General features: G+C 42.8%; 1 protein-coding gene across 2 annotated transcripts; it reads left to right on the forward strand.

Moving 5' to 3' along the window:
• The first annotated feature begins 17,085 nt into the window (after positions 1 to 17,085).
• Positions 17,086 to 74,469, forward strand: CCDC85A (coiled-coil domain containing 85A). Of its 2 annotated transcripts, XM_065739417.1 has the most exons (4): positions 17,086 to 17,304; positions 19,360 to 20,275; positions 63,809 to 63,885; positions 73,573 to 74,469. In XM_065739417.1, the coding sequence occupies exons 1-4, from the start codon at positions 17,086 to 17,088 to the stop codon at positions 73,660 to 73,662; spliced, it is 1,302 nt and encodes a 433-aa protein (XP_065595489.1). In that variant the 3' UTR covers positions 73,663 to 74,469. The 2 variants fall into 2 exon arrangements, with proteins under 2 accessions (XP_065595489.1, XP_065595490.1); XM_065739418.1 differs by lacking the exon at positions 63,809 to 63,885.
• Positions 74,470 to 144,179: the final 69,710 nt, after the last annotated feature.

The following is a 144,179-nucleotide window of genomic DNA, read 5'->3' on the forward strand; positions in this document are numbered from 1 at the left end:
AAAATACAACTTTCTAGCATGGTACCAAAACCTGATGATATATTTAACGTGCTGGGAGGCAGAGGTTTGGGTCAGAAGAAAGATGACTTAGAACTAAGTAAAACTAAATGCTGAAGGGAACTTGGCATAGTTAAACTTTCATAGGCAGGGGGAAATTATGACCTTACTGAAGAAATGAAAAAAAGTTTTACTACTGGCTTCTGACCTTATTGGCTTCTCAAATGTATACAGGGAATGGAGAATAATTACCAAATAATTTGTAGTGAGAATTGGCTGCTCCTTGTCATGCTAAGATGCACGTGCTGCCTTCACTTCAGCATCCTCCGCCAGTGCTTCCCTCCCTATGTGCTGCTGCTCACGATGCAGAGCCCCAGCTGGCAGCTACTAGCAGCTCTGGAAACATGGGATCTTGGGCTGCAGGCTGGAAAATCTCATTTCCAGGAGCAGCTTAAGGCCTGTGGAAAACTCCTACTGACTTTGCTGGGATTATCCATCTGCGGAAAGTTATTTGGAGGGAAGTACATTCCTTTGTAGAACGGCTGGCAACTGGTCTAGGCAGCGCTCCGGTCTCAGTTCTGGAGTATTGTTTTTGTTGGGCCATGTTCACCCTGTGCCTTGCACAATGGGGCTGTGCTCCATGACTAGAGCTTGCGATGTCCATTTTAGTCTAATAAAAGTAGGATTAAAAAAAAAAAGAAAGCCTAACTTGAATGCACAATTGTTTTCATATACCGGACTCCTCGGGCTCAGTCATGTTTGCATCTTTGAGCACTCTCCATAGAGCTGAGAGTGCAGCTTTGCCTAAGGAGTGTAGACCCAGCGTGACCCATCTGTAGTCAGGGCTTTTGGGTCCCAGGTGAGGAAAATTGCATTGTAAATGGAAAATGAAATCAGGGACCGTGTTCTTCCTTTGTTTTCTGAGCATTGCTGTTATTCATACTCTTTTCATAATCTTATGCCTTACATTTCTATTTATAGTTGATTTGTGATCTCATTCATCTATGTAATTTCAAAAATACCCCAATATTTAATTGGAAGGTTGAGGAGAAGAGTTCCCAATTCTAGCTTGTTTAGGGAGCATGTTATCTGCTCTCTGCTCAGCTTATGCTGTGTGGAACTCCAAGACAAAGAATCCCATGCTGCATTTAAACTTAAGAGTTTGCTTGTAAAAATACCCTCTTCCTGAGGTTATTTAAAATGAGAGCCTATGTTTCTCACATCCTACTGTTGTCTGAAATACAAAATTCCATCCTGTGTTGCTATGCCAGAAAATGTTAGTGGATAAAGTGCCGAGCAGGTCACAGTATTTCTAATTCAGATTAATGACCCCATTCAGCTTGTCTCCTTAGCAGGAAATTAGAAAATGCTGGGAAGGAGAAAATAGTGATTCATAATGTGTGACTCTTTGTATTGGCAGTTGCACTCATTAAACACTAAGATACTGTTTTGATATAAAATAATTGAGTCTGACTTATTTATGGGATATGGCTATCTCAGCTTGCAGAGATTCCTTGGAAAGACTGCTGGCTCCGTGCCCCAGTGGAGGACAAGGAGGTGACTGAAGCCCTTTGACAACCACTGTCCAGGTGAAGCATGACAGAAATTCACAGCAAAGGACCACTTCTGCTCTTCTTAGAGAGCCTCAGTGGAAAACACCTTCTTCAGGAAGGTTTTGAGCCCTCAGGGACAAAGTGATGGTAAACCACTTGGGAAAGCAGCTTACACTGAAGGCATAATTTGATAAGTGCAGTCACAAGAGGATGACTCCTAATGTCAGCATGGCTCCTGGCCTCTCTGGACTAGATGTGGGTACAAAAGCAGTCAGTCATGTGTTCTGGGTGCATTCTTCAGGCAGAGCCCAGAATACAGCTCTGCAACCCTCTCCACACCCCAGGCACAGCTTCCCCTTGGATGCCAGCCTTCCTCTAGCCCGCTGCTCCTGCACCATGATGTGGTATGACAAAGAAAGTCACCATTTTGGCTGGAGAAAGTGTCCTGGTTCCAGAGCGCTTACACTGAAGTTTGTATAGAAATGTGGGAGAGTTCTCTCCTTTTCAGAGTTTTTGACAAATAAACTTCCTTCAGTGCTCACTCTTAGTTCTCTTTTATTTGTTTCAGGCAGAAACTAAGTGATCAAAAAAGTAAGATTTAATTCTTTATTCAAATGGACAACCTACCCACGCAGAAAAGGGGAGAAAAGGGTTGTCAGTACTGTTATTTTGTGAGCAGCTCAGGTTGGTTTGCCCCTGTTCATTTGGAAATAAATACACAGTGGGCTGAGCTCAAAGGGGCAGAAAAAGGACTGTGGGTCAAAAAGGGATCGGGGGTGTGAAATGTCAGCATATGGGAGGCAAGGTGTGTCAAAGGCTAGGGTGCAAATGACCTCAGATTTTCAGATTTGTATGAGTATTGTCCCAGACTTTCAGCATTTATATCAGTCACCTACACTGCTGAAACGCTGTATGTGGTGCCTTTAAAAAATAGATTTATTTACTCTGGATTTGGCTGGTGATCTTTAAGAGCTGTAGTTACTGAATGCTAGGAGGTGTCCCTGTTCACAGCCTCATGCTGCCTTGGTTTAAACGCTGAGGTCAAAGGTCAGCAGGAGCCAAAGATTTCTCTGCAAGCTAACCATATGCACAAGCTTGCCAAGCTCTTCTTCCCCTATGTCATGAAGACAAATGGCATTCTTAAAAATTCTCCCAATGAACTAGCATTCATTTTCTGGTGTCTCTTCCTTTTTTATTGCTTCCTAATGAGCTTCGTTCCCATCACCTCTAGCCTCCAGCTTTTGGGTCTGCATTTACACCAGTGCACAGAAGAGCAGCAAACTGAACAAAGTAATTAATTAAGTTTGCCAGTCTAATGAAAGAAGGCTCTGATGACTCCTGGGTATCATAGAATCACAGAATCATAGGGGTTGGAAGGGACCTCAAGAGATCATCGAGTCCAACCCCCTGCCAAAGCAGTTCCCTACACCAGGTCACACAGGTAGGCGTACAGGCGGGTCTTGAATATCTCCAGAGAAGGAGACCCCACAACCCCCCTGTGCAGCCTGTGCCAGTGCTCCTCACCCTCACCATAAAGAAGTTCTTGTGCACATTCGTGCAGAACCTCCTGTGCTGCAGTTTCTGTCCATTCCCCTTGTCCTGTCTCCACACACTGCTGAAAAGAGTCTGGCCTCACCACTTTGTCCCCCACACCTCAGATATTTATAAACCTGGATCAGGTCCCCTCTCAGTCTTCTTTTCTCAAGGCTGAACAGACCCAGTTCACTTCGCCTTTCTCCAGAGATCCCTGTCTTTTTATACTGGGGAGCCCAGAACTGGACACAGTACTCCAGATGAGGCCTCACCAGGGCAGAGTAGAGGGGAAGGATCACCTCCCTTGACCTGCTGGCCACGCTCTTTTTAATGCATCCCAGAATGCCATTGCTGGCTCATGGTCAACCTGTCATCCACCAGGACACCCAGCTCCCTCTCTACAGAGCTCCTCTCCAGCAGCTCATCCCCCAGCCTGTACTGGTGCATGCAATTATTCCTCCCTAGGTGCAAGACTGTACACTTGCTTTTGTTAAATTTCATCTGGTTTCTGACTGCCCAGCTCTCCATCCTGTCCAGGTCTTGCTGGATGGCAGCACAGCCTTCAGGAATGTCAGCCAATCCTCCCAAAGCTGTTCTTTTGTGTGACACCAGGTGTTACTATCAGGCTAACCAAGTTTACCCTTGGAGAAGAATTAAGACAGCCATTCTTCTGTTTTGTATCACTAGTGCTTTCCTTTCCTCCTAACATATGCCATCTACTGCATATCACTGCTTTCTCAGGAGGGTTTTAAGGTTGGTTACAGGTGAATGGGACTAATGGCCTCCACCTGATTTTTACAAGATAGCTCTTTAATCCAACATTTCTAAGTGCTGTTTCCTAACACAGTGCTACCGTTACCAGATGAAAGTGCTATGGACTCTTTCCAAGGAATATGTGAATAATTTTAAATGACTCTGCTCTAAGTGCTTTTACTGAGCGTTTTCCCCTTCCTGTCTGCGCTGAATATTCACTTTGAAGTAATAAATACATACAGTCTCTTGGTGTCTAGGTAGTTACCCTGCCCATTTTCTTCCTTTTTTTTATTCCACAGCTCATCACTTCGTTATTCCTGAAAAACAGTGATGCTCCTGTGAAGCGAAGGCTATATGAAACACAGAGATATAACTCTGTACTGGTAAGAGGTAATATTTGGTACTTCAGTAATGGTTAATAGAAGATCTGAAATGCTGTATACTGAATTGCTTCTGGGAATCTAAACCTGATCCAGCTTTCAGCATTGGTACTCTGTTAACTTGATTAGAATTATTACACAATGAGAAATATCACCCTTCTGTACCTCCTTAATTCAGTGCACATTGGTCTCCAAAAGGAACAGTACAAAATGTTGTTTCTCCTTCTTTCATCATGCAGTTTATCCTGCGGTGTGTTACCATTCTGCAACTAGAAAGTCTGCACATGGATGACAAATACACAACTATGAATTCGTGATGTGCTTGATACTGTATAGTCTGGATGATGGATTTATTTCAATCCCTGGATGCAAATTTATTAGTAGAAACTCCAAAAAAGTAAAGGAGATCCAGAATAAAGCAAAAGCCACCAACAGGGAGTGCATGTTCCTTCTACCCCAGTGACAGAAAGGACATAAATGGCTCTCTGTGGGAATTAGAGTGCAAGAAAGTGCTGCTGAAGAAATGGGCTGGATCCATGTTCCTAACAATGCCAGCCTTTGGAAGTAAGACTTGCCACTTGAAAAGCTGTCTATCAGCATTGTTGTTTTTCCTTTTAATTAGATATATCAGAAATATGTTATCTATACTGAGAAGAGCAGCAAGGGTGATGTAACCTATAGGTGAAGGTTTGGACGGTTTCACAAGTCCTTCTGTGGTCAGATCCACTGGATTCAGGCTCCAGCTTTCATAGTTTCAGGACCTTTTTTCCTGCTGGAATTTCCTGTAGTTGAGGCAGGAAAAAATGAGTTTATTTTAGAGGGCCAAAGTGCTTTTTGTGAGCAGTGAGAATCTGCACACCTCATATTATTGTCTCTGCAGAGGTGAAGAGATAAATTGGACTGGTAGAGCTGTACAGTTTACTCAGAGAACCACACCATAAAATATATATTTAAATGGACTTCTTTTTTTTCTCCCTCTCCCTCTCCCTCTCCCTCTCCCTCTCCCTCTCCCTCTCCCTCTCCCTCTCCCTCTCCCTCTCCCTCTCCCTCTCCCTCTCCCTCTCCCTCTCCCTCTCCCTCTCCCTTTCCCTCTCCCTTTCCCTCTCCCTTTCCCTCTCCCTTTCCCTCTCCCTCTCCCTTTCCCTTTCCCTTTCCCTTTCCATTCTTTCCCTTTCCATTTCTTTTTCATTTTTTTCCTTCTGTAATATCCCTGAACAATTTATTGTGAGCTAGAATCCCTGCAAATATTTCCCTGCTTCAAAGTGTTCTGGAAGTATCTTTAAGACTTTGACAGAGCTGTTGCCTCTTATGCTTAATGGCTTGAAATTTTGTGAGATAAAGGAAGAGCACAGGGGTACCAGTGCAAGCCTGCTTGTACTGCCCACCATCATGCCTCAGCTCTGCTGTCTGGGCAGTGTCACTGACAATTCTACAGACAAATTTCACATAACTTAAAAAAATGGCACTAGGATTTGTTATAAGAAGCACCAGAGCATCTTCTGAAACCAAGGCTACCTCCTGAAAGGAATGGAGGTGCAATAATTTGTTTAAAGCCATACAGCAGAAATAATGGGTCTGGGAATTACTCTAGGCCAGCTTCCTAATTTCTGTCTCATTCAGCCTCTTTGTGATGTGATTTCTTCACAGCACCTCCTGGTTTGGCAACAAGGGTAGTAGACCAAGAGGCATAAGTGTAACAAAACCTACTAAATTTGGTTTCTACATACCTGCCACACTCACAGGAGAAGCAGTTCCCTTGCTTATGCCTTGAATGTTTAGCAAAAGGGTTCTGTGGGTAACATTACAGCTTTGTAGACAGTAACCAATTATTTTAGTCTGACCCATCTCTTCATATATTTAGGAAGAAGCCAAATAAGGGGGAAGACAAGATGTCCAAAGGAACATGAAATGTATATTTGCTCTGTCAGTTTTCTTCAAGAAAAGAAGCTATAAGAACTATACGCTTTACATGTTTGACATTAGTTCACTTTATGGGAGTTGGCACTGCAGAGAGTATATATTTATAGGGGTATATTCACACAAAATCTGTTTCACACAGACTAATTTAGGAGCACAGGCCCTCTCTGTAGTCACTGGAGCCTAAATTAGCATCTTGGAACTACCCCTGGGAGGACACACCTTTCTGTGTTGAGTACAGAGCAACCTGAGGCTCCTAATTCAGGCAGACAGGTCCTGTGTTAGGACTGGGACAGCTTCGGGGCCACGCTCCATCACTAATCTCAGGTCTCAGCCCCTGCTGCTGGTTCAGTTCTGCACGTGGCTGTTGCAGGCTCATCTTCCTTCTGATAAAGGCTTTCAGTAAGCAGATGCTGTTTACTATTGGTTCAGCAGATAAGAATTTGCTTCCTGGCTTTGCCAGTCTCCGTGCTCTTTGTGATGCCTTGTATCTTGCCTCCGTTTTGGGAACACAGAAATTACTGTACTGAATCATACTCACAGTTCAGCACTGCAGAAGCAGTGGTTGGCATAGTTGACCTAAAATCTCACGAGGGACAGCTGAGCGTCAAAATATTTCCACCTCATTAGTAGCGTTTTAAAATATGATGGCAAAGCCTGTTATAAATACCTGATTGAAGCACGTCCTCCATAAAATGGGCGTAACAACACACTCACTTCCTGGGAGTGCTGCTAAATCCAGATCATCTGCAGATGACTTTCAAGCTCTGTACTAAAATTAGCAAAGTTCCACTACTGTTCACTGCCAAAGTCATGCTACTTATGGGGAGAAGTCTGTGTGCATTGGCTTCACATTTTTCACCTGATGTTGAGAGGGGCTCGAACATGGCTGTCAGCCTCTTGTGTTTGGTGGGTTTGTCAACGTGAAGTGCCCTTATAAGTGGGCTATTTACTGCTTTCTCGCTTTCAGTGAGCGCAGTGTTTTCTAGATAAGCCATCCTGTTTGGATTTTCCTGTTCTGTGCTGAGGTATGTCCTCAAATCCTATTTTTTGTTTTCTTAATACTTTTGAAGTTACTCGGTCCTAAAATATGACTCTCAGTAAACATTTCAGCACTTTAATTTGGCTTATATTTCACTCTTTAATATTCAAGTTCCAAAATAGTTTTATGAGCAAATAAAAAAGATGATGGCTCTGGAAGCATTTCTTTTCAGTAACTTACTTCTGCAAAGCTATATACACAAAAAGCTGCCTTATAAACAGCTTCATATTGCACTCTATTGCCAATCACTGGAAAAACATGCCAAAATGGGTTGCAAATGGCAGAATGTTATGTGCCACAGTTTATGCAGCCAGAATGAACAAGATCACTGAAAAGGCATCATACTGATAAAACCAGGCATTGAGAAAATAGATTTAAAGTGTCTATATCACAAGTAATAGAACATAGGGAAAATTACAGGTACTTTTTCTACTCAGAAACAATGTGAGCCAGCAGCAAGCACTTTGCTTGCTGAATTTCTTTCTCTCACAAATTCCTAGCAAAATTTGTATTTCCTTTAAAGCCGTGTTTGCTGCTGTTTCTTTGCATAAATCATTTTTCTCACCTTTAGAAAGCAGATCCAAGTATCCATTAATTAGCTGTCAGAGGGAAGTAAAGATCATACATTCACAAACACTGAGTGGACAGAGCCATCCTGAAACACCCACAGCAAACGTTTATTACTTGGAGTCTGGCATCATGAAAAATGCAGCACAGGACTGATAGATTTTTTTTCCCCCTTTTTGGAGAAAAAACTATGCAATCAGTCAGATGCTTCTGTTTTGCTGTGAAGTGTAAAAGTAACGTAGCAATTTAAAATCGTGCCATGGAAGCCCCATGCGCAGCAAACGCTGGACTAGCTTTTCAGTGTGGCTGCCTGGTATGTGACACTGAGCGCAGAGTGCCTGTCCCAGAAGGCTGATCTTGCAGGCCGCCTGTACCCTGAGCTTCCTTGCTTCAGTGCAAGACCCACTGGAGTGCACTTTGCAGGAGAAAGCTTTCTCAGAGTCCTGTGAGGAGGCCTTTAGAGAAGGGCTGTTAGATGAGGGGGGCAGTGGCTGCAGTCTTGCTGGAGTGGATCCACTGCATTATGCCTTTGCTCTTCTGTCTCTGTTGTGTTGATATACATCTGTGTATGAATATTTATCCTCTCAAACACATACCACTGTGCCTTGGCTTTATGGCCACCATTCAAAACTGACTGGAGCCCTATGTGTCTCCAGACAGGCTGGAGAAGGGGGTAGGGAGCTTGCTGCCAGCAGTAGCTACAGCCACTGGCAGACAGCAGGGCACTCTGGTGCTGAGGACTATTTAGGACACTCCTGCCTGTCCTGTAAGTGTGTGGTTTTATTTCAGCTTGTTCTTCCTTGCAAACCTAATGGACTTAACTCAGCCCCACAAGCCTGTCGTGTTTCTGCCAGCAGTCATGGGCAGATATCCCTGCGAGGGGATGTGTAGAACGAACTGTCTGGTCCTACAGAAATCTAGCTAGTAATGAAACAATACTTAGAGGGGCTTTCTGTTGTTACTGCCTTCCTTTGAAAAAGGTGATGACTGAGACAGAAGCAGCTCATTTTTGTGCACCATGGAGAGGACACCATGGCTGTAACATACAATTCTGTCTTTCTTGGTGCTTATTTTATCCCTCTGGGACTCAGTTTGATTTTATTTCTTATTTCAATTTGCTTGTACTTGAACACACTTATGTGCTATGAGTTAGTGAGTGGAAGAGAGAGGAAAGGCTGGCAAGTTCTCTCATGAATGGCACTGACAGAGAAGCCATTGTGAGATGGGTGATGTCTGTCCTTTCCCGCCTCTGCCCTGACTCCCTGCAGGAATTCGCAGGGACTCCCATCTGAAAGATGCCCGCTAGCTGGCTCACAGCGATACTGGGAGGGAATGATGAGGAGACAGGGCTTCTGTCCTCTTCGTGTCCGCCGTTTGCCCTTGGAAGATCCAAAGTGGGGGGAGGGGGCAAAAAAGCAGTGGCTGAGCTGAGGCCCCTTTGTTCTGCGGAGATCAAAGAGGAGGAGGAGGAAGGCTGCGGGCAGGCGGTGCGTGCGCGCGTGTCACGGCCTGGCTCCGCCGGCGCGGCCTACCCTCACCCGGGCGCTCCACCGGGTCCGCTCCAGCCGCGCTCCGCCTGTGCGCGGGCGCCACCTGCCGGTCAAGCCGAGCAAACGCCGCCTCTCCCTGCTCCCCCGCCCGTCCCCCGCGTGGGTTTTCGGTTACTTTAAGTCTCGTTCTGAAAATGCCAAGAAATGACTGACGGCTTTTTTTTTTTTTTAACGTATTTATTTATTTATTTATTTTTGACACTAGCTCTCTAAAGCTGGGCTTCTCGAAATTCACTGAGCTGACTGAGGTCACTCCACTCCTCCGCGCTTCTCATGCAGTACCTCTCACGGGCAGGCGAGGCTGCTGTGCAATTGCTTCTCTCGTTTCTGAGAAGTGATGGGAAAAAGACTGCATCGTCACTGCTAAGGATCTCCTGTGCTCTCCCGCTCTGCTATCTCAGAGCATCGTTATGCTACCTTCCTCCTCAGCGGGGTTTGGGGCAGAACAGCTCCGTATCTATGCAGCATGCAAACTGAAGTTCCCTCGCTTCCTTCTGCTTGCAGAGGCTTACTGAGGGAGGGCATCACTAGGGAAGTATACAATAGGGAATCATGTCTACTCCTGTTTAGTAGTTGAATTGCTCTAGCATCTTGCTTTGTTGTATCACCAGCCCTAAATTCCTCTCTCTGGTGACCAGCAATAGAACTCAAGGGAATGGCATGAAACTGCCACCCAGGAAGGGTCAGCTGAGCATCAGGAGGAGGCTCTTCACCAGAGGGTGAGCAGCCACTGCAACAGCCTCTCCACGGCAGTGGCCATGGCACCAAGCTTGCTGGAGTTCAAGGAGCACATGTACAGTGCTCTCAGACACACGGTCTGGCCTTCGGGAGCTGTACGGAGCCTGGAGTTGGGCTCGATGACTCTCAGTGTAGGCTCTTCCAGCCTTTGGGGCAGGGTTTTGCTCGCTTTTATTTCCGTTGCAGTCCTTGCTGTAGGTCCCCCTGCTTCGCTACTTCTAGACTGGTTTGCTACAAAGTGGATCTACATGGAGCTTTGCCTCTAACCACCCTTCTGCAGAAACATTTTTTCCCTGCTGGAGGTTGCTCTTGCTGTTTTATTGTAACATTAAACTTGTAGCATTTAGGGCACAGCACTGCCAGCTGAAATCCTTCACTCCACAGCTGACTTGCAAGTGTGTAGTCTGGCCTTCATCTTAGCATAATCAGATGCTTATTTATGTTGTTTTACAAGTACACAATTCATTGCCACCATCAAATTTCTAGACAATACATTATTTCCCAGAAGCAAACAATCAATGGTAACAAAACATATCCTTGAAGAAGTTTTGAGTACAAAAACCTGAGCCTGCCTTTGTTGAGTATCAAGATGAAAAGAACACAATCAGCTTTTAAGATCAAAGATGCGTTTCCTTGCTCTACACACACATACCCTGTGGTATGGGATGATGATATGTGATGTCATGGAGAGCAGCACACCAGGCACCACAAGGAAAATCACTGTCTCCACACAGAACTGTTGTGTACCTTTATAAATCCAAAAGAAAACTTAGTAGTTCATTGCAGTGTATTGTCCTGGGAAAGTGCATCTACTTACATCAGAACAAAATGTTTATTTATTTATTTTTTCTCCAAGGGAATGTATTGAATGAACTACATTACACTCCAGATAATGGAGAAGATGTTCTTCATTATGAAAACATTATGCTCTTTCATAAGCATTAATAATTCCAGGGGTATGTGGGTGTGAGAGCAGGAAGGTAGAAATGATAAATGGAAAAGCAAAATGGGAGGGGTGTGAAACTGTAATTTTATATGAAATATTTTTCCATATGATACCCCTTTCCTTTAAAATTGTTTGATAAAAAGAAACCCTTTGCATTTCCTGTGGCCCTCAGGTTTTTACTGCTTTTGAAGAGCAGCACTACTGAAAGGCAGTGAGAAGATGACAGTTTACAGGAGCCTTTATTTATCCAGATGGACAGTATGAGCAACAGTGAAAATTTCCTCATCTTCTGGGCCAGTGCTTGAATTATGTCTAAAAAATGATCCTGTGGGCTGAGAACACTGCTCCTCTCCAGTGCTCATTTATTCTCCACCATCTCTCCCAGACTTAACAAGACTGGACAAATTTCTGTGCTCTTTAGGTTTATTTTCCTATTTATTCACCTGTGTGACTGGAAGGGGTGGAGTCTGGCTCCACCTCTCCCAGACCACATTTAAGGGCAGACCACCACTGGGGAAGGTTTTCTTTTTGGAGATTGCTCCTTTGGATTTTCCTATTGTGAGCCTAGGACACAGGTGATCATTTTTTTCCTTTATTTCAGTTGTCTTCTATTGCAGTAATCTGTCTCACTCTACCATCTATGAAATATCTTGGCTATAATACCATTTGGTATTATTCATTGTGTTATTGCAACTTACATCCTTCTGTTATGAATTATAACTTATTTGCCTCACTGCTGCTAGTGTAAACTATTTCTTATGGGTACTAGTAAGAATTTAAAGCTGTCCTACTAGTGTGACTAATCAATAAGAACTTCTGTTCAGGGCCCAGAAACCTTTATTAACTCTGAATAAACACAGTTCTTCTTTCCTTAGTATGCACAGAAATGCTTTTTGATTGAAACTTGTATTCAACATCATGCAGATTTAATTTGTGTCTGAAAATAAAAGGTAACGAGCTTGAAACTTTGCTATGTGGGTCTCACAATCTAACATTTCTCTACACTGAAGAAACAAGTCATTTTGAAGAATTACGATAAAAGAATAATTAACACATGAAGGAATATTTGCAGCCCTATTAGTCAGAAGTAAACGGTATAATAAGCAAAACTAAAATCCATAGTGGCCTTTCCAGTTAGGAACTTGTGAGCGCTGAGTAATTTAATTGGAAATAAGCTGCTAATGGAATTCTTAGTGAGAGCTTAGTTGAGCGGGGCTTGGGGCTTAAACTCTGTGTGTTTATGTACAAAGGAATACATTGGAAGTGTGCTATTGATTTTGTTGATTGGAAATGTGTAACTAGTACACACAAGACAAGAATAATTAGAGTAGATGCCAGTTGCTCCCGAGCTTTTACAGCAAGATAGAAGCTAAGACGCGAGAAGGCATTTCAAAGAAGTAATTGCATCACGCTGGATAAATGCTTTTGTCCCTCTATGCTTACAAGTTCAAGGGCAATTCTTACCAATTGCCTGGGCAATTACCTGAAAGAGATTCTTAGAGGAGTCTGCAGCTGGGTGATTTGCATTGATCCAGAAAGAAAGACAGAAAACCGCAGTATAGGGAGTCCTGGCCGCACGTCCATGCTGCAACCGGAATAAATTGTCCTTTAAAAAGGTGTGCAAATCAGCAGGACAAACTGCAGCTCTCTGCTGAAGGAGAAGGCAGTGCTGGGGAAGCATCAGCGGGGCAAACTTATGCTGCAAGTATTCTTTGTGAAGAAGATGCGAATGCATTTAGCTGTCAGCAGAGGGAGTTTTCACCTACTGTAGGCTGCGCACGGCAGCTAGTGCACAAGGGTACTCATAGCATTGGAGGCTACTTTGTTTTGGTTTTCATACCTGAAAGCCTCTGGTAACTCCAGGAAAATCCAACCAAAAAGAAACAAACCGAGCAACCAGAATGGACTTTTCCCTTCTCAAAAAGGTCAATCCATTAGCCACAGAAACAACAGCTATAGAATGGACGTAATTTCAACTGCGAGAATGAAATTGGCAGCAGAGGAGAATGAGTTGCCAAAAATGCATCTTCTGTTTTGCTGTTCCTGAAAGCCTCAGTTCCTGCTCATGGAAGACTCCTGAGTTTGGCCCATGTGTGGGACGTCATTTTTGGCTGAGTGGATGGGGAAGATTAGAACTTTACTGCTTTGTAATGAGTTGTATGGGATCTGTTGTTACATCAGTACAAACAAGGAAGTGTTTTGTAAATGTAGTGGCCGGAGGGGAGTAGTTGAAATGTTAATTCTAAACATACGCTATTCTCATGTATTTTTTTTTTTTTAGATTCATGTTATCCACTAATTAGCTAATATCTATAAAGTGCATTGAAGATTGAAAATGCTTTAAATGCTACATGCCATTGTTACAATCATTATCTACTGGATTTAATTTTTTGTTGTACATTTCAATTGGATTATTGAGATGTAAAATAGATCCGGACCGAAATAGCGTCCTCAGAATCCTGGTGAAATGAACAGCTGCAGTACCCCTATACACAGGTGAGAAGATGCACTTGTTTACCTCAAAGGGCTGCTAAGTGTTCACATCAGCCCTGCCTGAAGGGGAACAGCTGATGGCTTGCTTCCCTCTGTCTTCATCTTCTCCTTGTCTAAGACGGAGACAGGCTGTGTTCAGCCTGGCCGAGCTGTGGCATTTGTACAGAAGGCTGTGTTACAGTGCTAGAGAGTGATTTATAGCCTTGGAGAGCTAGAAACAAGGAGGCTGTAGCACAGAGATGAGGGGAGTCTCAATTTCCCTGTGCGGTCAGCACATTTGTCACCCTTTGAAGAAGAGGAGCTGGCTTTAAACCAGTAGGAATTTTTGGCAATGTCTGCTTTGCAGTTTTTTTTTAATTTCCATGCTGAAATGACAAAACCTGCTGACCTTGTCTTTCATCATTGCCCATGCATTCAGAAAGGTATATGGTAAATAACTTTCCATTCAGACATATTTATTTAGTTAAAGTATCTACTTTGGAGGGAAACATCAAGATCCTGTTGGTAGAAAACCTCTAGGAGTTTTCCCTTTCCATTTGGTCCAAACCACTGCTCTGCTGCCCTACCAACATCAGGGGCTTTCTCAGTCTGTGTAAATTTTTACATGGTAAACCTAAAAGTTAAAAGGTAAAACTAAAGTTTTAGAATTTGTTTCATTTCCAAATGCAATGGGCAGCTGGAAAACCTCCCTCTGCTTGATTGCTGATACTCCCTGTTCTGCCTTTTTCAGAATGTTTTGGTTTTAGTGCCTGTAAGACACTACCCACCATAAAAAAGCATTGCAGTTTAAAAAAGGAGGAAGTTTGCTCTTATTATAAAACACATTTATCAGAGGTACAGGAGTACTGTGATGTACAGCTAGCTGGCAAAGCTCTCTAACTTCATTACATTTTTGGCACTAGAAGGAAGTTCCTACTAGTCATATTACTGGAAGGGGATTCCACTTGAAAGTAGGTAGTTTATTTTTTTCTTCATTATTTTGTATTGACTATTCCCCTCTTCTACTTGTATGCCTTTATTTTTTTTTTTCTGTACACATGGCAGCCTGCTTTGAGTAAGAGATCAGAAATAAAGCTGATACTTAAGGACTTGAGTGGGGTGACAATGATGGAACGTCACCTACTGCAGACAGTGAGGCCTGGCACAAGTTGGGGAATCTAACATCTGCCTGTTTCTGTAACACTGAATTAAAAATAGAAACAACACCCCAATACCACATACAAATAATAAAAAAAAAAGAGCAAAAAAAAAAAAAAAAACCCCAAACCTGAGATGTGTTCATTTTAATCATAGCTTTCCATGATCCGTTCTGAAGACCAGTGACAACTTATCCTCAGCTCTTCAAACTTCACAGGTTTGAAACCATTTGTCCCTACCTTCAGATGCGAGAAGGTTAAAGGCCTCTGTTTAAATGCTGGATCTGTTTAAACCCTGGATGAATGCTTGATATGTCATCCTAGGAAATCAAGACACTGGATTAGATCATTTTTTCTTTCACATGGTGCTGCACTTGCATGAATTCCCCATGCGCAGTCATCTTGCTTTGTGTGCATTATTTATTTAATGCTATAAACAGAAAACACTCATCCCCTGAAGAACTTGTTTTTCTTTGCCCTCAAATATTTCCTTGTTGGAACAGTGGTTTATCCTGCAGCCTAGCAGTTTATCTTCAGAAGCCTTGCCCTTAGCAATGGCCATACATCAGTTGTGACAAAATGTATAGCAGTTTGTTTCTCTTTCCTTTCTGCTCCCTTTGTATTCCATCTATTGCAATGTACGTCATTCCTAATTGCTGGCAATTGGCTGAGGTTGGCAATACTTTGCTGGCAGTTGTGAAGTGATGGTTTGTGCTATAATTAAGCTAAATGGTTTTTTTCTCTTCTCAGAATCTTTTCCAAGTTGTCCACCTCTTTCTTACCTCCGTTTTATTCAAAGTTTTTACCTAGGCTGTCATGCCTGTGGCTATACAAACCATACACTGTGATTGTCTCTACCAATGAGTTTCTGCTCTGCTAAGTATAAAACAAAAAAGCCCTGCAAAACCAACCAATCAACCAACATCACTCCAGTGCCCTCCAGTTAGCCTGCAGCGCCTTCTGGAATTCCTGCCTCTCTGAAATTGATTGAATAATAGCTACAGGTAGATTAGAAATCCTGATTTGGGAGTTTACTTTTTGCTTTGCCTGTTAACAAGCTAATAGGAAAAAAGCCTCCAATGACATGGACATAATGGAAACACTGTGCTGTGTAGTGCTGTGATAGGGCACATAATGGTAAGCTAGGTAGAATAGTTCTCTTAATATTATACTGAGCACAGCATAATTAAATACATAATAGATTTGTCTCTCTGAGAAGAATCAGCAGAACAACTGAAGAGTTTGCCTTCCTCTGCAGTTTCCATCTCCATGCACAATCTGTGGGGATCACCACTCATTCAATAACCTCGTGAGTGTCGTGCCCAATTCTTCCTTCCCCGTGTGGTAGTGTGTGCATCGATGCATACATGTGCATTTCAGCATCCCCATTCCAGTAAAGAATTTCAAAGTCTTACTGTATGATGTGGTGGTGAAGTTGACGGCTGCCGAATTGACCGTGCTGTTAAGGTAACGTTTTCAGCAATCAGAGGCCTGAATTGCTGGATTACATGCAGGCAGCGGCGAAACCACACTGCTGGCCCGTGGGGAACTGCCTGCAAGATTTTGCCAGTGCTCACAGCTGTGTCCAGGGCTGAGCAGGGGGCAGCAGAAGAAATGTCTGTGGGCTGGCAAGCCATGGATCTGAGAGCAGGGGGCAAGTCCCTCTGCTGCTAGCGTATGGCACACATGGGAAGAACTAGAGGGAAGGGGGACTGTGCTCCCAGCACGGCAGCCCCTGTGCCCAATTGCTCTGTCTTTGCTTCAGCTCGGGGGTGCGAATGATTCGGGGGAGTGAGACAATATTGCAAAATCCACACACTCGTTCCAAGCCACGCACTCTTCCCTCCACTCAGGGTTGCCATCATGCAGCCCAACTTGAACTTGCTCGAGTGCCCTTGATTCTCAGCCTTCCTGTCTCACGCAGTTTATCTTACTCCAACGCTTCTGCTCCGGTCACACCCGTGCTCCCGCAGCCCCGCTCACACCGAAGCGTTCCGCACGCGTGCCGTTCCACGCGCCCTGGGTCCGCCTGCAGAGCCACGCTTGTTGCAGCGGCGCCCGGCAGGTGGCGCTGCGGAGCCGCGCGGCACGCCCCAAACCCGCCGCGCCCCTCCCTTCCCGCCCCGCCCCGCACGCGGCGCGGCCGCTAAAAGCCGGCAGCGGCCCCGCGCTCGTTAAAAGCCCGCAGCTCCCCCCACACTCGCTCCCGCTGCTGGCGCCGGCAGCGCCCGCCCCGCGCCCGGGAGGCGGCGGCGGGCCGGGGCATGGGGCGTGCGGCGGCGGCCGCCGCGACTTGTTGCGGGAGCTGAGCGCTCGGGCTTCGCCTTTGTCTTTTTTTTCTTTTTTTTTTTTTCCTGTCTCTTTCGGTTTTTTTCCTCCCCTTTCTCTTCTTTCTCCCGGGGAAGTTTGCTCCTCGGACCGCGGTCTGCTTTCCTCCACGCCCTTTCCTCGTCCCCCCCCTTTTTGCCCCGGCCCGCAGCATGGCTAAAGTGTCGGCGGAAAGCTGCGGGACGGCGGCGGCCGAGGACTTGTCCAAGGTGTCGGACGAGGAGCTGCTCCAGTGGAGCAAAGAGGAGCTGATCCGCAGCCTCCGCCGCGCCGAGGCCGAGAAGATGAGCGCGATGCTGGACCACAGCAACCTGATCCGCGAGGTGAACCGCCGCCTCCAGCTGCACCTCGGCGAGATCCGCGGCCTCAAGGTAACGCTGGGCGCGGGCGGAGTCCCGCGTGGCGCCGCGCTCCCGTGGGACGGGCGCGTGGCGGAGCGCGAGCTGCTCGCTGCCACGACGCGGGCTCGGCCGTGGGCTGCGGGAAGCGTCCCGTGGCTCGCGGCCGGTGTCGCGGCTCCGCTCCGACCGCAGGCCGTGCCCCAACGGTGCGCTGTCGCTCGTTTAACTCTCGGTCGGGTGTGAGCCGTAGTCCTCAGCGCCTCCTTCTCCGCTTCTGAGGGCTGGGCAGGCGGTGTGGTTGTCTGTGGGCAGACGTCCCCGATGACCGCGCCGTGCTGCTGTTATAGTCCCGGAGTGTTATCTTGAAGCAGTTTCTGTCTTCGTGCTTGGAGACATGAAACTATCCTAAGCAATTCCTTTAAAGTTCAAGGGAAGGAGACGCCCAAATGCAGCTTGGGCTTTGCGTTATTACACGAGAGGAAATGAGAAGGGGGTTCCTGACTGGCAGAATAGCTCTAGTCAGGTGAGCTGCTGAAAAAGCGGTGGTCGTGGACACAAGCTAAGGTGTGTGTGAGGAATGCTGGTCCTGCCCCTCTGCCCTCCTGTTCTGCAAAGTGTGAGTGTGTCCCAACCTTTTTAGGATGGGCAGTGTCCGGGGCTGCATGCCCCTCGGTCACAGTGCATCGATGCGAGCAGGTGGTACCTTTGTGATGCAGGTTACCTTACAATGCTGCCTTCCTCTTAGCTATGTTAGAGGTGTTGTTCCATCACGTGAGTTTATCTGCCAGACCAACATGTGCAGGAAGGAGTGACAAGTTCCCCTCCCAGTGCCGAGCTCCCTGAGTGACGTTTAACTTCCACCATTTGTTCAGATATCTTAGCTGGAATTTCTACAGGGTGTTTGGGAGAACGAGGTCTAATGCCCTACCTCTCCTCTGTCCCATGAGAAGGAGTAGGGCCCTGAGGAGCAATGATGCCTGCACTTGGTGTGTGAGTGCCTCCTGCTTCTGTCTGAGCACCTGGGGGCTGTCGTACCATGGGCTCACTGAAAATATTTCTCTCCAGCACAGGTTTTTTTGAGGCTACCTCAAAGCCTCACAGAGATTTTGCCCCCACTGAATTTAAATGAGTGAAGCAAACCTTATTTTGAGAGGGAGATTAGACAAATGCACGTGTGCACGTGCCCACATCCACTGGGGCTGAAAAAGCTTAATTCTCTTCAGAAACTGTGCTAAAATGGCCTTTCTGTAAGGCTTACTTCCTAATGGTTGTGGTTAATTTCTACTTCTAACGTCCTACAGAAGAAGGAATGAATATTGAGTTCAGAGAAAGATGAAATACGGCCACAAGACAGTTTAGTAACACTAGGAGGGTGAACCAGTGAAAATATTTTCTTTGGCACCTTATTCTGCTACAGTAGCAGCTTGAACACTTCTGCTTTGGAGCATTTGCTTCAGGTGCTCCCTCACTCAAGGAAGGATGTGGAATCACGTTCTTTGGTTAGGAATGGCAAATCTGCGAAGGCACATAGGTTCATCCCCGAGTGGCTGAGGTCGTGCTGGTAAGCTGATGACTGATAAGGTTCTCTTACACAAAACTCAAATATCTTTAATCTCTAACATGCTCACTTTCAAATGTGAATGTGCTCTAAAGAACAGAGAGCGTAAGCATTGGTGATTAAGCAGGATTACAATCTCTGACATACTCCAGTTTTATTCAGCACTACCTTGGTGTGAGTACTTCTCAAGAGAGTGAGCTCACGGGAGAGCTTATGATCTTTGCTATGTTTGGGAACAAAGGTATTCTGATATTTAGGGTGAATATAAATTAAACACCAGGCACTTCTGTGCCTTATCAGAATAGAGCTTTTGAACCCTCGGAAGGTTGTATTCACTAATTTGCTGGGCAGCAGCTCCATTTATTTGGAGCATGATGCTGTTGTTGCATGCCAGATTCACACATGCAATTATTTCTGCCTGGCTTCAGTGCTTAGATGGTAAGTTTATGGCAGTGCTGTTTGCTGGCTTGTGTAGTGGTGATGGTGCTTTTAGGCACTTCTCAGTCATTGTTATCTTTCTTTTAAAGGATATCAATCAGAAGCTGCAAGAAGATAACCAGGAACTGAGAGACCTCTGCTGCTTTCTGGATGACGACAGGCAGAAAGGCAAGAGAGTGTCCCGTGAGTGGCAGAGACTGGGCAGGTACAGCGCTAGTGTTATGCACAAAGAGGTTGCCTTGTACTTACAGAAGCTAAAAGAACTAGAAGTAAGACAAGAAGAAGTGGTTAAAGAAAACCTGGAGCTGAAGGAATTGTGTGTGTTGTTGGATGAGGAGAAGGGTGGTGGAGCAGGAAGCCGGAGCTCTATTGACAGCCAAATCAGCCTGTGCCAATTAGCTGCGACGAGCACTTACATGAGAGATGTCGGTGATGGGAGCAGTACTTCTAGCACGGGAAGTACAGACAGTCCAGATCATCATAAGCATCACCCAAGTACGAGCCCAGAGCACCTTCAAAAAGCACGGGCTGAAGGAAGCCCTGAGCATCAGAAGCACAGGAGTATCAGCCCTGAGCATCTCCAGAAGCCCAGGAGTTTGGGCAGTCCTGATCATCACCTGAGAGGACCGAGTCCAGAACATCAGAAAACCATTGTCAAAGCACCTGAACAACAAAAGCACAGCAGTAGCAGTCCAGAAACTCTCCCAAAGCATGTTTTGAGTAGTAGCCCTGAACACTTTCAAAAGCAGAGGCCTAGCAGTAGCCCTGAGCATCAAAAGCACAGCAGCAGCAGCCCAGATCATCTTCAAAAGCACACGCTGAGTGGAAGTACAGAACATCTCCACAAAGTGAGGGGCACGAGCCCTGAGCACCTCAAAAAACACTATGGAGGGAGCCCAGAGCATCTCAAGCATCTCAGTGGAGGCAGTAGAGAAGGTACCCTTAGGAGACAAGTGACAGATGACCTGAACCCTCACCTCAGAAGTATATACAATGGAATGAATGGTGGGTCAATAAACTTAGTGAATGCTCGTTTTGACAATTACTAAGGTAGTTGCAGTTCTATTTTGTCTGGTTATGGAAAAGGAATATTATTCTTATGTGAAATGGAAGATGAGAGGTCTGTCAGAATTATTTCTGTAGCAAGCAAATTAATTGGAGTGTATACCTCTGTCTGTCCAGTAGATGTTGGATGGATTAGAACAGCAGATAAAGAAATTTTGAGTGCTTGTCTATCAAGTACAAAGAAATAGCTCTTGCTTTTAATTCTGCTCTGTGGAGGGAACTATCCCTAGTTAGATTTGTTTATATCCATTAGCGATCAGTTGTGTATGTTTTCTGTCCTGTCTATATTTGAGTCATTGCAGTGGAGGTGGATGTCTCCAGTTTCTCTTCCACCTTCCCAACCTAGCCTGGCTGGAGCTTTAAGGATTATAAAGTCTTCTGTTTACTAATGGAAACTGATGGAAGGCTTCTTATCTTTTCTTACAAACCTTAGAAAAGAGCCCAAGTGAAGAGTGAGGCTCAAAATAAACGGATCAGTGGCTTCTAAAACTTTTCAAAGCCTTGACTTCACATGTGTTTAATCATAACAAGTTAAAAAATTAAGGATGATATCAGTTTTTTTTTTTTTTTTTGTGGGTGTTGTTGCTGTACTCAAAGATAGCTGACAAACAGGACAGCTTCTAAGAGCTGTGTGTTCCCCCTGATTGTGATCAGCTACTTAAGATAGTCACAACATCAGCATTTTGAAAGATGAACAGCTATGTCGCTATTGAAATGAATGAAATATGGCAAATGAAATGATTGAAACAAAGTTCAAATATCCTACTGTGTGCTGCTGGAGTAACTTTGTATAGACTTGATGGAATTTCTGTGGTCTGTATTTTATTTGTTCTTCAAGATATTTTCATAAAGGAAATAGGTGTCTTACACATGAAAGCCCACTTATCGGACCTTTCCACTTTGATCTGAAGTCAAGTTCTGAAGTGAGAATTTTGCCTTAATAAATTGTCTTGGATGGAGTTCACACATTTCCATCTTATATGGAAATGGAAGAAGCTGTGTTGATGGCGGTGGAAGTGAATGCTTGTTGGATCTGCTGGAGAGATGAGTGAGCACTGCTGGGTGCTGTCCTCACTGCTTATCGCGTTTCTCTCTCGCATCTGTCCATCTGTCTGTGATGATTATTTTTACTGAAGGTAAAAATCTGGGCCACATCTGGGCCGAGTTGTGGAGTTCTGGGTTTTGGCTCTTTCAGATGCTATACATGTGGGGAAGTAATCTGAAAGTGGTAAAAGCACTGGCTGTTATCACTTGTTGTCATTGCAGAAGTAGTGGGTGAATCAATTTGGACATTTTTGTGCGTATGCATATATTTTGCATCTGCTGTAAGGAGTGGTGGGAAAACTTGAGTTGGAAACTGACAAGCAGTACCAAACGATGCTACTTTGGGTCCTTACCTCCAAATCATGCAGTACATATACTATATGATTTTGGTTAAACTTCAGTGATTAAAACTGGGAGTATAGCTAGCTAAGAGGGGTGTGATGGCACATCTGTTTTTTTGCGAGACACTTCTGATTTTATTGTGGTACTCATGTGCCACATTTGTTGCAATGGGAGTGAATGAAATGCTTGTGATCTTAAATGATCCTACATGATGAATGCTGATGTCTTCTGACTTACTGGTAAACATAGAACAGTGTAATCCAAATTTAGCAGTTCAGTAGAGGACTAGCTCATATCTGTTGGTCTTCTCTCAAACATGGCTGGGAGTTGAGAAAGTATTCCTGTGCATGTCAGAACTCATTATACAGGGTACTGTGTTGTCCACCTGACACTGCTGTTTCTAACTGGAAAGCATGCATGCAAAATGCCTGGCTATCTCTGTTCCATCAGGAGCTTCCATATGCTCCTGACAGCTCCTGCTCACTGTGAGCTGTGGTCTCGTGAGCACCTACTGTGTCCAAGAGGGAGCGATGTGTTCAGTCAGGTACAGGGAAAGTTCTGCTTTAAATAACTATATATAAACATGTAGGGAATGGAGTTAGTCTTGGCTGGTTTTATCAACCTCTTAAACTACAGTTAAATCAATTCCAGTATAATATTAGTGGTATCAGAAAATTGATATGTATCAGACTTGTAAATCAGTTTTTGTTGTTGCACAATGCTTTACAGGACATGGCACTTGCATTAACTGTTTTGGCTTCATGCATGTTTTAAGTGGTCCTGAGTCTCACAGGAAGGTGCTGCAGGTCAGAAGCACCTTTGGTCCTTAGGAATAGCTGAAGGAGCAGATAATGTGGTGAAAATGTTTTCTTTCATAATTCTGATTTTCTATTCTCAACAGTTTGATCTTAGTTTTTTCCTTGTGTGACATATCAACAAAAACTGAAGAGACTTAAAGCTTTTATATAAAAGGGTGTGTGTACGTATAACTAGCTCCAGTATTCTACATGTACTTCTGAAATGTGCATTCTTGTTTCTTGGAGTGACAAAATGGGGTCTGAAATCTGCTTTTTCAATGAACAAATGTCAAGCCAAACTTACATTTTTTGTTTTTCAAGGCTCCAACCAAAACTGACTCTCGAATGCTCTGGTTAATGAGCACAGGTATGTTTGGACTGACAGTGAGTTTGGAAGAGAAAATGCCAGTGGAACTGAATACATGAAATTAGATTGTACTTACACTTGTCCAATAGTACATAAGTCTTTAGCTGAGGTGAAAGTACCACTAGAAATTAATGTAACTTCAGCATTTGCGATCTGACTGGTGTTCTTTATTCTAAGCAATTTATTGTAAACTTTCTATTTTAAGGATTGCTTTGTTTTACCCTAGGCTCTGACTTCTGTGTGCAAAGAAAATATCAGAAGGTTTTCATATGTGCTTTTTGATTCCTGCTGAGGTTATTAATGAGGAGCAGTAAAACTGCTGACTAACACTGCATACTGCTGGAGGTGTGAGGGCACTCGTGGAGCAAATTCAGCAGTACCTCAGCTGAGCAGGAGTATTTGTAAGCTAAGCTCAGCTTTAATCTTGGCCAATTCCTGCTACAAATGTGCTTCTTAGGAGAACACAGTAAGAAAATATCTTTATTCTGCTTCTTTAAGCGAAAAGGGAAAAATACAGTATCTCTTCAGAGAAGAAACTTTGCAATAACATTACTGAAACAAATTATCCCTTTCCATGGACATAGCTCACACTGTGCTGGCCAAACAGTGAAATGATGTCATGTTTGCTCGCGTCCTTTTCTTGTGGTTGAAATGGAAGTGATTTGCCTGCCCAGAATGGCAGGGTACAGCACTGTGTGTGGAACTGGAGCTTTCCCAATGGCACCTGCTCTGGTACAGCTGCCATTTGAAGCCTGATACTGCATTGCAACTCATTTTTGTGGAGTTATTTGTCAGGTTGAAAATATGACTCATAATACCAACAATGGTAACTGACCAGACTAGGGCTGACTGTAGAGGTTCTTCTCTGTCCCTGTCTATTTCATGGTAGATGGGCACTTGTGAAGTCATCACGTTGGGGTTTTATATTCCTTCCTTCTTGGATGGCGTATCCTGCAAAACAAACATCTGTTTTGCAGTAGGGACTCGCTCCTAGTTCACTGGAGGCAGTAATCTTATTGCTGCGAATCCCAGGATATTTTCCTCTACATCAGCAGCAGGAGAATCATCAGGAGCTTGAGAAGCAGCTAGTGCTGCCTGTCTGAAGTACATGGGCAGACTTCATTCTGTTTGTGTCAGAATGAAGAATTCTCACATTGAAGCCCTGTCTTTAAGTCCTTGCTTGGGGAGAGTGCCTTTTGCCTGGGGATGGAAACTTATCTAACACAGGCCCATGCACAGCTTTCTGAGATACTGTGCTCTGGTTTGTTAATAGTAAAATATGCTTTTAAAAATATTCCACTGATTACACGGTGAAACCTTCAATCTCTGGCAGTCAGAGTATTATAATAATTCTTAGTAAGCGCTGTTTGTTCAGGTACTTCAGCCTCATAAAATACAGTGTGTGTGCAATCAAAGCAGTCCTGTTTTGTTTCTTTGTTTCCTGTGCTATTCTATCTATAAATTGAGTGTACTTTTGAGATATATTAAATTTCCTTAGAGTGCTAGTGATGGAGAGTTGATGCAGGTTGTATAGATACTGGGGCTGGCTGGGCTCATAATTAGAGAGAGCATGGTGTCCAGTGTAGCACAGGGTTTGGCTTTGTGCTGCCAGTGACACACTGTGTGGGCAGTTATGGTACAGTACATTCATGCTTAGGATGTATTTACTTACTGAGATATGATACAGGTTTTCATATATAAGGAAACGTTGTTAGTGATGGAACGTTGTTGGTTTCTGAGCTATTATGTCCTGTTTTAATTAGCAATCTTAAGCACAGCTTGTCTTAGGACTTAATGTCATATACATATTCACTGGGGGACCACTGTGATTATCTTCAAGTAGTGATCTTGATATAAATCTTGCTGGTATGTGCTTCTTGAATAGCTTGCAAGTGGGCCCCACTCAGAGTCAGGTAGGGCTGCAACACTCAGTTTTGAATTCTGTTCCTCAGTGCAGAAGGAAGTTCCAGTGGTGCCGATGGCAGCCATACTGGTCAAGGGCTTCCACCTGAATTACACAGTGGCTGTGGGAGGATAGGTGCTACAACCACCTCCCTCTTGAAGCTGTAGAAGAGTCCACTGTGTAACGCTCGGTGATTTTGTTTATCTGAAGACAGCTGTGATATTAAGACTTATTAAGATTAATAAAAAGGGATAGAGTATTGTGCTGAGAAATTTGCAGGTGTTTTAATAGGATGCTCAATCATAACTAAACTCTTCAGCTACAGCGGCAGATCTAGCCAGGCTCCTGGTGCTGGGAAATGCTGTGGAGCCCAGCAGCAGGCAAGGCCCTGAGAAGCATCACACGTTCCTCTGCATGACACAAAACAAAAGATAACATGTGAAGATATAATTAATGTTTGTGAGAAGAGTTGGATTTGTCTGGTTTAAGACAGACATTGGCTTCTAAGTAGCAGGGGCTGAGAATGGACTTCACTCAGGTGTTTTGTTCTGTTGCTGTTAATGGCAAGAGTTTTTCTTTGTCTTCGTCTAAAATCTTCATCTAAAACAGCCAGCCCTTCTTCCTGCTGGGGGAAAACTGGAAAAATTGAAAAATTGAAAGGAGTGTTTAAATACAGAAGGAGGAAAAAAAATCCATCCTTCTCTCTTTTCCCTCTTTGTTTTGTTTCAAGTTCTTCTGAAATCAGTTCTCTTGTTATGGGGCCTGAAGTGTCTGAACAGAAAAATACCAAAGAAAATAAGAATAGGGAAAGATTAAGCAGAGGGGGTGTTGGGCGGTAGGACTGAAGGACAGTGAGATCCATTGGTAATAACAGTTGGGTCTGAGGAAATTAGGTAAGTGTAGCACGGGGGGGAAGGATATATACTGAAATATTCTTAAAACACGTGAGCAAATAAAATCCCATACCAGTCTGTGCACATTTAGCATTTTTGTGACTCCTTAAGTGCTTTTAATTCTGCAAGATACACAGAAGTGTTGGGATGATGATCTGAGGTCTGCGTATGAGCATTTGGGCATGAAGATGTTTGCCGATCTATTAACTGTGAATGGAAAAGCCTACCTTAGGATAACAGATACCCTAAAAGCTGAACAGTTAGGTGAAGCCTGTGAATAACAAGTAGTCTTAGTTCAGCTTGTTGGTTCTGCTGCAAAACTTGTGACTTATCCGTATATTCTTAGTGAGAGGAGGGAGCCAGCAGTTATGTTCTTGGATGAATTTTTCTTTAACCCTTTGCTTTTCCTTTGCATAATTTGAGTGTTTGTTGCATCGTTTTTTCCCCCTCCATAGCCTGAGGAGATTTGTAACACTGTTTTGAAAAAGTTCCCATCATTCTTTTTAATGGGGTTATTTGAACTAACCCAATACAGTAGCGTTGAAGCCCTGTCACAACAGCCAGAGGATCACAGTGAGCCAGGTGGTAAGCAATAATAATGAAAGCTCTTTTTATGATACCTTCTCAAGGCTACCCAAGTTATCCCATCACTGCCTGTCATATTTATCTTCTCTCATCTGATCAGTAGTGGGACACCTTACAAATGTTTGGCCTCAAAGCTCACGCACTATGTTTATTTCACTGCATCTCTTTATCTTCATGTGAACAGTGAGAACCTGTGTTGATCAGTACTTCCTGTTGGATTCTGGAACAGGTAATTGTACCCTGGATTTGAAGGGGGTGGGGGGGAAGCTTTTCTGAAAGCTGCAGGCCTGATTCATCACTATGCAGCTCACATTTGTGAGACTCAGATAAGCCTGGAGAACACTATTGATTGGTGACCCACATCCCCTCTTGGTTTCTGAATTTATTTTGGTTTTGCAGGGGATGAATCCTTATAATGTTAGAAATCCATCTTAGGATTTTTGTGGTCAGAAAACATTACCGATAACATTTAGAGAAGGGGGGGTGGGGGGGGAAACCACTAGTGACAATCATGTGAAGCAGCAGAATATGTCAGTCAGGAGCATATGGATGCTGTGAAGTTGGACCTGAAAACTGGCTTATATCCTTCAAAGTGTTTGAGTGCTTCACTCCTTATTGGGTACATGACTTACACTGAGATTGGATGCCCAGAGAGAAGCAAGATGCCTCAATACCCATGCTCCTTCAGTGCTCTGAATGGAGTCAGTAGCCTCTAACTGTACCTTGCCTTGCTTCCTTGTGTCTTTAGATTTTTTTCTAACTTTAATTTTGAATTTTAGGTTTTTGCAATATCATTAAGTCCATAAACAAAACCTAAAGGCAAAGCATTCCAACAACGGTTTTTTTTCCCTAACCAGATTTCCAACCACCAAGATCAAAGGCTCTGCAGTCTTAACTAAACAGGAGAAGATACCAGAGTCAATGTCTCCTCCAGGTACAGGTGCTAAGAACTTTTTGATTTATTCCTTCTTATTGGAACTTGATATTTGTTGGTAATGCCTTCATGTTGACTGCTTGCTATCATAGCACAGGTGTAATACGAGAATTAGGAGGACAAGAAAGCATCGTAAGCATTATTAGTTTTAGCAACTGAGTATTTCTATTTGCCTATCTTAACATTGTAGAAGTAATAGGGCAGAAAGATTTCTTTATCTCTGTGCTGTAAGTTGAAGTCTGCTGATAAAATAGTTGGGTAGACTGCCTGACAGCGTGGAAGCAACTGGTCAGACTTTCAGAGTCATGGATCTCAGAGTTCTGTCCTCTCAAGCACTTCGTCATGGTGTTGTTCTGTTGCTCACAAGGCTGCAGTTGAATCTAGTGGTAGACAGAAGGAATACTGCAGTGGTACTTGGGGAAGTGTATAAGCAATGTAGCTCAATAGGACTTGTTTTATCCTCCTTCATTATTACTCTCCACTAACCTAAATTAAACAGGGCCTTGTACTTATGAGGCAAGTCAGTGCCACCTGGAAATGCATACTGTAAGCACTGAAGCTGGGAAGCAGTTACCTGGACAACATACCCTATTCCAGCACTGTTTCCTGGTGATGTTTTAGTTTTAATATTTTTGACTAAAAAAGTCGAGATTATTCTAATAGGAGCTTGAAAAATGGGTGTTTGAATGATATTAGTATAGATTATTTGAATGAGAAATAGGTTCTGTTTTGCTTTGAGTGCTAAGTAACTTTTGGATTTACCACTATAAAATCTGTACTTCTAATGTAGTGGACCATGGCTCTGTCTGTTCTGTCTGGAGATGCACTTAGCAGATGTATTTTTTTCAGTAAATTCATGTTAGGTGCCTATCTTGCATGTTAAGACCTAATGTGAGGTTCTGGATATTTGTTGTCTTAGCTACAAGAAAAGCAAGGGCTGACCAGATGCAGTCAGGCACCTTGTTCTCAGATTTAATGTTTTTGAGTGCTTAATTGTCCCTGAGTTTTGTTAAATATTAATTGATTTGTTCTTTCAGTGCTGCTCAGAATTCCATCATGATGCAATAGGCTCTTGAAACTCAGGGGAGAGGGTTTCCAATAGAAGATGAAAGTGATTATACTTTCACTGTCTGGAATGAGAAGTTTGGATAGCACTTGTTTCCTGATAGTTAAGAAATGTTGTTTCCCTGGAAACCAGAAGCATCTTAATTTTAACGACTCTGTTCTCAGAGTGCCTGTATTTTCACCCATTGTTGTAGTTGTATTATTGTGCCTCAATGTGAGTGCTTGTGCTTTTTTTGGGGGTCCAGCCTTGTTCAACATCTTCATCAATGACCTTGATGAGGGGATAGTGGCCGCCCTCAGCAAGTTTGTTGATGATACGAAGTTGGGAGGATTGGCTGACATTCCTGAAGGCTGTGCTGCCATTCAGCAAGACCTGGACAGGATCGAGAGCTGGGCAGTCAGAAACTGGATGAAATTTAACAAAAGCAAGTGTACAGTCTTGCACCTAGGGAGGAATAATTGCATGCACCGGTACAGGTTGAGGGATGAGCTGCTGGAGAGGAGCTCTGTAGAGAGGGAGCTGGGTGTCCTGGTGGATGACAGGTTGACCATGAGCCAGCAGTGTGCTCTCGTGGCCAAGAGGGCCAATGGCATCCTGGGATGCATTAAAAAGAGCATGGCCAGCAGGTCAAGGGAGGTGATCCTCCCCCTCTACTCTGCCCTGGTGAGGCCTCATCTGGAGTACTGTGACCAGTTCTGGGCTCCCCAGTATAAAAGACAGGGATCTCTTGGAAAGAGTCCAGCACAGGGACACAAAGATGGTGAAGGGCCTGGAGGATCTCCCCTGTGAAGTAGGGCGGAGTGAACTGGGTCTGTTCAGCCTTGAGAAAAGAAGACTGAGAGAGGACCTGATCCAGGTTTATAAATATCTGAGGTGTGGGGGACAAAGTGGCGAGGCCAGACTCTTTTCAGCAGTGTGTGGAGACAGGACAAGGGGAACGGACAGAAACTGCAGCACAGGAGGTTCTGCACGAATGTGCACAAGAACTTCTTTACGGTGAGGGTGAGGAGCACTGGCACAGGCTGCACAGGGGAGTTGTGGGGTCTCCTTCTCTGGAGATATTCAAGACCTGCCTGGACACCTACCTGTGTGACCTGGTGTAGGGAACTGCTTTGGCAGGGGGGTTGGACTCGATGATCTCTTGAGGTCCCTTCCAACCCCAGTGATTCTAATTAAAGAACAAACAAGGTAGCTGCCTTTGAGATCTAGCTAGCATGGTGTATGAGAACTGCTGAATCACGACCTGAACCACTGATTGGTCACCTGGGGTGAGCACCGAGTCAGCCATGGGGGCACAGGTGAAGGTGATATACCTGTGATTGGAAGGGGTGGAGCCTGGCTCCACCTCTCCCAAACCCCATTTAAGGGCTGACCACCACCAGGGAAGGATCTCTCCTCAGAAGAGATCCCTCCCACGTGGAGTCCCCTGTGAGCCTTGACATCCTGAAGGTGAGCCATCCTCTCTTTTGTATTATTTGTATCCTATCTATATAGAACTACTCAAAATATGCCATCATCTATACTATTTCTTTGCAAAGTACCATCCTTGGGAGTTATTTACCCCGCACATGGCTGCTGATGCAACCTGGTGGAAGAGCAATTGGATCTTATGAGCAAAACTCGGGCTTTTAGAACTTTGCTCTTTCTGGGTTTCCCATTTCTTCACTCCCTCCATTCTAAAGCTCTTTAGAGGCTGGGCATGATCAGAACTGTAAAAGCCAGTACCAAAAACCATTGATGGAGAATCATGGTGAATTAAACTCTTGCTTTGAATGAGGAAGGACTGTGTGGGTTTGGCTGCCTGGTGGGATCCCTGCCTCAGAGGCTCTGGTGGTCTTGAAGATGGTGCTTGCAGTGAGCTGGGGATGTGCTGTTAACCTGGAGTAAACTCTTACACCTGTTTGTAGTGCCTGGATTTTGTTCAGCACTTATCAGTAGATCTCCACACAATTTACCAAGGAAACAAATACTGTGATCTTCATCTTGTGCGTGGAAGAACAATTGGCTGAATAAATGACAAGATATCCCCTAGCTGTATCTACAGTCCAGATCTCCTCCATTTTAGCTACTGATTATTCCATTGCATCATATCACTCTTCTAGCAGCTTTTTTCTTAGCCTGTTTTGAACGTGAAGCAAGAACTGGGGCTGAGGTTACTCACGTACCTAGAAAACACCTTTGTGAACAATTATCTTGCTAAAAACACTTTCAATGTGTTTCCTTTCAAAATCAAGTTTTAAGGCAGTCTGTTTCTTTCCTTTCTGCATTTCATGACATAAGCTAACCAGGCAAGCGGGGTTCAAAGCTATTTTCTGTTCTTGTATCTGCAGCAGGCATACTGTATGATCTTAATGCACCTCTTGCATTTAAAGGTGCACCTGAAAACTCTTCCTAAACGTAGTTATTTACAATAAACCCAGTTTTTCTGTTGTGTTTCTAACACTGCAGAGTAGTTGCATAGTTGTAGTTGTCTTTGGGAAACTGAAGTTCCGATCCAAATCTGAGGTGTGGTCAGCTGGGATTGTTCTAAGCTGGTACCATCAAAGGGAATGGTCATCATGAAGTGTTGAAAAGAATACTTACACTTCAAAAATATATAGTATATAAGAAATCAGAATACAGTACTGTGGCAAGATAGTCATTGGACCCTTAGTGTCAATCCACAGCTTGGCACGTTGTGAATGTGTCAGGGAATGGGGGAAGTGCTGCTTAGATCTGAATATCTGTGGCAGGACTTGTAGTATAAGCACCTGTGTGACTTGGCACAAGTGGAGGGTGGGGTCCTGGTAACATGGAGCCTTCTGAGTGCCCTTTTCTTTCTGTCCACTCATTGCCAGCAGGTGGATGGTGTCTGCTGCTGGCTGCCGAATGCAGCAGGCTGAAATGCCTTCCCAAAGCAAAGTGCAGGAGCAGTGTGTTGGAAGGCAGGCTGAGTGAGGTGCCTGCTGAAAGGTGGAGGTTTCCTGTACGATGGCACTGCCACACAGTCATTTCTGCAAATTGTGAATGGCACCAACTGGAATCCAGTCCAGAATTGTAAAGCTCTGTAGTAATGTATGCTCACTGGGAAAGCAGGCTTTGACATTCAGAAGTGACAACATGGAGAGTTCCATTCTCTGATAAGTGATGACACTGCAAAGCCACGATTCTTGTTAGGAGAGTAGAAAACTACTTCAATTACAGCAGCTTCCTGCCATGCTAAGTATTGAGTTTTTAATGTGGCTGTGGTCTGAGTGCAATTTAATATTTGAAACTTGTCCAGGGATTAAAGTAACGTTGGTATTGTTACTATTTTAATCTTATAAACTGGAGCAAGCGTCGGGTTGTATGTCCAAAGTGTGATTTAACAACCTATTAGCCTTCTAATTATCCTCTTCTTAATTAGATTGGTCTGATTATTTGGTGCTTGATGCAAGTGCATATTCTTAAGTTCTCAGAGCAGTAGCTTTTGGGAAAAAAAACTTTATTGCTTTTCAATTAAGAGATGTCGTGACTCCCATGCTGAAGTATGGGAACATATGGTGCTGCTTCTGATGTAGCACTTGTCTGAATATCTTTGTTTGTAAGATGCCTTCTGCAGAGCTGGGTAGTTTTCTATTGTGTCTAGTTAATTATATAAAGTTAACATGGGACTGTCATTTTAAACTTTCTTGGATGCTGGTTAGGAAAGGAAACTCTGAACCCCTGAATAAGTAAAGTTATCAGTAAGTAGTTAAATGTCAAGACTAGAAAAAACATCTAATACGGTGGTAATTGTCACAAAAATAAAGTAGTTTCTCGAAACAACTCCCAAATATTTTTAAAGGGTCAAAATGTCAAGATATGATCCCAGTTGTTTTATTTCTAAGCGGAAACCCTGGGGTACCACGGGCAGTGAAAATAGTCCTCTAATGCACTGTCCAGAGCATTCATAGGACAAGTGGCTGCATTCAAATAGAAATGGTTTTAAACTGGAAGAGGGTAGATTTAGATGAGATGCTACGAAGGAATTCATTACTGTGAGGGCAGTGAGATGCTGGCACAGGTTGCCCAGTGAGGTTGTGGATGCCCCCTCCCTGGAAGCATTCAAGGCCAGGCTGGATGGGCTGTGAGCAGCCTGCTCTAGAGGGAGGTGTCCCTGCCTACAGCAGGGGGTTGGAACTAGGTATTTTAAAGGTCCCTTGAACCCAAGATTCTATGATCTTGTGGTTTGTGTTTAGTCAAGTGAATGTGCTTTCCAAGTGACTGCAAATCCTGTGCTTGAGCCGTGTGATGCTTGAGTTAAGAGAATACATTAAAATGCAAAATAGCAATACATTCATCTGCATAGCAAGAAGAAATGCTGAACAGGTTTCTGAGACTGAAAACTGTGGCATGGCTGGAGAAGTTATAGAGTGACAGAAGAACCAGAATACCCCTGTATGTGGCCAGGCTGTTTGGACCAACCCATGGCAAATGGTTGGGCTGTGTTTCCACCCCTTGGGCAAACGGTTCCAGGTGCACTGAACGCCCCTCCAGGTGAAAGCAAAATGTGGCCTGCATTCTGTGGCCAGAGGAATTGAAAAGAAGGCATTGGCAATGTCAGTGGTGGCATATCACTTGGCTGCTTTTGACTCCAGTTCATACTGGAGTTGTAGCATGTCTGACACAGCAGCACGCAGTGGGGGTGTAACTTTGGTAATCTACAGTCAGCCTCCACTCTCCACTGGCTTTACGCACCGGCCATATGGGGCTGTTAAACGGTGAGTGGGTTCTGCTGATCACTCCCTGGCTCTCTAGTTGATGGATCAAGTTATGAATGGGGAGCAAGGAATCCCTGTTGGTGCGGTACTGCTGTCTGTGCACCATTTCTGTAGCAATCGGTACCTGCTGCTCCTCCACTTGTAGCAACCCCACAACAGACGGATCTCCCGACAGGCCAGGCAAAGCAGACAGCTGCTTAATGTTATCTGTGTCCACAGCAGCTATTCCAAAAGCCCATTGATACTCTTTGGGATCTTTAAAATATCCCCTTTTGAGGTAATCAATACCAAGTATACATGGAGCCCCTGGGCCAGTCACAATAGGATGTTTTTGCCAGTCTTTACCAGTGAGGCTTATTTCAGCCTCCAGCATGGTCAACTCTGGGGAACCCCCAGTCACCCCAGAAATATAGATTAATTCTGTCCCTTGGTGACTCACAAACTGCCAGCAAATATCCTGGGATGCCTTCCAGGAAAAATGGACAGGCCAGTGGATGAGGTTCTGGCTGCTGCCTGGGATGAGCAGGTGCTTGCCTGCTTCATGTTCTTGTGTGCTGTGCTATAGCAGTTCACATGTGTGCAGATGTGGGGGCTGTCATCTTGCTATTTCTGAGAACAAAGTGACTTGCCATGCTTTCATGTTGGAGATAGTGATCTAGATAATGAAATCAGGGCTCAGTGCTGCTTTTGTTTATGCAGGTGACAGACTTTATACAATTGGACGTTCCCACTGAGTTCATAGGCTTGTAGAAGCTTTTTTTGTTTTAATCTTCGCATGGTGTAACGAAAACAGGAGCTGAGCCTTAGAAATCAATTCCAGGGGAAGCAGGCAGAAATTTCTTTTTGCCCATAATACAAAAGGAATCCTGTAAGTTTTCTTACAAGTCGTTCTCTTGTCTGCTACCAGTCTTGCTGAAAGCAGACACGGAGGTCTCTGTTCAGGATTGAAGGCAGTCAGATAACAGCCATGGCCTTTCTTTCTGCCCCCAGGGTGCTGAGTTGCACCCTGGTGAGCATCTGAAGTTGCTCAGAGGAGAGTGTGTAGTTTTTGGTTGTGTTGATTTCTCTGTGTGTGTTGAGGAAAAAAGAGCCTAGATGAGGTTAGATTGAGTACAGATGTTGCAAAGTGAGAGTCTGAAGAAAGGAAAATGTCATAATCAGGTTACTCAAAGTTGGCTGCAGCAGCTGTGCATTTTGATGAATTTGCACTGTTTTTTATCTGCTTCCAGAAAATGGAGATGGAGGAAAGCAGGGTTAGATTGTAAAGGGCAACCAAAGCTCCAGTGTTTCCCAGCTCAAGATGGTAGGAACCGATGTAGGTAATGGCCAATTGTATACCACTACTTCTGGGTGATAAACATAATTAACAAAGGGTTTTCTTATTGACTTTTTTGTCAGTTGTAGATACTGAATTGATATCCTACCCCCCCCCCCCCCCCCCCCCCCGGTTTGGTAATCCTAGCAGTTGGTACTGTAGAAATGTGTTTCTCATTACATATCCTCTATTTCTCTGCTGAAGCTTTCTATAAAGCAGGAGTCTTCTGCATATTGGACAGCAGGAGCCCTTCATTATTAATTTCTCAAACCACTGCTGTTGTGACATCTGTGAAAAGTTTGTGTTAGCTGAAATACTCTGAATCTGAGCTTTCCTATTTAAAAAGGAGAAAACAAAGTGTTTTCTATCCACTTTTAACTAATTAATCCCAACGATTTCTAAAAGCCATCCCTAGGATTCCTTTGATCATTACTGCTGCTAAAAATCAATTAACGTTAGAGCAACAAAAGTCTTAACTGTAGAGAAACTAGCACTGTCAAGTTTTATCACTTTTATGGGGCAGATTCTCTTGTTGCCTTTTATAAACACAGTGCACACTATCTACAGGCACAAATGGAGGTGATCCAATTATTTGGATTCTCAGTTTCACTACTGAACAGCAAAATAATTTGTTACTACAGCAATTTATATTCTTAAGAGTCTTTGTCAGCTGTCTTGTCTCTTTGAAGCGTAAAATTGTGTACATCTGCTTTAATCTGGTTGGGTTTGAGTGGTGGTTCAAACACAGAATGGACATATTCAGCAACATGGCATGGAGGTTTGGTCTAGCAGTAGGTAAGGATCTAAAAGATTTTCAGTGGAAGATCCAGGTGGCTTTCATTGTGTTGTTCCTTCACCGCTGAAGAGCTGCTGAAAAGCTTAGTCATGTGCATTGTAAGCATGATCCGAATAATCAATCAGGCAGGAGACAGTGCAGTAAGTCTGAAGTGTGGAAAAACAAATGAAAAAGGAGCTCAGTAGATCTGTTTGGTTGCAGTCTTTTTAATATATTGAGTGTGCTGCTTCCAAGTGTGTGGTCTTGGACTTTTTACCCTGAATCATGGTCATCAGTGAACTGCTCTGATCTGGTATGCCAAAGTAGTGCTGTTGACTTCTGTTCTGTGTCTTCCTCATATGTACAATGGCTGTATTTGCTGGTCTGAGGACTCTGCCTTTTAAAGGGCAAAGTATTCTTCATTAAACTTGGCACTGGAAGAAATCATGTGCTTCAGGGAGCTGGTGCACACCTCAAGTTCAGAGCATATTGGTAGGTAAATGTTAATTAAATCTTGGTTTGGAAACTGTGCTTTGGCACTTTAAAAAGAGAACTTAAGTAGATCAAGTTGCAGGTAACATTGACCAGCATCCTAAAAGAGGAAAGTTCAGGGATCATGGGTTCTCTTCCCACACCACCAAGCCAGCTGTGAGCTGCTGTGAGCCCTGCCTGCCCCATGTGTCCAAACCTGACGTGATTTTTGTAGTTTCAGCAGTTATGTGCCTGCTCCCATGAAGGCTGATTTTCACCTGTACCAGTACTGATGTGTGGTTAAAACTGGCTAAAAAGATGTCTGTCCTCAAATGCTTGCTTAGCCTTGCTTTATTTTTGGTAGTGATGAAGTGTTCAGAACAAGGTGGGACGGAGGTGTTCCTCTGTTTAGTACTTGTCTAGCAGTGACTCAAATCACATGGTGCAGTCTTCATTAAAGGCAGTGTGATGATCCTAGATGTGCCCGTGCCTTAGTGTTTGGAAACAAATGGAAAAAAACATATGAATGAGGGAAGAAACTGCTGATCCCTCAAGTGTATCCTTATATGGCAGTTTTTATTAATTTAGGGACCTCTTGTTTCATTCAACATCAAATTGAAAATATGATATTTATGCAGTTGAGTGAGTAACAGGTATACAGATGGATAGTTGTATAAGATTAATTACAATAAAAACAACATACTATTTTCATTGACAAAAGCTGTTTTGCCTTGCTTGATAATCATATAATTATCTATTGCATAGATGCAAGACCCACATTTAAATAGCATGTTAATCTGCTGTACACATACTGTTTAAAACTTCTGCTATCTTACAGCAGGATCCTGATGTGTTTGCTGCTAGTCATATATCCAAGTGCCATGTGGCCTGGCTTCTCAGGGAAATAAATAGATGTGTGCTGTATACATTCCCCCCTTTACATCTGTGTGGTGTGTAATGCTAATGTACTGAACTCCAGGTAGGATGTGAACCATGTTTCAGGGAATTCTAAATTTGTTTCGAAGGGTAGGTCAAGCACACAGAGGATATTAACAAATTACATGGAAGCTATTCAGTTATACAGGCCGAAATTCAATAGATTGAAGAGAGAGAATATAGAAATGTTGCTCAACTGTCAATATGTTAACTGCAGGAATTATGTGTGTTCGATGCAAAACATTACATGTTAAGGACTCTGTGATATGTTCTTGCTGTGTGCAGGGCAATATCTAATGCTTTAAGAGATTAATTGTACTTGACCTTGTTGCATCATGAACTTTGACATTTCTTGGATTTGGAATGATTTACTTATTTGCTGTTGATGTGGGCAACAGCAGAAGGCCAGTGGTGTTTGCTCAGGAGATGATGATGACTGAGTAAATGCAGATTGTACTCAACAGTATACTGAAAGTTACAGTTGAGGTGAATGTGGTTTGAAGCTTTTTCCTCTTAACTCAAGAGTCGTTGCACAGAGTATTTAACTGCTTTTCAGGAAAGCAGAACTTCATGGGGATCTGCAGTGGGAATTGCTGCAGCTGAAGTCATAGAAGAGGGATCTGCAGGACTGTGTGGCCTTTGCATGTGGTTCTCCTGTGTAGTTACTATTATTGCTTGTTTAGATGAGGTGTAGTGTAGTTTCCATGTGTAGTTTCCCGTTGGCTCCTGTTCCTTCCCAACTGACTGTGAGAAGATGTGTAGAAAGCCAAGTGATCTGGGCTTCTACAAGTCAACATGTGTAAAAAAAGAAAGGCAAACAGAAACCTGTGGTAGATAAAAAGTCTCCTAACTCCGTATAGACGTAAGTATTTCTAAATTTGTCAAAGGCTTTTCTTTGTGAAAATTTATTTTTCATAATATATCAGACAGAAAAAGCCAAGGGATTTGCTGTTTTCCACAGGAACGTGTGTTGTTGATTCAACTTTTCACTGAAAATTTTGCTTTTCATAGTATCGGAAGTATGAAAAATCAATATGCTTATAGTGAAGAAAACACATAGGGTTGGAATAAAAGGTTAGCACAATCAGACATGTGTAATATATCCTTTAGAACACAAGTGGGGATTCTACCAGGGAAAAAAAAGGCCATCAATCTGTGGGGAGGAGGGAGCAAGGATTTGAAAAAATGCTGAAATTGCTTTTATTTTCCTTTTGATGGGAAGGAGAAAGGAAATGGATTGTAAGCAGTTTGATCTTTTCTTGTAGAAATTGCCATTGATTTCCAGAGGAAGAGGATGTAGCTACATTGTAGGCCTGTCATTTAGTTCTTTTCCATTGCTAACAGACTAACTTGGATACTTCCTTTATCTTAGACAACCACCGAAACCAAACAGCCAGACAGTGCTCAGCAAACAAGCAAACAGAAGCTTGACTGTGTGGAGGCTAAACTAACTCTTCAGTCTTCAATGTGCTTTCTATGCCAGAGCCACGGAGGCTGGGGGGAGATTTTTCTCTGAGCTCCAGTCCTCAAACAAACCTCAGGTTCACTGAGGAGTTTGGTATCAGAAAAGGTGAAGTTGTTTTTCTAAAAATCCAGTAGACAGATGAAGCTGAGACTTTGTGATTTACTTTGGTCTCTGAGAAATATAATGTGAAAAACCAATTTGGGTTCTGCAAGCTGGCCAGAGACTGCAGTCAGTTCAATAAAGGCACTGCTAAATTTACCATGATAAAGTGCTGCTTCATGCATGAAATAGATGCTGTGGTCTTGTGCTGGTGATATGATTTATCACCTTTAAAAGTGTAGAAACAACGTGCAGAATATGTTTTCAGTGGATTGTTCATGTTATCACTTGTTCGTACCCCTTGGAATCTTATATATATTAGTAAGCAGTTAAAACATGCCAAAACACTTGAAAATAAATTTGGTGATTTTAAAATTGTGCTTTTCACAGCAAGAGGGCTTTGGCAGAGGGCTTAGGGGTGTGTCATGTTGCAGGCATGCTTGGGATTGATGGTGGCACTGAGGGGTTTTGGAAATAAATGTGCTGGTTCTTTAACCTCAGAGCTATGCAAATGTGTGCAGCTCAGCCACTCTGAATGTCTCATCTCAGTAGCCTTGACAATATAAAAGAAGCTCACAATGTACACTGGATCCTTCTATGGAGATGTTCAAGACCTGCCTGGATGCCTGCCTGTGCAACCTGCTCTAGGGAGCTGCTTTGGTGAGGGGTTTGGACTCAGTGATGTCTAGAGGTCCCTTCCGACCCCAACAACTCTGTGATTCTGTGCTATGGAGTCTTGGCAGAGGAAGGAGCAGCTCAGTCGCTGAGCAGCTCAGCAGCATCAGTAGTTGCATTTGATTGTGTGTACTGATAGAACTGTCACTGCCAATGGCACTTCAGAGGTTCATGGAGACTGTCAAAGCCTTTATCCTGTATTGCCTGTCTCACTAGCACCTGTGTAAGCTTTCAGGTGCAGAGTAACTTTGGTCCTTACCCTATATCCATCTGGTGAACCACTGGCTTAGCTTTTGTCAGAAGGTGTTGTGTAATGCTCCATTATACACAGGCTCTCATGCAGTTCCAGGATGACAGAGGTGCTCAACAGTGGCTTAGCTGACAAAAGTAAAGACTCAGTGTATTTCTCTATTTTTCTTTATTTTTTTAATTAAAAAGAAAGCTATAATTCTGCAAGCAAGGCTCTTCTCACTGTTCGAATGATGGGGGAAAAAACATCTTTTGAGTCAATCGTTAAGTACTGTTGAGTCAAGGCTAAAATATCAAGGTTAGTGTTTTTTAAGGTCCTGATGACCAAGAACATAGGTTTTTTTTCCAAGGTTCCCTACAAACATGGGTTATTGTATAGGTTATTATTCACTTCTCATTGGATGCTACAGCATGATTCTCTGATGCACTTCAAAGCCGATGTGGCTCTGTGTGCCAGTCTGCTTTGAGTCCTGAGGCACTTCTCTCATCGAAGGATCTGTTAGTTCTCTCTATCACAAACACCTCTGATTTCATGCTTTTGCCCCTTTTTGTTCATTCCTAATACCCTGCCACCCTTCTGTGCTACGTTTTTGGTGTAAGAAGTAGATGTAATTATAAGCAAAACCGACTGCTGAGGATGAAAGCCTTGAGGGGATCTTTCCAGAGTGGGAAATAACTCTTTTCCCTGACCTGTTTTCTCTTAAGAAAATGCAACATCTCTTCAGAAAATTCAATGCTAAGCAATTTCTAAATGGATAAGCCAGATCTGTGCTTCTTCTGGCAGGAAGAGGCACTAACTCTTAGGTACCTGTAATTCCCTGCTCGGATTACCTGAGAATGGCTGCAGTGCCCTCAGAGCTGCTAACCACTGATTGACATATGTTCTGAATAGTAAGCCCTTCAGAGCAGCAAACTGGCAAATGTTCTGCTTCATAAAAGTCCATCGTGGTTATTCTTTGTTCATCTCCCTGCGTTTATCTGTCACCTTGGATTTATCAGAACAATCAGTGTTTGGAATTTCATACTTAAATCACTCTGGAGCAGAAGCCATCAATTTTCTGTTAAATAAAAATCTTTCTAGAGAAATTTCAGGTCAAATATAGAGCTCTGGCTACTGAGAAACACAATGCTGTGTTCTCTTTCCTAGCTCACAGAAGTGATCCAGTGTTTGTACTAGAACTATCCAGTTCTGTATGGATCTGTTAGCTGTTTTCTCTGGTATAGACTTGCCATATTTGCTGTAGATATTTCATCTTGCAACTCAGGGTGCTCAAGGCATGAATTCTTTCAGTACCATGCATTGGCATTGTTTTGTCTGCTTTTGCAAGTATCACCTCAATGTCTCTTCTGTCTCCATGCTGTACTCCTAACTTTCCTTACAACATCAATATCAGAAAAAGGTTTTATTTTTTATTATGAATAGTAAGGGAAGTTTTGCATGATGCTGAATGTCATAGTAGGCTTAAAATGGAGATATTTCTAATACCTTAAGGGACAATAAGATTTGTTACTGTCATTTAGATTTAGATCCTATGATTACTCTAGGAAAGTCTGAATGGAGGACAACAAAACTAGATCTCTTGTGCAAGAAATGTTAGATGTGAGAGCTTGAGCTTAACTTTTATGTAGGACAGAGTGTGCACTTAGCAAAGCATATAGTGCTTGCTGTAGCTTTTCTCAGTTTAACAACAAAGGAGTGGCTGAAATATAGCAATAAAGGGATGAATGTTTTGCAGGTCCAAACCAAATTCAGTACAACTCTTGGTCTCGTGGCAGCTTTGGTTCTTAATCTGGAAGCCAAAAACTTCTGTGTGTGAAATACCCCAGAACATCTGACTCCTGAGAATTAAGTAGGCCGATGGATTGATTTGAGGCTTTTTTTTGTGTGTATATTCTTTTCATTTTGTTAGAGAAACCAAAGTGAAAACCTCTCCTAGGTCTGAGGTTTCTCAGGTAGGAAGTGTCAGCAGGAATTGTAAAGCCTGTGAAGGGCAGGAGGACAGTGAAGAAGTACAAGACATAGTTTATAGGCAGCATTTATTACACACAGTACAATGAGTAGTTAAAACAAGGAGCAGATGTGGTGTCAATGTTTGAAGATACTGTACTGAAGTGAAGAAAAAAGGGGAGAAACGCGGGAAGCCCTGGTGCATGCTGTTGGTGATTTTTTGCCTAGATGAGGCACAAGTATGAGAGCTGACATGAAAGTAATGCCTCCTATGTTATGATGTTGGCCCGTGATTTCAGAAGTGGATGCTGGTGGTATGGTAGTAGAGATTGAACCTTCCTGATGATGTCCCACTGTATTTTGTTGCCTTGAGACGGGTGGCAGCAGAGGGTCAGTCTGACAGAATGGCATCTGACATGGGAGTGCATATGGTCCAAAAGTGTGGAATTTAACTCCTCCGTGTAGGAGAAATAGCACCACTGACTTTCATCAGTACTTGCTGCATGTTTATGGAGAAAAAACAGTGGATGTGAGCACAGTGAGGTGATGGATGGTATGTTTCAGTAGTGGGGGGATAACAGTGTGAAAGAACAAGCCACGTTCTGGACAGCCATGTGCAGCTATCACAGTAAGACAGAGTGTGTCCATCAGCTCACCTATGCAAATTGGCAGATTATGACCAGGGAACTGTGTTCCCTGAATATTGGCTCCATCTGCTAGTGCAGATTTGAGGGTGGAATGCAGGTTCTTGGTTATTGCTGGTGAAAATGCATCGCTAGTAGTGGTGAGTACATTGAGAAAGTGTTTTGCAGCTGCAAATTTGCTCTGTCAAATAGAAGAATTATTGTGCTCTTTGTTGTCCTTTACATGGAAATAAATGGGAGGCATTACTTTCAGAGTAACCTATATAGTAGGTAATTTGAAGAGAGAGGTTAAAGAATGCTAGAACTTCAGTCTGCATGTGTCATTCATACTAGAGCCGCTTTATGCTGTGTCAGATGTGCAGGACCTGGATGCACATCCCATGTCAGTGTGCAGAAGATCAGTGCTCATGTCAGGAGTCGGGTTCTCATGTGAGTACCAGCACAGGGGGATTACTCAGGGAGAGGTGTTCAGTCACAGTAACTGGGTAATGGCTGCAAAGCCAGCTGAATGGCATTGTATGATACTAAGCTTTAGTGACGCCCTGGGTGTCATGTCAGAAGTAAAGATAGCTCTTAAGAAAGCTGCTGTGATACTTTCCCAGTGATGGATGCTTAAGTTTTTCTTCTACTTCCTTGCACACATTGTCTAATCAATTAAAATAAAGATGTCAGTTTAACTGGTAAGTACAATGAGTAGCCATGTAATTCATGGTACAGTCTTCATTAAAGCTTTGAATACAAAGTAAATCTGCTTGCAAAGGGTGCCATTATGTATCCAAGGCCACATAAAGCACTGCTGCTGCAGCCAGCAGTAACTGCCTTAACCTCCATCTGAGCACAGACTGGTGCTGTTTTTTGAGGAATCCCATGTGGGTGATGTGGATTTTGCTATATTTTCTTTTTTTCAAACCACAAACATTAGTATGGCACTTGTTATTCGTAGTTGGCCTGGGACTCATTTTTGTGTAACTCATCTATAGAAATCTATGTGAAAGCCATAGGCTGTTTTATTTGGGTGTCTCAGCAGTGTTGTAGCTTTGCTCCCTCCTTAATGAGCTAACAGCTTAAGTGGTGTATTCTATAATTCGATGCACAAGGAGAGCTTGGTAGTAAATCCAAAGGTAATGACTGTGACAGTGGAACTTCAAAAATGAAATGAATTAAACTGTGGATAGAGTTCCCTGGGTTTGAACATCATTCTTTGGGGTTTGAAGCTAAGGAAATCAGCCTTCATTCCCTTGTTCATGGGTATCTTGTAAGTGAGCAGCTGGGTTGAGGTCTTATTTGTGTGACTTGAGCTTGATGTGTTTTTGATAAATAGTCTGTCTCCTGGTCTTTTAGGAGGCTTTAGGGGAAAAAAATGCAAGCTGCTTGTACAGTTGTGAGAAGAATAAGTTGTATTTCACTTCAACATGGATTTTTAAACTTTAAAAGTTTAAAAGTAAAGCTTACTAATGAGTAGACTTCTCAGTATCTCTTTGGAATGATAAAGATCTGAGAGAAGCATCATCAGTATCTGGCTAAAATGGAATAGCCAGCTTTGTGCAGCTAGTGGTGTAGGTGGATTGCTTACATTGAACTGTCTCTAAACTGCTATTTGGACTTCGCAGGGGTTTGGATGAGAAGTTACCTGCTCACTTCAGGGCAGGTGTTACCAGAGGGGTTGAATAGCAGGACCCAGTTCTTATTTTCAACAGCAACTATATTATTCTGCTTTACAGCTGAAGTGTTGCCCTCTCTGGCTGATATTTCATCTTGCTTTGGAATGTGCTAGATTAAAGAAAAAAGAGGCAAGTACCTTTGTACCTACAAAACCTCAATCTCCTTTCCTAAGTGCCATGCTGTGCTTTGTTGCTCACAAATGTGGAGCTGGCCCATAAGCTGCAGAGCAGGTCTCGCAGCAGGCTTTGCACTGGGGCAGTGCCTCTCGCTGCACCAGTGCTGGAACAGCAAGCAAAGTAACCTCGAAGGACACCCTGAAAATGCTGTGCTATCAAAGTATTGACCTTGCAGGTGAATCTGAGCTGCTCAATAACTTGCTGGCACTTGCTGCTGATGATCAGTTGTCGACTGTGAAACCCCAAATAGCCCTGGGTCTCACCTGAGAGGTAAAAGTGCTCCTTGCCTGGACTCCAGTAGTCTGGCACTTGAAGATCAGGTAGCTCATTCACCTATGCAGAAAGTGCCAGTGTTCCATTGGAGACACTTCAGTAACTGTATTTAACACTGCTGCCTCTACAGAAAAATGGTAGCTTTTGTTTTGGTGTAGTTTTAACTTGTGCCATTAAATTCTGGGTAACTACTGCCCTACGTCTATAGTCCTGAACCAGAAGTGTACAGAGAAGGGACTTTCAGGCAAGCAGTGAGATTACAGTGGCACAGTATAGGACTGGAACCAGAATGTTAGGCTGCTGCAATTCCTTCAAATGCCCTTCTACCAAGTAAAACAAACTGCCTCTAAATACATGGAGCAAACATGAAAAGACAGTGGCATTTGAGAGAACTAAAGAAACACCCTCAGAATTCACAACCAAGGTGTGAGTGAGTACAGGAAGAAAACCCCAGCAGAGCAGCAACTGAATGAAGATTTTCCCCAGTGGAGATTTCAAATACATTTTCATGAAGAAAGTTTCAAATGTCTTTAGGAGTAAAACCACATTGTGGATGGCGTTTGCTTAATGTGCTTAAAAAGAATTCCGTAGAGAAGCAAATTTATTTAGGATCAACTTACTTTAACTGGTGAAAAAAATAATGCATTTAACTAGAATCTAATGTAAAGTCATCATATTTCAACTGTGATATTAAAAAGATACTGTCTTGCTAATGTTGGTAACCCTTTTCCATTTTTATATAAATTTCTTCTTTGACTGAGTGAATCCTTTGCTTTTTAGTTGGATTCATGAAGTGGAAGAGCACACAGGCTGCTCTTTATAGCCAAGTATGAATGCTGTACTGTTCAGCTGGGATGACTGTAAGAAGGATGTGAAATAACAAGGACACACTTCACAATGTGGAAATGATGGCATTATCAGTACTGGCATTGAGCCTGGGCGTTAAAGCTGGAAGCAGTCCTATGTGTGTACAGCCCTGCATAGAGAAAATAAAGATGCTGCTGTATTATGTGGAATTGTGAATGCTATGGAAAGCATGGTGATGAGAGTGCATGTTGTGATTATAAGTGGAATTCTGTCTGTCTCAGGAACAAAAAAAGCCAAACAGGTAAGTTGATGAAGAATGATTAAAAAGACATTTTTTCCCTCCCCTTCTCCTCAAAAAAGTAATTTATGAAGGGTGAATAATGGCAGTAAGGCAGACTGAAGCTTTATTTTACTTTTCTTCTAGAAGTCTTGGAGCTATTCTACAAGATTAAAAAAAAATAAGCAAAAATCCTTGGAATAAATTTACATGTTGTTGAAACATGTAAGTAACCTAGAGAGGTTATTGATACTTAAGTGATTACAATTACAAATATATATGCATCAAATCTGGTTGTTGGGAATATTCAGGGTTATTATAATCGACTAGAACAAGCTTTCTTCCTCAGTAAGTATATTTCGGGATTGTCTTTGCTCTTGTCTACTAAACCTGAAGGAGTGCTCTTACTGTGATGGACAGCTTAACCAGGGGGCTGCCCATCTCTCTGCAGCATCTTACACCAACCTGTGGCAGGTGTTAGTCTGACTTGAGTGCAAGAATTCCTGTGTTGCTCAAACAGCAACTTGAGTAGTTTTTTTTAAAGGCTGTGTTTGCCCTTTTATGCTGTGGATTCATTTAATACACCTGTCAAATGTTTGCATTACTTCTTTTGTTTAATAGGTCACTTTGGCTCACAGAGACTTGCCTGTTGAGTGGGGGACCTTGGGATGAGCCTGCCTGTGCTTGTAGTGGAGATGGCACTCAGCGTGAGCTCATTGTGAGGATGTAAGAGACTGTTATTTTATACCATTGGCTCAAAGTTTGCTGATGAACATGTCCGAACATGTCCAAGCTAGTCCTGGGCAAGGGTTGTGAAATCCTTTGTCTAAGGGACAAGCAGATGGGAATGTCCTGGGACAATGAAAGAGAGATAAGCTGCAGCTCAATGGCTGCTGAACACTTTTGTGTGGTACTCATCTCCATGGGGAGACATTTCAGGAGATGCTTGCCTGGCAAGCTAGCAAGGGATTTGTCACATAGGCAGGAGAAATGGAGGATAAAAGAGGGATCGACCACCATGAGATTTTTTTTGCCTTCCCTTCCCCTTAACAGTGTCTGCCTTCCCCATCTCCCTGGTCAGTATTGGTAATAAACTGGTCAGACCAACGTTTGAACCGTTGCTTCTTAATCTCACGCTGGGTATACACATCATCTAAGAACCTCATCCCTCCTTTATATTGGAGTGTGACAGAGGATGCTCTGATTTTTGGAGTCATTAAGTACTTGAGCTGATTTTTAGTGCGAGTGGATGGTTATAATTAAGGGAATTTGCAAGAAAAAATGTGTAGGCGATATGTATGGAGAGAACACTATATGGATTGAATCCTAAAGGTACACACATTTTGTATGAGGATATCTGAACAGTTAGGAAAGAGATTGAATAGATAGAAACATGAAACAATGATGAGGAAGAAACATTCCAGCAGTATCAGGAAATCAGAGAACAGGCAGAGCAGATCAAACAGGGTCTGAAGCTGCTAAACAGAAACCTAGACAAGCACAGAACCAGCGTGCTTCATTAGGTGCTCTGACCCCATCCCCAGGTCTGTGCAGCAGTGTAATGAGAGTGCTCTGTGTTGCTGTTTGTCTGGCATCTGCATGCTGTAGATCTCTACAAGCTTGTTTCATTTGTCATTTTGCTAGAAATGTAATAAACCACAGGTGAGGAACTAGGATATTGTTCTTGGGTTGATAAAGTCTATATGGAAAGTACTGTTCAATTATTTTAAATTACACAACTGCCAACTCATAAACAAACTCAATGGAAAACAAGAAGTTCTTAAGAATTTTCTTTCATTTTATGATGTGCAATATCCTGCTCTTTATTAAACCACCCGAGGGAGGGACAGTGAGATTCAAGGAGGAGCCTTTACTGTTCCCAGAGGCCTCTTCCATCTCTCACTTATTGGACTTCTTGTTTTCACTAAAACTAATGTCTCTTCTCTGACAGTGATGTCATGCTGCCAGCCATGCATGTGGGAAGCTCACGTGGAAGGGACTCTGCCAGGTCAGCAGCTTGTAGTTTGTCTGTCTGTAGGGTGGAGCCAGCCCTCCAATAATAATAAAATAATAAAATATTTCTTTTATTTCACAAGTTGTAAGTTTAGAAACTCACTGAAGTTTTGTCTTTATGGAGTTGATGTACTTGAAACAACTCCGAGGTATTCTCTGAAGGGTGCAATATAGCTGTGGTCAAGATTGAGGCTAGGCTGAGGGTGTCACCCATTGCCCATGGAGCTCAGCAGGAGCCTTTGCTGTCTGTTAGGGGCTTTGTATCTGACCTTCAAAATGACACGGGGGAAAAAAGAGCTTATTTTATCTCCTGGACGTGTAGTAATGCCTTAGCAGAAACCATGGGCAGTGGTTTCCCATAGATTTATATATGGTCATTTATATGACTGATTTTTATAAACGATTTTGGTTTGTAGATGTGAGCGTTCTCTGACTGCAGTACTGCTATCATTAAGCAAATGGTCGTTATTAGCAAGTATCATTTTTAAAACTTGATTTTCCTTCAGCATTCGTTTTTAAAATCAGAATATCTGTAAAACTGAAATGAAAGAAACCCACCTCCAAACGGAGGCTGAGAAATCCGAGAGCATTGGTTTCATGGGTATCTTGTGAAGATAGGCCCAACTCTATAGCTTTTACTGTTCATTTGAAGTATAATTCTGCGTCCTATTAATTCTAGAAATAGCTGCATGATGAGTAAGGGAAGATGAGGGAAAACTGTATGGAATAAGTAGGTCTCTGAATTACCTGTACATTCTTGCGTTTACCTTGCGTGCCCTGAAACATTATTTTTAATCTTACTCCAGGCAGCAGAGCTCTCTTTAGCACTTTCTTTTTAGAGTAACACCTTAGCTAAGGAAAAGTGGAAATGACACTCCTGAAGTCCTGTTTCTGGAGATTTATAACTCAGCCCCTCATTTGCCCAGTGCCTTTGTGAAGCCTCATGCAGGAAGTTACTTAACAGCTATTTATAAGATTCGTATAACTGATGGATTTGCTGCAAGGACAAAGGGTTTCCCTTAGTTCTGTGTGAGTGCAAGAGGCTCATTTTGGCTCTATTCCATCCAAGAGCTGAAGGGGTTTGGGGGCCTGGCAGAGGCCATGCTTCTGGAGATCTTGCATCTGTGGACCCAAACATTGTGAGAAGGGGTAGGCTCAGCACCCCTGTGCCCAAGTGTGGTGGTTTTTTTGTGCTTCTGGCCTGGGGACCTGCTTCCCTGCTGCTTCTGCGGAATTGTGCTGCTTGTCACAGGCAGGACCTGCTCACAGTGCCTGGAGGAGTTGCTGCCAGTGTGGGTATAGAGGAAAATGCAAAAGTGTTTGCGTTTGCTATGGAGTTTCACTGACTTGAAGTGAAAACCGAGTTGCTGTGCTGACTGCAGGATTTCTGATGGTGGAGAGAAGCCTGGAGAAATGCAGCATGTGCCATGCAGCAGGGCTGCACAGAACATACTGCAGGAGAGATCAGAACACGGAGTTTGCTTCTTTATTTGTAGGGAAAATAGTTTCATTTCACACTTGCTTATATTGAACGATTTGGGATCAGTTTGTACTGCTGCAAATTAATAAACTTTTCTATACAGGCTTCTCTTTGTAGATCTTTATAATGGGGAGATTCTTTATTTGAACCCTTTTACTGCAGAAAATACAGGTCATGAACAGATCATAGAGTCATAGAATAGTTTGGGTTGAAAAAGACCTTTAAGATCATCTAGTTGCAACTCCTTGCTATAGGCTGGGACATCTCCCTCTAGATCAGGATGCATCATGGCTATTATATTTTGGTCAAGAATTGGAATCATTTAAATCAAAATTCCATAAGTGCTCACTTCCCGAGTCAGAGAGTGAACCTTGGAAAAGAGCAGAGAGGTTGATGTTTTCTCTCTGGAGGTGGGAGGAAGCCTTGGGGCGGGGTGTAGGCTGCTTCATGCTTTAAGGGATGTGTGGAAGGAAGTTAGCTGTCCTCGGTACCACCTGCCTGATGCACATGGGATGCGGGGACAGGTGGTAGCTGGGCATCAGGTGCCACTTCCCTTAACTACAGAAGGGAGGCTTGTAGTGATATAATTCTCTTTTTGTTCCTTTTACACTTTGTGGGGCTGGGAAATGCAAGTTTCTCATGACTCCCATTTGGAAGGGTTACTGCTTGTTCCTATAGGAAAACTGGCTTGGTAGGAGCAGATATGAGCATTATCACTCAGCACATCCCTTCAGAGCTCACTGGAAGCTGTTGCTTGAACTGTTCATATATCCAATGTTCCGTGGTTCAATTTTCAAGCCGAAGCTTCCACATTGTGCAGAATTTTAGCCCTTGACAAATGGCTCTTGGGTCAGTGGTTGGCTGCAAGGCAGAATGCAGAGAAACAGTCAAAAAAGCAAAATAAATAAAAACAGCAAAAGCCAAAATGATAGGGTACAGATGAGAATGGACAAACCACGGTTGACCTTGTGCAGTCCCTTTTCACACATTAACCTGAAAAATAGTAGCAAAATGGGGTCTTCAGAATGAGAAGGTATTTTCAACTAGCTCTTAAAATGAATCTTGGCTTGGATTGAGTTAGTTTTTCTTAAGTCTCTGATCTACCCTTCAGTATCCTAAACTTGCAGATATGTGGCAGATATATGTGAGGGAAAACTGTTAGATGAAAATGAAAGCACTGTGGAGAGTTCTGGGACGGAAATAGTGGTGTGCAGAGAAAGCAGCACTTATGGATAAGTGCTCTTGTACTTACACAGCTCCTGCAGGTAAGTGGCATATCGTGAGATGGGCTGGTGGAACTGGGAGTACATCTTGTGCACATCTTCAGAATACTCTTACAAAAACTGTTTGCATTCCATGTCCAATATTTCATCCTCCAGCACGTCTGTGAAATGCTGAATTCGTGGGAATTGGCAGCAAAGCTGTTCTCACCACAAATATGAGGTCTGCAGAATACTAATAATTACATGGTACATTTTTATGATGTAAAATATAGCTATATGAGCATTCAAAAATTTGTATGTATTTGTTAGAGCTTTGAAAAGGGTGAGAAGTGGCACATTTGGAAATGGGATTTTCTTTACTCTTTAGAAACTGCTCCTCTGACGTTTCTTTGCTATGTGATCTAAATTGGTATGAATGTGATGTTTGTTATTATAACTATTTCAAGAAGTTAGTTTTGCTTTAATCTTAAGACCACCTCATCATTTGTGATTTCAGTCTTCCTGCCTGTTTTCAAAGCATATTTGTCTTCCCCAACTGCAAAAATACACAACGTGAATGTCTACTCTGGGGTCAAGGTGACACTTCTGAGTGTGAAATTTGACGATGTGCATGTTTATCCAGCTGATAAACATGTCAAACAAAAAAGAAATGTTTGACAAGAAGGTAGGAAGCAAAATTTTGAGGGCATGGAGGCAAATGTCCACTCACTGCTTTTCACAAGCTTTCAGCTACTTTTGTTGGCGTATCTCTGTGCTCAAGCACATGGTTGTGTGGTGAATGGTAGGAAGATGTAAGGATGGCACAGTGTAAGGAAAATATCTATTTATTAATCTCTGTCTCAGAAGCTCTCAGACAACTGCACTAGTGAAAATGGGGTAACATTAGAAGACTTCACTGTGATCCTTAGGGAATGTTCAAATAAACAGTAAAAACTGAGAATCAACTTAAGCAATTGTAGTTAGCAAATGCTATGGGAAGACAGAAATGTGTAGAATCTTTTTTTTGTATTATTTTTTAGTGTAATAAGCAGAAGATTATAAGAGACATGTCATGTGGCAGGGCACCATGCAGTGGAACCTAGGCAGACGCAAGAGAAGTGCCTTGCAAACCTCCTGAAGTTCAGCAAGGTCCCGTGCAAAGTCTTGCATTGGGGTGGGTCAATCCTAAGCGTGAATACAGGCTGTATGAAAATGGATGGAGAGCAGCTCTGAGGAGAAGGGCTTAGGGCTGTTGATTGATGAGAAGCTCATCGTGAGCTGGCAGTGTGTGCTTGCAGCTCAGGAGGCCCACTACATCTTGGGCTGCAGAAGTATCGTGGCCTAACCTGTTCAACTCTGGATCTCCAGCACACAAGACTTGGAGCTGTTGGAACAGGTCCAGAGGAGGCCACAAAGATGATCAGGAGGCTGGAGCACGTTTCCTATGGAGACAGGATTGAGCTGGGCTTCTTCAGTCTGGAGAAGAGAAGGCTCTGGGAAGACCTTATTGCAGCCTTCCAGTGCTTAAGGGGAGCTGCAAGTAAGCTGGAGTGACAGGACAAATAAGAATGGCTTTAAACTGAAAGAGTGTAGATTGAGATTAGATAAAAGGAAGAAAATTTTCACTCGGGGAATGGTGAGGCCCTGGCACTGCTGCCAAGAGAACTGTGGGTGCCCCATCCCTGGAGGTGCCCAAGGCCAGGTTGGATGGGGCCCTGGGCAGCCTGAGCTGGTGAGGGGCAGCCAGCCCGTGGCAGGGGTGAGGCTGGGGGTGCTTTGAGATCCATTCTGACCCAAACCTTTCTGTGATTCTGAGAGATTTGACTGGGGGGAAATAGCAATTAACCTATCCTGTTAGCATGAAGCAGATGTTTTTTATTAAGAGATTTTTCTGCTGAGGATAGCAATCTTACCTTTGATTATGTGTTGTTATGTTATGAAAACTGCAGTTCAGTCGAGCTTATTTCGTTGATTCAATTTAATGTTCTGGGAGATTATTGCACTTAAATTTGGTATGAAGATTGCTAAAGGTGACATTTCAAACATAATTTTTCTACAGTCTTTGCAGAGAAGCTAGAACAAATGAATGACAGATGTGAAATATTAATGTGGTTAAGAAATATGACTTGTAAAATTTGGCTATTTTGAGTAGCAACATCCCTGATTTCTTTTACGCTTGACTAAGTTTCATGTTGTGGCTCGCAGGACCAAGAGGAAGACTTGATGAGAGTATGAAATGTCTCACTGTGCTCTGATAGGCTATTCTCTTGGTAAAAAGTGTTTGAGTTTGTAAAAAAGTTTGTAGCATCAGAAGTAGCAGGTGAGAGCAATTACTGGTAAAAATGTAAACTTGCAATTAGCAAGCAAAAACTAGCATTTGGGAAATTACTCTCAGCATGATGACAACATATACAAATTCAATAATATAGATTGTTGCTTGCTGGCACAGGAAAGGAGATCATCCTGGAGCAACTGCCCCTGCAGCTCACAGCCTTTACAGCTGGCCTGGAGTTGACTGGAAATCCAAGTCATTTTGCTCTATGCATCATTCCTCACTTCAACTGTATAATTAGGTTAGTAGGTAAATTCTACAAGAGAAAAACTGTTGAAATGTAGATAGATGTGAGTGAACGTACTATCCATCCACATACCTCTGCCCACGAGTGCAGGGCCCAGTGCCTTGCATTAACTGTGAGTTGTTACCCAGCATTATTTAATGAAATACATGGTCTTTAATTGTCTGGGCGTGTGCATACTTAGCACATAGGACAAAACGAGTGGTGTATGTGATTGGATCAGTGTGAGCTCAGTGCCGTGTGTGGCACTGCTGTTTCAGTGGTCTTTATTTTATTTAGGAGCAAAGTGACTTTGACTTGATCCGTGTGCTATTCAGTGTGCTAAATGCTCTAGTGCATTATTTCAACAGGGAAAGGAATTTAGAGAAGAGTTACAATATGCAGTATGGGAAATTTTTTTGTGCGTGTGGAAAAGTTTTTCTATGAGGTGTGAAATATCTTTGTCCGTGATCACCTGCAGTTGGTAAGAAGTTGTAAAGACATTTGCCCAGTGCACCAGTAGTTTCTGCATCATTTGTGACACTGTGATTTCTTAATTATATCTCTCAAACCTGAATCAAAAGGACAGATATCCTTTTTCCTGCGAAGACATTGCTCTGAGCCAGCAGATTTAATCAAATGAGGCGTGAAGATAAATGCTATGTATACAGGTAATGGAAACAAAGAAATGTAAATGTGGCAGGAGCTGTATTTTAGTCTTTCCCTGGTGGGAAGCATGTCACATCCCTCCTTCAGTATTTTTGAAAGTGGAAGTCAGATTGCAACTGTCCTGCGTTAGTCATGTTGGTCTCTGTCAAACAGTGATGCGTCTCTGAGTGAAGGTTTCAGAAACCTGCTGTAGATGTTGGTGCTGTAGGTGGGTGTGGGGCTGGCTGCTTCCCATGACATGGTGTGCAGCTGTGGGCAGGGGCACTTTCACAGGGGGCACAGAAATGGGCATTTCCACAGATCCAGGTGCCGGGGATGCTCCTGTTAGGGTCACGTTTCCTGAAGGTGCAGATAGTACTTGTGGAGGCTGATGGCGGGGTGAAGTGCTTGCTCAGCACCAGGCACGGGCACAGGGGAGGCTCTGGCAGCTCGGCATGCAGTTGCCCTCTGGTGAGCTTGAGTACTTGCTGTGTGTGTCTCGGAGAGACAGAGTTGTCTGTGCTTACAGCAGGCAGTTCTGCTGGTTGTTGTGCTTACCTGTGCTTACCTTATCTGCTTGGAGGAGTATTTTTAAGAAAACTGAGTGAAACGTCACTTTCATCAGTTCTGCAACTATTTTCTCTGTATTATGGTACTTAATAAGTGTGAGGTCATAAGAGCTTTCGATGAAGGGCATTTTCAGATCATTGAAGTGTTTATTCTGCAGTGTGCCTACTTGCCAGCTGCAGAAAGGAGTGGGTTATGTAGCACCAGCAGTGAGAGTTATCTGGGCTTTGGCATGAGCTTGGAGAGAAGCTGGACTTGCTGTTGTGTGCTCAGCATTTCTGGGAGTTGGCTGTGATTAGGGGATTGTAGGCTTTCTTTGAAGGTAAGGGATGACTTGAAGAAAACTGTCTAGAAATTAGTTTGCTTCTCTTCACGTTATTGGGGAATTTACTGCAACGTAAGAAACATATTGTGTTCATGTTAAGAATAAAGATTAAAGGTAAGGTGATTTTCTGAATATAAGTTTACTGATTACTACTTATTTCCTCTGATTTTACTTTTTTTTCTAGCAGGTCTGCATTCTTCTGTGTTCTGCTGTAAGGGATTTGTCTGACGTGGTAGTTCAGACTGAGGTCGCGTTTCCTTGCCAGCTCTCTGCCCCCCTCCCTTTCTCTTTTCCCTTCTTAAAGCTTCAAAACCAAGTGTGAGCTTTTCCCTTAATCTTTTTCCGACCAAAAAAATCTAATCCCTTTGTGACCTGACCCTTTAATCTCATATTCTTCTAAGACAGAGCAATGACTTTCATGCTCATGCTGAACACAAGCATTTTCATCAAAATGTAAGATGTCTGTGGCAGTGATGGTAATAAAATCAACAAGCAAATCTGGGAGTTGAAAAGAGGCTCTCTTTGTTCCTGTCCTTGCCTGTAAAGAAGGCTGGTATCTGGTGAGTGCCTAGTCTGAAACAAAAAGGTGGTCCTGTTTGTTGTCCTGGAGCAGGACCTGCAGGGTGTCTGCTGTCCATACATGAAGCTTTGGAAGCTCGCGGCCACGTACAGTGTTGCTGAATGTTGTGCTGCTTCTCTGTTCAGCTGACAATAACGTGCCCATTTCCATACTGGGATGGCATTTAGACAGTGTGATGTTTAGGGGACATTACAGTGTTGCTTGGAAGCTCCAGTTCTTTTTACGTCTGGACTCCACCATGGCTGCACAAGCTTTACACCTGGCAAAGCCTGGGGCAGTACTGCTGTTGGAGCTTGGGCTTTTCATTTTCTACAGATTGCGGGAAGCTGTGGGATTAGTGAGAAATTCAGAGTTTGCTTCTGAAAGCAATTTGAATTTTCTTATAGAAAATGAAAATACAGCATTGCTACTGAGAGCTCTTTGCATGCTGTTAGAGCATGTTACGCTTCCATTTATGGGGAATACAGGAATTGAGTCCTGCCCACCTCCAATACTGACTGCCAGCATAGTTATCTCCATGTACAGCATTTCTAAAGGAAGTTCTTCGTTCACACCATAAGTGTGTGGCCTTTTAGTAACCTCCAATGGGTTGCTCCCCTGGTGTAGGGCAAATAGTTCTAAAGAAAGGAATTCAGATGGGTAGTATGGAGGATGGTATATTTCCATATGCAGGTTACTGGAAAAGAAAATGAAGGCTCACCTTTACGATGGTCAAGGTGTGCTGATGGCTCCACTAGGGAGGGATCTCCACCAAGAGATCCTTCCTCAGTGGTGGTCAGCCCTTAAATGGGGTCTGGGAGAGGTGGAGCCAGACTCCACCCCTTTCCATCACACAGGTACATAACCTTCACTGTGCTCCTGCAGCTGACTTGATGCTCGCCTCAGGTGATCCATCAGTGGTTCAGGCTGTGATTCAACAGTTCCCATACACCTGGGTTGTGTTAATAACCTCTCTGGTTCTGCCACCCTAGTGCTTTTTTTGCTGTCCTGTACAATGTAAATCCTGCCTGGAGCTGGGCTGCTGTTCACCACATAAGCAGTGCTCTAAAGAAAGCTCAGCCAGCCATTTCAGCAGTGCTGCGAGCATCTCTTGACAGGAGCAGGGGTGCAGCCTGGAAGGCTAAATGGGGTGGAAGGACTCTGTCTGCATAGAAGGGATGCTGTGGTAGGAAAAATGTTGATTTAGTACAGCTTTGCACACTGTGAAGTGGCTTAGTATGGGTCAAATACCCTACTACCTGTTAGTGACAGTGGGACTTGAAAAAAAACAACAAAAAAAGAACAAAAGCCCCTAGAAAACATAGTAAAAATAGCAGACATACTTCTCAGTACTGCCCTTCTTGCTCCAGTTGCTGCCCGAGTGCTGTAGGCCACCCAGCTGTGACTGATGGGCAGAGTTAGCTCCCAGCAGCTCTGGGTCCCAAGGGAAGGTGGTCCCAACTGCCTGCGAAGATGCATTGCGTTGTAGGGCAAGCTGTCCGGGCTCTGCAGGCAGGTGGAGCACACAACATCTGCTGTGCTTTGTAATTCTGCTGCTGTTACTGTGGAGCCGAACCGAAATGCATTTATGTACAGGCAAGTCAACTTGTAATTTTCCTGAGAACTCTGGCACATTTCCAGAAAGAAGTTGCTTTGTGTGTGTACTGCTTCTGGAGTCCTAAGTGCTGCTATTAGGATGATAGGGAAGGAGATTCCTTCTGCTCTCCTGTCCCGTCTGCTGAGATTTTTTCAGTCTTCGTTAAGTCTGGAAGTTTCTGTGGAGTTCTTGTGCATGACGTGATGTAAAATGAAGCAGCAGAGGTTGGGTGGAAGAGGTTTTCTTCTGCTGTTTCCGTAGGTAAACGTGACAGCGGGGCTGTCCTGATGAATGGCAGGAAGTGGCGCAGATGGATTGCAACTGCTTGTCATGCTTTGTAGTGCCACGGAGATGGAAAATACAAATCTTCAACAGTAATTTATTAACTTGGATCTTATATTTATATCCCAAGTCACATGAAGAATGTTGTACTGAATTTTGGCCAGATAGTTTTTCCATTTTGGTCAGAATTTTAGATAGGAGAAAAGGCTCATAGCCTTCTTTTGTCCGTATTCACATCCAGCCGGGAAAAGGAAACCGGACATTCCCGGGATTATGATCGAAATTCCTCTGTCTCTGCAAGTCAGGAAGCTGGACGGTATTGTTTCAGTGTCGTTTTCTATCCTTTGGTGGCCAAGCTTGTCTGTATTTCTTTGTTCTCTTCAGAAATTTCAGGATGCTGCCTGTGTTAGGTTACAACAGCCTCCTCAACAGCTCAGTTCTGGTCTTACTTTACCTCCCCTGCCCTTGGCACTGCAGTAGCAGAACTCATCCTGGGTAATATCGTAGTAGGTAGCCTGGTTTTGCTGTATTTTGAATATGGATTGCAGCACTTATAGGTGTGTGGCCACAGTGTCCATCGCCATGCATGGGGCAGAGGGCCTGGGGTGGGCTGCTCTGCCTGCATCCTGGCTTCCTTCTCACGTGGTGACTTCCAACAGCCTTTAGAAACAAAAGCCTTTCTCAGTTATTTATGTCCTGAGGAGAGGAAGCACGTAAACTTGCTTTCCCATTAGTGAAATAATTGGGAAATAAACAGAGGAGATCTTGTCTGGAATATTTGTGTTTTGTTCAGGTGGTGCAGATATGGAGCAGTGGGAGCTCTCCCACTTGGCTGTGCCATGCATTGTTGTGAGCACCTCCTGGGTGCCGGAGCCCTGTATGGCTGAACAAAGCCCTGTGTCCCCAGTTAAGGAGATGCAGACCTGCAAATTTCTGCTGCTGTTCATTCACCGCTTTCAGGTTCTATGGTACTTCCTACATTGATTGAATCCGTCCCCATTGACGTGCATGCTGCTTGAAGAATGACAGGCGAGGAGCCGCAGGGATGAAGGACTTGTCATGCTTTACACTGGGCTCATCCAAAGTTTGTTTGAGATGTTCCTGGTAAAACGGTGATGCTTGAGAGAAAGTGCAGTGCGGGCCAGAGTTTTGGCCTTACAGAGCTAGGGTTACTGAAGGAAAGTTACTACATTTGATAGCTTGTCCCACGTCTTTGTCCCTCTCAGTATAGAAAAATTAATCCTAAAACCTCTTCTGTCCTGTTGATTTTAAGCCTGTACTGCTTGCCCCTGTTAGCCTGCCTTCTTCCAGTGGGTCCTCAGTATCTGCTCTCACCTGGTAACAGCAGTGCTCCTCTTTACTCACCCAAGGAATTCATACGGTGCTTCTCTTCCCTTGGGAGCCCTGCTGTATTCAGTGTTCTCTCTCTGCCATGGGTCTGGCTGCTCCCTGGTATGCCCTGTGCCCAGGCAGAATGCTGGGGCTGTGGGAAGGCTGCTGCATGGCCCAGGCTCAGAAGTAGCTGCAGTGCTCATTAGAAAGTCTGATTCATTATTACAATATGAAGTTGTATGTTGGCAGAGCTTTTGACAGAGCTTCCTTCTTGGAAATGTTTATGACTCTGGCAGTGAACCCAAATGATATATTTTTTTTTTCTCTTCCATTCTACAGTTGAGAATTGAAGACTGAAGCATCACAAAGAAACATCTCTGCAGTTAATCACTGTTTGTCAAAAACATTTGTCTTGTATATGTGTTTGAACAGTGATGTTCCTTAACATTTACAATGATTGTGTCTGTCCCCATTCATAAAGTACCAGGATATATTTATTTCATAACCACAATATTTTGCAGAGACTCTGAAGTGTTCTGTTACAAAGAAAAGGAAAGTTATCTGTAAATGTGTTGAATTCCTTCTCTCCTGTCCTGCATACAGACCATGTACTGACTTGGTTTTCACAGTGAAGGGCCATAATGCTTGCTGTGTACCTGCAAGCTGTGTGTGAAACAGCTGCGTGCAGGAGAGTTTGTGTTCTGCTGCTTGAGCCTAGAACCATTTACATTTCCTATGTTTTTGCTTTGGCTTTTAGTTTGAAGACAATAGCAATAAATAACAGAAATATCAGGGATACTGATCCCTTAGGTTGTCTAGTTAATTTGTGCAGCTTGGTGTAATTTTGCTTTTGTGCATCTTTGCTGCTGTGGCTTGTGATTTGGGCCAGGTCCCTGAGCTCTGTACCTGAGGTTGGGTGAGCTGTGGTGATGGCCTGGGAGGCACTGGTTCTGTGTACTGGTGGAGCAGCAGCCAAGAGAAGATCTCAGTTTAGTGCTCAGCATTCTGCTTCCTACCTTTTTCTTCTCTGCACTGACACTGCCTGCAGTGATTTCTTCATTTGGTTGTGACAGTTACTATCCCTCCTGTGCTTGCTGACTATAAGTGTTGCTTTCCTTGTCCCACAGGATGAAAGGATGACTTTGTCTGAAAGCCTTTCTCCTGCCATCAGGTGTATGTGTCGGTGTTCGCTGACCTAAGGTGGAAGATTATGGTTTTGCTCTCTCAAGGATGTCATTTGAATTTGGTTTTTGAGTCAAATGCATAGTGACCCACGAAGACCCACGGACTTTACGGGTTGGATAACTGCCTCCTAACTAAAGTAGATGAGCAGAGAAATGATTAGTAGGTTTGTTCTAATTCAAGTCCACTGGCAGTTTTGCTTTCAGTTGCAGCCTACATTACAGAGCTCCCAGTGGAAGCCAGCATAATTTATTAACTAGGGCTTATTACAGAGCACTGTACCAGAGCTCACAGGGCTGGGGCTGTCCCTGAGGAGCAAAGGGACTGTGGTGACATGAGGACAAACCCAAGCAGCCCAGGAACCATTATGGGTTTTACCAGTCACAAACCACACAAAATTGAGAGAACATACCAATAGGCAGCGGGAAAGGTTTTTGCAGTAGTGTAATGGATTTGATTTTTCTCAGTTTTCATCAATAACATGGCAAATGCATTTTGCACAGGCTGAAGCGGAGCTGACAGGATAGCAAGCAGGCTGAGGAGAAAAAGCTTTGCTGTTGTCACCTTTGGTGTCCAAAAGTCCAGCCAAATGAATGCTGGTGTTACAGCAACCCATTAGAGCAATGGTGTTATCCAGCTGACAGCAAGAGCACTATGGATAGCTTCTGAGAACTGGGACACCGGGCCTTACCTCATCTAACATTTGATATCATTTTTAGGGATCCCTGTAGGCAAATCCTCCTTCTCTGTGAGAGTATGGCTAAGGCTTCCTCAAGGCAATATTTTCTTTGTACTAAACGGATAATTCATGATTAAAAGCCACTGCAACTGGGAAAATGCTATTTTCATCATAATCAGGGTAAAAATACCTGATTATGGAGGTATCATAATTGGCACATCAATGTCCCCTCTGTTATGGGAAACCCTGGCAGACACTGCCTGGGAAATAAAGCTAGGTGACAGGGCTAATATTGCAGTCTGGATGTTTGAAAGAACGTACGTGGATTTTTTTCTCCTTGTGAGGATCCAGTTTTGAAATACTGGGTGAATGAGCTGAGCTTAGTTAATGATAGTTTTAATTAAAGAAAGAAGTTGAGGAGGGCAGGATCCATGACGATGGGAAATCTCAGCTTGGGGTGGGGGAATTTTGGACAGCAGCTGTGCTGAGAGTCACCAGCTCTGACTTAGCCATCACTGAGCTGTGATGTTTGCTATCACCAAACTTTCACAGGGTATGCACCCCACCAGTAAGCAACACCTGAATGTTCTGGTGAGCTTCATCAAAGTTTGCCTCAGGTGAGCTCCTCCATGATGACACTAATCCTAATGTGGCTGGGCTGCAGAGGAATTCTGCTGTGCTGTAAGTTCTCTAGCATTTATTCAATAGGAGCATTATTTAAGATGTGCAACCATAACAAAATCATAGCAGACAGGGCTGCAGATGCCCTTCAGAGGTCACCGCGTGCCTGTGCTGGAGGCTGAGCACTGCTGGGCTGAGCAGCTTTGCAGCTTCATGCACGGAGGGGTGTAGGTGGTACAACATCTTCCTTGGTGTAAAGCCTGCAGTGGGGCTTTTCTCATATGGAAAGCATCTGAAAGAGGGTAGATTGCAGTAATAACGTGTTCTAGGCATGAATCTTCATATTGAAGAAATCAAATCAGATGACTAGGAATTATAGGACAGGGAGATGCTTTATGTGTCATCTACTCTGCTCCTCAGTTAGCATGGAGACCCTCTCATAGATGTATGGAGCTGTAAGTTAATTACAGGAGCATTTAACATAGCCCTTGCACAGCCTTGCTTTTCATCTTACATTTACTGAAAGGTGATTTTGTTTTCGTTGCGGGATACTGGGTGTGGATCAGAATGACCAAAATCTGTTTTGATATGCATCTGCCAGCACAATTGCAGGGAGAGCAACAACAAGTGACTTTCTCTGTTGAAGCTGTGTATACCTCATCTGAACCTTCACTGTTATACATGAAAGTAGCTCTCCGCATGACATTCAGAATTCTTAGCTGTGCTAAATTGTTGGCAATTTTACTCAGTTATACCATACATGTTTAAAGTACATGTACTGGGATGTGACAGCTCTTCCAGATTCTGGTGACCTCCTTTTCGGCACGTGAGCACCAAATGAGCTGAGGTGGTGGAAGCATGTTAACAGAAGCGAGGTGATTTTTGCGTTCCCATGAGATCACATTTTTCTTTTTCTGGCCACAAGGAGGTAAGGATGGCTTCAGAGCCTGTTCAGCCTCGTGTTTTCTCTCTTCTCTTAGCCATAAGTTAATGGCAAGGGGTCAGGGCAAACTGTAGTACTGTTCTCTCCTGATACCTCCAGCCTCCAAGTGCTTTCAGCTTGAAGGACTTTCTCTGCTTCCTGTGGGTTGAGTGCTTTGCTTATCCACCGTGCTACCAGTTTTCTCCAAAGTAAAAGGTTCTATACAAGTTCTTAATGTCCATCAACCAAGTAGCATGTTCTACACTGATGGCTTTATCCATTGGAGTTGGCCAAAAGGAGGTCTGCAGATAGCCTATGGTCACTTTCTGCAGATCTGGAAAAAGTCTGTCACATGGAAATGGATAAAGCCAAGGCTCAAATGCGGCCTTGGTGTCTGATAAAATTTAACATAAACCAAAAGTATCTACTAGCTTCAAGAGTGTGGATGTTAAAAGAAAAAGAGCTCAGCTGTGTAAATACTGATGTTCTCTAATAACGTGTTAGAATGATGGATATGGAAACAGGGCAGATTGTCACTGAATTTTCCCAAAGCAAGATGTTACCGTCTCCATAATAACTTGGAAAAGAGTTTTAGTTTCAGTCCTGTAGTGAAGCACCATACAGTGATCACATTTTCTGTCATGCTCAGAGCATAGGAAGCTGAAGTAGGGAAGCTGGCTTGGTGGAAGCCCATCTGTGAACATTGGAGTTGTTCAAAAATGCTGTTCTGGTAGAAGTGCCTAGCAAAGGGAGATGGGAAGGGACAGAAATGACATAACCAGGAGGCCTCCCCACCAGTGATAGTTTGACTGCTGCAGTGTCTGGTCTCATGTCTCTGTTGGCCTAAATGACTAAGTCTTTTACAGGGGATGTTCTCAGCGTAGTTAACAGCTGCTGTGCGTTGCTCAGAGCACAGCAGTAGGGCTTTGGTGTTGTTAACACACATGGCGTTCTTCGCTTTTGGGCTTTGGACAGGAGAAACTCAGTAGGTTTCTATGTGGAAGTGTATCTGTAAGATTTTGCATCTATGACCCTTCGGATGTGCAGATAAGACAGGGCTTTCTGGGTAACCAGAGCTGTTGGATAACTCCAATTTGGGAAGGGGTGGCTACAACCATTTCCTGAACAGCAGTGTTGCTTTATTTGTTACTCTTTACTGATCATCGGGCTGATTAAGAATAGATGGATCATATAATCATTCTTGTACTTTCCTTTCTTTTTCTTTTTTTGGAAGCTTGCTGTTGTTTCACTACGTATTTCCAATTCCTTCATCTCTTGTGTCCTTGGCTGCCTTTTCAGTTCAGTTTTTCCTCTAAGCTCATAGCATCAGAGCATAAATATATTGAGATACTGAAATAAATATGTATCTAGTCTGTGTCAAGAATACTTGCATAAATAAGGATTTGCTTGATCAAGTCTCTTGTAGCTGACCTAATTTTCTGTTTTGATCATATTACAAAAATATTTAAATAAATGTTTCACACTTTAGCGGGCTTAAGGACAGAGGAGGTTTTGGAGCACATCCTCAGCTGGCATGGTGCAGGAGGGCTGGGGCAGAGACCTCTGCACTGGGTGAAGAAACAGAAGCGAGGGGATGGCTTTGCCAAGGGCCGTACACTGTCTGAGGAGCTCACGCATGGTAATGCAGAAAAGGACAAAAAACCCAAAGGGAATGCAGATGGGAGTTTGTAAGAAGAGGGCTGCTGGACACAGCTGGGAAGCTGGCCTTGAGCACAAAGCCTGAGCCCATATGGCAGCTGGTCTGTAACCAGAGGGATCAAGGAAGGCTGTTGTCAAGGAGAGCACCTGGTCCCTCCAGTAGGGTGGCTACACAGGATCCATCTCCTGCTGAAGGCGACAGGGTGGAGGGCTGAGATGTGCTGGAGCTGGTGCCTCTGCCTCGGCCATGGTAGCGATGGGGCACCCATGGCTCCTCCCAGGAGTGCTGCTGCTTTGGAAGGATGTGGGTCTGGTGGGACACACCCTGTCGTACAGTATTAATGGCATGGAAGGGCTCATCCAAACCATGCTTACTTGACTCCCCAGAGACACACTCATCACCGGCTATGAAAGTCCTCATGCAGCAGAGCATGATGAGCCTCAGATTGCCTCTCTCCCTTTTATTGTACAGTGCTGTTTTTAATCCTAGCCGTGTATTAATCTTTTTTGACAAATTACAGTGGGTTATCTTCCAGTTGTGTAAATTGCCATGCGCTATCTGCACGTACATATTTTAGCTTGCTGCAGTCTTGTGAGAGCAGTAAGTGTCCCCTCATTTCCCGCTGCTTGTATTTTATGGGCAGGCTGGCATGATGACTGATAGAATCATAAAATCATTAACAAAGGGAGCTCTCAGATAACCTAGTCCAAACATTGACCCATCCCCATTTAGCTGTCAGAGGAAGCTGGTGCCCAAATTTGGCTGCGCTGTTGCCAGTGCAGCTTGGCAGGTCTGTGTCAGTAGGCAGTATTGCCCCAATAGCCATGGGCTCCATGCCATTAATCATCCAAGGTGCAATTTCTTTGTTGGCATGGCTGTGTGAGCACAAGTGTGGTTGTAGAATGGACATCTCAGGGAGTCGGGCAGCTTGTTGGATAAGGATCATGTGCTTGTTGAGCCTGTGGCTCTGTATGGGGTGGCATGAGTCTCACCACAGCCACTCTGGACTAAGAGGAGATCTTTTTTCTTGCTGGTGACAAGTGTTACTTGCTGTGGCATGTTTCTTTTAAGTACAGCATTTTAATAGCAGAAACACTGTGCAACCCAAGAAATGCACCATGAGAAAATGCTGAGATGCTTTTAGAGGCTGATCATGGACCTTTTCCTCCTTGGAACAGTCGAATAAGTGCAACTTGTTTTCAAGTGGGAAATAAGGCCACTGAAGGCAGCACAGAGATGCTCTTTTGGTACTCATGCCACGGGGAGTCATGTTCTCCATGACCAAGTACCTGCTCTGCCCTTGAGGGGAGCAGCATTTGACAGAGAGAGTGACTGCAGCCAGTGCTAGGAAGGGCCCGGCTGTGACACCAGTGTACGCAAGTAGAGCTGTGTGGATAATACGAGTTTTTTTCTTTTTGATTTTAGAATCAACCTTGTCCTATGTTAGGCAGCTGGAGGCAAGAGTAAGACAGCTGGAAGAGGAAAATCGCGTGCTGCCCCAGGTGGGTGACATCTGCCGTGGGAACAGCAGCTAGACTCAAGGCCTGGTGCTGCAGATCAGCTCAGTGTTACGCGTTGGTCAGCGCTGCTGCATTTGAACACTTGTGCTGATCACTTGGGGAATCGAAGGCACTTGCTTCTCTTGTTTATCTTGCCTGGGGCTGAGTGGGGTGTTTGCTGAAGGCCGTGACAATGCTTCATGCGTTTTTCTCCCTTGCAGGTGTTGATAACTCACTAAGAAAAATTCACTGGAGGCCTCTACTTATAGTTAAAAATTAATGTAAGGGATGAAAATTACAGTGAAATGAACGTTTACACTCTGGTATTATGCTGAGTTCTTCTTGTTATTGTTATCAAATATTTTTTTGAGGTTAACCAAAATACTTCGCTCTAGAAAGCAAATGTTTTAACGATAATAATTGGGTTATATTATTTGTATATACGTAATAACAAAACTAAAAAAAACCTGAATAAATAAGTAATTCTGAAGTTAAAGGTTCACCCACTTCCTTTTCAAGATTGAAAAATGTAGAATTACATTAAGAATGAATCAAAGGCACATGTCATTTTCTTATTATACCGGTGCATATTTCTGTTATGTTTCATTAAATAATCCTTATGGAAATCTGTAGAGTGTCAAATGAAGGTGCCCACTAGAAGATAATAGAAGTTGTGCTTAGTTTAAATGAAGACAGTAGTTTGAAGAATAAAAGTGCTTTTCATTAAACATGAAGTACTGCAATTTGAATGTAAAATTCAAGACAAAAATGAAACGTATTAAGAAGTAAAATCCAGTGAGTCATTGCAAATTCATTGGATAGATGATTTCAGCAGGCTGAGGATTTCTTTCCTTCTGGTTGATGTTAAGCCAAACTTTTTTCTCACCCATAATATGACAGTTGGAAAGGCCTCTGTAGCTCTTGTTTTGCTCTTGTTTTGCTATGCAACTGTGAACCATTTATGTTGATCTGGATGAGAAGGGCTGCAAGAATGCACACATCCTTCAGTAGGAAAGACAACAATCTTCGGTGATAAAGAATATTTTCCTGCCAAGAAAGGCACTCAAAGCAAACGTTAACAGAGCTGTGATTTGTTTCAGGACTGGGATGGCTTTGGGGGATAAACTGTGCAGAAGATTCTCTGGGCAAAATCTTTAGAAGTGACCACATGTTTTATCTGTGTAGGGCTGGGGGTGCTGAGGTGGAATCCCAGTGACACACATACCCTGAGCTCCTGGAGGAGCTGCACTGTGTGTTGAGTACACTGGTGATCTTAGTTGGGTGCCAAAGCCAGAGAGTGGTGCTTCTGAAAGTAAGGCCTGAGCACATAGGTGCCACTGAAACAGCATTGCTGCTGTGGGACTGTGGGTGCCCTGAGCTACAAACTGCTTTGTGTTTTAAGTACAAAGGTCTGAGATTGTCTCATGATGAGTTCTGTTGGCACCAGGATATACAGTAGATTTCTGAGGTTTCCTGACATCTCCGGGCACTTTGTTGTGAGGAGTAATGAGTGGCATAGGTTTACACTTCACAGCATATCTCTCTCACCCTTCCTCCTGAAGAGAGTCCTTGCTGTCAGGAAGGGAAGGGAATGCAGACAGCAGCCCACTCTGCCCTTGCTTTCAGCTCCATCGGTATTTCATTTCCCCAGGTTGATTCTGGTTTGTTGTTCCTGTGACTTAACACCATGACTGTGCTGTCACCCACACAGGCGAGGACACAGAATGGAAACCCCACAGCTCCCAGCACTGATACCCTTCCTCTGAAGGAGAGGAGTGGGAGTTTGTTGGGCTTTTACCCAGATCAAGTGCTTTTGACAAATCAGCTGAAAATACATGACGAGTGACACAACTGGTGAAGGTTTTTTGGCACAGCTCACGCTCAGTTCCAATGTTGTCTTAAAATTTCACCAGCGCTGCCACAAGAGCGTGCCTTTCACTTGTGCATCACCACTCTGATGGCATCCTGGTGCAGGGGCAGTCAAGTCCTTTTCTCTCCTCGTGCTATGCTTTTCTCCTTTCTCCTCTCTCCTTTCAGGGTCCTTTCTTTTCTTCCTTTTCTGCTTTTGTGTTGCTCACAAAAATGCACTGGCACATTTATTAATGCTCTCTTCAGACAAATTACTCCTTTCATCTGCACAGACATGGTTCTTTTCTATTTTATTTTGCTTCATTTCTCTCACCCCATGCATATGTGTTTTCTTCTCAAAATCTCAAAGGTTTTATTAACATATAGCAGCAAGAACAATTCCAAAGAAAATGTTTTTAAGTGCTGCCATCAGTGATCAAATGGAAAATGAGTTCTAGTTTGCTTGCTGTACTGAAGGAGTTCCTTGTCGGCAGAAATGCAGACCCACCACTGAGTCAATGCTTCAACTTGATCAGGTAATATGAAGGGTATAAAATGTACATATTCACTTAATGCCTCTTCCCATGTGGCAGGGCTGTTCTGATGATGACTTTCAGCACAGAAGTGAGCTTAAATGTCTTGGGGAGCTGTTAGGTGGTTGTTGGTTTGTTCTGTTGGGGAGGGCCATAATCCGAATCATAGAATCAAAGAAGTTGGAAAAGATCTCCAACATCATCTAGTCCAACTGTTGGGCTGCAAAACTTGCCTTGTATTTTAGGAAAAGCCCATGTCTCCTCTCAAGGACAGAGAAAGGAGGGAGAAGATTATCCAGAACTTTTTTTTTCCCTTCTCAGATAGCAAGTAACAGAAGTAATTCCAGGCTCTTGCAATTTCAGGCCGCAGTTTGGATTTTTGCACAGGAAAGGAGATACTTTCTGAGATTTATGGTGTTCAGCTGGGTCTCCTGATGATGATGCCAAGCTGTGCCCAGGATGAGGGTGTGCATCTTGCACTGGTGCTTCTCAAACACCGGTGTGGGCAAGGGCGTGTGATGGCAGTGTGTAGAGACAGAACAACTTAGGTGAGCATGTGTGCTTTGCCCATTGAACTCCAGGCCACGGTTGCCCCATGGCACCAGGGCAGGAGCATCTCCCTGCAGTTCTGCCTGTTCTGCTGCCTCCAAATGTCCACTAAGCTACAGCATGACTGGGGATCAAGTTCTGCTGCCAAAAAATGGTTGTGTGTATTTAGTGACTGTACTTCTGTTATCTTTGTGGTGAAATGCACAGAGGATGTGATGTGTTTTTTCTCAGCTTCTGACCATGCTTTCTACAGCCCTGCAATCTGCACTTTCGACTCTGAGAAATGAAATCACTCTGCAGCCTGGGCAGAAGGGCTGGGCAGCCAGGATGTAGGCTGCTGTAGGATGAGCCAGCACAGTCAGTTTTGATATTGACCTCGTGCTGTCTTATCAAAACAGCTCAAGATGTTTAAAGTCAATGCAGCCTTCACCACTGGAACCATGACTTCATCCCTTCTGTCAGATTTGGTCCTATTTCCACAGCTTAGCCTCCAGATAACAAATGAGAAGTTCTGTCCAAAACACATGGTCACCTGGGATGCCCACTCCTCTAAAGGACAGAGAGAGGAGGGAGAAAGTTACCCAGAGGGCAAGCACTAAGTTTCCATCTCCTACCAACACACGTTGAGATGGAGTTGTGCCACATACAGTGCTAAAGGGGCTGTGGAGGAGAGGTGCCTGGAGCAGTGCGATTCACGTCTGTGGGATTTTCTCATGGACAGGAGGCTTTAGATGTGCAATCAGTACTAATTTTTCTAGCCTTTTGATAGCATTTTACCACCGAAAAACAGACAAAAAGCTTGCTGGCCCCAGAGTTAGTAAAGAAACAGAATACTTTGACTCATAAAAAAACAAAACAAAAACAAAAAACAACCCAAAGCTGAGGGAATTTAATCCTAACCCTGAAGCGCTCCATTCTGCTTTATTACCCCTTTTCCCTCCTCCTTTCTTTCCCAAAGTACACCATTAAGACAACTCAGTCACTAGCAGACCTATAAATCCTTCCCAAAGATAAGTAAGTCCCAAATCTTTACAAGTCCCAATTACAGTCAGTGTGGAGTGTTGGAGGGTAAATATCCAGGCTGGTGTTGGAATGGGGTGCCTGTCATTCAGGTGTTTTAGGGAGACCAGTTCTGTGGAGTTGAGCCTTGTGCCACCTCTCCGTGTCCTTCTCCTCCCAGCCCCGCTTTCACCTTTCCTATATTTTACTTGCTGGGCATGATGCATTGCTTTGCAGGGCGAATCAGAGCCAGAGGGGCACTGAATCTGATCAGAGGCTTTTTCCACTGTCATTAGTTTTCTTTTGGATGTGTATTTCCCACGGGTTCCCACAGGAATTACTGCCACGTTATTTCTGAATGTTACAGTGCTTGTGATTCCTTGTGAGAAAGGAACCTTTCCTTCCTTGTCTCTCTTTGAAATGTTTTTCTCGTTCCTTACCTTCCTCCCTTACAAACAAAATTCAGCTTAACTAGTGGCAGTGGAGGACCCCCTGAAGGGCAGCTCAGGCTGGCAGCAGCTCAGAAGCAGCTCTGGCACTGCTGTCAGGGTGCAGTGGGGGTATTTGAGCTGGCAGCTCCATCACGTTCTCTTGGCACTGCTGCCAAGCTCCAGGTAGTACTGGATGTCCTGCGACGTTCAGCCTGCGTTTATTTGGTGGTGTCCTGCCCAACCCTTCCCAGTGGCCCTTGGGAAGAGAAAGCCCTCTGTTTTATCATTCTTTGGTGCAAATCTGGAGCAGCCAGAGCAGAAGTAGGAGTGCTGGCTGCTCCAGCCCCTTCCTCCTCAGCCGTGGCTGTGCTTGCGTTGCAGACTTTCCAGCATAGCTTAAAAATGTTCTGCGAGTCAAAGTAACAACCTCTAAAATGCCTGGGATGAAGTTAGACATTCTGAGATCCTCTCCCTGGAGTCAAAATTTGAACCCCATAGCACTTTTATGAGGAAGTGTATTGAAATTGTATTGGTCTCCTCTGATTTTCCAGGTAGATGCCCTTTGGGGACTGTGTGTGGGTGGTGCTCGGCAGTGGTGCTTAGGATACCCATGTGGGTGTTGATTACCATGGCACAAAGGAAGGGTGACTTTGGAGTAAAACATGCCTTCAGTGCTTCTCAGAATTAAAAAAGAAACTGACATCTGTTTTAATTAGTTACCAACCCTTTTCTTTATTAAATAGTCTTTAATTTTTTGCGAAGGAGCCCATTAGGATGCCAGGAGGGTCAGAGGGGAGTTACTGCTCAGCAAACGAGCCAGCTAGCATCAGTGGACATGGCTCAGCTTCTCAGCAGTCTGAATCAGTGGTAAATGCTCTGAAGGTAACGCTCCTCCAGTACAGTCCGTGCAAAACATCTTGTCTGTTCCTCAACATGTGTCATATTGTCCTGGCAACGTTCCCGTGGGCACCACTGGCATGCTGCTGTCGTTAGTGGGATTGTTTTTCTGTTTGTCACTCATTGCATCTGTGGGCTGTGCGTTCCCCGGGGCAGGGGCAGAACACTGCCATGGGGTGGTGCCAGCTGTAGGCTCTGTGTCATCTTCCTTTGAAGATGGAAGTGGTGGTTTTCTGAATAAGCAAGTCTTTCTGCTTCATCTAGGTTACACGTGGGGAAGTGTAGCAGAATATTGTAGCTTATAGAGAGAAAACCTGTAATGCGAAGGTGGAGCCAGCATGCATGGTGTATTCATAATAAAGTGAGCAGAATGTTGGGTAGAAGACCATGCACTGCTGCTGAAACTTAGGAGAGGAGCTGTGATCTGCTCTGATTTGCTGGATTACCAAGACCAATCACAGAATCATAGAATCACTAAGGTTGGAAAATTTATCTCAGATTATCTAGTCCAACCCACCCCCACCAGGCCCACTAACTCATGTCTGTCAGTGCCACATCTCCATGATTCTTGGACACCACCAGGGGTGGTAGCTCCACCGCTTCCCTGGGCAACCTTTTCCAGTGCCTCACTGCTATGTTGCCTTGCTAAGGGGCAGTTAAGGCAAGCACTCTGGCAAATCTGCTTTATGCTGCTGGGTGATGCTTGGAGTCCCGCTGCAGCTCCCCAGCACCTCACCTGCTGCTACATTAAGTGACTCTGCCAAGAGAGCACATGTATTTGTTGGAAAAAGCCTTCTTAAAACACCCATTGGCAAAGCCATTTTACTGAATGGAACTCTTAACAGCGTGCCCTTGACAACCTGTAATAGCTGGTTAGTGTAAGTGAAATATTTGAACAATGGCTGATACCTTGGTTGCTGAAATGGATTGATAAGAAGTACACAGAATTTAGTTTAATATGGTGTGAAATCTCAGCTTTTAGTTTGCTAGGAGGTATTGCAGCAGGCAGAAATAGATATAAATGATACTGTTATATTTGAAATGGAAAGTGAGCTGTCAGCCAAGCAGGCTTCCCATCTCCAGACAGAGAGGAGATCCTGCTGCTTCCTGGGGAAGCAACTCGGCTTGGTTTCTGCTTTCCTTGTAGACTAGAGTTTACAATTGTAGGATGACAACACCCAGCTGATTGCCTGAGTTAATGTTTTAATAGGAATGCAACGTTGGTTTGTATTGCTTAGAATTTTCTGTGTGTGACAATAAATGAGGGATATGGTGGGAGTCAGCTGGCCTCAGCTTATCCTTCAGAGCAGTAACATTTGCAAGTGAGATGAAGTCTGGCAGCTTCAGTTTTCCCAGCTGCGTAATGGCACATCTTTACTTTCCTGCCTAGGCCGTTGCTTTGCAATTATTGGATAAAAAGCACGTTCAGAAATACCTAATAGCAGTCCAGTTCTCAGGATACAAGTAATGCCACTTCAAACCTGCTACTATGCTATTGTTGACATTGTCAGTTCACTTCTGTAAATCCCAGATACGTACTTGTCTTCTGCCTTGCCTCTCCATTCCCCAGCCACTCAGGGCTGTGTCGCTGGCACTGAAGTGCTGCCTTTGCTTCCAGCTTTATGTCTGATTTGACTCTTGCTATAGTATTAGACTTTTAAAACAGTCAGCTGTTCCCTTCTTGCTTTTACCTTTTCTTACATTCATCTAGTCAGTCCACGTTAGAAGCGCAGTGGGTTTGTGTTAAACTAATAAACTATTTTGCCTTTTGCATTCTCATTATAGTCTCTTCCAGTTTGTAGCTCACAGTTTTGCTTCAGATCCCCATTCTGCACGTTTTTGTTTACGTGAGACACTCGCACAGCACTGTTCTGCCTGTGGACGCAGTGCTGTGGGGACTGGCTTGATGTTGGGCACCATAGTTTTGATGCCTAGTCTTGACTGGAGCCAAAATGCAATTTGGATGCAGAACTCATGTTGTCTGCTTCTTCACCAACGTTTTATCGAGATAATGGAGGTGAGAATACGGTATTTGTGCCTCCTCATCCAAAACATGCTCAAGAATGTTTGTGCTTTGTATTTATATGCTTGAATTGTCTTTAGGAGAATATAGCAATACATAAGAGCAGTTTTAGAGGCAGTTTATCACCTAATTTCAAAGCACCAGAATGTTTAAGTCTGTAGAGGGCAGGTGGCTTTCTCAGTGATTTTCTTGATGGTTTTTGTGATGAGTTTCCTTTCATCACTGTTAAGTTTTGCACACAGGGCTGCAACGTTCTCTCTGTGAGCCCCAGGGGAGGTGGGTATGCTGTATGGGGTCGATGGGGCAGCTGTGCAGGAGATCTCTGCCACTATTTCACGCCATGTGTGAAATGCTACCCGGAATTAGGGGGCAGGCTTCTGTCTGACTTCCTGGGAGAGGGCTTCTCCCTTCTTATTGCTTCTGTTTGTTGGAAGAAAGCTAGAAATGAATCACTATGATGTTACTGTGAGCTTCCTAGCTATCCTTCATTTGGTGAAGGGTTCTGCTGAAATGTTGAATGATGGTCTTTAGACTTTTTATTCTGCCATAAGTATTTAAATTGCACTAAAGAATGCTCAGATCTTACGTCGTCTCTTGAGGGCTTGCAAGGAAAGAACAATGCCATTAGTGCTGCATGACAAGTCAGTTTTGAACTTGTGAGCTGAGAAGAGGGCAAACATAGATGTAAATCCAAACAACTGTGTGTGCAGGAGGCAGCAGGATGTGCAGCTGCCATGGCTGTGCAAAGAGCTGTACGTTGCCAGCACCAAAGGAGAGTTTAATGATAAATCTTAAAACATAGATGGCCACGTTTTTCTGAAAAGGAGGGAAACAGAATGACTGTTATGCCTCTGAAACCCACATCTCTTGCACTATATGCATATGCTCAAGTGGTTTCTGATAACGATTTGTCTGTTTTCTACCCAGAAATATGGCATGAACATTTCCTTTGACCACACCTTGTACATTCTGCTTAGTATGTCAGCTTTACAGGGCTGTCTTGTATGCATGTGTTCCTTCCTAGCAATCAGGGGTCATTTGTTCAACTGGAAATGAAGGACTTTGAGAAGTTCACTTCTTATTGTGTCAGCAGGAGCTGCTCAGTAAATACTGTCTAATGTTTATTGACCAGAACAATTGTTGAAAGGCATATCTGTACAACGTTCCTTCTGACAAAAGGCACTTGAGCGGCCTTGCCTCTCGGTAAGAGCTTAGGAGCATCAGTGACCAAATGTCTGAAAGAATCACCTGTCTCATCACATCCAGCCATAAAAGGGTTATTTTGCCATCTCCCACACGGAGACCTTGGGGGCAGTTCTGTCCTTGCTGGTCACTGATAGGAGACAGGGCTTGTGTCTCTTCAGGATGATAATGTGCCAGGATCCAGCTTCTGTGCATTTAATCATTGACAGTTCACTCCTGGGGTGTAGGCACAAATAATAAATAAAGACAACAGAAAAGCCTTTCTCAAGACATGCCACTATTGCTCTGGAGATTAGTGAGCAGCTTAGTAGCAGCTATAGGTTACCTGATTGCTAGTTGATAATGATTACTAAACAGAAAGAATGTTAAATTGTACCACACAGTGTGGTAGTGATCACCACTCTTCTGGTGGCCCTTGGAGGTGCCTGGTGACAAGATGCTCACTGCAGATTCCCCTGCGTCTCACTGGTTTATCTCTTTATAACACATCATCGAGCACATTTCTGAATGAATACGTTTTGCTACGATTTCTCTGCATTTTTAGTTCCATAACTGTAAACGTGGATGTTATGCAATCATGAAAGGGAGTAGATGTGAGTAGGAGGAAGGAAATCTTTACAGCATCTAGTCCATGCTAAGAAGATAACTTTTGCTAATGAGTAGAATTTGTTCTGTTTCAACAAAACACAGTGACTGTGTATATGATTCCTCTGAGCTCAAGGAAGAGTGAATGAACGCAAACACTTACTGCCCTGCTTGATGTTAAGGGAACAAGTACATTCTTTCAAAAGGGAAATGAGAAGAATTTCTCTATGCGTCTTAAACTGCAGTTGTTCGGACTCTGTCGGAGTGAGTTCTGTGCTTCTGAATTGTGTTCTTCAAGTGACAGGGAAATGCCTGAATGAAATTTCACGTGAGGCCTGTAAATGCCCTCAGTCTTGTGTCTGAAGCATAGAAGAGCCCTGGTGATGCACGTGCCGGTCCATTTGTCTCCATTTTTCACCATTTTTAGAGGCATGTGCTTTCCGTGTTCCAGAGGAATGTTGTGTCTCCTGGGAAGCACTCTTTTCTGTGTCCCTCCTCTCTGTCCTTTCCCGAGCTGCATGGTCTGTGTCAGCAATGTGCTGCATGTCCAGATGTATGCCTACATGAACACTAGTCCATTCCAACTGGTACTAATGGTCTCTCTTTCCATCCCTCCCTCTAGGTTGTGTGGAGGAAACTTGGAGATGCTGCAGGGTCGTGCCCTGGAATTAGGCAACATTTGTCAGGAAACCAATACAAAGGACCTATGTAAAAGGCCTCAAGCACATCCTCAGTCTGAAGAGAAAGGACTGGAACTGCTGAGAGAGAATGGACTGGCAGTGTCCTCAGCACGATCCCGGCTGATGCTGGGTGCCTTTATGCACCACGTGAGCTGCACTGGAGGCTCCTCGAGGTTGTGCTGGGAGGTCTGTCTGGAGAGCTGGGTTTGCAGTATCCCTTCGGAGTGCTGTCTCTGTATACTGGCTAGTGAAACGCTGCCGCCACGTCGTCCCTTCAGCACTGCATTTAGAAGCACTGAGATATTTCCATTCCTAACTAGAAGATGATAGGGATTTTGCAGCAGTTACATGAAAGAAGTCATTACTTTGGTTCGTTACAGCAAGTCTCTAGTAAGTCTGAACAGATTCTGAACAAATTTTCTACTAGATTTACCAGTTTTTCACTAGACTGGAGAGACACTGATGAACTGTGCCTTTGGTCCCCACAGTTTTGACAAAGTCATTTCTTAGCAACTCATACTTCAGTCTATAAGGTATCAGCTAATGGTGCTTAAGCAATTTACAGCTGATTTTTTTTCTTTTTTTTGCTTTGGTAGAATACCTTTGGAGGTGCTATAAAAGACCACAAAGTCTCCTAACCAGCGGGTAGTGTAGCATAACTACAGTACTTGTAGTGAAAAATGCTTTCATTCTAAATGAAAGTGAAGGTAGCTTTCTGTTCGATTTAATTTGTTAATTAACGCCAATCTTCTGAAGATGTGTCTGATATTCACAGCCCTTTAACAGGCACAATATGGTGTTGCCATTACAGGTCTCCAATCTGAATTTCCATCAGAGTTTGTTTTTTTCCAGAAAGTATTTTCCAACTGCCAGGATGCTAATTTCTACTGTTTCATTTAGAAACACGCTGGTTAATTTAACAAGAGTCTTTAAGAATAGGAATTTCAAGGATTGTACTGCATCATAATAACACGTTTCTTGCTACTCTAGCATTCTTTGAAAGAAGAAGGTTTTATTATACTTGGAGCATGTCTTTCATTATTATGAGGCAGAAAACTCGTGTTCAGATCGCCCGAGGTTTGACCAGAAGATGACCTAGATGTGCTTAGTTTATTTTTTACCTCTGTGTATACTAGTTGTGTGTATCGAAATGCAACGATAGGTATTTTGTGTATATCTAAAAGCAACAATAGTTTCATGTATGAATGTCCAACGGGCTTGTGACTGCTGTTGCTTAACTTTTTACCGTAGCCAAGCATCTAAAAAAGTAAAATTATGAGAAAAAAACAAACAAAAAAAAACCAACAAAAAAAAAGCAACAACAAAAAACCCCACCACAATAGGAATGCAGCATTTCCTGGGTTTCTGGTTTCTTCTTGGTTCCAAAGGTTTGAGTCAGTCAGGATCTGTTTTCCCTGAGCTTGCAACGCGCCATGTTTGTGAGCTATTTGCGGTGGAATGTAGCTCCGTTGCTGTACAACCTTTTGTTGTGTAGGAGTATGATGTAAAAATCTGCTAACTGTCTTCAGAAAAAAAGCCTGTGTTAGTTTGCAGCAGCAATTAGACTGATTTCTGTTGTTATTTTTGCTTGGTGCCATTCAGCACAAGGCCTCCACCTCTCTCACCAAAACTCCTGTTTGCTCCATCTCCTTGAGTTGGACGTGCCATTGGCCTTGCATTTCAAAACGTTGCCCTCTTGCATAATTCCTCACAAATATAACCCAGGCCCAGCTGCCACCTGCTATCTTCCCATATTGTTTTCTCCCATATATATTGTTTGCATAGTAAAACTTAAATTGTTGTATTCCTATATATCTATATATATATATGTATGAAAAATGTAAACCATGTACTTGTGCCTGCAGGATGTACGTGCAGGGGCAGATCTGAGGAACACTGGTCTTTTGACACTCTACTTGTGTAAATTTTGATACTGTATTAAACTATTTTTTTACAGTTCCGCATACAACTGGGTATCAAGTATCTGTGTTCATCTTAGCAATGGTAATAAATTATAGAACCTCACCACTGTTTGCTCTCCTTTAATGACCAAATCCTGGAGGCACTTAGCTCCTGGAGTGCTTTGAAGGAGCTTTCTGAAGTGTTACCTCTTGATGGAGAAATTAGCTGCACGTGGTTGGTGTTTGTTCACCTTCCCTCTAGCTGTCTCCAGTAATCCCTGCTCCATGTGCTTGCTTGTGCCTTATGAAGTAAATGCTGTAGCTACACTGCCAGCCCCTTCGAGTCCAAGTGGTGCTATAAGGGCGGCCCTGGAGCATCTGCTTGTGGTTGTACTAGCCCCATTCCTGTGCAGGGCTGCTTCAGAGCAAGGATGGACATTGTGCTTGGGCTCCAGAAACCCTTTTCCTAGGCAAGAGCTGAGCATGACTGAGCTGTAATATTCCTTATGCATGTGGATTTTAAGTAGCACTTGCATAGCAGATGCAGCAAGTTGATTTCACTTTCTGCGGTAGAGAAAGGTTGTTTTGCATGACAGTCATAAGGAACAGCAGTTTGTTTTTCAGCAAGTGAATGGTTTCAGTAGAGCCTGTTCCCCAAAGGTTGCAGCTGATGGAGGTGTTTGTGAATATGCTGCCAAGCCAACGTGCCATTTTTAATATTTCAAGTGTAGGCTGGGACCCAGCCCAAGCAGTGTCTGCACGCTGGGGATGGCACCCAGCTCTGTGCTGCCCCAATCTCCCAAGAGCCCCATGGACATTCCGTGTATCCTGTAATTAATTTCACCATTCTGACATAGAATAAAGTGGCTCAACCAGAGATAATGAGGGGAAAAAATAGCTAGACTGTCCTTTAGTTTTAAATCTTGCAGAACAGAGTAGTGATGGCAGCTGCCAGGTATATAATGCCAAGATGTCTTTGTATCTCCAGATTTCTTTCTTGAGTGAACCGTGTGCCTGGGGACCCTAGCAGTGGTTGTTCCCAGAAACCTGAAGGTGAGAACAGCTGACTTGACAACAGCCCTGCTTGGATTAAATATGTAGAGACACTGCTTGGTTTAATGAGCTGGCCAAGAGGTGCTTGCTGGCCTGCATCACAGTTACAGCATTTTCTTGTACCTAGAGTGTGGCCCAGAAGTGAATTGCGAGATATGAATTGCTAGCTCTGGCTAGCAAGTAAAAGAAGGAAAGAGCAAATAATATTTTCCTTCGATTGTTTTTCTTATTTTAATTCCTTGGTGGTTCTAGGCTCATGGTGACTTTTTTTTTAATCCCAGAAATGGCATGGTGTGCTGAGAAGTTCAGTGAGAGTCGTCGGTTGTTTCGAAAAGCCAAATGGAGGAGGCTGCTTCACTAAAAAATCACAGAGGAGGGAAGGTTTGCTAACTGCTGGAGAAGTATGACGCTCCATTGGAAGCTCCTGGGCACTCCTGTTAGCTTTGGTGTGAAGTCATACGAAACAAAAACGGCAATGTGAGGGAAATTCAAGTTTTAAGTATTCATACAGAAATACAAATGTTTTCGTCATGCTCTAAAAATCAGAGATGAGACAGACCAGGCACCTGCGCCTTACTTGAATCTTTTAGTTGAGAAAGCTCAAACACTTCTTGGGACTCATTAGGAAACTAAGAAACATTCATGGGGGATGATGAAAATTAAATAAATAAACCCCTCAGATATTTAATTAGTTCCTGTGGCTGCCTCCTCTGAAATCAAGACTGGATGGTCTGTTGCTCTGTTCGTATTCCCAGAAGGTGATGGGAGCCTTGTACTTTCAGCTGTTTCATGATCATATTCACAGCATCACTTTGGATGTTTTTTCCCCAGGCACGGGTTAGCTAGGGTTGCATTTCCCACTTCCCACTTCTAATATAAACGTGTTGACCAAAGAATTATAAGCCCTATTTAACATGACTCTTGCTGTTCCCTTCCTCACTGTGCACACTTACCACAGGACTTCTACATATTTTTTCTCTGGCTGTTGTTTTTTTTTTTTTTTCTTTCTTTCTTTCTTTTTGTTTTGAAGAAAAGGAGGTGATGAGGTGAGGGTCTGAACATACACGGGTGTTCAGTAGGGTCTCCTTGGGCTCTGAATGGCTCCAGCCTTGTCCACATGTTGGTGACTCCTGTAGTACCAGCCAATGGGAATGGCCCCAGGGCCTTCATTGCTTGCTTCCATCTGAACTCCTTGCTTTCTTCCTCACGAAGAAGTGCCCAAATAATAATCATGAATCATTTAATATGTCAGAACATGGTTATTACTCTCCACTTGAATAAAAATTTGTAAAAACATTGTTTTTGTACACTTCCTTTTGAGGCAGTGTCCTTGGCTCTGAGGTCTGGATGCTGAAGTTTGCGTGGTGTGCTATTACTTCTTTTTCCTCACTACTATGAATAGGTGGAAGTAAGTTATTTTTAAAATTTACTTAAAAGCTTTCTTAGGATAAAAGCAAAGGAAAAAAAAAAGACTGGGAACCCATGCCCTGACTTTGGAAAGAAGGAGGACGTGGGGAAGGGGGATGGAGGCCTGCCTTGCTGGGATGTGGTGCAGTCAAACCTTCTGCTCATAACCCATTTGCTATGTAACTCACCTGTGTGCATGGCAACAGTAGAGGCCCAAGAGGCTCCATGTGAGAAAGCAAACACTTTAAAGTTTACACTTGTGATTTTTTTTTTTAATTATTATTTTTTGAAGCACTGCTATTGCAAACAAAAGAAGGGTTTGTGCATGGACAGCAGTGTTGTCTGTGCCTGAGCACCTCAGCTGGAGGGGGCTGATGGCATCTTTTCTTTTTCAAGAAGCTTTGAAAATCCTTAGTGACACAAGGACATCTTGACATGGGTAAGTGCATGGAGCGCTGTTAAACCATAAGATCACTCACAGTTTTAGCATGAGGGTCAGAGTGTGAAGATGAACTTGCTGTTGCTTTTGGTGGTTCTTCAGAACAGGAACTGGTTTTTTGGTAGGGTGATGGGAGCATCTGTCTGTGTTGAGCTGCTCTGTTTGCACAGGCATGAGAATTCACTGGGGAGGAAGCAATCCAAAAATATTATTTTTCTCCCCCTACTGAAGGGGATCTGTTCACAGGCTGCTGCATGATCCTACTTAAAAAGAGCCAGAACTCACCCTACACAACCTTGAAAATCCCAGAAAAGCATGCTGTGAAACATGGAAATGTTACCATGGGGATTCTTGCTGATAAAACAAACCTGTAACAGGTCTCGATTTCTGCACCAAACTACAAACAGAGAACACTACAAAGGGAACTGGTAAAGAGTGGAAGAACAAACCAGCAAAACTGCTAAATTGGTACGTGCTTGCCTCCCTGAAAAAAATCAAGCATATCGACAAAGCCTTAGGGAAAAAAGGGGGGGAACAACAAAAAAAGATCATTTTAATTACAGCACATCCAGCCAACATAAACTCCATCATGGTGTGCAATCAGTTTTGTTCTTCTGGTACGCAGCAGGAAGCTCTGTCACAGATCAAATGTGTTCAGGGAGGCCGTCTGGCTAATTGCCACTCCTGGCTGAGCCAAAGCAAACTATTTAGACAAAGGGGAGAATTCACTTTTTATTTAGTATGAATTATGAAATAGTGTGTCTGGATGGGCCTCGCAGTAACACTGCATTTCCTGGGGAAAAAAAATGCATAGCTCTAATCCTCTGAAATGATTGCAAAATTAACCCCTTGTTTCAGGCTGGAACTTCAACACACACATGTGTTTAAGCACAAGATGAATCCTGTCTTGAATAAGGTCCTTCCTTCGATATCAGTAGGTTATGGAACTCCACTCAAAGCCAAATTTCATTTTTGTATGTTCTCACTTTACACTGACATTGAAGTAATGCCTTCTTTACTTTCTGTTGTGACTTTCATACCTGGGTTTTGTTTTAATTTTTAAGCGTGTTATGGCCAATTCAGAGCATTGCTTTGGCTTCTCACTAAAGATTCTGGGGTTTTGCACTGGTATTTCAAGGCTGCAGTATGTCACTTGGGCTCCAGTAGCCCACTGAACACTGACTGGAGGTTTTATTGTATTCCTGTGCTTTTTACCTGCAGCATGCAAACTGAGGGCTAGCGTGTGTAGTCATGGACAATTAAATATGTTAAAAAATAATTTAAAAAAGGAAAAAAAAGATAATCATAAAACATGGATTAAAAAGTTCTGAACTTATGAACAGTATAGGAAGAGAACTGTATAAATTGTTAGCTTCTGACCTACCAGGATTAGTATGTACAGCCTTCCTTTTGCTGCGTGTCTTCTTGCAGGTATGTGTGTGCCAAGGTTTTACTGAAGGTCACTGAAACAAATGGGACTTAGGGTAGCTTATGGTCTGGTGCATTGTGCCATTACAGGGTGCTGCAGATGGGATCTTGTGCTTTTCTGAGCAAAGTCTGTTTTCTGCTGTCGTGCCCCAGAGGCATTGCATTTCTCTTGGCAAGGCTCCTGGTGCAGTTTCTTGGCTTTTCTGATTGGGATATTCATACTGGTCATTTAAAGGGAAAATCCGAAGTAAAATCAAAAGCAATCAAAGTAAATTATTTGGCCAAATTGCTTGTTTGGATCTTAGCATTTGTCAGCAGCAGAATGAGTGACTTCAAAGTAAAGCGTGCTCCTTCGGGATGTTCTGCTCCCCACGGACATGTAGAGTGCATCAAGTCCAGATGAGGAACCTGCAGCTAAAAGGACTCTGAAGATTACTTTTTTTTGTTTAATTACAGTAAATAAGTTGTTTAAATATTAAACAGAACAAAAAGGCATTTTAACTTCCATAGAAGATTGATAGCTAGAAATTTTTGTTCAAACGTTTGCTTTATCTTGCTAATAACTATAAAAGAGGAAAAAAACCAAACCCATAAAGTGATAATTCTTTGTTTCCAGAGATCCCATCAATAACATCAGAGGTAAGATGAAATAGCTATTGAAGTCCATATACTCAGAGCTTCACCAGAGGAGAAAAGCTGCAGATTAGTGCATTACTGTTAGTTTCCATACAGGAACACATCCACTCAGTATCCAGCCAGAGACTGTCAAGGAGTACCAGTAATCCCCTCGCTGTACCCCATGGGGAGCCTGGCCAGCCTGTCCCCAGCCTGAGGGTGTGATCATAGAATAAAATTGTTAGGGTTGTCACTTCTTCCCACCTTTTCTTTACTTGTTCTACCTTTTCCAACATTTTCCCAAACTTCTCCATGTTTTCTTTGTTTTTTCCACCTTTTCCCATGTCTTTCCATGCTGTCCTGGTTTTTCCAGTGCTTTCCCAACTTTTCCCTTCCTTTCCCAGTTTTCCCCCATTTTTCCTGCTTCCCCAATTTTTGTCCTACTTTTGTTTCCTTTTCCCTTGCTCTCCCACTTTTCCTAACTTTTCCCATTCTTTCCCAGTTTCTACCAGCTTTTCCCAATTTTCTCATACTTTCCCAAATCTTTCTTTGCTATCCCAACTTTTTCCCATGCTTTTCCAGCACCTCCCAACCTTTCTCATGCTGTCCCATCTTTTCTCACTCTTTCCCATTTTCTCCCAGTTTTTGGAATTGTGGAACACTGAGATTTGGAAAGGAAAAAACTGTAAAACTAGGCCACTAGGACCATCTAGTCTGACCATCAGCCCTTCGATGATGACTGATGGATAATCTTCATTGGGATCTCTCTCGGCCCTGTACTGTAACTAGGAGTGATTAAGTACTGAATAGACAAAGGCTATACTGGTACCTCGACAGAGAGGAAACAGGGAGAATGTTAATATGCGACCTTCATAAACCTCAAGATGTGCTTACATCTTGAAAGAAGGTAATAACTTTCCTTTGTCCAGCAAAATTGAGGTTCTTGTGAAAGGAGTGAAATGCCAGCAGTGTGCAGTAAACGTTCTGCTCTAAGCTTTGTTTTGCAGAAATTTTCAGGGTAAAAAAAGATACTGCTTCCCTCAACAAGGACCAAAAATGACTAGTTCTTATTATCTGACAAGCATTCCTTGGCCCTTTGAAGTTCTTCCTCTCCTCAGATAAAAGGCCCACGTGACCATGTGCTTGAGCTTCTCCCTGCTAATATCCCCACATTAACAGGAGAAGGGAACAATAGAGAGCAGATGACTTTTGATAACATTCCCAGTGATCTGGTCTGCCACTGAGTGATGCTGAGACAAGTGCAGATACGCTTTTATCTTTGATCTTGATGAGATAATTGACTCTCAACATCTTTAGCAGTGCTCAGCTGTCAGTTGAAAAGCTCATTGTCTATTTCGGTCCAGTGCTTTTGATGAAGGGCTGGAGGAGTTTGTTCCTGCACTGTGGCCTGGGGACAGTGTGAAGAGACTCCAAAGATCTGCATCCCAGGGTCAGCTCTATGGGGTGAAAGCTTTGTGGTTTTGGGACCAGCTAATGAAGTCATGACACCTGTGCCACTGGTAACTGTGTCCTGTTGCCTGTTACCACAGCAGGTATTGTGACTTTTGTGCTTCCTTTACTTACCAGAATTTGGCAGGAGAGCAGGGCTGGGTTCTCTCCAGCATCCCACAGCTCTTCCCTGCAAGGGGAATTTCCAGATGATTCTCGTTTTATACGAGAAAGCAATTCTGTCTGAGAGATAGAATGAAAATATCTTAAAATAGCCACTGCTTGCCTGTGCTCTGCTATTACCCAGCCTAGGAGGCTTTCCAGAAATAACAGAAGGGATTTAAGTGAGGAGTCAGGGCCCAGCAGCGGAGCAGGAGGTGTGCTGCTCAGGGTCTGCTGCTGCTGAGGGGCTGCAGAGACTACGGATACCAATGATCAGGGGAAAGTTTTGGAATATGCATTATACAAAAACATATCCTTAATCGTGTTTACTGTGTTTATGCTTTCTGTCATCATAGAAACAATGTAAACAGCCAAGTCTGTAGGTCGGGGTGACTGCAAGAGTTGGAAATGTATTTTCTTTAATTATCTAGTGCTATCCATTTGGACCAGGAGGAAGTGCTAAGCAGACAGATTGTTTTTCATCTAGGAGTAATTAAATATGTTCTCTAACAAGTTTCTGAGTAAACTATTAGTCATGTTTGTAATTTCTTCTTCTCATGTAATCATGCCCTTAATTCTGGTGGCCTGAACAAGAGGAGCTAAAATTATATAATTAAAGCATGATATTAGAAGGGATCTATGCAACTGTTCCAAAATAACACTGGGCTGTTCTCTGCTCACATGCATCCTACAAACTTTCATTCTTTGCAGAGAAATGAAGTTGACCTCAGGGTAGGAAAAATACAACTGCAGTTCTGGAGTCTCAGCTAAGATATAACGGCACCCAGAACACAACAGTGTTTTATTCTATTTTAATCACCTAAGCTCCAGAAAAGGTACTTCTGCTTTACCTGGATGGATATTCCCTTCAGAGAAAGGGCCTGATTCCCTGCACATTTCTATTGCCATTTTACAGACATAATGTCACAAACTGGCATTTCATGGGAACAAATGACTGGAATGCTCAAAATGATGTGTTTCCTGTTCTTGGTTTGGTGTGTCTGCTGCAATTGCTTCAGGAACAGCTGAATTACATGGAAATTATCACATGTAGTAATTAGGTTTAAAATTGAATTGAACATGTCTTGTTGGTGAAACCAATGGGTACCACAGTTGGTTGTGAAGATGAGCAGATGCTGAAGGTGGCCAATGATATCATCACTGATGAGCATTGGTGGGCATTCCTATTTTACTGACTGCTGGGAAAGACCAAAGGCCCAGAAATGGAATCAGAGATTATAAAACCTTTAATTAAGGTAAAAATGGTAATATGTATTGAAAGGAAGTGACAGAGCTGTTCCAATAAAAGCTGAAAGTGCTAGGTAAGCTCCTGAACTAATGCCATTTGGTATACGTCTGCTTTAGGTGGACTTCCTCCCTCTTTACCTCATAGCAATGTTTGGTCAATAAACAGTAGAAATCTGTTGTGGTTTTGTGGTTTTGATGCTGTTTTTGTGGTTTTGTGGTTTTGATATTCTGGTACATCAGAACATCATGCAGCAGTTAAGGAGTTCATGCAGCTGGGAGCAGCAGAGGGTTGGAGCTCCGCACCGGATGCCAGGCCGCGCTCTCTCAGCTGCTGTGGAGGTTCAGCACATGTGCTTCTGCAGTTCCTCCCCAACGTAAGCTCACAGCTTTTGGTTTGGAAACTTCATCTCTCTCTCAATTGTTCAGTTTTATTAGATTTAGTAAAGTTACCATTCCTTCTCAAATCGTGCCGTTGTTTTTTGTAGACCCATCTCTTCTGTTTCTCCCTCCCCCCGGAGCGCGCGGCTCCGTGGCCACTGATGGTGCAGTTTTATTTTCTTTCCCTTTCTCTCTCCCTTCTCAGTTTCCCTTGGGTCACTGTCATGGATAACACCGTGACACAGGGCACTCTCATTAATAACCATATATATTGGCGTGTGGTCGGACAATTAAGTATTTATCAAAAGGATACGGCTATTGTACTCGACAAACCACATAATTCTGGTTGAATTACAAAAAAATGCAGCTGTGTTGGAACAAACAAACAAACAAAAGTACTGGGTGAAGTGCAGTGATCTGTACTTCGTAATCAAACACCAATTTAAAAGAGTTCCCAAGGAAGTTTCCCTCATTTTGAAATTCTGATTTTCAAAGGCCTTTAGGCAGTCTGCAGGATCGATCCGACCTGTTCCCTTCCATGTAACTAATTTATCCAGCACAGAACGACTCGATGAGGGTGTGGGGATGTAACTGATACCCTTACATGAATAAAGCTCCGGGTTTTTCTCTGCTGATGAGAATGTTAAATCATTTCCAGTTGGTCTGTAGCTCACTGTAGCTTTGCTGCGTTAGGTGGTGAATCTATCAGATGGGAAATGTGACCAGCACTAACAGACGAGGTTGGTGAAGAACCTGCTTGGTGAAGGAGCTTTAAAAAATCTTGCTAGAGATAGGCTTCACTCTGGAGCTGTGGTTTATTTGTTATTGGTTTGTGTTTTAGTACAGAACATGAATTCATTTTCCATGCCACAATTTGCAGATGAGTGTGTGTTCCTGATGCCCTTCCATAGGAAACACTGCTCACAGAAATACTGCTTTTTGAACTGCCATCCTGGAAAGGACTCTGATCCGCTTCTACCTTCATCTCCATTCCTTCAAAATGATTTTGGCACGAGGTGGGTCCCAAGCAGCTTTATTAACACTATTAACAACTTTTTCCTCTATTTTAAAAACTCGAATGAGCACTTTTTATTTAAGTCAATGCAAAATATTTCTTTCTTTTCACAAAGAAAATTCTTTCATTTGTTCAACAGATACACTTGCTTGGCACATAGCACTGCTGTGTCCAGGAACATTTGCTGCTGATTAAAGGGGTACAGCTCAGTTTGCAAAGCAAAGTGCCAGATCAAACGTATTTCTCCCGATTGCCTTCTGGTCTCTCCTCCCAGCTTAGTGTTTTCCAGGTGCTAAATAATCTTTACTCAGAGAAAAGACCATCTGTGTTTTGTTGATGCTCAAACAAAACTTTGCAGAGAAGAACTTAGCTGCTCTTTCTCCCTTCCTGCCTCAGTGCTGAGAGAGTGGCTTTGCTGGAGGAAGGCTTCATGCCAAACCAATTGGCAGAGGCTGCTGGGTCTTGGAAAACCAAGAGCCACTCTCCATTCCATCCTTCCTGTAGGATAAGTCTGTTTATTTGCTGTATGATTTTCAGCCTGACAACTATTTATCTGGCTGATGGTTGAGGAAAAACTTGCTGTGTTTTATGATGCTTTAGCTGTGAAGTCCCAAGTGACCGCTTCCCAGGCCGTGCAGCCAGTGAGGTTTCACTGCTCCACGTAAAACTGAGGAGTGGTGAGCAATAAGATGCCAATGAGGAGAATGTTCTGAGTGCCTTTGATAATGCTACTTGAGGAGGCACTGTGAAATGCCGGGTGTTGCCATTACAGAGGTGGTTTTGATCACTTTGTACAGTGCAGCCCTAAAAACCTGACCATATGTCCTTTACTGGCCATGGTGTTTGTAGCAACTGAAAGATTTCCCTTAAAACTTAGCAGTGCTCACTTGTTGACTTGAGTAGTGAATTATGACCTAGAGAGTTGATATTGGGTAATTGTTAACTCTAAGAAATGCATTGCCAAGGTAAAAATGGCAGTATTTTATGTTTCGGCACTAATTGCCTGCCTTACAAAAGAGAGTGCTGCTATTTCTTGGCTACAGACCTGGTCTGGTGCTCCGTTGCCTCCTCTCAAGCAGGAATGCTTCTGAAGGCTGCACTGCCCTCAAAAGGAGTGGCATGCCCCAGTGTTGTCACAGCTCCAGTTTGCTGGAATGTCATCTCGGCTCTTGCAACAAGGAGAAGCAGGTTGCAATTTCCAAAACACTTGGGCAAATCTGCTTCATCCTGCTGGGGGGGCAGCAAGGAGGTCCCTGCCCAGAGCTGGTGGCCCTGGAGCATCTGCAAGGGATGAGTAGTGCAGCTGATCTGCAGCTGATGACTTAAAAAACAAATGGATTTTAATTTTGAATAATACTGATTCTTCGTGCAGTGTGACAGTTGTTTTCATAAATACGCTTTATCTACTCCAAAGCTTGCTATTAATTTCATAGAGGCAGAGGATTTAATAAATTAAAGGAGACAAGAATGAAGAGGCAAATCCAACCTTTAACGAGAGCACAAAGGAATCGTGCAAATGCTGATACTTTTTTCCCCTTTGTAATGAATGTATAGTATTTTTCTTCATTACTAGCTATTGTCTCTGGGATTGAAAATATAGGTGTGTGACCCAAGGCCATAGAAACGGGGGAATACAAATACATAAAACCATTTGTAGTGTAATATTACACTTGTCGCAAAGATAAATAATGCTGTTAGCAGCAGTAGGAGAGTGATGGTTTGCTATCCTGGTTTAGCCCATGCAGTACACTGACTGTGGGCTAAGGGCTCGCTGGGTGCACCCTGCCATCCAGAAAGATGAAGCAAAAAGAGAACAAGAGTTGATGTTTCACATATCAGTCAGTGGATCATGAAAGGGAAGCCGAGAAGCAGAATTGATTACACATTTGTCGAGTGCACATATTCATGCTGCTGCAGATCTGTTTAACTCAGTCAGCTTGAGGATTACACGGTCATTAAAGGACTGCTGCTGGGTCACAGCTGTCATGTCTCCCTGCTCCGGGGAAGCTGATACACTTCAAAATATATACACTCACAGCTTCAAGAGCATTTACGGAGTCCCTTTTCATAACCCACAGGTGGGAATCTTAGCAGTGGCCAAACTGATGTTCTAGTGGAAAAACTGAGTGACTTGGGGCTTCACTTGCAGTCAGTCTTACATGGCCATTTAGAGCAACAACCAGTTCAGCAGTTTCACACGTCTAAATGTTGTAAAAAACCTAACATTTAACGAAGTGTAACACAGGTAACAGTAAATTCTATGCAGTGGTTGGCTTGTATTGATTTTGTATTGATTGCAAGGTTCAAAGGCTTTTGGTGTGGACCTGTTAAATGTGAGCAGTGCTGAGGCTGAAATGATGCTTGGCAAATGCTAACGAGGTTGAAAAGGAGATGCAGGTGTTCTTTCTGCTTTCACGTCACCCACTGCTTTTCAGAGACAGTCAGGAGGGCTGGGAATAGGTGGGGCAGGTGGGAGGTGCTCCCAGCTCTGTTTTATCTGGATGCAAGTCCACAGTGTGGCTGCATCACGCTTTGTGCCCATGGCAGTGTGCAGGGCCACGTGAGGTGGGCCTAGCTGCAAGTAGGGCAGGCAAGGGTATAGTTTGGCTTTGGCATGCTGAAAGCTGGGCCCTGGCTTCAGCCCGGTTCCCTGGTGAGAGGTGAATAGTTTGTGCCCAATTCAGGGATGCTGGCAACTGTTTCTCTGCCATGTGACGTACTCTGTGCTCTGCACTCTGATCCATATGTCCCCTCCTACCCAGCAGCGGGGTGGAAATAGGAAGATGTATGCTCAGACAGATGCTGCTGCAGAAAGAAAATCAATACAGATCAAGTGAAGGGTTTTAATCCTGCCTCGTGATAACTCTGTGTCAGTTCTTCCCTCGCACATTACATGTTAGGTCAGCGAGCACTGCTCCCTTGCAAGTCAAAATCCTGTGATCCAATAGGATATGTATGACTATGGGTATGTGCATCAGGAACACCTGTGTTTCTCTGTGTGTGAATGGGTGCAGAGCACACAGGAGTGCTGCCAGCCAACGTCCGCAGCCCCACAGCAGTGCTGTGAACTGGACTCTGAGGCTGTTTGACCCCCACAGCCTGTGCTCCTCTCATCGGGCTGATGGCAGCTGTGCCCCAAACTGTATGCAAAGGGCTCTCATTCCATAAAACAGCAGCTTCTGCATATGTTCTGACAAGAGCAATTAAGAACATTGCAGCCACTAGGGAACTGCTAAATATAGCAGGCCCTGAAGTTATAAGCTTTAATTTCCTGATTTTTTTTCTTCTTTTTCTTTTTGGTGGTTGGGATTTGCTCTTTCTGCCGCCGCGTATGGTTTGGGAGAACTTAAAGGTCAGGTGAGCACTGGAGCCCTCCACACAAGGCAGCAGCTTGGGAAACTCTTCAGGAAACATAGGAAGAGGCAGAGCTCTAGTTCTTGGATGTCTCAGTTTGAGGCAACTTGATGTCATCGCTGCAATAGTGCAAGCTTTACTCCTGCATGACTTGCTCTTTACTTCCCAGACACTGAATGATGGATGGAGCTCTCTCCTCCGTGGTATATGGGCGCTTATGGGCAGCTTGGCACTTTGTTTAGCAGCTGATGCTTTTAAAGATTTGACATCTTGTTTGTGTTTCCTAAATAGATATGTAACTGTTGCTACTGCCAGGCTTTTAGGACAATCTTTGTATACAGTTTCATTTTTAGTGTGGGAGAGGTCACAGCATTTTGCTAACTCAGAATACCTGACACTGACACCAAACCCAAATTTCATTAAATAAAAAGATGGTCAGCACTGTGCAGGCTGATTATAAATAGTGCTGCCCATCAATACCTGATGGTGTATGGAACCTAATGAAACTCCCAGTAGCCAAATGTGTATTTAAAGAAGGTGTTTGACCTTGGGCATCCCTCCTGCTGGGGATGCTCTGCTGTGTCAGTGGTTCAGAATCAATAACCTCCAGCACTGTCCTGTGCAGCTGCTGCGTTTAAGAGGGATATTGTAAAATGTGACGATATTCTGCTGACAAATGGCTCAATACTGATATCCCTGAGGGGGAGGGTGGGCAGGGTTATGCGGTGACTAAAAATTCACCGATAATGAACAAGGAAAAAACTGCTGGGATACCATTTAGCACTGGGACCTGCTGCCCTTGTACCAACCTTTATTGCTGCTGTCTGCAGTTGCCTGAGCTGAGTGGTTGAAATGGCACTGTATGCCGATTTTTCCAAATTTCAGATGACTGTTGGAGCTGCAAAATCCATTGTGTTTACCTCCTGCTTTTAATAATTTCAGCAGCCAGAGGATCTCTGTTTGCAGGAGTGCTTCATGTCTGGCTTGTATTCAAAGTAGTACTGTAGTTCAAATGTGAGCGTCCAACATTCATGTTAGGGCTGACTAAATGATGTATGCTGCTGTCTGTTGATTGACTGGGGCTGGGCATCACAGAGAATCATAGAACCATTGAATCCTTAGAGCTGGAAAGGACCTCTGAGTGATATCTAGCCCAACTCCCCTGCAAAGGACAGAGAAACTAGAGCTAGATCATGTTGCCCAGGACCTGATCCAGCTTTGCCTTGGAAGTCTCCAGGGATGGGGCATCAACCACAACACTAGGTAATCTGTTCCAGTGTCTTGCTACCCTCACTGTAAAATATTTTTTCCTTATATCTAAGAAGAGTTTGGTTCGGGAGCAGGTGGGTGTAAGTTGGTGCTGCCTGTACTTTGTGCAGCAACTTGGAGAAGGCTTCCAGCTAGCAGGAGTCTAGAGAAGTTCTCCTATAGAGAATGAATGAAAAACCTGAATTTCTTTTTAAGAATGATGCTCAGTTTATGAGAAGAGATTGGTAGACAGGACTGGTAAGATGGAGGATTGGTACATTGATTTGCAAAGGACGTTTTTTCTCCTTTAAATATTTAGTACTCCAGACCAACCAAGATACTACTTGTGGGGGATCCTCAGCACCCGTCACTGTTTTGAGGCAGTTGTGGTATTTGTGGCCTAGATTGAACACAGATTTTCAGGGTTCCTAGTGTTGGAACTAAGATGCATATCAAATCTAACTAAGCTCTGAATCACAAAGTCACAGTGGTTGGAAGTGATCGTCGGGTCCAACCCCTCTGCTAAAGCAGGTACTCTACAATAGGTTGCACAGGTAGCTGTCCAGGTGGGTCTTCAGTATCTCCACAACTTGTCTGGGCAGCCTGTTCCAGCACTCTGCCATCCTTACCATAAAGAAGTTCTTTTACATATTTATGTGGAACTTCATATATGGAAAACCTCATATTTCTTTATTACATTTGAAGAAGTGAGATACGAGCTTTCTGTGAACTAGTCTGACAAATCTAATTATGCCAAACAGCTGCTCTGTAACACAGAGTTTAAAATTAATTGCTATTCAGTAGAATACTACTGTGACCTTTTTTTTCTTTGTAGGCATGTGCCTCCAGACACTGAGTGGTGTGAACCAACCTTTGGTTGGATGCAGACTCTGCAGTAAGAGAAGCAGTGAGTGCAAGGGTACAAATAGCTGTGCAATTGCAATGTCCAAAATAAATTTTAAAATAACATGTTTTTAAACGTTTTATATACTAAAGGGCTCAGCTTGTTTCTTCATAATGTAGAATGTGATTAATTTAAATGAGAGAGAATAGTGATGCAGGCAGAGAGGCTTAACAGCTAATAAGCAGTGTGCATAAAGTGTGCTCTGCCTCACCAAGGTATTACTGTCATCTGACATTTTTGCAAACTCCCATGGAATTTATTTGGCATTAACTTCTGTTAGTGATGATGGAGCTGTTGAGTAATTGCTTTCTTGTCTCGAATCCTGAACTAATTCACCATGCAGGTTTTTGAGAAGCTTCCTTTGCGCAATTCTGAGTTATGCATGTTGTTAAGAGCATAGGAAGAATTGTTCTAGCAGCGCAGGTAGTAAAGTAGACAGTAAACAGCACTCCTACATCACTGGGGAATATGTTCTCAATCGTAAGCAAAGACTTTTTTCTCCTAATATATCTTAAAAGTTTATTTCCTGTTTCAGTTGCCTGGGCAATGCGTTTACAGATATATTAATCCTGGGCCTTGCAAAAAGAGACTTCTTGCCTCAAAGCAACCTCCTTGAGCAGATGCTGATGAGCTGCCCTCTGCTAGGAGCTGAATCTCCAAAGGAAACATCCAAACTCTGCCTGTGTATGGGAGTCTCTGTATAGCAGTCTGGGTGCTTTGGTCTTTCAAAGCACAGTCTTGATGAATGAGGAAGAATCAAGTCTCTCTTGCTTCCATGTGTGCATCCTTCAAGTTATTCTCTGCATCAGTGAGGATGTTTTGGCCAACTCTCTGTTAGTGGCTCTGGATGTGCCTGTATATTTCCCAGGACTCAGGTATGCAGTCACTGTTCCTTCAGCTATTTCAAATGTTTGATATGAAGTGCATTGCTATGCCGGTGTAAGAAGCCACAAGATAGGCACAGTCTGTGTAAAACAACTCTCTCTCTCTCCTCAGCCTGAACATCAGATGTTGCTGGGAAAGTATCCCAAAGGGAAATCCCCTGAGTAAATCTTAGGACGTGGCACTCTTCAACACACTTCCATGCTGTTTGTGCATGTGCCCATCCCATCCTGTGTGCAGAGCACCTCCCATTACTCCACCTGAAATTTCTGTAAACTCATCCAGCAGAAAATGCTTCCCTTCCCTTCCTCAATGAAAAAATACATTTTTTTGTTCTCTAGTTTCTAAACTCATCCTTTCACAGGAGAGACTTGCTACCCTTAAAGAAAGCAGACAGAAAAATACAGAGGAGTTGCTAAAAAGATAAATGACAGAGTCAGCCTTAAACCCAGCTCTTGCAATTTATTTGAAGCAAATGTTCAGAGAGCACAAAGATAGGACATCTGTTTCGTGTTATTCCCAAAGCAACCTGCTTATTCAGATATTCAGACATCCAGACATCCCCACCTGCTCTTCTAATGAGCTCGGATCTTCCAGAATTTCCCTGTTTGCCCATTTGAAACTGGACAGAGCTACCTGAAGCAAAGGAACACTGAAATTTAGCACAGGGTGAGACCACTGCACGCAGGCTGCTGGAGCCTCTTCAGCTGCTGAAGTTGTGAACGGTTCTAATGTAGGATGTTGTCAGTGAAACAGGAACAGGCTTGGGGCTGGTAGCAGCTTGGGCTCTGGACATCAAGGCAGGGTTTTTTCAGCCTGATCCATTTCTAATGCACCACTGTCATTTGACATTTACCATCGGCTGCTTATGCAAACTAAGGAGAAGCAGAAAGAAACTGATTTTCTTTTTCTCTCTGTGCTTTTAATTTTATAAAGTAAATATCATAAGCATACACTTTGCAGGTGCTTTTTAGCACAGTAAGCACAATGCTTGGGGAATGCAGTTGAAATCCTTGGCCAAGGCTGCAGAGTCATTGTATTTCAAAACTCTTATGACTTTGGTGAAAACTCTGGATCAAGCGCTTGCAGCCTGCAGAGATGCCAGTAGCAGTGGAAAAAGTGCTCCACAATGGTGCAGTCATCTCCTCAGACAGCCTTCTTTGTCCCATGCAGAGAGGGAGGAGAGACGTCCTTGAAAATGTGCAGATCCTGGTCCAGCCCCTGTGTCTGATAGCATCTTTTACGGTAAGGGAAGAGAAGCAATGGAAAAGGCTGCCCAGGGAGGTGGTGAATGTCCCATCCCTGCAGACGTTCAAGGTCAGGCTGGCTGGGGCTCTGAGCACTTGATTGAGATGTGTGTGTCCCTGTTCAGTGCAGGGGAGCTGGACCAGACGGTGCCCTTAAAGGATCCCTTCCAACTCAAATGATTCCCTGCTGCCTGTGGCAGTGTGGTGCCCACTCTGAAAACTGGTGGTTGACAAATGTGTTCCATTGCACCTGGGTACTTGGGGCTGATTTCTTGTGATCCGTTGAGCAGCAGAGTAAATGAGAGGCAGGTCAGACAAAAAAAAATGTCCCTGTAGTCTCCCAGGGAAAGATTGGGCAGAAACCTTCCTGAGGGCCCTTCTGTGTGCCCATCCTTGCTCTGTGATATCTTTTCTCCTTGTGCAGCCAGATATGTATTTTCAAATCTGGGTCCTCTCATTCAAGCATAAGGACCTTTGGTGTTTCTCTCATGCTAAACACCGCTATTAATTTGCCATTTCCTTCATGTGGTGGCCTTTTACCAGGGGCTGTTTAGGGCTACTGTTGACAGGAGAGGATGTTTCCAGTGGATTATCCAGGAGGGCTCAGCATGAGATTCTTCTGATGTGGGCATTGACTCAGGTAAATAAGGAACGAAATGAAATTGATTGTGTTGGCACCTTCCAGTAAATGTTCTGAATTTACAGAACATAATAAATGTAATGTAAATAATAATAAATATCCTATACCTTTCAACTGTATGCTCTGCAGCAAATGATGACTTCTGCCTTGAGAACCATAGGCATGCAGATGTGTGGGTTGGGACAGGCATGCCCAGTCCAAAGCCTAGGGCTGGATTCAGGATGAAGGAACAGGATGCTGTTGTTGTAGCCACTTTGCTGTCATGTGTACAGCTTTTATAGTGTAAAGGTGAGCTGCTGTAGGCACTGAGAGATGGGGCAGCTGTACAGCTCTGAAGTTGCTATCTGCAGCACAGACCAAAAAGGGCAACTCTGGAATAGTGAAACTGGCTTCTCAGTGTCATCTGAAATATCACCGGATGCTATGGAGATAGATTGATCCTCCTAATCCAGTAACCTTCCTGTTTTTGTCATTGTGAGCAAACAGACTCTTTTTCCTTGCTGGTATTTAACTTCCTTTGCTGCTAGTTTCTCAGAGGGTCAGGCAAATACCAACAGTGCTTTTTGTGCCAGCACAGCCCTGGCTGTTGGGCTGGGAAGAGCTGTAGGGTGATGTAGAATACCCTCGGTGATGGCTGGGGGCCCTGGACCTCCTTAGCACCTTTCTTGTTTCCCTGCTCCCCCTGCCAAGCACTCTGCATCACACCAGTGCCACCTTGTCTTGTGCCAAAATCATGTTGTAGTGAGACTGTGAGTGACCAGGTGTCCATGGTTTATTGGCTGGTTCAGCCCAGTTCTGTGACAATTGGGGTGGGAGGATGTGTAAAAATATAACGTATGCAGTGCAGTCATAAGTGGCATATAATGAAAGAGGATCTGCGTATAAATGTTTAATTATACCACCACAAGAATCTGTGTTTTCATAGCAGTACGAGGTTTTTGTAGTCACCCAGGACCTCTTGAGCAAAAACCTTCTGAGAGCCTTTCTGTGTGCCCGTCTTTACACCATGATCTCTTTTCTCCTTGTACAACCAGATACAGGTCCTCTCATTAAAAAGATTTCTGTTGCGACAGCACAGACAGGGCAGTGGCTTTCCCAGCTGGAGGGAGTGCAGGCAGGTAGCTGCCTTCTCTACAGGAGGACTGTTGGCAGTCACTGTGTAGCAGTCAGATTTTATGTCTAACTGCAGCTTCTCCGTTCCTAAAAAATGTCCCATGGTGATTTGTTCTGCTGGCTTTGGCCAGATGCCAGGTAAGAGATTGGATGTTGGGGCAGAAAGCAGGTGGCTGTTAGGGAGAAAGAAAGGTTGCTGCCTGGGACTGAGGTGTGCTTATGGGCCAGGTCAACACAGGAGGTATTTATTGCTGCTCTGTGTGTAGTGTGTCTTCCTGGCCAGGTGGGCCCCTTTCAGGAGCACTGCTGTGGTTTTCCCTCCACTGAGAAAAAGCCATGAGTATGCAGCAGGTGTTGAGGACCAGCAGAGCATGGGCTGAACTTGTGAATAATTGAACAGTGCTGTATGGGAACTGCTGAATCACGGCCTGAACCACTGATCGGTCACCTGGGGTGAGCACCCAGTCAGCCATGGGGCCACAGGTGGAGGTGATATACCTGTGTGATTGGAAGGGGTGGAGCCTGGCTCCACCTCTCCCAAACCCCATTTTGGGCTGACCACCACCAGGAAAAGATTTCTCCTCGGAGATCCCTCCCACGTGGAGTCCCCTGTGAGCCTTGTCATCCTGAAGGTGAGCCATTTTCTCTTTTGTATTATTTGTATCCTATCTATATAGAGCTACTCAAAATATGCCATCATCTATACTATTTCTTTGTGATGTACCATCCTTGGGAGTTATTTACCCCACAAGTGCATTCACTCCTGATTTAGAAATAACAGAGGCATCTTCAAAACAATTCTATTACTGTTGAGGTTAATGGTGGCCTAGGGATTTGTTCCCTGGTGTTGCCCACAGAAGTTGCCTGTAAATCTGACATTAATAATAATGTGTAGCTGTGTGAACTTGTGTGCTAATAGCTGAAGGCTTATAGCCTGTGGGACAGGTTGTTGCCCTGAACTACATAGCTGATCCCCACCACGATGGTTGGACTAGATGATCTTGTAGGTCCTTTCCAACCTTATGAACCTATGAACCACGAGCAAACCCAGTTTGAAAAATGCAGAAGACCAGCCTATTAAGCACAGAACTTACTATAAAGTACCTTCATCTCCCTGCATGAATTCTGTCCCATTTAATTCACTACCTCTACCTCTCTCAATGAACAGTTGATAACTCTTGTTATTGCTATCTCAACACCTGTCCATGCGTTTGCCTGGCTCTCACCTTTTCATAGAATCATGAAGGCTGGGAAAGACGTACAAGATCATTCAGTCCACCCATCCACCTATAAACAATGGTTCTCTCTAAACTGTGTCCCTCAACACAACATCTGAATGTTCCTTGGACACCTCCAGGGTCAGTGACTCCACCACCTCCCTGGGCAGCCCCTTCTTTTAGGTAGAAGACAGTTCTTGATACCTCAGCAACTTCTTTGCAGGTACCAGTGTCGTGTATGCACTGATGGGCTTTAATGGGCTGATTTTAATTCTGTAATATGTTAATAAAAATAACTTTTGAGAAACCCATTAGAACTCTGTGATGGTAACTTAAAAGAAAGGTCAGATTCACCATTCCCCATTCAATTATTATCAAGTTAGGAACATGATAGATACATGAAGCAATGCTGTCATCTCTGTGCATCTTACAGAATCAGAATGAGACTTCTATTGTCTTCAGAGCAGAAGTAATACCAGCATTGAAATGCCCTCTAGTTAAGGCAGCAGCTTTCAGCAGAGGAAAGGTTTGCTGTTTATAAACTGCATTCAGACAGTTCTGTGGGAGTCTGCCAATAGACAGCAACCCACAGTCTATGTAAAAATTACACAAAATCCTTTCACGGCGGGAATGTTATTAAAGCTGCAAAGTCAGTTTCTTGGAGGTGAAGGAACACCAGCACTGAAGTTTCCTGGGTGACCTCCTTCCAGTGTGCACATCCATAGTGATGCAGTTCATAATTACAGAACCATAAGTTGCTATTTTTTTATGCTGTCTCCTGTCTTCTGTTATAGCACATCCATGATTGTCTTTGCTTTTGAATGTTTTCGTTGTAAATGCAGCAAAAGGAGAATAGAATCGTTTTATTCAGTGTGATTTTTTTAATGAAGATGTTAGATGATAGATGACATTTAAATCTATTGAACAAGTATCTTCATTTCCACATGAAAAGTTCAATTCTTTTCCTTGTAAAAATAAGTTTTTGTTTAATATGTGATTGTGCTTGTGCTTCAGAAGTCAAAAGAAATCCTGTTATAGAGCCAGGGAGGTGTAACAGATATTGAACCAAAATTAGACATGAAAGATTTCTTTATCTTTTGTCTTGGGACCCTGAGAGAGTGCTCCCCCTCAGGAAGTGCATGGTGGAAAGGGAAACACAACCTCCTTGAAAAAGGCTTTGTTCTTCCGAGACAGATAAAGTTTGAGGAGAACATTTTTAAGAGCATATGTCTGTCTTTCTCTGGTCACTCGGTGCCAGCCCCCCACTTCTGCTCTGACTGGGGGTCACTTGGTGGTTATAAGCATCTGGCTACAGGTGGCCCAATCCTCAGCACACCCAACTGGGGAAATTCACCCCAGGAAGGTGTGAGGAAGAATAGAGATATTCCTGGAGATAGGATCAAGCTACTTAGGGTTGTTCACAGAACAAACGCCTCTAAGTTTCATTCAGAGGCAAAACTGAGCCTGTAGGATTGCAGCCTGTCACGTTTATGTATGTGTGGTAACAGTATGGACCAGGGCTGTGCAGGTCAGGTGAGAATACAAATCTGTTTGGGCTGGAGAGAGCTGTGCTCGCCATTAGCCCTTTCTTCTTGCAGCTCTGTGGTCACGTAGGGGTGCAATCTTGTGATTCTCTATTTCAGACAAAGTAATTTGAGTAATCTATTTCAGTAAGATAAAATAAGCTAGGACAGGACTATATTGCTCATGCAGATTTTGCTTCTCCAAATGGCAGTTTCATTAAACACAATAGAAAAGTGAAAATACAATGTAAGTCATGTCAGCCTTGAGATGGAAACTGTGTTCAGGAGACAGATGTCTCAAGTTCAACAACTATATGCAAGTCACCATTGCAGCTATAGAGCATCTTAATACTCCCGTAGCAAAGATTATAGTTAATAATTATTATTATAAATATTCACAAGCCTTCAAGTTTCATTTTCTCTGGGTTGGGCCAGTGATTGAAGTTCACTTGCTTGTGATAAGCTACCTTGCTGCCATCTGGCTGGCACACTGTTTTGCCACTTGTTTTGAAATCTAAATGTATATTTTTCATTCCACAATATACAAGAATCTGCTTGTGTGGCCAGCAGGAATTCAACTTCCCAGCTTCTGCACTTCTTTTGACCTTTTGTTCATGGAGAGTCGCACATTGCACCAGTCTGCAGGGACTGTGTGCTGACTCTCTTAATTGTACATTGAGATCAGCTGCTTGTTTGCAGCCCTCTGCAATGACTTAGCTTTGTCCTCCTGCTGAGGGCACGGTGAGAACCAACTCTTTGCAGGGCAAAGGCGCAAAGAAAGCCGAAGTACTGCTGAAAACCTCTGCTTTGATGATGTGACAGGGCTGCAACTTCATAAGCTTTGCCTTTCAGCATCTACATCAGCTTGCATTTTATAGTGTATTGACTGGTAACAGAAGCACCAAGTGCTGCGTTTGCAGCACGGAGAGACGTGGTTAGTGGGCATGCTGGTGATGAGGTGATGGTTGCACTAGTTTATCTTAGAGGTCTTTTGCAACCTTAATGATTCTGTATCCCACGTTAGCTTTGGGAGTTTCCCTTACCCAAGGCAAAACTGGGCCCGAAGTGCTGGGGTTATACATGTTCCTGGATTACTGTGAAGCCAAGAGAAATAGGTGCCACCCCGTATCTGCCAGGAGCTTCAGGTTCACAGGAGTGAGCCCTTGATACGCACCATGCAGGGTTTAAATTGGGTGAAGTAGGATAAGACATTTGCATTGCCTTATTGCTACGATTGTAGCTCAGTTCTTTTGCTTTTTAAAGGTGAGATCTTAAATTTCTGAAGTGGCCACCTAGATAGAAGTTGTAACATCTGCTATTACAGCATGTTTCCCCCTTTGTGTGCTATAAAACAGTGTTGACATTCTTGTCAATATGCTTCTGTCATAGCATGTAATATACAGCTCAGGTATATTTCCTCCAACCAGAATGCCATGGGACTGTATTTGCTTTAGTTTGTTTTACTGGTCCATGTGATGAGCAGAAATTGGAAGGAGCTTTAAAAATCTGAGGTGTAGTGATGGCAAAGCAGATAAATGGTAAAAAAAAAAAAAAAAAAAAATGGTGTAATCCATGGCTTCCTGCTTTTCTTATGGACCTGGGGTCTAAACCAGAGCCTTCTTCCTCTATGCTGTGCTTGATCAGGAGGAAATGGCTATGCTGCAAACGAAATCCTATGCCTTTTTTTTGTTGTTTATTGTGGAGAAATCTGCATCTTGATTTTTGCTGGAAAAGGGAACCTGGACAAACACAGTGGGGACAAGAGATCAGGGAGTGCTTGCTCCTTCTGACACCATGCTAACTCCAAAAACAGTCTTTAAAGCCAAGGGCAGTGTACCTTGTTAGAGTACTTCAAGCTACAGCTATCAGGTGTGGGGAAGAAGCTTGGCTGGTTACCCCTGTTCTGCTTACTGCGAGCTGCTTACTCCCTGCTGCAGAGCAGGTGGGCATGGACTTCAAAAGCAGACCTATTTGTAACCCAGCCAGAGTTTTGCCAGCTGTAAATATGCTTGCTGTTCACATGGTAAAATGGGCCAAGCTATGAGCCTGTGGATAATAATTCACTGTGCTTTTAGTAGTAATTTGTATTTTTAATAGTTTCTGCTGCTTCTTCATGGTGTCTTATGTTTTGGGAGACTGCTCTATCTGACTGAAGTGCCTACAGAGTGCTGCAGGAAATAGTTTGCCCAGAAGCACTTATTTACAAGCTTGGTTCCTTGACACACTGATCTTAGCTGTGTGATAAATCACTAATTTTGTTACCTACCATAGGAGAAGGCAATGTAACTTAGAATATATTGATTTTAATTCAATCTTCTTGAATTGAAACATACTTCTATATCCATCTATTTTTCTATCTGTCTATATACACTTAGATAGCTATACTTCATAGATACTTAAATTCAATAAACCCATTCTTATAACTTAATACATTAAATGTAGAAACATATAATGCATATTTAATAGGTATTCAGTAGTAGTAGTAAAACATTGGCTATACACTTCACCTTATTAACATGAGTTTTAATTAAGTCTAGTGAAAATGCTGTTTGTCTCCTTTAACAATTCAGTAGAGAAGTAGGACAAATTCCAGTAATAATTTCACTTTAATCTCTTTAGGGAAAAGAAGAAAAAAAAAAGAAAAAAGATGGTATTATGCTTTCTAGTGGTGAACATTAAAGTAAATAAAAATCACAATAAAAATATTTATGCTGTGGTGGGCTCCTACCTAGGCACCAGCCTTGTATGTAGGGGTTTCACCTCAGGTGGGCTTCAGGGATTGCGATTTTCTAAGGAAATCAAATGGATGTTTGTTTTTCTTTTGGAAAATCTTCACAGAAACGAGAAAATACGTATACACACTGGCCTTGCTTTTTATGCTGGAGCTGCCCCAGAGTGAACAAGTGGATGCTGGGTGCCTGACTGTCCAGGAAGGAAGCAGATAATAGGTGTATGAGGAAGTGCACTGAGTTTGCACTACCTCTTTTCATACCCCTTTTCAAGGGTACTTGCTGCTCCTTAGAATGGATCTGATCCCACCTATTTTGCAAAGATGCAGCCACTGAGTGTTCAGTTCTTTGGACAAAGGCTTTTGGTGGAGGATCAGTCTCCATGGGCAGCCAAGGGAGCTTTGACCATCTTCTATCTCTATCAATTGTGTCGTGGCAAGAGATTTGAAAAATGTTCCAGCATGGCCCTTTTCAGGAAAGGGATTTTGTATTCCTCCTAAGAAGCCAACTTCCTCAGCAAAGCTTTTGGCTGAGAGGAAAAACTTCAGTTTTTCCATTCTGAAGGAACTGAACTTGGTGCATTTATTTTCAGCATCCTTGGTTTTGCCCAAGCATTTCAAGGGCAAGCACCATTTTTTCCTATCCTGAGGGAGTTATTGTGTCTTTATCACAGTTATGAGCTTGTTGAACCAGCCTAACATCTGCCCTCTGTCATCACTGTGAGGTATGTTTCACTATGTGCTTGTGCCTTATCTGGAGTCAGTGCCCTGTCCTCCTGCATTACTTTCCCTTGCAACATTCTTCAAGGTGCAATGAGTGGAAACCTAAGCAGTATGTTGGCTTTATTTCAGCTGTTCTTCTTGCACTGTACTTGAGTGGTCAAGTATTATGATACTTCAATGGTCAAATGATGATGTGCTGGCACAGGCTGCCCAGGGTGGAGTCACCATATCTGAAGGCGTTCAAGAACCATGGGGATGTGGCACTGAGGGGCATGGTGGGGATGAGTCGGGTGGTAGATTTTTGAGTTTATGGTTCTATGGTTTCAGGCAATTGGTATAATAACAGCCACTGGAAGCCAATATATTCCAAGGAGATGGTTAATAGGCTGAGCATAAACCACCTGGAGGAGACAAAATCAATTGCACTGCACTCAGAAGGTTCCCAAAAGTCTGCAAGACCTGAAAGTGCATTAAGATAACATCAGCCCTAGAAAAGGAAGGAGTGTGGTACTTGGGGATGAGGTTCAGATTTTGAAATGCACCTCTGTGTCTGGGTAGTGCAGGCACAGCTCCGCAGGGAGCAACCGAGGAACTTTGTTTGAAGTTGCACAGCTGTACTCTGGGAATGGACACAAAGTACTGTGTCTTTGATGTCTTTCTGACTCGTGTTATTGTGAGTGCTGTTACTGTCAAGGCAAAATGTAGGGTATTGCGGTGGGATGAAGACACTGATCTGATTATAGTGACAGACTGTGAAAATAAACCCTTCCTTAAGAGCAGAGTTTTGACAGTTGATATATATTTTTTTAGTGCATTCTCGAAGCTTGGTGTATAATGATCCTTTTTTCTCATTGTTGAAAGCGAAAGGTTACATGCATTACACACATACAGCTATGCAAAATTAAGTCTAGTAATGAAGCAGTCAATTTGAGTCGAATATATTTTAAAACCTCTTAAAAACCTACTGAGTTTCCTTTTCTCTTTAAGGTGATAGTGTCTGGTAGAAACTATGCCTCCTTACACCATGGTGGGAGTGATATCCTGTCTGCTGGGGCAGCAGAACAGGGCTGTTCCAAAGATGGCATCAGCCATACCAGCTAAGCTGTGCTCTGCCAGCAGCTGAGTGAGGAATGGCTGCTGGAACCAGGAAACCTAATATCTCATGAATTTATACTTCATAGCTCAATGTAAGCTTCAGCAAAGCCTCTCCTGCAGCAGAGATGGAGACTGGGCTCGAGACTTGTAATAAAGCCAGCTTGCAGTCACTGGAGAAGGAAAAAAAACTGCTCATTCTGTATGAAATCAGTTCCATTGGCGAGACAGAGAGGACCTTTCTACAGAACTGTGGAAATCTTTATTCCTTTTTTTGGAAAGAAAAAAACTCCGGCTGAATTCTTTGGAAAAGAGTTCTTGACATTTTTGAGAAGCCAAAAAAAAAAAGGAAAATCCTGTGCAGTGATTTTATTTTATTTTTTTCCTACAAACATTGACTCTGCAGTGTTCAGGCTCCTTATTTCTGTCAACCATTTCCATTCTCTTCCTGTATTTATAGGTGAACTTTGCATGTTTGTTACCTCCTTAGCTCCTTAACTCCCCTTAGCTTAGTGTTCAGCCTATCACCTCCATCCAGCAGCTGCTATTCCACAGAGATTGGCCAGGAAAGCTCATGTCACAGCTTACTGGCGTGGGTGAGAAGAGCCATCGGTGTTTTCTTCTGGCTGGTTTGTTTTCTGTGAGCTGGTGTTATAAGCTTCCAAACTGGGATGGAGTTTGGCTTTGCTCTGGAACCAGCAACAGGCACAGCCTGCTGTGGCTGCTCAGTGTGCTGGCTCCTGCCCAGCAGCAAGTGCACAGGTGTCAGCTAGAGCTCCATGAAATCTCATCTTTTGCCATGGTCTGTGCTAAACTGAACCTTGATTTATGGAGATTGTCTCTGGTGAGGCTGTTATTTAGCTGAAAATAAAGAACACTGGAATGCATATTTAATAAGCTTGAGATAAACAATAAACTGCCAAATCCAACACGGGATTTCCTTTTATATAGCAAGGAGTCAACGGTGATATACAGATCCCTCACCCTCTCACCTCCTCCCTTATGTACCTTCAGATGGACAGCAAAGGAAAATTGCATGATATTCCACCAAATGACTTAACATCTATTCTAAAGAACTGCAAATGGATGCTTTTAAAATGGTGCATGCTTGTTTGAATGGAGCAGGCACACAGTACGTTTGTTTGTCTTGATCTTTCATGTTGTTGTGGATTACTTGATAGAATATCAGACGCTTTTGTCAAGAGAAGTGGTGCTTTAGAGAGTGAAGGTGCTGTGGAGGGCCTGATTGGATCATATCGAGGTGCTGCCTGCATGCCCTCCTGGGATCACTCAGCATGTGGTGGAATCATAGACTTGTTTGAGTTGGAAGGGATTCTTAAAGGTCATCTTAGTCCAATTTCCTTGCAATCTACAGCTAGATCATGTAGCTCAGAGCCCCATCCAGCCTGACCTTGAATGTCTCCAGTGACAGGGCATCCACCACCTCTCTGGTCAACCTGTTTCAGTGCCTCACCACCCTTATTATATAAAACTTCTTCCTTATATCCAATCTAAATCTTCCCCCTTAAAGTTGGAAACCATTTCCCCTGGTCTTGTCACGCAGCCCCTGATAAAAAGTCTGCCCCTTTCTTATAGCAGATACTGAAATGCAGATATCAGATATCCCTGGAGCCTTCTCTTCTCCAGGCTGCACGGCCCCATCTCTTTCAGCGTGTCCTCACAGGGGAGATGTTCCATCCTTTGGATCATTTCTGTGGTCCTTCTTTGGACAAGTGCTAACAAGTCCACATCTCTCCTGTACTGAGGACTTGACATCTGGATGCAGTACTCCGGGTGAGAGTAGAGGGGCAGGATCACCTCTCTTGCACTGCTGGCCATGCTGCTTTGGATGCAGCCCAGGATACGGTTGGCACTCTGGGCTGTGAGTGCAGAGTTCTGGCTCACCCAACTCCTCCACCAATACCCTCAAGTCCTTTTTGGCAGGGCTGTGCTCCATCCTTACATCCCCAGCTTGTACTGATAGTGAGGGTTGCCACAACCCAGGTGCAAGACCTTGCACTTAGCTTTGTTGATCCTTAAGAGGTTCTCCTGGGCCCGCTGCTCAGTCTGCCTAGGTCTCTCTGGATAGCATCTCATCCCTCTGGCATGCTGACTGCACCATTCAGCTTAGTGTCACCTGCAAACTTGCTGAGGGTGCACTCAATCTGATATCAGTTGATATAACTGATGAAGACATTAAAAAGCACCAGCCCCAGCAGAAACCCATGAAGCACACTACTCATCACTGATCTCCATCCGGACACTGAGCCATTGACCACCACTCTGACAGACGGAGAGATTTCCCCCAGGAGTTTTGGTAGGTTTGGGCCATCCTCTGCTCTGGCTCTCACTGTTTGCCCTGCTGTGATGCTTGTTGCCATCAGAACATCTGCAGGATTTGAGCCCTGCAGCCAGCAGATACCATCTTACGGTGTACATTGGGGTGACCTCTGGATTCTCAAGAAAATCTATATGCTGGGCTCCCGCTTTCACTCAGAGTGGAGCTATTAGCATACTCAGTGTCCAGCTGTGAAAATTGCAAATCTGCTCTGCCAAGCTTTCCACATCTCTGCCAATTTTTTCTCATGGTTCAGATGGTCATTTTGTTTTTATGGCTTGTTGTAGCACTCATCTTTTTTTTTATTTAAAGATAAATCTATGCTATTAGCTTTCCATTTAAATGAATATGTAGATACAACCAATGCAATCAGAGAACAAAGTTAGAAGTGATTATATATTAAAGATGAGTGTGGTAGGGGAAACAATGGCAATTTTAGCATTTTTCCAACTTGGAAGCCAGTGTGGAGGTTTTAGAAAGTCCTTTGGTGCTTGCACAAGGAGCATGGCACTGGAACGCTTGGGGAGGACTGGAAACATGATCCTGGGGCTGGAGGGCCAGACAGCATCACCTGTATGGCTGGAATTGACAAGGGCACCACTGATATTTGTTCTTTGCTGCATGACTACTGCTAAATGGCAATTGATTTGCTTGGTGCTGCTGCACTATGGCAAGGGGTGACTGCGAACCTAGCACTGATGGCTGTTCCACGAAAGAGATTACTTCAGTTAACAACCTCCAATGTGCATGAAGGTGCATGATACATCCATAAATAAGAAATATGGCATCACTACATTATAAAAGCATTTGTCTTAATACTCCTCCCTTCTTGCGAAACTCAATAGAAATCGTAAAGCACAAGATGTGTATGTAGGGACTCATCCTGCTTCTGGCATGCAGTGTGTTGTGGTTTGGATTTTGGCTGTACTTTTGAGGAATTGAAGGTTTTTGGTCATCTTTGGTCCCCTGGATGACCAGATGACTTTGCACCAGAGCAGCAGAAGACAGCATGACTGGATGGCTCAAACATAGGCCACTTGCAAAAGTTCTGTAGGTGACTGGGGTCGCTGGGTGACGCTTCACATCTTCCAGTCCAGATTTGAGATTTTTCCTCCAAGACCTCTGAGCAAAAATTAGATAAGTATGGCTTCTTTTTGCTCAAAAAACACAAAAGTTGGAAGAAAATAATTTCTGTGACAGACTTGGCAAGAAGCGCTCTCAGCTGGTGTCTGGTCTCTGTCCAAGCTCTCTTCCTTACAGGGACAGATAAGATAATGTACCAGATATTGTTATGAAACAGTGGGATGGCATATTTGTGAATATCTAAGTGACTGAAAAGCTTAATGCGTAAGCACTTCGGAGCAAAAATCTGTTCAGTGCTTGCTTTTTCCTCTCGCTGTCAAAAGGAACGTAGTTGACCCCATTCTGTGATAAACACTGCATCAAAGTCACTTTAAAAAGTGTCAATGGAAAGCATGGAAATAACTCACAAATGTCTGAGCATTATGATTTCTCAGATGTCCAAAGACTTCTTCTTAATGCAGAGGTATGCAATTGATTTGTTTTATGAACAGCTGGTCAAATGGGTCATTTTTCACAGCTCTTTTCTCACTGCTTCAACTTCTTTAACCTTCTATCACCTCTAACTGACTGTGGTTTAGGTGATTTCGAATTAAATTTCAGTAATACTATTTTTCAGGAAGAATATTACTGTTATTTTAACAGCTTGAAGGCAGACAGATATTGCTATTGTAATACAGCAGTGTAAGAATACAAGTTTACCTGAGCTCTTCACTCTCTGCAGTTACTATCATTTTAGATCTTCCTGGGATTTAGAATCATAGAATGGCTTGGCCTGGAGGGGATCTTAAAAATCATCCTGTTCCAAACCCCTGCCACGGGCTGGCTGCCCCCCACCGGCTCAGGCTGCCCAGGGCCCCATCCAACCTGGCCTTGGGCACCTCCAGGGATGGGGCAACCGCTGTTCCCTGGGCAGCAATGCCAGGGCCTCACAGCTGTCGAAGTAAAGAAGTTCTTCCTGTCATCCAAATTACATCTCCTCTCTTGTAGTGTAAAGCCATTCCCCCTTGTCCTATCAGTTTTGTGTGTAAAAAGTTGATCCCATTCCAGCTGGTAAGCTCCCTTCAAGTACTGGAAGGCCACAATGAGATCTTCCTGGAGCCTTCCCTTTTCCAAGCTGAACAAGCCCACCTCACTCAGCTTTTCTTCATAAATGAGGTGCTCCAGGCATTTGATCGTCTTTTTGTCCTTCTGGATCTGTTCCAACAGCAGCACATCTTTCCTGGGCTGACACAGTACTCCAGATGAATCATCACAAAGGCACGCACTGCCACCACCAGTGAGGGTTCTTCAGCCATGCTGGTTTCCTGCCTCGTCTGTCTGATTCTTTATGCTGGGAGATGGAGAGCTCTTGTGCTTTCAGAAAGGCATCCTTAAAGTTCTGACAGCTCTGTCCTGTTCTTTTGTCTCTAAGGACAGTTTCCTATGGCCATCCCATCCAACAATTCCTTAAACAGCCCCAGGTTCACTCTCCCAAAGTTCAGGGTTCTGACTCCACTCTTTAACAGGTCCATGTTCCTCTAGATCATGAACTCAACCAACCAAGCAGCTCATGGTTGCTGCAGCCCACACTGCCTCCAATCTCAACCTCTTTAACCATCTCCTTTGCATTGATGAGCACCAGGTCCAGCAATGCTTCCCCTCCAGTCAGTCTGTCCAGTACCTGAACAAGAAAGTTGTCATCAATGGACTCTAGGAGTGTCTTAATATGCTTGCAGCTTGCCATATTGTTTTCCCAGCAGATATCTGGGTGGTCGAAATCCCAATTAAGGATGTCAGAAATCCTGCCATGAGTGCAGCCACCAGTAGGATCCATTGTTCTGGTGTAGGGGAAAAATGAATTATTGGGTTATTTCTGTATGGAGCAAGTAGCTGTGACAGAAAAAGGGGAGGAATTGGCATATACTTCTCACTTCTCCTGTACGCGGGTCCCTGCCGTTAGCTTTGTGATGAGAACACGTTTTGTCATGGCAGTGTTACACGAAGAAAAAGCATTTTTTGCTGTAAATATACTTGGTGGTATTTTGCCACCAGGAATTGATGGTTTATATTGCTGTTGTTGGTTTAAATACATCAGCCTTTCATTTGGAGTATTCCATGGGGTCTTCTTTCAATACAGCCTTTAAGCTGTGAGGGTCTGAGAATCTTGAAATATCAAAAGGAAGTTAACACAGGGATTAAGCACTTTCTTGTTTAGCAGATGAAATCATTGTGAGAGTATTTCAAGGAACCTTCAGAATGCAAATTGTAGATCCTAAATGTCCAGCCCCATTTCCAGCCTGCTGTCTGGGGAGCATGTTAGCCTGCTCTGAAGTCCAAAACACCTTAGAATTACTGCTGCAAGGCGTCCGTGCCACCCTGCTCAGCTGGTACTGAGCTGAACAGTGAGGGGCTGGGAGAGGTACTAAGGACAAGACTCTGGCTTTGCCCATGTGAGGTTTGCTGTTCAATTTTTCAGAGCATTTTAGACAGATAATGTCAGGATTGATTAAGCAGAGCTGTCCTGCCTTGGGGAAGAGACTAACTGACCTTGTAGGATCTCTTCCCTCTCTGCAGTACTGTTGTATGACTATTACTTGGTCCTCTGGAACCTGAAACTGGGTGGCATTTTGCATCTCAAAGTCCACCTGAGAGAAAGTTGCTAAAGGTAAAACAGATCTGAGAGTACCAGAGATGCGTTTGCAGAAATTATCGCTATATTATTACCTGACATTATTAAGCTGATCTATTAAGCTTAAGGAGCATACCTTAAAAATTGCATTGTCCCTTTTTCTTTGCTGTTCTACTATAGCTTCAGGGTGCATAAGGGAAGTAGGTAGACAGAACTCTTTCTGCTCCATCTTGTAAGGGGCTCACAAGGTGATCTGGAGTGCCATTCCGGCTGCCTTGTGTTCCCCTGTCCTGCTGTGACATGGAGAGGACACCCTGAGCTGCAACCTCTCTGTTGCTACCAGAGCTGTGCCAATTAAATAGGCTTTTCTGTATTTATTACAGTGGAGCTGCTTATACCTGGTGACATTTCTGCTGACTGCTGTTAAGTTCCCCTCTGCTTTAAAGTCAGCATCTGCAAGTTAGAGCAGCAAACAAACTGGTACTAAAGAAAATGCCTCCTGAAGGTGCTGAAAACAAAATTGGTTGGAGGTAAATAATACAGTCTTGTGAAGGAACTCGGGGAAAGAGAACCAAAAAGAGAAATCAGGTTCACTGTCCTCAACCTTCATATTTAGAGGCATCAGTAATGCAACCTGGTGGAAGTTAGTGGAGGGAAAGAGAACTCAGGGGAGACACAAACCCTGGTGTGTGCAACTCAGAAATGGGAGAGCCGAAGGGCTGCGTAGCGATGTTATCTTGTGTCTGCTCCTACTGGCTGTTTTTTTGTTTGTTTCATTTTTGTTTTGTACTTTTATATTCAGAAACAGCGTTTTTCTTTCTTATCTCCTTTTTCATCTTCTTAAATTTCTCATTCGCTTCAGCTATGAAATTTTGCAAGATCAAATATTGCCAGCCTGCACTGACGATCATCTGTCTGCAAACATTACATAATTCATCCCAGCCCCAGATCAGGTTGGTACATCTTTGAAGTGCCAATCACAGAGCAGAAGGCAGCCACTGGTGCCACATGCCATGCTGGGGCCTGCCAGCACCGCCAAGGGAGATGCTGTGCTGCGCTGCGGGACATAGATGTGGGTACAGCTTGTGCCTGGGGGGGCTATTGCTAACCTATGCTGTGCTGGCAGTTCGATTGCTCCTGTGTTAGGTAGTGGTGCAGCTGGGGCATCAGAGCGACCAGCTGTCCTTGTCAGGTGCTTCTGAAGAAACCCCTTATCTTTGTCTCCTGTCTCTCAGAGAGATGGAAGGCACTTAGAGGCTTGTTCAGATTTTCCAGTTTCCTGATGGCCATAGCTGTGGGAATGGACACACTCTTGAGAAGATGTTTTCTTCCATTTCTAGCTGCAAATAGGCCAAATTTCCTTGGGTATAAGTGGTAAGGGTGGGGACACTGAAAACATCCCAAAATCCAGGACTTAGCCTTAACGGTAATGCTCTTTTAATGGACACAGGGGTTTTCAAGTCATTATCAGCTTTATGGGCTTTGAATCCTTTGAAACTGTATCTCTTTTTCATGATGACAAAGGTAGAAAACATATGGTGTTTTGTTTTCATTTTTCTTTTTTTTTCCCTCCCCCCTAATCAGAGGCTTGTTAGAATAAATCAGCAATTGAAATTTGTAAGAAGAGAGAAGTACTGTGCTTTATGGTGCTCCTGGGCCCCTTCATGACAGAGGAGCACAAGCTGCTCTGTTAGCCCAGTTCATTCTAGGCAGTCCTCTGCTCTCAAGCTCTCATGAACTTATTATGACGACAGTAGAATTACCCATGAGTCAGGGCTAAATTATGACTCTTTCTGACAGTCTGGAGCTAAACTGGGTAATTTCATTTCAGAGTGTCAAAGAACAGACCAAATAATTAGTATAACTTTTTTAGCTCTCTATTGAGTCTATCATTTTTTTTCCTGACTTGCACTAAGATGTACTGGGGAAACTTCTCAGGAACAGATGGATAATCCCAACGATTACGATGGGATTTCCAGCAACACCATCAGACACATACAGACACACAGGTCAGGAATAGGTTGTGCTTGCAGTGGTGTAGAGTGCAGCCAAGGCTGACTATAGAGATGCTCATCCCACGCATTACATGCAGTAAAAAAGTTAGTGCATTTAGAGCAGCCCTCCCCACATTCAGCTTTTTACATAATTTATGGGTCTGCTGATGATTGCTGTTTCAGTATTTCTGTCTCATTTATTCTACAAGAAAGGCTGACAGAGCTGCAGCTTGATTTTTCTTGGTCAGACAAGAAAAAAAAAAAAGCATTTGCTGGTGATATAGCACCTCCAGGGAATCCCTCAGAAGCAGACAGCGATGCTCATTATTTTCCTCTGGCCACAACCACTGATATGTGTTACGACAATTTATTGTTCTCATGTTTACTGTTGGAGAAGAATGAGTTTGTTTTGTTTTATCTTAAACCTCCTTGAAGCCTATGTATAAAGATCACCTGTTGCTCAGTGGTACCTAAATCAGAATTGAGCCTTTTGTGTGCTGTGGGAATAAGGTGGAAATACAATGCTGAGAACACTGGCAAACAGAACTGCTTACTGATCTCTTGAAAAATGTCTGCTCGTATGTCCTGGACCTCCTCCTGCAAAATGGAGAAACCTGAGCAAATGAATGCACCTGAATCTGTCCCTTCTGTCACTCTTGATAACTTGATTCCTAATATTTTAGGGTATCAGCCTCTGAACGGGTTAGAAAACCAAAATAAAGGGAAGGGATACTATGAATCAAAGACTGTTGAAAAACATGTAATGGGCAGAGCCAAATATGTCCGTCTCCCATAATGAGAGTCAAGTTGCAACTGAGACTGAGAAAATAAAATCTGATTTACACTGAAGTAATGCAGGGAAATAACATGCTACAACTTATGTGCAAGCTAGGCATTAATCTTATCACAGGAGGGACATTTCTCCTTTTTCACTACAGGACAGAAAGATTACTGGCCTTTTTATTTGAGAGCTTAAGTGTATAGGCGCAGATATACTTCCTTTGTTCTGATGCTTTCCTAATCAGGATACATGCAATTGCTGCATGCTGCAGTCCTGGAGATGGTGCAGAGAATAAAAAACAAGATAAAACATAAGCATTGTTTTATGAGGTTCTCATCAGCTCCTTAGGGCAGAAAGTGGGGGAAAACTGATGGAAGCCACTGGGCTACTCAGAAGTCAAAACCCAAAGTCAAGTATTTAAAATGCAGGAATGCTAAATGGAGGCAGAAGAAAAGAGAAGGAATGAACGTGACTGATTCCTCAGTGTTGATCTTTTTCAGGTGGTGGTAAAAGAGTTACAGTGAAATTCAACCACTTGAAGATGAAGTTTTAAATAGAAAGATTACCAAAGGCTGTTTGGAAGGCAGATGAAAGAAAGTGGGAAAAGCCACGTCCCAGTCCATGCTCCAGTGAAGGGGATGCTGATGTAGCTCTTGGCTTTTCTGAGCCTAATGAGGTAGTAGGCTCTTTGCCCTGGGGAGGAATCTTGATTGAGACAGGAAAACATCTCTATGCCACACATTAAACCAATGAATCTGTGCAATTTATTCAAGCAAATGGCATAAAGGAAAAAATGGAAATTTTGGGCAAGAAGTCATAGAGAGCCAAGAACAGGTCAAACCTATTTTTAGCTTTCAGAAAACTGTGGTTCTATTCAGTGGAAGAAAACATGGAGAATTCCTCCTTGTTATCAGGCAGGGACGAAGCAAAATCTCAAATCTGTTTCTTTTCCTTCTTGTTTTATGATGGAAGCCTATTCTTTCTTCCTTTGTTTTTTTTTTTCCATTATAGTCTAATCAAAGTCTGAGAAATGAGTGCTTGTAGATTTTCTTGTTCCATGTTAGCTGTTTTCTGTAATGTTTATACAACAAAGCAGAAGCAGTCCCTGCAGCAGGCACCTTACAGGCCAGGGGACAGGGCAACTGTCTGGAATTATTTGGGAACTTCTTTTTTTTCCTCCACCTTATTGTAAGCTTATTGCAGCTCTTGGGAAATAAGGCCATTTTTAAGACGTGGGTAAGGTGCAGTCTAACATAAGAACCATGGTGAGGAAGGCACACAGCAAGAAATAGGACTCTGAGAAAAAAGGGAAGATGTCTAAAATCTGGGCAGCGTCTTTAGCAAGGGGGGATGAAAGGGGGGTCTGCAAGGCATGGCTGCGCTGCTGCCTCATTGAACGGGCACCCTCGAGGCCACAAGAGACTTCCAGGGATGGGAAGAGCTTGGATGGCCTCAGCTGGCCCATACTGCCCTGGGGTCACTGCAGCCCCTCCTCACAGTGGACTACCTGACTCCTCACCTTTTGTACGTACATGATCATCTCTTTCTGCTGTTACTGTAGTTGGCTTTTCAGCAGAACAGCCTCACCATCTGTAAAGGGTGAAGTTAACAAAATGAATGGCATTGTTAGCCTACGCATTGCATAGACAGTGTAATTAGAGAGATTATTAGGATGGGTAAGAGACAGTCAATACAAAGAGAAATGCTCACCCATCTCTGAGGAGAGCTGTCAGGGAAAAACTCCACAAAGGAGAGACCTCCAACAAGAGATCCTTCCTCAGTGGTGGTCAGCCCTTAAATGGGGTCTAGGAGAGGTGGATCCAGACTCTACCCCTTTTAGTCACACAGATGAATTGCCTTCAACTGTGCTCCCATGGCTGCCTCAGTGCTCACCTCGGGTGATCCATCAGTGGTTCAGGCCATGATTCAACAGTTCCTATTCACCATCTTTATATATTTTTTCATGAGACAGTCAGTTCATCTGACTCAAATGGTTGTTTCCCAAAGATTGTGTCAAAATCTCATTAAGAATTATTACCCTATCAAATGTCTGCATTATTCATTGTGATTCAGTTTGCAAAGCTCAAAGATTTCTGCTGAACGGCATGTAAAATGATCTGACTTTTTGATATTCATCTTCAAAATCTTTACCCTGATGTTTTGACTACAGAATGCCTGCAGTGAGAATCTATAATGATAATTGCCTCTGAACAGCTGTACTGCTGGTCCCACCATTGCTGTTACAGAGGCACGGCTGTGCCCTATCATGGGACCACCATGTGAGGCACCCAAAGGAAGCTTGGGGTAGCTCAGGTGGGGCCAGTCCCCTGCATTGGGCCAAGGGCAGTGCAGCACTCATGGCAGCATAGTGTGCCCTATTTTGCTACTTCTCATCACCATTTCAACTTAAATTCCTGCCAAGCCCCTGAGTCTTTGTGGTTGAACACATCTGGGTCAGCTTCTGCCCTCAGTTAGATGTTGTTTAAGTTCTTGATTTAAGCAGAGAACTGCTAAGGGCAAGAGCTGGCCCTGGAAAGCTGTTGGAAGTAGGAATGTTTATAAACCTTCCACACTGTATGAGCAGAAGGGGCATAAAGGACAGCAATCACTAGAGCAGCTCTTACCGGTCTTGTTGAGAAAAACACCTTTTATTCTAGCACAAACCCATTACCTTTTATATAGCAAATCTGGCTGTTCTGGTGCTTAATGGATTTATAAATTGAATTTGTTATTAGCAGTGACTCCATTATTGTGATATTAAATGGCTGGAAATTGTCCTGCTGTGTTGCACCCATCTTTTAGTATGAGTACCTTTCTTTCCCTGTTCTATTTGAAAACCCACAAGGAAGGGCATCACAGAGACCTAGATTCTGTTTGGTTTAAAAGCAAAATTAAAGCAATTGATCACTGCATTCTGGTGATCAGAGACTCCCAGAGGAGAATGCTGAAACATCTGTAATAGCCAAAGTTGCAGAAGGACAAGAAGAGATTCAGAGCAGTTTTTTCAGCTCAGTGGTGGTTCAGAATAAAATAATTAATAGCAATAATTTCCCAAGTTCTCAAGAATAGCTTAAAACCAAACTAAAATGGAATGTCCCTGTTTGATTACAAGAACAACTTATGAAAACTGAAAGCAAATGGACATTTCTAAGTGAAAAGCCACATGAAATTGAAATAAAAATTCAAGTACCTTGTTTATGAACACTGGTAGAGCTCTTTAAGCTAGTCAAAAGACATTTTTTTCTTACATTTCTCAGTGTGGGACTTGGTGTTATAGTAAGTCTTCTGTGTCACCATTTGATGTAACCACACCTTTATTTTTCATGAAGAAGAGAACTTGCCCAGGTCTGTTTCCTGAGGACAGTATGTTCCCTGCTGTCCAGTAGAGGCTACTCATTACTGTTAGCTGTTGTTTTTTTTTTTTTAAGGAATACTTGCATTTGTGGCTAGATGTATACTCTGCGTAGGCTAAATCATCTAGACTTTGCTTAGACAAAGTTTCCCCTGAATTACCCCACAGCAGAAGAGACATGCATTGACTGAGCAAATCCACTTAATGGCACTGTCAAAGCAACAGGGTCTGCTGTGAGAGATACAAAGACAGCACCAAGGTCAGGAAAACTGTGAGCCAAAAGCTCCTTAGGCAAGGCACTTACTGCTGGAAAATCAGAAGTAAGCTTAATGAAAATCGCTGTAGCACAGTTAAAAACAAAGCAAAACAAAGTAAACAAAATATAGAAACGTTCTGGAATGGATTCATCTGGAATTGCCACTCATGCATCATTCTGGTTTTTATTAAAAGAAATCCCAGCTTTGGATTTATTATATTTTCCCTAGTACATGTGGTTTTCATAGGTGTTGGAATGCAGATATGAAGACAAGCTTGTAACTCCTCCATACATAAAGTTAATCCCACAGAAATCTCAGTATACCTGATTTGCAAAACAATTACGCTTATCTTCACATTTCTGTGTTACTTTGCTTTCTTGGGCAGTTTTTGTTTTACATCCTTTCCCTTAATGCTCATGTCACCAACCCTTTGCACAGCTCCCTCAGTGCACTCGCATCAGCTGACTCCATAGCTCTAGAACGTGAACAAAAACAGACTAAAACTTCTTTTCTGAGCAGGCTTGAGGCTGTCTTAATTACGCAAATTCCTGTTGATGTAACATCCATTTTACTACTGATGAATTCAAACATTTTGTACATTCTTTTTGTATTTTCTTGAAACCCTCCTAAAGAGGATTTTGAAACTACAGTGGCGTCTTTCAGAAGGAACATCCAGCACATCTTCATGACAGTAACATGACCCATGAGCTTCCTAACAGCTCTGAAACCAGTGGGATGAGGAGGTCATAGAGTGCATTCATCTTACCTATTTTTTTCTGAGGAAAACTCCTTTTGCCCATGGGTCCACTGGCCAATTCCAATGAGAATTAACAAGGAAGAGCAGTCTCACAAATGTTATTTTGATACAAATTTAATTGAACTATACATGTGGACTCACTAAAGAAGTCGAAATCCAAGGGCTCCAGGAAAGGACTGTGCAAGACAACAAAGCTCTTGTCATGGCAAACTTGGTCAGTGTAGATGGGGAAAAAATGCAATTGATGCCTGCAACAATCCCCCAGAAAATACATATCAGCACTGAACAAAACCTTATTGGCTCTTGAAACAGCGTGGTTCTGAAAACAGCGTGCAAGTCTGTGTTTTGTTGGTTATTCTTTCTTCTTTTTTTCTTTCTCTCTCTCTCTTTTTTTTTCAAGTAGGTAATCATGTTATTAACCTAATTATTAATCTTATTTCTGTGAATTCTAAATGTTTGTGTTGCAATGTTTTCTTATTAAAGCCACAAAAAGATTCTACTCTATCAGGCTTTCAATACAACACACTTTGCAGGAATTACACCTGCAATTAGAATTAATTTACCAAATGAAATCACCTCTGTAGCAAGCTGGGCTCTCACAGCCATAGGCCATTCATCTCAAGCACAAAATGCAGCCATACAGTCATTATAATGTGATGCAGACTGGGAGAGAAAAATATTTACTAACGCACAGGGAAATTATAGCACTTCTCTGAATTAAAACGAACGTATGTAAATAAAGATACCCTCTACTTCCATAACCCAATTATAATACTGATGTGCATGATCTGAAAATTATATGCTGTGACAGTAACACACTGCTATAGAGAGGCATCTGGCTGGCTCTCCTTGATTTCAGGCGCTTGTAGGATAATTGCATGCTTCAGCATAGATCTTGATTTGAGACATTCCAGAAGAAAAGCCTTTCTTTCTATAAAGCTATTTTAATTCTAGAGCATTGAAACCTGTGAGGAAGTGGTGGTAGCAGCTCTGCTGACAGAACATGGACCTGCAGAAGGATGGAGAACTGTTGAGTGTTGAAGCATGGCCCTAGTGCAGTGATGGCCCATTTCTCATGCTGGGGAGCAGTGGTCTTTGTCTGATAGAGCTGCTCTGGGTGAACAAAACCTGGAGAGGAGTTATCTATGTCAGTCCTATACCAGCTTAAAAGGTGAATGTAGGACTATATGTGAGGTGATGACAATATGTGCTCAGAGTCATGGCAATGGAGGAAATGGGGACTGAACCCACCTGCTGCATACTCTTCTGCTCAAAAAGATGGGGGTGTTTTGATTTCTGACCAAATTTTGATGCTCGAATGGAAACTCTTAGGCTGCATTTCACTCTTAGCAGTATTGACGTGCGAGCTTTCTAGGGCTGCAATTTTTTTTTAATAGAAGAATAAGATGAAATTAATTTAGGCTGTTACTATCAGCCATCACAGTGAAGCTGGGAAAGTTTCTTCTTGTAGGCTGTAGACTTATTACGGCAGTAGCTTTGCAGGCAGATTTATGTGACCTTATCTGATGTGCTACATTATTTGCAAGCAGGCTGGGACTGTATATCAAGGAAAATTAACCCTTGTGCGTTATTCTGATGTTTCAGAACATTACTGGTACCACCAAATTGCACCTTTTGATGAACAAGCTTCAGCGTGTCCCCTGAGTTCTTCTAAAGCTTTTTCAAAGCACCATCTCTCTGTTTCCCAGTGGAGACTGGCTGTGAAGTTAATGTGTGACAAATCTGGAAGTGACTCATCAGCTGTGTGTTACTGGGCATATATTGTATATTAATTACTCTTGGTTTGCAGACCCAGTGTGCAGTTGTAAGTCAAGCTGATGCTTTGAAACAAGGGTATTTAGTGGGGAAAATGAGTGTGCAGCAGTATGGTGAGCTGTGATTCTTTCATGGCTCAGGGAAAGGCTGAGCACAGTGCATTGAACTCACATGGGAAGAAAAGCATCCCAAGAACCCAATAAGAATATTCAACTAACTGCTTTTATAGACAAGCTTGACTCAGTATGAATGTTCAAGCCTTAAAAGAGTGTGTTGAGCAGTGCTATTGGAAAGATTCTTTTAATGTGATTCTCAACTGAATAATTTGAATAAATGACTCAAATGTTGCTGTCTGTACAAGCAGGAAGGCAGGATGATCCACTGCCTGAATCTACCTCTGTGGGATGCATATTCCCATCTATTCTTTCCACCCTCCAAGCATTTTACTTCCTTCCTACGTGGAACGCCATTCAGTGATTAACTTAACAGGGGAAAAGAGCATTGATTTGGGCAGATTGCTCTGCAACAAACCAGATGGACCTCGTGGAGGAGAGGGAGTCCTCCTTCCTGGGGGAGCTTCAGGGCTTGTGCAAGAGTGAGAACAAGACGGGAGCTATTTCTCATCCATTCTGAGTAGTCTAGAAGTGGCTGAAAGGGTTGAGCAGCCTGAGTGGCCCCAGCAGGTGCTGAGTGGTGCCACCAGGCAGGTTCAGGGAAACAGAACAGAGCTCCTGTTTCAGGGCATAGAGTGTGGCCTGTGCTTTCTGGTGCGTCACCTGAGCTTGGAGTTTAACTGATCCACTGGAAAAGTTGCATGGTGAGCTGTGAGCAATCCATGAGGCTCTTGAAAAATACCAAGGACAACTTCCTGAGCCAAATAATAGGTAGCCCAACCAGAGAGGATGTAGTCCTGTACCTGTTGCTCACCAATGCGAGGAAACTGATTGGTGACATCAGGATTGTAGGCTGCCTGGGCTGTAGTGGAGTTTAAACTCCTGAGGGACATGGGACAGGCAAAGACTAAAAGCAGGAAGCTTAATTTTAGGAAAGCCAACTTGCATCTCCTCAGGGAGTTAGTCAACAAAACCCCCTGGGAATCTGTCAAGGGAGCAGAGCAGAGCTGGCTGATCTTTCCTTAGAGCACAAGAGCACTTCACCCCAGGTGATGGGAGTGGGGAAAGGAAAGCAAGAGACTGGCATGGCTGAACTGGGACCTGCTGGTCAAACTGGAGACCAAGAAGAAAATGCACAAGCAGCAGAAGCAGTGACAGGTACTCTGGAAGGAGTACAAGGATGCTGCTAGGCTGTGTAGGGATGGGAGGGTGGGCTCAAGAAGGCAACATCCAACTGGAAGTGAACTTGGCAAGGGGTGCAAAGAAGGATAAGAAATGTTTCTACAGGTACAACATCAACAAGAAGAGTACCCTCATGGCGAAGACAGGATAGACGGCTGGAAGTGTTCAGCCTGGGAAAGAGAAGGCTCCGGGGAGACCTGAGAGGCCTTTCAGTTTCCAAAGGGGGAACTGTAAGAAGGAAGGGGCAGACTCTTGTCTGTGGTGACAGGACAAGGGGAAATGGTTTCTAACTAAAAGAGCGGAGATTTAGGCTAGATTTAAGGAAGAAGTTTTTACAATAAGGTTGCCCAGAGAGGTAGTGGATGCCCCATCCTTGGAGTCACCCAAGGTCAGGCTGGATGGGGCTCTGAGCACCAAATGAAGCCGTAGGTGTCCCTGTTCATTGCAGGAGGAATGAACTAGATGACCTTTAAGGGTTTCTTCCAATTAAAACAATTCTACGTTTCTGTGATTCTGTGTCCTAACTTTTCTTTCTCAAGAAAAAGCACTGTGATCAAGGTTGGGCTGAAATGCTGAAGTCCTTTCTGAATTCAAGCCTCTTTGAACTGGGTGACCTCTAATGAAAGCTGGGAAGGTTTAGAGAAGAAAACAGCTTATCTTTTCCTTCTTCTTGCTGGATGCATGCCCTTATTTTGTTATAGATCGTTCAGCTTTATTTTTGCTAGGGGAATGTTATTTATTCAGCTTTCAAAATGTTTGGTTAGCTTATTAATTTTTCATATGCAGGAGCTTTGAATATGTCTCTTTGAAATGCCACAGCTAACCTCCTTTTTCCTTTGGGCAATGTACTTGGATCTCCACTTTTGACCTTCTTCCAAAAGTTGCCTGGAAAATTAGCCAAGGGGACGTTTTCCAGCTCATGGCTACCAGGTGGTACTGCTGCTGATTTATGAAGTTCCCATTACACAGAGTTAATGAACAGGAAAACATGTGACAGCCACCAGAAGGTCTGCACACTCTCTTGTTAGTGTGTGAAGGATATGCACGTGAGGGGGCATTCATGACCACAGAGCTCAGCAGGGGAAAACCAAACCATCTTCTCTTTCTCACATCTGCTGTGCTTTCCAGCCCTGCTGTCTGCAAATCCACCCTCATCTGTGTTCTTCTGGTTTTCAATTAAACCACTTGGGGGACTCATGAAGCCACAGTGATTGTAACGTAAAGAAAAGGGGAGCTCCTTCTCCTTGGGCTGAGGATGAACTGCCTCTGCTGTCATTCCAGTATTAATTCTGTTTTCTGCTGTTAATGCTTGTTTTACCCTCTGCTGTTGCTTTGACAGGTACAGGAATTTTGTCCTTTAGGACAAATTGTCTGTGATGCTGAAATGAACTAAATGCAGAGATGTTTTCTTTGTTTCATATAAATAGTATTTTTCTTGTTTTGCTTTTTAACAACTTCAAGATCTTTTCCATTTTTGAACGTGGAAATAGCATCAGCATGGACTTGCTGTCCTTGCTTTCACCAGATCACATACTGCTCATTCTTTAGAAATCTTTTTGTTTCATTTAACCTTTCCCGTTTCTCCAGTCTTCATTTAATATTCTTAATTTTTCTTTTCTTTAATTGTTCTCTAGCAGGAATTCCAGCAAACACCATCACGCACTGCTGTTTTCCAAGGTTCTTATCCTCCTGAAAACCTTCCCTGATTTTACCATTAACTCCTTTTCATGCCTACGCAGGCAGAACAGAGGGTGTCAGAGCTGGCAGCTCCACTGGGGCCATGAGCATGGCCAACCCTACAAAAATGCCACTGGTATTTTAGTTTGAAGGCTAATTCATGTTTGCTCCCTTGTATGGGATGAAGGGAAGGGAGGGAGCAGGCTTCCTCCTCCAAGGCTCCAGCAGTCTAGAAGAACATAGTTTTGTTACTGTGTCACAATTTATAGCTAATATCTGCAAATTCTGGTAAAATACTGTTAACCTTAATACTATTCCACCCAACAGAAATTTTGTATGCAGACACAGACACAGGGAGGATATAATTAGTACCTATTGCTCTACTTTCAAAATGCTGCATTCAGGTACATTTCTGTGGAAAAAGAAACTGATGAATCTTCAATACCAGGAAAGGCTGAGATCATCCACAGACTTCTAATGAGCATTGGGCTGCAGTGCCTTCCTCCAGCACTGCTGAGGCACAGTCTTACCTGGGGGGCACTCAGGAGCCAACACAGTCAGTTGCTGGGGCTTTATGATATTGTTCCATTTGTACATATGTTTGGAACTGAAGGAAGCATTGGAAAAATTCCTAAGCACACAAATATTCTGGACAGATTTAATTGTTGCTTCTGTCCTGCCTACCATGCACACTTCAGCACCTTCTTTTAGCTATCTAGATGCTGCAGTATTCTTGCAGTTCATTTTGTACATTTTTTTACAGCCTGATAAACCACCCGTGCTTTCTTTTATTTCACAACCCAGGCCATCCTGGTGGCTGGTAGCTTGATGAGCCCATACATGAGGGAGCTCAGCGTAGTACTCATTTAACTAGAGCTAGGAACAGATCTGTTCTTCTCTGAGTGTCCGCTTAGAGGTGCTCTGTCTGACAACAGACATGCCTTTAATCACCAACATTGAAAGAAAAATAACCTGCATCCTTTTGCTGCTTTTTTAGTAATGTCTTAGTAATTGAAATGTTGTACTTCTTTTAATTCACATATTCCCAACCAAGATTTAATTACAGCGGGTATTTTGGAGTAGCTATTTTTAATTTTCTTCTAGCTGTGTTTCAATTTCCTTTGTTGCTTCACTGCTGATTTTACTTTCAGAATTCATTGGAAAGGTTTATTCTTCCTTTAACGTTAATGTTTAAATACTTCCTCCTCTCAACAGGGACTCTCAGATGATTAATACATTGTGCTTTGTGATTTGAGGCAGTCTGCAGTGCTGGATTTGGTGGCTAATCTCCTCCCACTACAGCTATCTCCACACAGGGACATATGCTTTCCATATTTTTGTGACTTGTCTTACATTATCATTTTTCTAATTATTTTCTAATTGAACTGCAACGCTACCAGATATCACAAGGCACCGTGTGTAGTCATCAAGAAAAGATTGTTCTCTTTATAGCAGTACCAAATGGTCATGTGTCTTTGGCATTGTTAAGTTACTGAACAATACCACCACTAATTTTTTCCCCATAAATATATATTAGGTTTGAATTTAGGCACATGAAGGCTGTATTATTAACCTGCTGTTTCATCATTTTCCATTGATTTCCTATTTCCCATCAGGAAATTCAGTGTGCATCACGCTGATTTTAACAAAACTTACCTGGAACAGAACTAAAAAGGGAATGAGTGCCATAACTACTGTAATATCATTCACTCAAGGTAATATGGCAGATTTTTCATTTTATTTTCATCAAGATTACATCTGTCACGACTTATTAAGAATATCACAATGAAGTTGGATGCCAAAACAAGGGAGATACATCAGAACATTTTTTTTTTCTCTCAGACCACTTGGTTTATTAATATGGGCATTTAAACCACCCACACTTAGGACCAGAAGTGCCCTGATCCTAACCAGAAACAAGCAAATGTGCCCACCTCCAGGAGGACATGGCCCCAGCTCAGGACCAGGTCTGTGCCATGTCTGTCATGTTCTATGAGGGGTAGAGCTACGAGGCAGAAGCAACACACCATACGTCAGTAAAACAGAAAAAAAAACCAGAATATGTAACAGGTTTCTAATAGTTTTCATAGCTTTCTTTTTCTTGTTAATAGAATGTATGGTAGAAAATGTAGGATATTTATTAAGAATTATTAAGAACTTTTTATTTACTGGAGGTTGGAACTAGATGATCTCTAAGGTTCCTTGCAACTCAAGTTTGTCTTCGTGACAAACTTTTGTCTGTGATTTAGCCTTTTCTCTTTGTTATATTGTGTTAAAAGGCAAAATCAAAGGCAAAATGTCATTTGGTATTAAAACCTCTGCCAGCCAGCAGTCCAAACTCTTCCCTGGGGTGACTTTCATAGAGTTGTGCCAGGAATTAATTTGATTGAGTCGGGAAAGGATTAAAAAAAAAAACAACCCAACAACCGAAGGTCTGAGGTCTATTAGCTCACAGTTATCCTTATTTGTAACTCCTTTAAGATCCACCCTTCCTTAAAAGGGCTTTGCAAAGTTCAGACCTGGCATTAAGGTGACACTCCCTGCTCCGAGAATGGCTTTTGCTTTGTTTTGCTGATAGCTGCTCCTTTCTTCTTATGCATGAGTTCACCAAGTGAAAGTTAATAGCTCTATTTCCCCTTTAATCCCATAGCTGTGTAGATGAGAGCTTTTCCCGTTCTTTCCTTGAAAAATGGATAGCTTTGACATCCGAGTCTGAATGGCATTAACTGTGGAAGTTAATATTAACTATGGAAGTGATACAGCAATCTTGTTTAAAAATGCTTAGATCATTCACAGAAAAGTCAATAGTCTCTCCAGATCTTCCCCTTCAGAAAGATAAAAATGGTTGTAATTAAATAACTCCCCAGCTCTCCATAACATCCAGTAACAGCCAAAGCAGGGCTCCCTGGATGTGCTTCTTGTATAGTTGTGTGTCCCAAACCAACCACAGCAGAACCATGGCCCCTGCTTGACTGCTGCTCCCTCCACCAGGTTGTACTCAGAGGAACCATTTTTGGAAATGAAGTGGCCAGAAGCAGCCATAGGGAAGCTGTAGGACCGAGGAACAAACGTGGAAGAACTTCTTTAAGGTAAGAGCACTGGAACAGGCTGCCCAGAGAGGTGGTGGAGTCTCCTTCTACAGAGATATTCAAGATGACCTACCTGTGTGACCTATTGTAGGGTACCTGCTTTAGCAGAGGGGTTGGACTCAATGATCTCTTGAGGTCCCTTCCAAACCCTGCGATTTTGTGATTCAGTGTGAATACTTGTGAATACTTGAGCATAATCTCTTCAGAGTCTGAATTCTTTTCCTTTCACGTTGTCAATTGAAAGTAGCCCAGAGACAACAGCTGTTAGCTGGACATTAGTTAGAATGCAGAAAAGAGTAAGGTAGAAACGTAAAACAAAAGGATTTTTTTAAATGTATGTTAAATAATGGAATAAATTCTAATGCATTGTCTGTGTGCTAAGTACCTTGCAAATACTGGAAGGCCATGCAGACAATCCTCCTTATTTCTGATTGTTACAAGGAAGGGATGGAAGGAGAGGGACTTACAGCTTCCCACCAAAGACCTTAGATACCAGTGTCTGCCAACATCAGTCTGGACACAGGATAGCCATAAAGGTGAACTGAAAAACAGCTCCATTTCTCGTGTCTTTTATTAAGATGTTGTTAGTGGATAGGATATTCCAGACTGCCTACCAAAACCAGACAAGCAAATGGCGAAGAGGAAAGCATTTATCTACACTAGAGGAACTCAAGAACTTGTTTTTCTCAATTACTGAAGAAGATTTTGTCCGCAACCAAGGATGAAAAAAATTTTTTTGCGAAGTTCAGGTCCCAAATCCTACATGACTGTTGCTTCAGTAGCTTGATCTTTATGGAGAAGGTCATGGCCCCATCCAGCAGAAACAGACCTGAGGGTGTTTCCAAACCCCAGGGAAGCAGTGCTGTGTTTGTGTCACCCCAACAGACAGCTGTCTTACTTGTTAAAGACACATAAAGACTTTACAGTTATTTGTAGTGGTTTTTTCCCGGTGATTCACTGTTCTATTGTAAGAAAGATATGTTTTTTTCTTAAAACCTCATATTTCTGCAGTTTCAATCTGTTATTTTTCAGCCTCTGGGCTGACCAGTGATGATGTGTACAGACTGCTCCCTGGAGGGCATGCTGATAGTCTTGCCATTGACCAAAGCATGTGATAGAATAATGGGGAAATGGCTTCTTCAACTCTTTAGATGTGTGACGCACATTGGGAAAAATAACTACTTAATGAAAGATAAGAATTTGTCTGCGTGCTATTTAAACATTCCCAGGAAAATTATTAGTTTCTTTAAAGACTAAAGGCTCCAACACAGTTAATGCAAGGGCTGGTGAACACTGCTGGTGAACATCACTCACTGTAAATATTACAGCTTCTGTGAGCAGCATGAGGTAGTTCAACTGTCTTTCATTTTGGTATTCCAACTTTTTACATGTCAGAAGGTCGAACTTGCCTTTTGTTTGTCATTAGGCAAGGCCTCGGAGTTCTTCTGTTTTGTGAATACAACAAGCTAAATAATTCCCAGGAGCTGAGGCACTGTCTGTCAGTGCTTGGACCAGGTAGGTCCTGGTTCCAGATCGCCTCCTTTTTCCCTAAGACCACAAAGTTTGTTGCTATGCTCTGACAGCGCAGAGTTTCAGTGTGTTGTTGGAGGCTCATTGGAATTCCAGAGCACATCTGGCAGTTGAGAATAAAATAGGCAGAGAAGCATTATTGATCAAAGAGAGTTTTGCTCTTCACATAGCCAGGAAAGTGCACCGTAGGTGCCTAATTAGAAAAAAAATTAATAATGCAGAAAAAAAATTGACCGCGTATCTAAAAATAGGAAGCCCGTACCTCTTGTAGGAGCAAGTTTGGGGTTGTCATGTGTAGCAAAAATCAATGAGGTGATGTGATAGACTGATGGTGTGTCAGCAGAGCTGTTACTCACCGTCTCACAAAGAGCCCGACACCACGTACCTGAGAGTGTCAGATGGTACCGATATTATGGACATTTTTATTTGATGTGCATGCTAAGCAGGTGAAATGACCTAATTCTGAGGGGAGCTTGGCCTCCATCTCAGGCAGGCTGTCAGGCATCTAGGCTTTCCCGTGTTGTTCCTGATGTTCATTCGTCTTCGGGGAAGCTGTTGTGGCTGAGTGCATTTGGTGGAAGATAGCTTCACGTTATGAGAGCTCTTTGGAAGACTTTTGGATCCCTCCTCTAGAGCACATTACAGAGGCAAAAGAAGTGTGAAATTCTGGCAGCCTTTGGCATTCTCTCCCTGCCAATGAGACAAGGCTAACAATTTTCCTGCCACTCTGCGGGCAGGTGTTGGTGCTTTCTGTGCCTTTGAGCATACCTGCCCAGCTCGAAGTCATGAAGCCAAATTTAAACTGTAGCCCTCAAACAAACCCACTGAACTGCATGAAGGGCAGCTCTGTGATACATAAGCACTTAGCAGTGACGTGCATACAAGTAAAATGAATGTGACAGTGTCGAATGTAGGCATGATTTTAGGTGGATTTTAACAACAACTCATCACATTTTTTAAGCCTTCGAGCCACCTCGTTCTAGACTGGTATGACGCACACTCCCCCTCCCCCCATTAGCAGCCCACATCTTCTGTCAGTGGCAGTGAGGTGAGTTTTAATACTGATTGCAGCGGAATCGGGATTAATGGCAGTCATGATTGTGTTTGAAAAATTTCCTCTGTGCATCTGCCCTACTTTTCTCTTGATTCGTATTTTTAAAGCCTCAGCATCAGGCTGGTTTTGGAGGCATTTAGCAACCCAGGAACTGTGTTTAATAGGAAAATAGTGTGGGGTGAGAAAAAAAATCATTAGGGGTTTGACAGTTGACTGATTTTCTTGAAATTCTGCTCTAAGTTATGTTTTCTGTTAGAACTATAGTATTAGTCTGAGATGGCATGAAAAGAAACAGGTCAGGCAGAATCTTTTGGAAAGATTAACAGATCTGGAAGGGAGTATACAAATATTTATATTTATATTTATATTTGTATACTTATATATATTTGTATATTTATATATACTGTTACATTTACAGCCACCTGATTTAGAGTTAAACATATAAACACCCTCCAAACAGAATCCTTCTGGTGTATATTTCGGGGCTCTTATTTTGTCATGCAGTTCAGTGGTGAACACTTTTTGCTTCTTGGCTCAGGCTACCAAGGGAGGTGGTGGTGTCACCGACCCTGGAGTTGTTCAAGAAACATTCAGATGACGTTATGAGGGACATGGTTTATGGGAAATTATATTGATAGAATGGATGATTGGACTGGATGATCTTTGAGGTGTTTTCCAACCTTGGTGGTTCTGTGATTTAATGACTCCTGGTAAAGTTTCTTATGGTCAGTAGTGAGGTGTTTCCAGCAAGGAGACTCTGTAGGACTACTGGTGCAGTCCTGTCGTTGCTGAGGTCAGTGACTGAGATGGTGGTAAACTGGGGGTCAGAACCTACTGGAAACAGCATGTTTCCTAGGGAGGACAGAAGGAAATAGATTTAGGAAACTGTGTCAAGTGCCATCAGCAACAGCTTTCCATGGAAAAAGTGCTGAGAACCAAAGTCAGGGATGCTTTGCACACGTCTCTTATTAAAAACTAGTGAGAAAGCTGTTCCTTAGCAACACCCTGATGAGTATTCCAACCAGCTACAAGCCAACATGGTAATATGAATCAGCAGAATCTCTCAGAGTGCTGGAAATGGTTCTTTTGTGGTATCCCCTTTTCATTTTAAGTATTCCTCCCATTGCACTAGAGAGATCAAATAAATGACAGGCAGGAGATGAAAAGCAAATATAAAGCCAGACTAAGAGTGTTAATTAAAACAGGATAAATAGTAAATCAGGAAGTTCTCCTTTTCTATTACATATAAAGATTCATTGAAGTTCCATTTTGCATTGATTTACATGGCTCTTCGTAATGATTTCTGGAGGCTATTTCACTGTGAGGAACCACCCGAAGTGCAATCTATCTGTGATAATACTTTGCCACTTGTTATGACTCACTGAGTGCTCGGTTGTGCTGCCATCGATATCCAGTTCTCACAAACGGGACACTACCTAAAATCTGATTAAAATCATGGCCTATGACTTGGAAATTTAGTCTGTGTTATACATTACCTATCTATTGGCGCTCATGGGAATAAAAGTACCTGATGCACCCCAAACCACACCTGAATTAGCTAGTAGTAGAAGTTGTTGGCTGTCTTTACTTTTAGGAAAAAGAATTCCCTAATAATTACACTATTGCTCAGAAGAAAATGTCTGATTGGGTGCTGAGTACCACCAGATTTCAGATTGATGTAACCTTCGAGTTTGTGCATAGAAATACTGCTTGGAGAGATATGCAGGTGTATGTGTTTGTCATTGTATATGCATTCCTCCAACATTCATTCCTCCTTACTCTCTCAGTACTTAATAGGAGTTTTATGCAATTGCACATCAGCCTTGAAGCTTCCTTTGATGTGAGATAGTTGCTGCTACTTGTTGCAAATTATTATGGTAGTTTTTGAGCATGCAAATCAAACTGTGGTAACTCTAGCTTTTCTATTTTAATATCATTAAGATATTTAAGTCCTCAAGATCTCTTGAGCTGGTATTTTGGTTTCCATGATTTAAATCTTCACCAAAAAAAAAAACAAAATCCAATTAGCAACCAAAGAGAAAACAAAGCATTGAGATCATAATCAGTAATAGCAAACAATAATGTTAAGATGTATTAAGATGTATTCTCTGGTTCCCCTTCAGATTTGTTTTATTTTTACAGCTTCTGCATAACTTGATTTTCACCTAAGACAAGCTTGGAAAGGGTCATGTTTACCTCCTCGCTGGCATCAACAGGCACCAATGGATCTTCAGTGAATGGTGCAGGCTTGGGTCTGCCAGCCAGAAGCAGCTTTGCATGACAATCAGTTCTTTGGTGTTTTTTCTGTCTAAAATCCTCCTATGCTCTCCTCTAATACGGCCTTCAAGTGGACATCCAAAATCAAAATATAGTGACAATCCTTTTTTCTAGTTCAAGCTTCAGTTTTACAACTACTGCTATAGTTTAAGAGCAAGTTGGGAGCTAGAATATAAATACTGGCTTTTTCTTTCTAGAATATGTGTTTCTTGATAAAGTAATTTATTTTTAGAGTACTACAGTTAGACGTATTCTTTTACAGAGGAATAAACTGATTGAATGATTCTCCCATGGAATCATAGGATTTGGAGGGGGCTCCTGGAGATCATGGAGTCCAAACCCCTGCTATAGCATTTTCCCTACAGTAGATTGAGCAGGAAAGCATCCAGGTGGGTCTTGAATATCTCCAAAAAACAAGACTCCACTGCCTCTCTGGACTCCCTGTTCGTGTTCCAGGGCTTGCACTCTCACAATAAAGTTCTTCCACGTGGTAATACGGAACTTCCCATCTTCCTGATTGCAGCTGTTACTCCTTTTCTTCTTGCACACTACTGAAAAAAGCCTGATCCATCAACTTGACACCCACACTTTAAATGTTTATAAGCTTTGATGTGATCCCTTCTCTGCTGTCTTTTCTCCAGGCTGAACAGTCCCAGGTCTCTCAGTCTTTTCTTGTAGAGGAGACACTCCAGGCCCTTCAACATTTTTCTGGCCTTCCTCTGGGCTCTCTTTACAAGATCCCTGTCTTTTTCAAATTGAGGAGCCTGAGAACATCCCTGTCTGAAATGTATATTAAGTCAGAGGATTTAGTAAGTGTGAACTGCAACAACACTTTGAATATATCTATTTCCTAGTATTTATTTTCAGTATGCCTTTGTTTTGAATTATCTATTTGTTAACATTCATTTTCAACATGCCTAATTCTGCTATTCCAGCCAAGTAAATTCACTGATTGTGATAGTTATCTCTCTAATAAAAATAGTGCAATTAGATGGAGTCCTGATAGCCAAAGAAGTATTAAAATCTTCAGAGAATGACTAAATGATCCATTAAGTTTGGCAACTGCAGGCTCATTTCCTACCTGCTGTTCTTTCCGTGGCTGCTATGAACCAATTATTTTGGATAATGTGAGGAACAGTTCACTTCTGAAAATCCATCAAGAAATCATTATTCCTCCAGAAACAATGTGCCGTTTCGTAAACAGAATGGGAGGGGAAGTATTCAAAATATTTTGTTTCTCTAGGTGTTTTTTTTCTTCTTGCTGTGAAGCTTCCCAGCTTTCTCCCAGCCCCCATTGGGACCCGACCAGTTCCTGAGATCAATGGACCTACTACGAACCTCGCTGGATCCACAGTGGTGATTATATCTCTCTTGCTTTCTACCAAGACTCTGTTGCTTTTTATCTCTTTTCTATCCCTCACCTTCCCTTCCCCACATCCCTAAGCAACTAGGATTTGTAATGAACTGGTTGGGCTAACATTTGACCCATCGTGTCTTAATCTCACGCCGGGTATACACATAATCAAAGAACCTCATCTCCCTCCTTTATATTGGAGCGTGACAAGTACCAACAGTATCTTGGACTGCATCAAAATGATCATAAGGGCAGGGAAGGGATTGTCCAACTCTGCTCTGCCCTTACTAAGCTACATTTGGAGTACTGTGTGCAGGCCTTGGGCCCCCTTTACATGAGGGATGTGAAACTGTTGGAGCAGGTGCAGAGGAGGGTTATGAAGATATTCTATGGGTTGGAGCACCTCTCTTATGAAGAAAGGTTGAGGGAACTGTGCTTGTTCAGCCCTCACCGTGGCTTTCCAGTACTTGAGGAAGGAGTGACATTTACACGCTCTAATAGTGATAGGACAGGGAGAAATGGCTTTAAACTAAAAGAGGGGAAATTGAGGTTAGATGTTAGGGAGAAATCCTTTATTCAACTAGCAGGGAGCTGTGGCTGCTCCAACCCTGAAGATGCCAAAGACCAGGTCGGATGGGGCCCTGGGCAACCTGACCTGGTGGGGAGCAACCAACCCAAACCCACGGCTCGATGGTCTTTGAGGCATAAGGTATTCTATGATGCTCTGTTCCTCTGATTAGACTGGGCAGAGCAAATTGTGCCATTTTAATGTGTCATTACAGTAATAGGAGATTTATGCTAGCAATACATGCAGGGATTTTTTTTTTTCCAAAAGCACACATTGCCTAGACAATTGATGTGGTGCTCTTATCATTTAAGGTGCATTACAGACACTATGAAGAGAAATGTGAAGAGGGACATTGGGATGGCATTAATGAGTTGCATATAAAAATAAATGGGAAGTGAACAAAACTCATCATGGCACAAAAATTCTGTCTCTGCATGAAAATAAAGGCATTCTTATTCCACTTGCACTCTGTATGCTGCTAATTTGCAGAGCACCAATTGGTATTATTCATTCAGCATAGCTAATATTATTTATAGCATCTTGAAAAAGGCTATTTAATTGCCCAAGGATAGCATTATCTCTCTACTAAATATCTCCCAAATGGAGACTTGGACAGCATGACCGAAGCAGTAGTCTGCTGATGGCCTGTGCTATGAATGCTCTGTCATCTCTCTCAGCAGCCAACACAGATCTCTTGATACAGACAAAAATGCTTAAAGGTGTTAAGTTTCTTACGAAAAGAAAGGAAGGAACTGAAGGAAAGAAACAGAAGAAAAAAGTGCAGTCAAAACCTGTTATTGGCTGAATGTCAGGCCTGTAGATCCCAGCAACACTTGAAACTAAGAACACAGAAATCCCTCTAGTTGCCCAAGTGATACTTCCTTATGAGCTGAGAGAAGCACATACACTAAGCTAAGGCAAAAAGAATCCTTTGAAGTTTTATTGTCCTTTTCTGCATTCACATGCATGACTTTAATCAAAATTTACAAAGCCACAGTGCTATTGGAAGAGTTGTGTAAAGCACTTTTCCCTGAGCACTGAGCAGTTTCAGTACCATACATGTCAAATGAGATGTGTTTCCTCGAGCATAGAGATGCATACAAAAAGTTTCACTAGCCAGAAAAAAAAAAAAAAAGATTGTTGTCAGTATCACAAGCACTACTTCCCGCTTAAAACAAACAAACAAACAAACGTTGGGAATGTTTTTAACTGCTCATATCCACTCTTGAGAGCTGGTCTTAGAGTAATAAAGGCAAATTTTTAAAAGAAAACTTTAAGCCTGGCCTAAACATGTTGAACATGGGTTTTAAAGGTACAATGTACTTCATCTGATGGATGGCCCAGTGAGAAGAGGAATGAACTTGCTGCTTCCGCACTGAGCTTGGCTCTGGAGAGCTGGGTTTGGTTCACAAATCAGCCACAGGATAAAATACTGGATGTGGCATGTGCCCTCCTTTCCTTAACAAGAGAATGTTACTGCAGCACGTCACACTGGTGAGAAAAGACAGGATTCATTAACTTCTGCGTGTTCTCACATACTTCAGTGATGAAGTTCATACGGAAATTGTCCTGTAAGAGTAACTAGTTTTGTAGTGGGTTTCTGTAAGTCTTAACACACCATAGAATATGGATGTTCAAATCAGCGCCTGGTATCCAATCTGATATTACTAGTTAGAAGCAATTATAAAATCCCCACTTACATTTGCATGCTCCTTCATTTAACATTTGCTTGTTTACATTTCAGCAGTCACGTTGGAAGCTTGTGACTTGCAGTGTCATCCAGGGTTGAGTACTGGTCCGGTCTTGTTTAACTTATAAATCTGTATCTTCAAAGAAGGCGCAGAATACCTCTCAGCAAGTTTGCTGATGATGTAAAGCAAAGCTTGGAGGAGCGGCTGATAACCTGAAGTCCTCCAGACCTCAACAGGCTGGAGAGATGGGCAGAGAGGGCCCTCTCTGGGCCATACTGGGAAGAGCACTGCCTGCAGGTTGTGGGAGGTTTTTCTCCCCCTCTTCTCAGACGGCTTTTGTGGCCTCATCGGGAGTTCTAGGTTCAGTGCTGGGTTCCTCAGAGAGACCTGTAGCTCCTAAGGCACCGAGGAGACACTGAAATCCAAAGGGATAGAAGCATCTCTTATTGAGATGTGACTGAGGGAAATGTGCCAGCTCAGCTTTGAAAAGTTCCAGGGGATCTGGTTGATGTGTACAAATATCTGATGGGAGGATGTAAAGAGGATGGGGTCGAATTCTTCTCGCTGTTGCTCAGTGATAGAATGAGCATAAACTGGAACACAGGAATTTCTGACTGGCCATCAGGAAGAGCATCTTTACTGTGAGGGTAGCTGACACAGACTGCCCTGGATCAAAAGCCAACTGGACACATTCCTACGTAATATGCTCTATTGAGGAGAGGGGTTGAGTGGGTCCCTTCCAACCTCAACCAGCCTGTGGTTCTGTGATTCAATTTCCAACAGAATCAGAGTGAAAGGCCATGGCAACAGAGGCTGACGAAACTTGATTGCATTCATGATTCTTTACATGTCAAACCTGAATGTAACTGGATCTGAATCTGCACCACATGACAACCAAAGGCAATAATCCTGGATTGTTCTGAATATATAAATATCACAAAACATAATGTTTTGTGATGAGTTGGGAAGTGGGGAATCGCACTGGTTCAACTGATTGTGCATCTTATAATAATGATTGTGATACTGTTCAGATAAAGAAAGCTCAAAGCTAGTCTCATGCTGGTGCAGCATGCACCCAGACAAAAAGCCAGTCTGGACCTGAGAGAGCACAGGCACTGCTGAAAACAGCTCACTCACAGGTACATCTGCAAAGAAATGGTGTACTTTTATTTATCTATTCATTTATTTATTGTCTCCAAGTCATCTCAAATTGAAAAACAAAAATTATAAAAAAAGTGAAATTATAGAGTAGCTTGAATTCTTCTGTCCTGTCTGGGAGAGTGAGAAACAAAACTGGAGAGAAAAAGAATGCTCGCTTTCACAACCTATGAATCCAGTCAACCCTCCCTCTGCTTTACATGCAGAAATCAATAGTCTGGGCAGAAAAAAATCAAAAGCAACTGAACGTAGTGATATATATAGTCTGCCCTGGAGGCTTATTTCCTGTAGTCCTGGTGAGCCTCTGTGGACATATTAAGGAATATTGCTTAGTCTCCTGCACTGATTCCAGCAGCTGAAGAAAAGTGCAAGGACTGAAAGAGTGAATTTTGTACCAGAAAGACACAGCTGTCTGAACTGGTTAGTTCAGTGCAACTTGTTTGTATGAGGTGCTTAAATCATGTAATGTAGTATGGTAACAAGAGATTAATGAATATTATGGGATAGATCTGTTCTCTGTCCCTGCTACACTAGCAGAAAGCAAAACCTAACTTAAAACGTAATTGTGGTGCTGCAATCAATATTCAGGGTTTTTCTTAAAAGCTTAATTTTTATTCCAATGACTTTTCCCTCCCGAATGATTCCCCAGTATTTTTCAGGATTCGGCTAAGTTCCAATCCAAGCAAAGAACTTACCCCAAATCTTTTTTCTTTTTCTAATCTCATAGGGAAATCTTAATCAGTGACTTCCATAACTCCCTATGAGCTCACTCTGTCATATCTCTTGAGCAGCCTTCTTGATAATTGGATCTCGTATCCTTCAAAAACTGCATTTGATTTTAAAAAAGAGAAGAACAGAGCTATGCTGAGAAAAGTAGAACATCTATGTTGACAGCAATAAATTGTAACTTGTCACCGGAGTTGATATGCTGTATTAATGGCTCTTTTGTGAGCTGAATGCTATAAATATTGATGTGAGCACACTGCTTTTGGATGTATGTGGTGAAACTTTTTAAGATTAATATAAAATTGTCTACAGTGTTTCTACAGCTTGGAATTCAAATATCCTCGTTAATTGGAAAGCGATTACACTCACCACCAGGAACAATGCTGATGGAGCAGGGAAAAATAGATGTCAGCATCCGTAAGGAACAAAACTGAGGGACAGACCTACAGATGAGATGGAGTGCTAATGTATGTGGGGCTTTTTTACTTTCTTTGGCATATAACATCCTGATGCTCCTAGTGATGGTGTGGTTGCCATGGTTACTCAGGAGCCAACCTCGGCTCCCAGAGGAGCCAGGTACATTTTTGTCTCTACACTGGATGTGCACGCATGGACATTCCCTTAAGAACACAGCAGGGACTGAAGGACCAGGAGTAACAAATCAGCATCGAACAACTGATACAGAGTTCTGTGGCAAAGGATGTAACTTGCATTCCCAATCCTTCAGAAATGATTAGAAAGAACCATTGTACCCTTATCAGGGTTTAGAAACTCTGGGATGTTGATTCATCAGATTAAATGAGGACAAGCTTAGTAAGTGGTAGAGTTGAAAAAGCAGCTTCCAGATCTGGAGCCACTAACTCAGCAGTATCCAAATATTAAAAATATTTGCTTCCCATACATTCAAGAGTATGGAAGATAGAATGATACTGGAAAATGCTCAGTAGGAGACAGTAAGTTCAGTGCAGGTTACTGTCCTCTTTTCTACTCTCTGTGTCAAGTATTCTTTCTTGTGAATTCCTCTCAGCTCTTATATCACCCATCACTTCCTTTGCTCACCCTGCACAACAAACAGTAGGTTTCTCAAACAACAGCAGCCAGCCATGCCAGCCATGCCTGACAGGCTCAAGCACACGTCTGATCCTGCCTTCCTGTGGTTGGGCTGCTTGCTCTAACAACCAGACTTTTCAGAGAACATTAAGCACCCTCAGCCTTCTTCAACCTTTCGATTTTTAGAAAACAAACCCCAAAACATTATATGTGTTTCTAAAAAATGAGGCAGAATCTTGATTGTACTATGCAGAGGAGGTTTGCAGAAAGAAGCAAGGCAGAATGCAAGCCAAGCTTGGATAGTTAGAGGTTCAACCTCTTCAGCTTTGAAATTTATAGCCATGGACCTCATAAAGATCCTTGTGACAATCATTCTGCAAATGTATTGTTTAGTTCTGATTTATAGATTATAGATTGTGTAAATCCAAGCAAAACACAACAATATTAATAAAAAAATAAAAGTGGGATAATTTACGACTTCAGTTTAGGTTAGTCTTTTAGCAGTTATTTATCTTTACACTTTTATATAAAAGACTTGTGAGTAGCCAATTACCTAAAGCAGCATGAGCAGCTTTGACAGCTGACTTCAATGAAGGAGCTACCCTTAGAAATCACTGCTTTATTTTCTAATAGAAAATGCTATAGTTAAATGCAGAACACAGAGTTAAACTGTTCTGCATTTGTTCTACAACTGTTAAAATGGGGGTTAAAACTGTTAAAATGCAACTGTTCTACAACTGTTAAAATGGGGGGGAAAAGAACATCATGATCATCCACATAGAAGAAAGGGTTTGAGGATAAAAGCTCCAGAACAGGGGAAGGAGAGATCATTACTGTATATTTATATAAAGCCAGGGATAGTCTTTTAGGTGATCTTTGAATGTTATTTCTTAGCTGTGCCAGTTTACAACAGCTGGAATATCATCCCTAAAGAGTTCATTACACTTCCGTCTCTGTACTGCATTGCTTCAGGACTTGAATATCAGTTCATTTTAAATATTCACTATTCCCTTTATGAAAAATGGTATCTGGGATTTTAAAACTGGGTGTGTCGTGTTGGTGTTACCTTCTCTGGATCTGTTCCTTACGCCTGACTGCCTTACAGTTGAAGTAGAAATGAAGGGAGGAGGCTGCTCAGCAGCGCTTGCTGAAGCTCACTTGCAACCTGGGCACCTTAGCAGGGCTCTGCCACTTCTTACAATGAGGGGGGCTTTTTGTTACCTTCATTAAGTCACAGAGTTGATTGATTTTGCATCATTTTGTTTGTTTGTTTGAAAGGGAGCGAGTTCCTCATTAGAATTCATTTTTGCCTCTTTCCTGTAAGTACTTTGAAAGCTGTTCTGAGTCAGAATGCTAGCTGTCAAACACAAGCCTTGTTGATCAGATCCTTCAATCAAAATCTATGTATCCAGCTGGGTGAGCATGATTTTGCGTTTTCATTGTGTCTGATGATGCCTGAGCAGCAGTTAACTAGGAAGCTACTGTCTAAATAAGCTGCAGTACTCAATTATTGCTTGATAGAAAAGGGTATCACAATTTGACAGCCATTACAAATCTAACAGAAAAGGGGCACAAGACTCCACTCTGGAAAGAGCTGTGAATTTCCTAGTTATAGGAAATTCCAGCTTCCTCCAGCTCTTCTCTCTCCCCTTGGACTGATGCCTAACACATTGCACCACAGAGAGCCATCCCAGCCTCCAGTAGCCATAGAAAAGAAAAGCTTCAAAGTCTTCCAGTTCCAAGTGTTAGGCATCAAGCATATGTGACTGATGACATGGAAACTTCCAGCAGTTACTCAGAAATTATCTGGTTTGGCAGCTAATTGTCATGGTAATGAACGTTTTCTGCACGGACAGTCTTACTCTGATGGTCTAGCACTCACACTGTATGGTTTTGCTTGAAGACCCACAGCACCACAGATGCATTATTGGTAGATATCTGGAGTCACTCCTCCTTCCATGGTCTGAGTTTTTATCTGCACTATAAAAGATTTTTTTGACTTTTGATTTCTTGTATGGGCCTAATCCAGAAGTAGTGCTATATAAAGTTAGGGAGGTTTTACAGATGATTATTAAATCTGCTTTTATTTAAAATGCTTTCTTATCCATCAGAGTAGGTCAGTATGCATTAAAGAGTAGTTCCTGAAAGGAAGAGATTATGTGATTATCTTTCATGGGTATATGGAAGTGTAACTCTTCACGTGAGAGTTTGCAGAGAATGCCATTGTATTTAAATACAGGTGTTTTTCAAACACTAAGAATTCTGTCTTTTATTTCACCTTTTTTTTTAGTAAGGTCCCATTCATCAGGGACAGAATTTTGTCAAGTGTATAAGTGCTCCCAGATCCCTTAACTCAGTTTCTAGCAAGGTTACATTCTTTGTGCCTGGATGTAGAGTACCAAACACTGTCTAATATCTCATTCAAATCTCTATGAAGAGGCTGAGAAGCTGGGAGGACAGCAGAGCACTGATCAGTGCCACACTGCATTTTCATCCTTTTGCCATACTTAGGTCTACCTCAAGCCCTCCCAGAGATACTACAGTAGAATAGTAATAAATTTGAGAGCATGAGAGCTTAAAGGACTTTAGGCTTAAAGATTACACAGAACTCAACTTAAAAAAAAAAAATCCTGCCCTGATAGAATGGAAATTTAATATGATAAAGATAAAACAGTGTAAGGTTACTGGTCAAAGATGGTACTTCAGGAAAGTAAAGTACTAGATCTTTATTTTCTGTGAAATCTCAAATCGTCTCCAGATAAATATTCAGAAACTGTGTCACTGCAGATCTGAAGATGACAATGCATACTCTAATGACTACTTCTGAGGCAGAAAATACGGTGTATTTCACAGAAGTATGCTACACTATAAACTAGAGAATTTATGGTAATGTTGTGTTTTTATACCAGGTATTTTTTGGCCAGCTTTTTCGATATTTTTGACCTTCTTAACCTTGGATTGGCCATTAATAAATCAAGAACATTTTGAAAAATGTCAGAAAGGAAAAGATTATTAAGTATTAATTGGACTTCAGGAATCTCGTGCATTTCAATTCAATATCTTTTTGAGTCAACACTGAGCACAGAAATCTGGGAACAGAGCTAAATGGTAGGAGGGTATTTTATCTATGACTTCTGTTAAGGTAATCAAGGGTGAAAAGGATTTCAAAGTGTTTTTATGTATGCTAGGCAGACAGAAATGAGCCAGCTAGTAGGTACCCACAAGAATAGGTCTTTTGTCATCCAAATCATTTGACAACTCAAATTCTGACTTTTTCATTAGCAGCAGTAGCAATATAATGACACTTGTGACTGAACTAAGAGAATATATATACATGAATATATTCTTTTTCATGACTTTGCAAATTTCTCGAAGGCAACATTCACTGATGGACCTACATATGCCAGCTTGCAATACCCCATCAGGTCTGTTATAAAAACCTCATATTTCTAGACCTGTGGTCATGATGTAACAGTCACATTCAAGACATTTCCATCTCAATATTCTTTTTTAGTTTACAGAGATTATGCCCACTGATAATGATGTTGCACAAGTGCAAAATAGTATTAACAAAACAGAATTGAAAAAGGAGCAAAGATAGTTTTGATGGTGGTCTCTCTTGAAAAGTTTCATGATGTTTATATTTTAAAGCCTTAATAACAGCATAATTTTAAAGACTCTCTCCCATTATAGACAGCTGAGAAAATTACAGATAGGCACAGGCACATGAACAGGACCTTGTTTTTATTTGGCTTCCTACAATTGTCTCGTTACTCCTTTTAACTTATATTTTAGTGCAATAGAACGTCAAGTGTTCTTTATCTGTTCTATATTTGTTGTTGTTTCCGACGATGTGTTAAATAAGAGATACTGAAATTTACTTCAGTAAATTTGTGCCATTGGAGGATCAAAAACATAGATGGTCTGATTTCATAATTGCAGCTCAATCTTCTTTCATGCCTTAGAGTCATCATTTGAATTTTACTTTGGGATTATGTTATGTCATTTATGTTTTCTCTTGAGTAACCGTGTCTGACGTGAATGAAGTTGCCATGGGACCTTTCTCTAGAGCATTTTCTGATTAAATGTTTTTAACTTTTGTTTTCCCAGATGTTAAATCTGAACTTTCCCCTAATTTTTACAGTTTTTGAAGGACTCTTGCAAGAGATGAAACTTACACTCAAGTATTTTCTTTTCTTCAGAATATTCCTGTTCCACAGGGATTAAAAATCATATGGCTGAATTATAGATTTCAAAGTAGTTTCTTCCTTCTGGGTTTCAGCAAAGGAGAGGAAAAACAATCATAATATATTTATTAAAATGAAGCAACTGAAAGAAGATGGCATCACATGAAGATATTTGTTTGTTTTAGTCCCACTTAAGAGCAGAAACAATTTTTTAACAAGCTTTGCTATTCACACCCCAGATGAATTTGTTCTTGCTATCGTTTACATACACGCATTTCCTCCCTCACATTTTCACTGGAAGGTTTAGTGGACACCACTTGTGAAGATACCATAAGTTTTCAGGTTAGGTATCAGTTTGGCTGAAGACACTGCAGAAAAATAGTTCAACATTTACCATGGGTACAGATACATGCTATCAAAAAGTATAATATAGACACATTTGTGTACTTAGCATTCTGGGATCTTGAAACTTGCTGTTTTTTTGCTGCTGTCCAATTCAGTTGAGTGGAAAGAGCCAATGCAGTTCTCAGAAATGCTTTTCACGTTGTTCTTATATTTTCCTTTCTTTCAGAATTGGTCACCTATAGGTTTTCCATTTGAAAATAGCTCCAATGTTCTTAATGTGTTAGAATCGTAGAATGGCTGGGATTAGAAGGGACCACAGGGATCATCAAGATCCAAACAGCTCTGCAGTGAGCAGCACTGCCAGCCACTAGATCAGCTTTCCAAGGATCCATCCTACCTGACCTTGAAGACTGGAATATCCACAACCTATCTGGGCAGCCTATCATTCCTGTATTCCACATCATATCTGGGCAGCATATCATCACCTCACCACTCTCTCAATGTAAAAGTTCTCCCTGTTTTCTAATCCAAATCTCCTCACCTTTAGTTTAAAAACATTCCCCTTGTCTTTGTCTTGGAGGTATTCTTTGAATTTATGGTGTATAAAGCTTGGAGAAACCATCAAGTGAATCCCTTCACGTATATTGTAGTTTAAATGAAACCCATTATATTGCCTTTTAATTTAAAGGAGAGAGAAATACAATATATTCAACAAAACTCATGGCACTCATGTTGGAAAATCATTCTGAGTGGTACCTAAATATTTCTTCTAAATTGTAATACCTTGCAGCCTTTATTGTGTTCATCACAGTAAAGGCTTCATGGCTATTTGAAACAGTTTTCATTTCACAGACAGTGTTCAGCAAACAAAATCAAATGAAAGTCAATTGACTACTGAATGTGGGATGCCACATACAAAACTCAGTTGTAGCTCGGCTCTTTTTCTGCTCCAAAAAAAATAATAGTCTGGAGTGAGCTACATAACCATCTTAGTTTCCTAAGTTGGCTTTTGTCTGTCATCACAGTAAGAAGTTGGTTTTTTTTTACAGTATATCCTCATTTTAAAATCTTTTTTCTTCCAGTTTTCTTTGAAGTGAATGTTTCCTCTCTTTCTCTGCTGTCTCTTCTTTCTTTCCTTCTCTTTCTTCCTTCCCCCTTAGACTAAGTTTTACCAGTGCACAGACTCCTTTTGTCCTGACAAGAAAGATTAGATCAGCAAATGTAGGAGCTGTCAATCTGCCAGATTAAAACTGATATCAGAAATGTCAGGAAACTTTTTCTCATCAGCCTCAGCAAAAAAATGGATAAAAGCAGACCCAGCAAGAAAGCTGAATGTGACCCGGTGCAATGGGAACTAACATCAGAGGGTAGCACAACAGAGATGTCTGCTTGCTGCCCGGGTGCTGCTGGGCCTGGCTCCTGGGAGATACCATGGAGAAGTCTGGGCTGAGAGGTCCCCATGGCTGCCTTGGTCTGGATTTAGCACTTGTGGGCACCTCATCATGCCCTGTTCCAGCATTTCAGATGGTAAAGCTAGGAGAATATATGGTCAAAATCAGAAAGTTCAGAAGTACTATGTGTATCTTTCTGCAGTGTGCTGGTACTACTAAGATAAGCTATTCTCTCTAGAAGGTTTTAAAAATTCTAATTCCTGTTTCATTTTCCACAGTACTTTGGACAAGTGTTTTGAAGATTTGTTATTTGAGACACGGGGGAGGGAAACTAAGGAAATGTTTTCTACCTTTTCCCAAGCTCAGTTTTTTTTCAATCTGAAAAATTTTCTGAGTCATTTAAAATTATCCTCTCAATTTAGCCAAAATATTATCTGCTTTACAATCTGTTTCTACATCCTATTTACAATATGTAGTTCAGGACACATTTTCCCATGTGAAGTAACTAATAATGCTGTATCCTGGAAGACCTAATGTTGAAAACCACTGAAGAAGTGTTCTTCCACAGGTTAAAGATTGTCTGTTGAGATTTTCTGGCTACAATTCTGTAAACTCCCCATAAGAAGTTTTCATAGTTCTTTGATAATGAAGGCAGTGCCTTTAAAGTGATTATGAGCTAGTGCTCTTTCTTTACACCTAGTGCTTTTCTGTTAGTATAACCATGGTCTTGTGGAGTCATGGACTGAATGCCCACTATTTCACAAAAAAAGAGCAAGGACTGAATTTTTTTTTGCACTGCGTCCTGATCTGGAGCCCCCAGCACAAGAAAGATGCACAGCTCTTGGAACGGGTCCAGAGGAGGGACAGTAAAATTATCAGAGGGCTGGAGCACCTTCTCCTGTGAGGAAAGATTGAGGGAACTGGGCTACTTTAGCTTGGAGAAGAGAAGGCTCCAGGGAAACCTCATCATGAGCCTCCAGTACTTGAAGGGAGTGTCCTTGAAGGTGGCGGAATGACTGTTCACACAGTCTGATTGTGATAGGACAAGGGGGAATCTTCTTTAAGTAAGATGGTTAGATATTAGGAGGAATTTTTTCACTCCTGGTGATGATGCACTGGGTGGATGTCCTATCCATGGAGGCGTTCAAGGCAAGGCTGGAAGTGGCTCTGGGCATCTTAGTCTAAAGGTTGGTGAGCCTGCCCATTGCATAGAGGTTGAAATCAGATGATCTTTGACTTCTTTTTTCAGCCCAGGCCAGTCTGTGATTCTGTGATTCAATGGGCACAGCCATACAAGGCTTTCAGCACAAGGTGATGCTATAATCAATCATGAAACACAAAAATCCACATTTCAGGAATTCTTCCTGGTTTTGCAGAAATGTTGAGGACCATTATTGATTTCCTCTAGCGTGGTTCTCAACTGACTGTAATAAAGAAATCTCTCTTCTCACTTTTTTATTGGATTCACAGTTTCAACAAAAAACACACAACTCTAAAAGCTCAGCCTACACAAAATCTCACCTAAAAGAGATCAGACTGAGTAATCTAATGATAAGTGGTAACTATTGATAATGATAACATAAAAACCTAGTGGTTTTTTATATGCTCAGATAAGATTAGATGTTACAGTGACCTGAATACTTCTCTGATTCTCAGAAAATCAGGGAAAAGAGATCACTTTTGCTCTCATTTGAAAAGTCTCTGGTTTCCAGGCATATTGCATTCAGGTGATATTGTGCAGGATTACCTCAGAAGTAAAAAATGTTCCTAAAAATCTCATTTTAATGTTGTGGTCACTCTTCCACATTTTTCATGTGCTCACCATCTCACAGAGCTCATTTCCCCAGTCTGGTGCTGTAGATTGCCTGCATATAATAAGGCTCAGCCTTCAAATGTCAAACATAATGAAAAAGACAAAAGCCATAACGAAATCTGCCGTAGGGACTTGGAAGGGCCTTCTGGTTAAACTTCAGCAAGTCTGCCAGTTATGCAGCTACAAAGACAAATAGGCTCTCTGCCTACATCAGAAGGGCAATTCAACATTAGCAAAAGATGTGAATAACCCGAGCTGACAGCACGTATGCAGCAGAGATGGTCAGATCTCCAGGTTCCTGTCACTCATGCAGAATGAGCAGCAGCCACCTTATCAGTCCTGGTAACAAAGTGAGTATGAGCCCCAGATCATTAGGGCTGGAAAATGCAAAATATATTTGGCAGGGGGGCAAGCATTTCTGATATTGGCATTGCAGCCAATCAATAGGAAAAAAGGAAAAAGCACGTTACTGCCTCAGAAATAATTTTGTGGATATTCTGTATATTTATTTATTTTCACTGGATTATAGAATCATTGAATGGTTTGGGTTGTAAGTCCGTTTAAGATCACCTAGTATCAACCCTCTGCTACAGGCAGGGACACCTCCCTCTAGAAAAGATTTCTCAAATCCTATCTGGTCTGGTCTAGATTGACTCTAGGGAGGGGGTATCACTCTGTCTCTAGGAAACCTGTTCCAGTGTCTCACCACTCCCACAGTGAAGAATTTCTTCTTATCTTGTCTAAATCTGCCTTCTTCCAGTTCAAAACCATTTTCCCTCATCCTGTCACTACATGCTCCTATAAAAAGTCCTTTCCCAGCTTTCCCATAGTCCTCCTCCAGTTACTGGAAGGCTGCTATAAGGTCCCCCAGGAGCCTTCTCTTCTCTAAACTAAATCCCCCCATCTCTCTCAGCCTGTCCTCAGGGGAGTTGCTCCAGCCCTTGGATCATCTTTTCAGCCCTCCTCTGGACCTGCTCCAGCAACTCGATGTTCTTTTTGTATTCGGGGGCCCCAGACCTGGATGCAGTAAACCAGGTGGGGTTCACAAGAGCAAATTAGAGGGGTACAATCACCTCCCTCGCTTTGCTGGTCGCACTTCTCACAACCAAGGATACTATTGGCATTCTGAGCTGCAAAAAATAGTCCATACTATGAACTGAAATACCAAACCTATTTGACATCAGGCTCTGTACAAGTGCATAGCAATGATTCAGGATGCAGTGCCCCCAGGACAGGGCAGATAGGCAGTGGTAGGATCTGCTAGCAGCTGGCAAGCCCACTGAGGCTGCAGTTGGCCAAAACATGTTGCCAAAGGGCAGTGCTTGCAGGAGGTTCCTGTCAGCTCCTGCTTGCTTTCCACTTGCATCCAGTTACACACAGAGTCAGTGCAAATGATGTCCTAGGACATGTTTATATTTTGGGAGAGGCTGGGAGGGTGGGAAACACTGAAAACTATCCAGTAATACTTATCAGCTCTAAATACTCAAGAATAACTTGTCTCCTTCAGTGCAGAATTTCCTTGTGCAAATGCCATGCTATTTAATATGTGATGATTAATTTCTTGGGACATAACTGGGTACCAAGTGGAAGAAAAAGCCTTTGGGACAGGAGTAGTGTGGCTGCAAGACACTTCAGGTGTCAGCAGTTGGTGACTGTGATTTGGGGTGAAAACACTGTGAAAAGAGCCAAACAAGGTCTGAGGGAAGAGCAGCTCTACAACTAATTGGTTATGATGTACACTTGACTGATTTCAGTGAGTATCTAGCAGAGTCTTCACTAAGAATCACAGAATTGTAGAGGTTGGAAGGGACCTCTAGAGATCATCTAGTCCAACCCCCAAACTATTTATCTTAATTTTATATCATCAATCAATTTTATATTAATCGTATTAATCATCAATGCATTAAGATTGGCCAGAAAACTATTATCAGTATTACTTTTCATGATGGCTTTTTGTTTTCCCCATAGGAATGGTAATTTTACATATAATCCATCACTTAGAATTAGCCCTGCGTTCCTGCCTATTGTGGCTGCGTTTAGTGGTAAGCCTTGAGGAGAGCCTGTCCTACAGACCCTAACAGCAGATAGAAACAGCTTCACTGTGCTAACATTTCCTCCTCTATAAATAGGAAAAAGGAAAATAATAGGGAAGACATGTGTTGATAAACATCAGATGGACTAGAGCATGTGGGAAATGCTAAAATTGTTCTATGGAAAGAAAATCTCACTGTTTCCCTAATCCATGGAAAGAGGAATAATAGGAGCATTGGGAAACTCCTGAAATTGAAAAATATGAATACATGTCACTGATCAATTTCAATGGAAAGAAAGGGACCTAATGCCATTAAGAATGCAAGGGGATATTTATTTCTAGATTAAGTAGAGCAGAACTTGCATGGCATTTTCTCATGATTAGGAATAAACGTGCTAGCATTTCCAGTTATGCTAAGCATGTTCTGGGTACACTGCTGTTTTAAACTTCACTTCTCTACCTGCTTGCAGCTGACCATTGAGACAGTAAAGCAACACCTATTGCCAGGTGACAAGCTAGTCCTACAAAAGACTCCTTACAGTAAATTATCAGTAGTTATACTTAAAAAAAAATAAAAAATGAAAAAGTAGATTTTTTCAG

Source organism: Cyrtonyx montezumae, unplaced genomic scaffold (genome assembly GCF_038088225.1).
Source record: "Cyrtonyx montezumae isolate F1298 unplaced genomic scaffold, pur_monq_1.0 scaffold_24, whole genome shotgun sequence".
Classification (NCBI taxonomy): domain Eukaryota; kingdom Metazoa; phylum Chordata; class Aves; order Galliformes; family Odontophoridae; genus Cyrtonyx; species Cyrtonyx montezumae.

Coding starts and splice junctions, on each gene's coding strand:
- CCDC85A (XM_065739417.1), top strand. CDS start 17,086: ATGGCTAAAGTGTCGGCGGAAAGCTGCGGGACGGCGGCGGCCGAGGAC. Junction 20,276..63,808: donor TATATACAATGGAATGAATG/GTGGGTCAATAA, acceptor TTTTGATTTTAG/AATCAACCTTGTCCTATGTT. Junction 63,886..73,572: donor AAAATCGCGTGCTGCCCCAG/GTGGGTGACATC, acceptor CCCTCCCTCTAG/GTTGTGTGGAGGAAACTTGG.